Here is a 112,691-nt window from a genome sequence, read left to right as displayed (position 1 = left end):
AGAGGTCAAACGTTTCCCATAGTTCTTGACCAGGTTTGCACACACTGCAACAGGGATTTTGGCCCACTCCTCCACACAGATCTCCTCTAGATCGGTCAGGTTCCGGGGCTGGCACTGAGCAACACGGAGTTTCATCTCCCTCCAAAGATTTTCGATTGGATTTAGGTCTGGAGACTGGCTAGGCCACTCCAGAACCTTGATATGCTTCTTACGGAGCCACTCCTTGGTTATCCTGGCTGTGTGCTTCGGGTCATTGTCATGTTGGAAGACCTAGCGACGACCCATCTTTAGTGCTCTGACTGAGGGAAGGAGGTGGTTGCTCAAAATCTCACAATACATGGCCCCATTCATCCTCTCCTTAATACAGTGCAGTCGTCCTGTCCCCTTCGCAGAAAAGCACCCCCAAAACATGATGTTTCCACCCCCATGGTTCACAGTAGGGATGGTGTTCTTGGGATGCAACTCCTTTTTCCTCCAAACATGGCGAGTGAAGTTTAGACCAAAAAGTTCTATTTTGGTCTCATCTGACCACATGACTTTCTCCCATGCCTCCTCTGGATCATCCAGATGGTCATTGGCAAACTTCAGACGGGCCTGGACATGTGATGACTTGAGCAGGGGAACCTTCCGTGCAATGCGTGATTTGAAACCATGACAGCATAGTGTTCTACCGACAGTGACCTTTGAAACTGTGGTCCCAGCTCTCATTGTCATGTCATTGACCAGCTCCTCCCGTGTAGTTCTGGGCTGATTCCTCACCTTTCTTATCATCTGTGATACCCCACGAGGTGAGATCTTGCATGGAGCCCCAGTCCGAGGGAGACTGACAGTCGTCTTTAGCCTCTTCCATTTTCTGACAATTGCTCCATTTCCACCAAGCTGCTTGACAATTGCCCCGCAGCCCTTTCCAGCCTTGTGGAGGTCCACAATTTTGTCTCTGAGGTCTTTTGACAGCTCTGTGGTCTTGCCCATGGTAGTAGTTGGAGTCTGACTGACTGTGGGGTTGACAGGTGTCTTTAAAGAACTCTGACAGGTGCTACTAATTAAAATTACTAAGTGGAGTAGAGGTGGACTTCTTAAAGGCAGAGTAACAGGTCTTTGAGAGCCACAATTCTTGCTGATTGCCAGGTGTTCAAATACTTACAGTATGTGCAGCAGTGCAATACAAATAAAGTCTGTACAAATCATACAATGTGAATTTTTTTTTTTTTTTTACATTCTGTCTCTCACAGTGGGAATGCACCTACAATGTGAATTTCAGACCCCTCCATGATTTCTAAGTGGGAGAACTTGCAAAATCGCAGGGTGTTCAAATACTTATGTTCCTCACTGTATGTAATATTACTAGATGTAATAATATTCTTGTCCCAGTGCTTCTCCCATTCCTCTTAACAGTTCCTATACTCATTTTTATCTTTTGTTAGTGTCTCGAGCCCCCAACATATTTTCCTGGAGGTCTTCCACAGTAGCAAATATTCTTTCCTTCAGTCTTCTTTTTGTTCCTGAAATTAAAATTAAGTCACAGGCGAAATTCAGGGGGCACAAAACATCCACCACTTTGTCTATTTTGTTTGTCAAAGCTCTTTGAATGACAACACGGTGTAGGCAGGGGCTCTGTCATGGTGCAAAATCCATTTTTTTGTGTGCGCCACTTCCATCCATCCATTATCCAACCCGCTATATCCTAACATGGGGGTCTGCTGGAGCCAATCCCAGCCAACACAGGGCGCAAGGCAGGAAGCAAACCCCGGGCGGGGCGCCAGCCCAACACAGGGCGGTGTGCGCCACTTCTCTGCACCTTTTTGTTCTTTTTTGGATGCTTTCCTGTAAATGCCTCGGCAATCCAATGTAATGTGGTTGATTAACAGTCTGTTCAAGGGGGAACAAATCTTTATGAGCAAATCCGTTAGCGTCTGAGACGCTCTCAGCATGGTCTCTTTAAAATCTGCCATGGTGGCTTGGAGAAAAGAAAAAACAAAAGATCTGAATCGCCTGCCCAATTGTAAAATAAACGTCAGAAGTACGCACTCGATCAGCTCGGCAGACTGATTTACCAGATGGTAGCCATACAACAGTCCTGCGGTGGGTTGGCACCCTGCCCGGGATTGGTTCCCTGCCTTGTGCCCTGTGTTGGCTGGGATTGGCTCCAGCAGACCCCCGTGACCCTGTGTTCGGATTCAGCGGGTTGGAAAATGGATGGATGGATGGATGGATAGCCATACAACACCTAGTGGCACATTGGAGAACTACACCCTCCTCCCCTGCTATTGGTCCCTCATCATATTCTAGTCTAGTTTGTGTATACTTCAGTTTCCTATAATGAGCACAGTCTTCAAGTCTACTCCACTGTCACTTGCTGTCCCTTCCTTGTCTGCGTTGGCCATGAGTCACGCCTTTCTGTTACTCAGTATATACCAGAAGTCCCAGCTGTTGTGTGTGGTCATCATCAATGTCTAGCCTTAAATTTTGTGATCTTGAACTCCACCTGCATGACATTGTTGCCACAAGCTTCTTCTATTAGGCTGCTTTAGTCCTGGCTAGCCCACTGCAAAGTTTTACCACACTCTGTTTCCATCATCATTTTTCTGTGTGTCTTCCCAAACCTTCTAAGCTGTTCTGCTCTTTATCCTGATAGAACGTAAAGTTCTGGTTCTTCCTGTTACACTTGTCTTTTTTTAATTCTTTTCCGAACTATCATTTATTAAATGTTTGCCTGCGGAATGCCAACACAGACAGGCTAGCATGGAGCCTTGTAAAAGCAGTGTTGATCTTTGTGATGCGCCATCTGTTGGATTGAAAATTGCAATTCATTTTATTACTAAAATTTGTGATATGCAATCTATTGGAATGAAAAACGCGATGCTTCTTACTGCTAAAATGTTTGTGATGCACCATCTGCTGGAATGACAAAGGCAGCAACTGGATGAACGCACAGATACCTATCCTTATATTAAGGTGGATAAAGACAAATGCCTTTCTACGTTGCAGTGAGTTCAAGGCAGGAAGCAACCATGACAGTGGGACCTGCTCATCACGTGTCAGTAAACACAATGGGTTAAAACCAAGGAGCTGAGAAGATTCATGTTGGTAAAGCAAAGAACATTTGAACTCTGTACCACCTGGGACTAAGCGGAGACGCCTTGCTTATTTTAGGCACTGAAATAAAGTTTAAATTTTGTCATGCCTAACTGGCACATTAAATTCTTACATATGCCCTATTGTTAAAGATGAATTTTGATATATACTTATTGTCAAATGAAATGAGTTCAAGAGTAGATCTCAAGCTGCTGCTTCACAATGAATCAGAATGAGGTGTCAGTCCATTACAAGTCACCAGGGCCTCATGTATAAACGGTGCACAGAAATGTCACGTAAGAACGTTTCCACGTTCAAATCGCGATGTATAAAACCTACACTTGCCGTAAAGCCACGCACATTTCCACGGTACCTCATACCCTGTCTTATGCAAATTCTCCACTCAGTTTTGCAGACTGGCGGCACCTGGCGTCAAAGCAGTGCTACTGTTCCTGTGTGGTTACCCTTTCTTAGATCCACATCCATGGCGGCGGCTTTATCAAATACACTGAAATTAACCGCATATCGTTCATATATTTAATGCATCCGATTGTAATTAACCTGTAACAATATAATAGTTCACAGAATGGTCAAACTATTCTAAATACCATAACTGCTTTAGCGTTGTTACTCTCACTGCACCTTCGTCTTCTTCTTTTAGCTGCTCCCGTTAGGGGTTACCACAGCGGATCATCTTTTTCCATATTACTCGCACTGCACCACTCGGAGTATTTATATCACTGTATCTGAGTGTGAATCACAGATCTACAGCGATTGGAAAGAGAATTATCGGTATACAGCACTCGCTGCCTCAGCCATTCGCTATTTGAACTGCTCTCATCCGACCAACACTTCACAGCCTTTCCTGTTCGGACCTCGCGGTTCACAAACAGTTTCATCCCAAGGACTCTAAACGCACTCAATCAGTCCATCAAGTGCTCCTTGTAGAACTGTTTGTACTTGCAAGTTACCGTGAGGTAATTGTACTTATGATAGTTATAATATTGCACAACCTGAGCCACTTTATAAAGCGCGTATTTACATATGATGACGATATCATTTTTAAGATGAAATGCAGCAAAATATGTTGATTATATTATACAGATAAACTTTAACTACACGGTGCTGCAGCACTAGCGAGCTTGAGCTTCGTTCACGGTTTGTTCCTGCCTCACGCTGTTTTCATGCTGTGGCTGGCACGACACTGGAAGGATAGAATAATTAAACATTACAAAGATATTTCGATGTTCCTTAAAAGTTTTGAAGAATCGGTGTTCTAAGCTTACAGATGGCTTAACGTCTATTACAGAGCTGATTGTGTGGTGATTGGGTATTTGGAGAAAGAAAAGTAAGGACAGGAATTGGAGGTTAGTACGTTTGAAAAAGACAGTACTGCTGTGATAAAGCATTTCATTGAAGGTCGCGCATGGCGCAGCAGGCCTCTTGGTGTAAGACATGAACAATCACTGCGCCACCGTGTTCACATGTTTAATAACATGCTTTAATTCCTATCATCATGAAAATGATGTCACGTATACTTCTCAGTATTTTAATTACTCAGAGAGCTGTAATATCACGAATGTAATGGATTATGTGTCCTGTCGGAGGAAGAGCACATAGTGATTCAGGCACATAGAGCACATAGAAGATCAAATACACAACAAAGCATTTAACGTGCTACTTTAGTTACGATGGGATTTGAGAAACTAGTAAATTAAACAATTTTAAGATGACGTTTATGATGTTCTACTTTAATGACAAAATAAACTACTCGATTAAAGTGGAAATTTCGAGATTAAAGTTGACATTTCGTGCTTTTTTCACACTGTGTGCCTTTTTTTTCCACTGTACCCTAATAAGATTTCATATGACACTCAGACGGTGGGCTACGAGTCGCCTTTTCACGGTGACTTTGATATGTGACAACTTTTTTATTTCGGGCACTGTGCGACTTTGTGAACTTGAACTTTCGAGTTTCTCCGACACGCTATGTCACTCGATCAACTTCCTTTTGTTGCTTATATAACTGTTTAAACCAACAAATAGTACGTTTTTCTTTGCCTCCATTTGGTATTCGCTAAAATTCTTCTATTTTTCCTTGTACTTTTGTCATTGCCTTTTCACAGAACGCTGGGCTTAAGGGCTATTTATATTGATTTGCATATTCAAAGAGGCGTAATTCTGGGAGGAGTTGGAGCGGGACAGCAGGCGCGTGCACGTGCGTTTATTTCTACGCTGAGCGGGATTTATGTAGCGGAAGAACGCAGAAGTTGGCGAACGCACAGATTCCTGCATCTGGATTTTTCTGTGCGTAAGCACATTTCGGCTTTTGTGGTTACGTCATGTTATAGTGCGAATTCTACGCACGGCGTTATGCATGAGGCCCCAGGACTTCCACAAAGCATGTCATACTCAGATCCTAGAGGGCCGTGTTGGCTGCAGGTTTTCATTCCGGCCATTTTATGAATTAGCAACCAATTAATCCAAGTCATGCATTGCTTTATGTATAATAACAAAATATGAATATCAATAATTAAGTATCCACCTTAATAAAGGGACAAGCACCTGTGCATGGCTATGCAACATCTGTTGGAATGACAAATGTAATACGTATGTCCCAGCACATGCTGCTAACCTCCTTCTCCTCTGTCATATGCCATCTTGATAGGGGACTCATAAAACCGGGGCTAACATTTGTAGTGTGCTATCTGTTAGAATGATAAATGCAGGGCATTTTATCACTACAAATGTATGCATTTGTCATTCCAACAAATGGCACATTACAATGCATATTCCTCTGGTATGCCATTCACTATCCATCCATCCATTTTCCAACCCGCTGAATCCGAACACAGGGGTCTGCTGGAGCCAATCCCAGCCAACACAGGGCACAAGGCAGGAACCAATCCTGGGCAGGGTGCCAACCCACTGTAGGACACACACAAACACACCCACACACCAAGCACACACTAGGGCCAATTTAGAACCACCAATCCACATGTCTTTGGACTGTGGGAGGAAACTGGAGCACCCGGAGGAAACCCACACAGACACGGGGAGAACATGCAAACTCCACGCAAGGAGGACCTGGGAAGCGAACCCAGGTCCCCCAACTGCGAGGCAGCAGCGCTACCCACTGCGCCACAGTGCTGCCCGCCATTCACTATGAGATTCATAAAAGCAGTGCTAATGCTTGTGTGGCACCATCTGTTGGAATGAAAACGCAGTGCATTATATTTCTACATGCATTACAAAATACATTTCAATAGAACAGCACATGTTGATCCTGAATACACTGTGGTCTATGTTGATTAGATTTCAATCTGTCTTAGACACATAGCACAGCAAGTAAAAATGATAACTTGTTGCATGTATTATTGCAGAGTCAGAGTTTCTTAATTAACTGAACGTTTTTCTTTTGAATTTTTTTGATTTGTACTGACTGGCTCTGCTACAGCCTCTCATCTCTGATGGCAGATCCACACTTCAAAGTAAAAGTCTTTGTATTATTGTGGGAATTTGTGAGACTTGACAGGTTTGTTACAAGTTTGGTCAATTCCTGTTCTTTAAGATTAATAAAACACACAGATACACGTGTGTGTGCGCGCATACACACACACACACCCTGGTCACTCGAATATCTTCCACATAAGTACATCATTCAAGCCTGTCACTTCTCAGTACAGTACTCCACAGAGGTTTCACTCCCACCAGCACTAACTAAATATATGGCTGTCACCAAGACATGAAGTGGTCAACACCCTTTTGGTTATATGCCACTTACCAACCAATGGAGTCTTACTTCTACCGCACTTGTTCTTCTTATTGAGGTGTGACCCCTTAGCCTTGATAATCCTGTGGGCGAGAAAGGAGCACTTTGATCATACCAGGTGCCCTGATATTTACTTTAGTCAATTAAAGATATAAAGACAAAGTACAGAAATTTAAAAGCAATGTGGAATGTATTAAATGCCAGTAAAAGAAATTATAATAGAAAATAAGATGGCAAAAAGTATGGATATAGTCTTGGAAAAGCATACTTAAAATCAGCTTTGCCAAGGGTGGATGTTGTCCTGGTTGGCAGTTGGCGTGATGCATTAATTTGTGTTCTCCACTTTCCAAACAAAATGGTCTCTGCCCGTCTCTCTTTTTGACACGTCTTGGTCTCGGACGTCTGTTCCATTGTCGTTGTTGCTTTTGCAGTCCTTCAAACAGGCCATTATCAAGGTGGTCTTAACAACATTATAGGCCCTCGAGCAAAGTAGTGCACTGGGGCGCCTATTTTGATAGCAAAACAGAAATATCGTAGGCCCCCATACTCCTGGGGCCCAGTGTCCGTACATTATGACCGCCAGGCCCTGCCTATTATTGTGGAGACTCCAGGACGTGTCACATTACACACATTTGATCGACTAGCTGTCCTTCGTGATGGATGTCTCTGCTCAAATCTTTGGATTCTTTACACACTACTCTGCTTTCCGTTTCCAAGTTATAAGCCAACTGAAACAGCGTTTGATTCTGTGGCAGTTGTACGGTTTTCTGCTGCTGCTACCATTACGTTGTAAACCGACTGAAACTGAGGCATTCAAGTTCTAAATTACTGGTGAAGCACAGGAAGAATATCAATGCAGTGTGAATTTCCTGTGAAGTGAAATTGCTGTAGGAGTCCTGTAAATTCAGTTCATCCTGCTTCATTTGAGCCAAATTAAAATGTAAGCTGTCTAATTTAAAAATGTAACAATTTTACTCTCCGGGATAATTCCCATGTGAAAAGTCGGTCACATAAAGTAAGGCAGAGGGTTTGAAAAAATAAAAGTGTCCGACGTTGACATATCATTTAAATTCCATTCGCACAAAGACGGGGAGAAGGTCTCGATTTCATGATTCTTCTTTGACTTGCGCATCTTGTTTCACTTTTCACAACCTGTCATTTAGAGGAGCGACGCGCTGGGTGAACGAGGCAGCCAAGACCTGCAGGTTAGATGAAATGGCGCTGCTAAAGTAGCACAAGTGTCAGTCTTGGGCCTGATGATTGCCTCGGTGGGCTCCAGCTGCCACGGGACCCTGCGCTAGATACGCTGAAATAAATCGGTTCAGTGGAACTCCACAGTGCTAAAGCGCCGACGTGACGTCATCACAGTCTTCGGTTTTGCTGCTGTCGTTTGATGTGTAAAGCGCATGCGTAAAATCCGCCCGACTCCTAACTCTGTAACCCGACAATCAGACTTAACGATTCTTGTTCATTTGATTCATGATCGAATAATTACGAGTTGCACAGTTCTCATTCACTTTCGATGATGTAATGGAGCGTCTTATTTTAATTACGCATCTTCAATGTGTTATCATGCTTTGTGTACGGAAATAAGGCCCTGGCATATGAATGATCGTATTAAATATATAATACATTGTATATAATTAATTATATTTATAGATAAATAGAAACAATATATTGTATACACACATACATGAAACTAATGCACGAATTACTAAATTATATTTGTGATGCGATCAGAGGGGACCCAACCCCAACCAAACCCCTCCGCATAATAAGGGATCCCTAAAAATTAATGAAATAAGTCGGTTCACATAAACGGGTACTTCGAAAGAATGGATTCTGTAAATTGAATCGAAATGCCAATCACCACTCTGAAGTGGGAAGGTGAAACGTCAAAACGCGGAGCACGTGAACGCAGCAAAATGTGTGTATCCTTGGAAACATCAGTGTCATTAAGTCCGATCATCTAGAGAAGTACTAATACTTTTATTTTGATAGGGCTGTTGCGTACGTAACCGGAAGTTTCTTTTCGGCCGCCCATTGAAATTAACGTCACGTCACGCCTCCTCCTGCGCTGGCACCGAGTAAATCAGCGTACCATGGACGCCAGAACAAGAGCCCTGGAGGTCTACGTGGACCTCATGTCCCAGCCGTGTCGCGCCTTGCTGCTCTTCTTAAGGCACAACCACATCCCCCACACGGTTAAGAATGTGTTGCTGCACAGAGGTGAGGCGCAGCGCTGCGCACGTAGTAATGCGGGAGTGCGGGGTTGGGAAGCTGTCGCGGGTCACGCAGATGTTAACCAAAGTCCGAGCAAAGTACAGTGTCATAAGCCAGCGTCCCTAATGCGTGATGGTGTGGTAACCACAAGAAAACCTCACAAATGTTATTCTACCAATTTCTGCAGAGTAGAAGTGCGCAGCCGGATTCTTATAACGGATTTGAAGGCAAAGTCCAGCAGTTGAAGTTTATGTTTAAAGTCCCACAATAGATGTCAACGCAGTTCTCAAACACCAACCTTTTCAAACATGACTGGGCATTTGGCATGGAAGATCTGCCCCAGCCTGGCTCCATACCATAATAGTAAGGGGGCATCCAAAATGCTGGGGATGGTATGGCGAGAAAGTCCCAAAACTCTTAATGTGTAACTGTATATCCGACAGCGGGGCTGCCGCGCTAAATGATACCATAATGGGGTTCGACTGTCGGTTAGCATTAACAAGCAGGAGGTGGTAATACACTTAATTGTTACTGTACAGGCTTCGCAAAACAGTGCATTCCCTAAACGAGACAAAAATAATACATTTATGAAAAAAAGTAAAACAATGAAGGAAGCAAAACACCCAAAATACACACTACAGATCGGACACTGAATGCAACCATCTGTCTAATCCGCCTGGCCAGGGCAGGGTCGCTCGGTAACTGGAGTCTCACTAAGCTATCATCGGGCGCAAAGCAGGACCACCACCGGGACAAGACACAGTACTAACGCAAGGCAAACACACACACACGGCCACATTAAACTGCGCCAATTCACCTAACCTGCAAGTGTTTGAGAAGCGAAACTCGGCTGCATTGCACCTCCTGCACGGTGCTCTCGAAATGACTACTTGTCAGAATTCTGCCAGCTAAATGAAGCCTTCCCCTTTTAACTGTAAATATGAGACTTTTAATAGTCAGTGGGGCTGGCACTTTAAACAGATCCCAGTAATTAACTAATAAGAATAATATAGAAGATAAATACGTGGCAAAGGTAAATGAAAAGATCAACATGACAAAAGGATTGAAATAGCAGAATTTGAATTCATTGCTAAATCTCACACAAGATGTCTACAATAATGTGCAAAAATCAGAAATAAATGCCACTGCCATGTACCTGCATGTACGCGCTTCGAACTGCACATGCGCGAATTTGGTTTCTTGAGGCTTTGCAGCGCAGCAACACATTATGTGAAATTAATTTTTTTACATGAAGATAGTACATGAATAAGGTACTGGCTGTGTATGACATTAAGGATCAAACCTATTTTTCTTGTTTTATTTTGTAAATGTTATAGTTACAGGACAGTGTCACCCTCACATGATATCATAGTGTGTTTGGGGGGTGTGTGCGTGTGTCTCTTAACCGTGCTGAATGGCGCCTGGCCTGATCTGCACTGCATGGGCGGGTGTGGCATATTAAGCGATCTCCCAAATTCGAGGTGCACTTAGACACCCCAGCGGTGTTCTGGTGAGCTGCAGATAGATATGGTGCACTTCATCTTGACTTGCCCTGCGCTACCCACCTGCTTGCCAGCCCAGGTACCCATCAAATAATTCCTCTGTGTTCAACATTGAAGCCGACATTCCAAACATGCTGTCAAGCTTCCACACTTATCACAACTTACGTTTTTCACAAAACCTGACAGGTACGAAAATCAGTCCACAATACTAGGAGATGCAAAGCAAATTATTGTGCACAATATTGGATAAACTGGTAGTTAACAGAATTGTCTGGGTAGAAAAATATGAACAACAAATAAGAGATACAAGATATGCAAATCAATAATGGCAGATTGTGTGGGCATTGGAGACCAGCCATGGAAATATCCCATACAAGGCATCACAGTGGGCATCAACAGCAATGCTACCTGCCAGGATACCGAGTTATTCTATTTCCTCACATATTAAGAAATAGAATATCAGGAGAAAAGCACATGTATCCAAAGGCCTTAAGGGTTCCAGAGACTGCGACATTCATTTTCTCAAATACATTAGACACAAGACAGAATCCAGTGCCAAGACTCACACACCCAGTGCCAGTTTGGCATTGGCAGTTCTCCTGCATATGGCGGAGGGTGGGTGAAGTGCCTGGAGATAACCCCATATGGACAGCGGGTGAGCATGTACACTCCACACTGAGCATTCTGGAACTGTGGGGCAGTCGCCACATCCACTGAGCCATCATATCAAGCGCCTTGAGCATGGGAAAGGCAATATAGAAATAAAATTTATTATTATTCATCATGGTCTAGAAGGACCTGAGTGGTGAAAAAGTGGTCTATAAGAAACTGGCCATCCAGTCTGATACTTGACTGATGCCATTCAGTGGTCTATCCGAGTAGCACTGGGTGCAATACCACTTAAGGGGACGTTAAACTGCTTGAAGAGAGAAGGGCAAGACTGTCACCATTGTGTCCAGTGTAGTGATAGATAATTGATGCCAGTGGACCATATTTAACTGGACGTATTTGGAAAGATCACAGACTCAGAACAGCAATCCTTTATTTTTTTTAGTGCCCTAATATAGTGAGCATTACCCAAAGCTGCTCTACCAGTACAAAATCATAGCTTATCCATTTGTCCATCTCTTTTCTGACCCACATATCCAGTTGAGGTTTACTAGGAGCTGCTGCTTGTCCTAACCCTTGGGTGCGAGATGGGGAACCTGAGCTACTGGTGGGCCCACCACTGGCAATGATGTAGTTTAAAAGTCCAGAAACTTGGCTGCTGGGGCTACACACAGCTGAAATGGGAATGTTGGACCAAGCAAACGTAGGAAAACCAAAAGAACATACCATAATGCAAAATTATTAGTCTATAGGCTGTACAGTACTTAGTGGCGGTCTCAGGCCGACAACTAATTAACAAAACACACTACGGCCAGATGTGTTCAGTCAATGCACAAGACGAACATAACGGGGGGCAGTAAATGAAAACAGAGAGAGCCCGCCGCGTTGACGTTAGACGTCGGAGTCATAGGTAGGGGCTCCCTCATAGCTCACTTGGAGAAAATGCTCCTTTATGATTCCAAGGAATGAAGTTTATGGCCAGCCTCTCCATCTGAAGACATTAAACGGAGAAGAGCTGGGTCCTGAGGAATTCTCATCACTGACATTTCAGGACTCATCTTGGGTTGTTAAAAGGAAGGTCCGAGTGGTTTAGAAAAGACAGGACACCCTCACTGTTCAAGTCAGTGGTCTGCTTGCTCAGGAGAGGAAGGTTAGCTCCCTTACAGCTCAGCTGGAAAGGCTGGTCCTTTCTGATTCCAAGGCAGCCAGCTTCTCCATGCGAGAGTGTGAAATGGAGAGCAGCGGGGAGTGGACCAAATTTCTTTACAGCAACACCTGACAACAATCCTCCATCTGTGGTCTTAATCCATTTTAGGGGTCACAGGCAGGGACAAACCTTTGACATGCTGTCAGCTCTCTCAAAGTAAGGAAAGAGAAGGACTTGCCCACTATGCTGTCCTGACTGTATGAACAGAGTGTAGCAACACTGTAACTGCAAAGCCGCAGGGAGCTGGGGTGGGCTTTGATGTTGGGGTAATCGTCCTCTCCAAACTGAACAGGTGTATGTCAGTGTACTTTGAAAATAAACTGGTGGCCCATTCAGGGTTACAGGTGGGTCAACAATTTTATTGAGATGGTGCTCTCTGCCTTCTACTAGCTGCTGGGAGAGGGTCTGGCTTGGAATGGGATTAAGCAGGTTGAGATTTTATAGTACGCATGATTGTACTCAGTGAAGGAGTGGCGATTCCAGCCTTGTGCCCAGCGCTGCTGAGAAGTAGGAATGGATGGATAGAAAGGTGCTACTGTATATAATAGAGAGAGATGGATATGAAAGGTGCTATGATTGATAGAGAACTTTATTTGTCCTCACATGAAATTTAGTTTTGTAAACAAGCTCAAACTATTAGAACAAACAACCCACCTCAACTACACCCAAGAATTACACACAAAAAAAAAAAACAAAGATACGATAAGAGATCAATCCCAGTGAGGCATTATGAAGGAGCTCCAGTACCATTTCTTGACACAAGTTGGTCCACCATGGCTCAGAACTGGATTAACAAGTTTGAGAATGTAATGACATATGAGGGTGTGCCCCATCCTGCTTTATGCTCAATATGACTGGAAGATCTTTGGTTCCCCTTGCACCTAGTGGGTTTGAGAATGATGCTATGGTATGTGCAGTGCAAATATTAAGTTTTATTTTGATGCTTAGTTAGGTTGAAGTACCTTGCTACTGGAACTGGTTGCTTCTGCCCCATACTTGAAGATGCTGACATGAGGGTTGGCACCTCACTATATGCTTTTAAGAAAATACTGGTTTAGAAAACAAGAGTTTAGGTTATGTCATTTTCTGATGTGCTTAATCCAGACCAGGGTCATGAGGGGTGGTGCTGGAGTCTCTCTCAACGAGCACAGGGCTCAAGGCAGAAAACAATCGCCTTGACAGGACACCAGCCCAGTGCAGTGCAAACACACCATCACAAACTAGGGCCAATTTCATATCGCTGATGCACCTAACTTGCATATCACACTCACATAACTTGCATGCTGCAGTTTTTGAGTTCATAAAAGTCCACTGTTAAATAAGGGACTTAGTAAAAGACTAAGATGAGCTAGCCATAAAAGATGTACTGACAATCGAGTTGGAATAATCGGTGGTTCCTTACCTTGCTAGGATGGCACTATGAAAGTACAGCATAGATGGAAGTGTATCCTGACCAGAATGGTTCCTCTTCCCTTTCTCAGTCAGGGTGGACTCAGGTAAGCTGCCAGCCATATTGTACTGCGGTACAATAGGCAGTAGTGCTTATCTGGTCTGGCTTCTGTTTGGACACTCGCAGGCCTCCAATGGATTTTTAGTTTGGGAAGACAGCTTTATCGAGTGCATTTAAGAGCCATGGCCAGGAGAAGACTCATGTGCTGTATGGCAGTTCCGCCTGGCCCTCAAGTACTTCCTAGGTGCACAGTTCTAACAATGGAAGTACTCCTGGGTCTGAAATAAAGGAAGCTGCCCTACCTCTGTCAGGCAAGTCAGAGTTGGGTAATGCGCAGCTGAGAGGAGGAAAAAAAAAAAAAAAAAAAAAAAAAAACAACTTGGACCCTGGGACTTGGAAGCTCAAACTCGCCTTGTGGTCACAATGTATATCTATGTACATGTCTTGCAGGAGAGCAGAAGACTCCAGAGTTCACCAAGTTAAATCCGATGCAAAAGGTTCCAGTGATTGTGGACAATGGATTTGTCCTGACAGAGAGGTAAGCCGTTGAACTCCTTAACAAGTGTCATTATGTTTGCTTTTGTAACTGACCAAGTTCTGCATGGTTACCTCATGATAGGTGTTATGTCAGTTTTGACATCAATGGAAGGAACAATTGCATTGTAGTTCAAATCAGAGCAGTAAGTCCAGATGAGGAGGACGAACAAAAGGACTGATGTGGATTTTGATGTGACTGACAAATGGGCTCATTCATTGAAGATCAGAGCCCATGGCAATTTACCCACACATTTTTTTCCTCTTCCTTGCACATTGATATACAGTACTTTATTCATGTTTGTTTTAAAAAAAAAAAAAAAAAACACACCACACACACTACCCCAAACCCTGTTCTCCCATTCAGCATCTATCCCAGGGGTGTCGAACTCCAGGTCTGGAGGGCCGCAGTGGCTACAGGTTTTCATTCTAACCCTTTTCCTAATCAGTGAGTAGTTTTCACTGCTAATTAACTCCTTTTCCCTTCATTTCAGTAGCCCTGTTTTTAAGGATTCAGTCCTCTGAATTGATTTGTTTCTTCATTAAATGGCAGCCAAACAGAAATGAGACACGAAAGGAGCCAACAGATGACCAGCTGAACTGGGATTTCAAACTCCAACCAATTTCACTCCAGTCTCTTAATGAGAAGCTGATTCTTGCTGTTAAGCCCGTTATTTAATTCAGTGGCTTGTTGCTGCTCTCATTCTGCCATAGCAGACATTTCCAAATCTGTTGATTTTTCTGTCATATGGTGGCTTGTTTGATGTCTCATTGTTTGGCTACTAATTAAGGAAAAAGAGACAATTAAGGGGTCTGAGTCAAGTTAATTAAAACTAAAGCAAAAGAAGTTAATTAGCAGTAAAAACGGCTCACTAATGAAGAAGATGGTTAGAATGAAAACATGCAGCCACTGTGGCCCTTGAGGACCAGAGTTCGACACCTGTGATCTAGGCATTTACACACCTATTTAATCCAGGTCAGGGATATGCAGCATCAGGCAGTCGTTGGATATTAATCCCGTCCTTCACTGGACACGCTAATGCTAGACTAATCTGGGAATCGCCAGTTAGAAGAAGCTGCACATCTTTCGGATACGATAGGAAAACTCCAAGAATAGCCCATAATCTGTAGGCAGTATGACATCATGGTTAAGGCTTTAAACTTCAACCTGTAACGGCCGACCCCTTTACCCAGCCGGCAGCTACACCTCCAAGACCTGTGGCCTGGATGATTTACTGAGAAATAATCTATCAAGCCGTACTTCTAACCAATTAAACTTTTCCCCACAATCGACGGTGAAAATATAAGTACACAAAAATGATGTAAAATTAAACGGATTAAAATGTATTAAATGAAACAAGACATGCAAAAAATAGAAACAAATATCCCTCCACCCTAGCAACAACAAGACACCATCAAATATAAATACAACAAAAAACCCTCCTTTGTCCCTGTAACATATAAACACGAATAACAAGAATTGAATGATATATGGAAATGAATGTGAACGTGAGTCCGGTAATAAAGAAACTGTCCTGGATGCGGTTGACTGAATTAGTGAAAATGAGTCGTTTGATTTTCCCCGGAAAAAATGGAGCAGCCTCACCGTGAATCCCCGGTGCGTGGTGGATGATTAACTCCGACCCCGGGGTCTCTCGTGAGGAGGTCCTTGAAGCAAGTCCGGCGGATGGAAAAACAAACTGGATGGAAATGCGCGATGTGGAAAATAACAGGTACAGATGGCTCGTGGTCGTGAATGTGAAAAAAAATCTCCTTCTCTCCTCTCTACTTCCTTCTCCTCCTGCTGGCTTAAATAGTCCTGTGACGGCTGTGATTGATTAATTAAGGACAGGTGTTTTCCAGGTTTGTGGCTGTGGTCTCCTGCCATCATCCGTCCCCCTTTACGGGGACGGCATTAACTGATACACATACAAACAGTAAACGGGACAATGAAACGAGACGCACTCAGAACTGACATTTAACACTAACTACGTGGCCCCGCTACAAACCCATGAAGCTGTGGGTTTAAATCCCACTATTAACACTGTGACCATAAGCAATTCACATCACCAGTCTGTGCTCCAACTGGAAAAACAAAAAGAAATATTAGTTCTCTCTCTCTCAAATGTTGCAAATTGCCTTGGATAACTAAATTTAAAGTTAATGTACATAGAGAGCTGGCATTAGGAAACTGCTGCTACAGTAAGCCAGGCTAAGCAATGTGCCTGTCCTGTTTAACATCAGAACCCATATTACATTAGAATAATGTTGTCAAGAACAGGCCATTCAGCCCAACAAATCTCATCAATCCTATTCACCTTATGCCTCCCAAATAAAAAAACAAAATATATATTAGGTTTTGAACATGCCAGAAGTCCTACTGTCTACCACACTGGGTAATTAATTCCATGGGTCTATGATTCTCTGTATGAGGTGGAGATGGGAAAAATGATACCGAAGCATCAAAGATTGTGTCAGTTAATCTGAAACATAGGGAGTCAAATCACTGTGTTGGAGCTTGTGTCAAAACACCGCTGTCACATGACCCATGACACGTGAAGCTTCAAACATCAGTGCTTCACAGCACATGTTATTGGTTTGACAGATTTGGCGCTAAATTAGCAGGTAGCCTATAGAAAATGCATCATTCTCATTCAACAATGTTGGTTTGTGAGGAGAGAGAGAGAGAGAGAGAGAGACAGATTTGGAGAGCTTTGGTGACAGATCACGACTAACAGCAGAAAATGGTGGTCAAAAGTTTAATAGTATAATTGGACAAGGGCCTTAGCAGAACAAAACGAACACAGACTTTTCTGACCTTTTACTGACTGATCACTTCTGCTCTTGAGAGCTTGTCTTGACCTCAGTTAACCACCAGATGTCACTGTTCATATTGGGGCCGAGGCTTCAAAGCTTCAAATCTTTTACAGCACAAATAGAAAGAAAGCCTCAAAATGTCATGAGGCTTCATTTGCTCAGTACTATTAACTGAAATTCTAAAGTTTGTACAAAAAAATAAAAAAGTCAACCCTTAACAAGTTTTCATCTGTCCACCGGTTTTCTTGTTAAATTCAAGGTAGTAGGAGGACACCAACTAAGCTATGCAGACCAGCGATTTGAATGACCTAAATTGTAATTAAAACAGAACAAATAAAGATACATGTAAAGCCTGGATAGCAGACTAAAATCAAAAAAAGTAGAATTTTAAATGAAAAACACAACCAAAGCATCTAAAACTAACTTTCCATACCTTATTCTTCTGAACACACTTTTTTTCTTCTCTCTCTGTCCTCCCAAACCTCAACATGCTTCTTTTATATTGGAAACCCCACCCACAAACCCAGAAGCACCAATCACAGCAGGGCAAATAAGCCAGCTGGTAAATAGGCCACACCTGTCAAATAGGTCAGTGGCTTAATGGAAGCAAATTACAAGTTAGTTTGGAAGGCAATGAATTCAGAGTAGACTAACAAAGAGTGTGTGTGCGTGTGTGTGTGTGTCATGGCATCAGGCTCATGGTTTATTCCTGCCTTATGCCCAATGCTGCCAGGATCTCTGTTGCCCTGTATATGAATTTAGAAAATGATTTAATGCAATTTTGCATGCTACCATGAAGTTAAAGGAGAAGTATGGCGTTTTTCAATCATGTTTTTTTTTTTTTACAATCATGGTGTACAGTAATTTTGCAGGAGGAGTGGTCTTCTTAAGTCAAACATTTTGTATAAATTAAAAAAATACCATACATTACATTAGAACCCATATTACGTTAGAATAATTTTGAGAAGAACAGGCCATTTAGCCCAACAAAACCTGTCGTATCTATTCTTGCTGTTAAAAATTGTGTTGGTTCATAAACTGTACAAGGAAAAACTTCCAAACTTACCAAATGGGTCAATTTTCAAGCCAGAAACGTTCTCAAGAACAGATCCACAGCTTGAGACTGCATACATGTGGTAAAAACAGCACAGCACCAGACATGGTATTTTCTAAAATTCTTCACAAACGTTTCACTTAAAAACACAATTCCCCCAGGCAAATTAATGTACACCATGACTATGGAAGAAATAACTTTTACAGAAAAAGCTGATATGAGTGATTAACATGTTCAACTTAAAATGTGATTACCCATAAACCACTGGGGCTAGAAAGTTGATCTTGTTTTTAATTGAAAACTTATGAAGTGATATGTGCCGGTGAAACAAAAAGTTTCGGTTGCACCAACCATGGCGAAGTTACCAGTGTTTACATCAATACTGACTGAAAAGATAGTCAGGAAAAAAAAAATAAATGAGCGATGACTGAGACAAAATAACATGCTTAATAACAGGCAGGAGATGATACTGGGAGTCAGAAAGAAAGTCAATAAAGTCAAATCGCTAACCAAAAGTCAAAGTTAAAAACTCAGAGGTAGTTTCTATTGTTAGGTGTAGGGTTGTGATGAATACCGGTACTGGAAAAGGACTGAAAAACTAAAATTTTAAAATGGTATGGTACTAACATTTTGTGATTATCATCAGCTTTCCTGAATCCCCTGCCACTCTCCTCTGCTGATTATCGTTGTGCGCTTTGACACATCAGAACTTCACGAGGAAGGTTATTGTTTTCAACGCAATCCAGATTTCACAGGTTCAAGAGGGAAGCAATGTGTATTATGCTGTGCTGTGATGTCCCCAGGGAGGTTGAAGCAACATGGGGTATTTTAGATTTTTCCGTTATTTGCTTTGGAATAGTTTCGGTACTGAGGTCTGAAATCTGGTATTGATGCTTAGGTCTAAATTTTAGTACCAATCCCACACTAGCTAGGAGTCCATAAAAAAATAAGAATTGCAAAAGTGTTATTCAGATCAGTCTCAGATAAGCTGGGAATGCACATGGTGACCTTTATACGGTCGCATTGATGACGTAACTTGTCACTCACTCTCAGTGCATCATGCAAACTATTGCTATGTCAATGACCATACAACTATTCCCCAAAAGAGCGTTAAAAGCAGCAGTAAACAATTATAAACTTTTCAATGATTTCTCTGTGTCTGGAAAACCTCAAATACAAAATCAAAATTAATTTTCTCCCGGGCAGGAAGTGCCAAGAAAATGAATGGAAGGTGCCACTTATAACGGTGTCTTTCTTACGGCAAGCTGAGCATGAAGCAAATTGCAGAAGCTGATTTCGTGATAGGATGAAGAATGACAGCTGTGGTATCTGTTGACCATCAAGCACATACGGCACGGCAACCTGCTGGTACTCGCAAACTACTGGGGTTAGAATCTCGGTCATGGTTTAAACCAAAAGATTCATTCTGGAAAGTCCAAAAATGTAAACTTGTGGCAAACCCGGAAAAGTCAAGCAATCGACAAAACAATATGGCAGGAAGAAAAGCGATGCCATCTGCTGAGCATCTTACTGGTGACCATAAAATATTGTAATAAAAGGTCGGTTTTCACAAGCCCATCTGTGGATAATCCCCCAAGACACTCTTAAATATGTCTCCCCAATTCATAATCAAGTGTAAATATTGTGTTTATTCATGATGAAGTAATCCATAATAGAAAGAAGGAAAAAGAAGATCAGCAACATCTGTGAAGACATATTTTTTCATGGCAAAAACAAAACACTGTCTTGCCAAAATGGAAAGGTTCAGCTTGCTCTATATGAACCAACTTTATTTAAGGACCAGAGGTCCACATGTTTGCTAGTTTTTCATAAAATGTTTGAGCATTGTTTTTCCCTGCAGAGCTGTACTAGACACTCAAAACTAATTGGTTTAATTTCTTTTGTAGTGATGCAATCCTGAAATACTTGGCCACTACATACAAAGTTCCACACCACTGGTATCCTCAAGATCCCAAAATAAGGGCCCGCATCAATGAGTATATGTCATGGCACCAAACAAACACGCGGCCGCATGCAGCAAGAGTGTTCATTCTGGAGGTGAGATGCTCTATCCAACATGCTGTGTCATAACTTCCATAACTTGATTTGCTTGCATCTGTATTAACCCACTAAAAGTATTTAGTCTGAAAATTCAAATAATGAAAGCATCACTTGTACATCCATTTCGGAAACTGACACATGTATTGCAAATCAAAATCTTCCTGTATGCACTAATTGACTAGACTCCCCTCAATCTCATCGTTCAACCTATTTATGTTTTCATGGTGGTCTCTGGCACATCCCCTAGTAACAATAAAGTAACACATTCCAAAGAAGGTAATTTGTTTTCTAACCCACTCTTTAGGTGCTTATGCCTCGTATGACTGGTAATCCTCCTGATGCTAAGAAGGTGGAGCGGGCCTTAGCAGACCTCAGTGAGACCCTTGACAAGCTGGAGTCGGTATTCTTAAAGCAGCAGCCCTTCTTGTGTGGGGATGAGATCACTCTTGCTGACCTGCTAGCGATATGTGAACTAATGCAGGTATTTTTAAAAAATTTCTTGTCATGATACGTTGGCCTGATTTCCAGTTAGCAGCATTATATACTTATATCAGAGATTGCTGGACTTGAGGGCGAAGCCCTGTTATGTTTACTACAGTTTTGATCAGTCAGGAAGCACTTTAGATAGATAGATAGATAGATAGATAGATAGATAGATAGATAGATAGATAGATAGATACTTTATTAATCCTTTAATGTAACAATACAAGGTAACATGATCTCTTTCTATGTTACACAGGGCAGTGCCATTCTCACTCAGCACTGTGGGACCAAAGTAGTTTAGGGCAGGTCACATTAGGCCTTCCCAGTGATTTTCAGTCATAGCCATCATTTATAAAATGTCAAGTGAGTAAGAGGAAGTTGGTGGCATGCTCCTGTGAATTTCAGTCCTGTAATGTGACGTCTAGTGACTCACTCTGATAAAATCAAACAGGTTCGAGTTTGTCTTTAGTCATAGGGTGGGCTCTGTGTACATGAGAGCTGACAACCAATGAACGCTCATTGGAAGGCACAATTTATATAACGCAATGACGAGAAATAACAGTATTTTAGTTCTCACAAACAGAAGGGATGCTTGTCTGTCCAATGCCGCGTGTTTTATGTACCACAACAGAATGAAAAAAAGATGCAGAGCTTGAGGATGAACTTGCTTTATCTGTTAACCCTTTGCACGATGCCAGCGTCAGCGTCTGTCACGTAGCAGGCTATTGGCTATCAGAAAAAGAGGAGATCTTGATTGAGCTGGATGGTTGACACCCAGTCACTAAATGTTACATGCTCAGTGATTTTCAGTCTTGCAGACCTGCACTTGTCCATAGAAATTTTTTGCTGGTCTGCAAAATGTCAGGCATGGCAAGTGTATTAACGCTGTTATTGCATACTGCTGATCTGCGAAAAGTTGGCAATGGAATATTGCCAATCTGCAGAACTCTTCTGGTAGTAAATCCAGAAGCAACCTGCTTTTTTTAGCTATTGATAACTTATCAACTCAATCAAAACTTCAAGCCCCCCCACTTCACTTGAACATTAATCCATCGAGCCACGCAAAACTCCAAAGGGGAACAACCCCCCCCCCCCCCAACACTCTTCAATCACATTTTAATCAACTGAGGGACCCCACCTCCCACTCCATGATTAAACGCTAATCAGTCACGCGGCTCGAAACTCCCAAGTGGGACCAAACCCACCCTCCCCTGCTCTTCCATCAAATGTTCTTCAATTTATAATAGTACATTTTTATTTATATAGCACCTTTCCCATGCTCAAGGTGCTTCACAGTCTGAGAGAGAACAGCAGGCTATATATAACATTGAATACAAATAATTTTGCATAGAACACTAAACACAGATAAATACAGGATATAACATACAAAGCATTACATTCAGTATAAGACACAATTGAACCGCTTGAAACTCGAAGAGGGAGCTCCAAAACTACAAACAGTCCACTTGGCAAAAAAATTGACAACCACTGGTGTAAATTTATACGGCCCAGCGACAAGATCAGCAACTGCGGCTGGCAAGTCTGACATACCAAATGTGTATGTGACATCAGCTTTACTGATGTATGTGACTTAATGTGCATATAGTGCCCATTAGTAGGACTGGGACAGTGAGGTTCATATTACTATACTGTCTGTATACTTGAGAAATTAGGAATTGAGATGAATAAATGAATGCAGTTTCTTGTTTTATCTCTTTGGATATATATTTGCAAATTTTAGAATAACATATTTTGTGTTCCATTCTTCTATTACAGTTCTTCTGACCAGTCAGTGGCTCGGTACACTTATCACATTCACTTCCCCTTCCACACAATTGACCACTTTTTTGGGAAGAACTGCAGCTTTTATATAGGGGTACTTGTTTTGCACATGTAAAGGAGTTGCTCAGTATCTTGCCACACTGTGATATCGTGTTCCATGCACCCCACTTATGGTCAGTTTCTCCTGTGATTTTAATGAAGTAAACAAAATCATAAGAAACAAACAGAACCCAGAAAGTAGTCTCGACAAAGTTTATATTACTTCGGACACCAGTGTATAACATGAGTATTCAATCCAAACTATTAAAGAGCTCGCTTTGACATTTCTATTCCTGTGGGATCTTTTCCAGTACATATTAAAATGCAGTTTCCAGGGTAGGCCAGTGTAAGAGATCATCAATCCTCTTATTAATGGACTGACTACATTTTAAAGAATGAATATTGTGCGATTCTGATTAGGACCTGACCACTCAATCAATGCATGTGTGCACAAAGTTTGAACTATGCACTCGTTCTTTTATGTAATGCAAAATTAATGGTGCAAACCATTAATACAAGAATCACTACTTATTTTAAAGGGGGGCAGCACATTCTCGATTTTTGCTTTGTGTCCTCCCCCACCATAACCTGTCATCTGTGGGAGTGGAGCAAAAGCTTTAGATTTGTCAAAAATTTTGATCTCTGGTTTTCGATGACGTTTTAGGGTCCCCTGATACTGAAAACATCACTATCTCAATGATGGATGATGAGCAGTTGTTGGACATCTCTGGGTCCACAGCTCTTGAGGCTGATCCTCCATTTAGCTGTGAACCACCCAATCTCACCGAGCTTGCACAGGTGGTGAACCAGCTGAGGGGAGGAAAGGCTGCACGGATCTGTGATATCGGGATGAACTTCTCCAGGCTGGGGGTAAGGCTGTCCTGGCATTGCAAGCAATCTTTGCTTCTATTTGGGAGACTGGCATCATCCCAACTGACTGAAAAATGGGACTTGTCTTCCTTGTGTGGAAAGGGAAGGGTGATCGCCTGGATTGAGGCAACTACAAGGGGATAACACTGCTCTTGGTGCCAGGTAAGGTCCTCACTAGGGTCGTCCTCAATTGGATCTGCGATCACCTGCTCACCTACCAGCGTCCGCAGCAGTCTGGTTTTACGCCTAAGAAGTCTACCGTCGACCACATCCTGGCACTGAGGATTCTCATGGAGTGCAAGCACAAATATTGGAAGTTTCTTTGCAGCCTTTGCCGATTTTCGTAAAGTGTTCGATTTTGTTTGATTGAGCTTCCCCATGGAACATCCTGAGACTTCACGGGATCCCCTCAAGGTTGCTGGATATCATGGCCGGCCTGTACACTGGTACTGTGAGTGCTTTGCAAAGTGGATGCAGAACTACTGCGTTTCTCCCAGTTGATTCTGGGGTTTGTCAGGGGTGTGTTTTTGATCCTACTCTGTTCAATGCTTGTATGGACTGGGCGTTTAATGACCTCTTGGGCACAGCCATCAGCAGTGTGTTTGACTGTGTGTTGACCTTGTCAAGAGGTTTACTTACCTTGGCAATGGCATTTGTGTTTCTGGTGACTCTTCCTATGAAGTCAGTAAACGGATTGTGAGAGTATGGGGGGGTCTTGATGTCACTGGAAAGGAGTATGTGGCGCTCCCGATATCGCTGCAAAAGGACGAAGGTCCACGTCTTTAGAGTCCTGGTGCTTCCTGTTCTTCTATGTGGTTGCGAGGCATGGATGCTACCCAGTGACCTGAGAGAGGACTGGACTCCTTTGGTACTGTGTCTCATCGGAGAATCCTTGGGTACTGCTGATTTGACTTTGTGTTGAATGAGCGGTTGCTCACGGAGTCCTGAATGAGGCACATTACCTGAATTGTGAAGGAGCGTCAGTGACGGCACTACTGCCTTGTGGTGCAATTCCCAGTGGGTGATCTGGGTTGTAGGATCACCATTGTTGAAGACCCAAGTGGCTGGACCAGGCTAAGGGATTGCCTACGTAACACCTGGCTGTGACAGATAGAGGGTCATTTCCGGAGGGTGGGAGTGGACCACGCGTCTGCCTGGGGGGTTGCCAACCAGGATGCCAAGCAGTTTTGTTGTGTGATGCACGCTCCTCAACCTGATTGAGGACGGTCTAGAGCTAAAACGACTGGAAAAAAATACCAAGCTTGAAACTTAAGCCTGTTATGAGTTGATGATGTGCTAATTAGTTTTTGAGCCAAATTGTGCAAGAGAAACAGGCACTCTAGAGGAACCCCCAAATATCGTAATTCTACAATTATGAGTTTTTCTCGTAAATTGCTATCGTAATGACCTATTTTATGAGCAGAAAGATCAGCGTTACAACGATAAATACTGACATTTTATAGAATAGTTCGGGTAACTTGGTTCCTGGGGCGCAAAGCCTACTGACACTCTTATCCAAATTGTTTTCACTTAATAGTACAACAATCAGAGACATCAAATACAGCTCACAGAGTGTCAACTATGAGTGACGTTGCCTCTGATAGCACAGGAAGCAGGATATTTACGCTCATGAACATCTGTGGTTACTTTAGAAACACAAATTCAAAAGAAATATTTGATATTTTAATGGATTTTCATCTTTGGGTAAGGATAAGAGCACTTTGCAATTTTCACAGTCTTGTTCGAAAAGAAAACATACTAAATGTTTGTCTAAGTACATTTGATTGGAAAGTATGTATCCCCCTTGAAAGTTTTCACATTTTATTGTTATACAACTTTGGACCCCAGTGGACTGATGTGGCTTTGTTAACATTGATTGACAGAAAAAGACTCTTTAATATCTCTTTAAGTGAAAACAGATCTCTGCAAAGTTATTGAAATTAATCACAACTATAAAACACTTAATTGATTGCATAAGTATTCAACCGCTAAAATCACTTATTTAGCAGAGGCACATTTGGCCGTGGCAGTCTGGAGTCTGTGTCCACAGGTTTCACTTTCTGTTAGCTTTGCATACCTGAATGTTGCACTTCCTCCCCCATTCTTCTTTACAAAACTGCCTAAGCTCTGTCAGGTCATTGGCATTCAGGTGAACTCTAGCCGAGATGTCACTTGCCTTTTTTCTCTCTGCCACTTTCCCATAGAGCCACGAGTAGCAAAGCACGTGGACAACCCTTGTTGTCTGCACCATTTCTTCAATCTCAGCCACCGCAGCATGTCACTCCAGATTTCTCAGAGGTCTCTTGGTGACCTCCCTCACTAGTCACCTTGTTTTTGTGGATGTCCTGCTCTAGGCAGATTTACAGCTGTACCACACTCGTTCCTTTTATTAATGACTGATATTCAATTAGTGTTCTTGTCTTCATCCCCTGAACTTACGCTTTTCACTGAGTTACTTGGAGTGTTCTTTTGCCGTCATTGTAGGGGTTAGGCCACCATACTGACTCACCCTTTCAGATACGGGAGCCTTTAGACTACAATCAATTGAAACTCCAAACAGATGGTCTCCAATGAACTAATTCTGAGCCTCCTAAAACCAGCTGACTGCATCAGTGATGATTAAACTGTGTCATATTAAAGTGGGTGAGTACTTATGGGAGCAATTATTGTGTGTGATGTAAACTGTAATTAAGATCAATTTGCAGAGTTCTGTTTTCACTTGGATATTGATCAACAGAAAAAGTTCATATTAAATCCTTTATGATTCAGTGTTGGGCAGTATAAGAATAAAGTGTGAAAGCTGACAAGAGAGTTATTACTTTTTACAGGCACTGTATACTGTATAAAATATTATTATTATTGTGGACCCACCCAAAAGGTTGCTATCATTACCAACACTAGCACACACTAAGGTGCTATATAAATAAAATGATTATTATGTCGTCTTACTCACAGGGACAGCGCTGTGAATATCATCACTAGATGTTAGCTTCTTGTGTCTTTTATTCTCCTTACCTTTACTCACCATGGTGAATTCCCACTATTACCATCTAGATCAGTGGTTCCCAAGTTCAGTCCTAGAGGACCACTGTGGCTGCAGGTTTTCATCCCTACCTGTTTCACCATCAGTCAGTCATTTTACCTTGAACTGATCTAGTCTTATATTTTTTCTTCGCTGATTCTCCGTTCAATAAAGCACAACAGTGTGGAATTTACATTTCAAAATAAATTTAGAAACATGTGAACATTTGGCATTGCACTCATCTCATTTAAAATTTGCATTTTTCAAGGCAATAATTGCATTCTAGTAATGACAATTCGCAGTGAATGACGTGGACACCAGGACCAACAACACAGAATGGTGAAAGTCTGCAGCTACTTGAGTATCAGATCTACTAGCGTGCTCATTAGTAAATAATGGCCAAGACACCAGGAAAACGGGAATGAAAATCATAATGAGGATGAGAAAAGTAAAGAGAAAAACATTAAAGATGACCATTTACCATTAAGAAGTTTTTTTTAACTCTATTTATTTTTATTCATTTATTAAATTTATCTATTTACTTATTTTTACTAGCATAAAGTTTACTCTGTCGGCCTAGCTCTCTCATGGGTGGGGGTTGATTTGTTTCAAACCTAGTTTTGTAAAACTTGACTTATTTGTATAGAATGTTACTTGATTTTAATAATATTAATAAAATCCAAATAAAAAAATGTTGAAATCCAGTTTTGTAATTTTTGGGAACACGGGGACTGAAAAAGAAGTCTAATTAAGTAAGAATTCTTATTAAAGGTAAAGTTGATTGGGATGAAAACCTGCTGCCAATAGTGGGCCTTTAGGACTGAACTTGGAAACCACTGATCTAGAATGTAGCGGGTATCACAGTGCAAGAGCTACTGCTCTTTTTTAAACATTTCATGCCTTTAGCAAAGGAGTTATTATAAACTGAGCAGAAAAATACGTGTCAGAGAGATTTTTGTCAGAATAACTGATGGACAGTTATGGTGACTTTGACACTTCTTCAACCTGTAAAGTGGATGTCTGCAAAGGAGATTTACACGAAAGCAACAGGACTTGAAAAGATTTCAAAAACTGTTAAGGGATCTGAAACAATTTTATTCAGAGTAGAGTGAATGGTAGATCATCTTAATTCAATATTTCTGACTTCACTAAAAGCATTGGAGGTTACAGGCAAAATAGTGACATACAGATATTGACTGGCTTTAACAAACCCAAAGAAAGTGCTGGTAAGGACATAAAAGTAGGTAAGAAATTGGGGCACCCAAGATATGTAAAGAAATAAAATATGAAATAGTCCACAGTCAGAATAATATAAGCAAACTATGAATGCAAACATTTTACTGCCCACTTTTTTGTACACTTTTCCATAGACATATGAATAACAAGGTGCAGTTTAGTTTGACTGATTTCTTGTCTTGACTGATCAAACTGTACAAAAATATATAAAATAAAATTATGGCAGGTCACATTTTTTCATGAGCAACTTGTCCACCTCCAAATCATAATTTTAGATTATGGTGGTGCTGTCCAGCAGAGAGGTCAGTTATTTAGCACTCTGTTTCCAAAAGTGCATCACAGTAGTGGACAGCATTGAAAAGACACAGTAACCGTGGTTGTTGGGTTTATTGCTCATGATTTACGATATGCTACAGTTCATTAGAAGGACTTCACTGTCACATTAATGCCCTTCATGAAAGAGAGGAAAACGTATTTTCAGGTGACGGTTTTACAGAATTAGAAAGCTGTTGAAACTCAAGGTTAAGAATGTTTTCTCGCATCTGTTCAGATTTTGAATGTACAGAATTTCACTCTACATCATAGCTAGCTAGACTCTGCCATGCCATGAGGAATGTCAGTTGAATAAGGAACTACTACATCTTGATTGATGTTGCAATTTCTTTTAAAGATCTCACTTGAAACTCTTTTCCTTTTTTCCCCCAAAACAAGCCACTTGGTTCAGGGAGAGACGTGCTAAAGGACCGTCCAAAGCTTGATGCATGGAGGGAGCGGATCAAGTCTGCAATGAAGGACACATTTGATGAAGTTCACGTGTATCTTTACCGCCTCCGCGACAAGGCCAGATTATAAACCAGATTTCACTGGCTCTGGGAAGGAAGCATGTGAAGGACACTACTTCAACAGAAAGGCAAAGCAAGCTGATGTGAGAGTCTGCTCGGTTAAGCAATCAGCAGTGCCAATGAATTGCAAATGTGCAGATCGAAATTCACAATAAATTGAAAATAATTATGTGACTCCTGTTTTTATTGCATTTACTAATATATAATTTTAGAAGCCATGCGTGAAGCTATTATTCCAAAATACTGGTAAAAATAAGCAAGGAAAACCGTAAGGACCTATCCATCCCATGCAGTTAACTTTTAGGACCCTTTGTGACATACAGTAAAAATGTTAAGATACCCAAAGAGAAGAGAAAATGCAATCATTAATTTTTCTAGTGTGATAACAGTATGTACATTCCTAAAACACACATTTACGCATGCAAAGGCAAATGCATTGTTAGGAAATTAGTATGCAAAATTGTCACATTTTCCTTTGTGACTTTTACTGAATCGAGTAAATGTTTTAATTTTACCCTTACATACCTCCCTTGCAATTTTCCAGTCTGCTTTATACACACCGGATTAAGATGCATGCGGTGTTAGTATTCTGGCACTGTTTCCTAACTGGTAGATTAAAATCTTCGTGCAAATGCGCATTGGGATAAGAAAGCAATTGGACTAAATGATAAGCGGAGATATTTAGTTAGCAATTTTGTCATTGTAAGCAGGATACATTTGATAAAAAGTCTGGATGGTTACACCTTCTTTCTTTTTGAGATGCTCTCCTCATGCTCCCAAGGCCTCTTGTTGCTCGTAGTGGGCTAGAGGGAGGGAAAAAAAACATTTAAAGGACTAGAAAGAAAAACCTGACTCTTGACTAATACTCATCTTTCTATTTCCATCCATTAAAGATCTTCGAATATTCTTAGTAAGAGACACTTGGCTGAGGCAAAACTGAATTCAGCACTGATCAGATTCCCTTTTCTGTGCCAATTTTCCAGCACAGTGATATCAAAAGTGTGGACCAAAGCTTTGTCCAGAGCCCTTTCTCGGTTTCCTTAAACACAGACTTAGATTTTAACTTGGACTTTGGAACTATGATCTGCCACAGTCCAAAGGCTACATCGATTATAGTATGGTCTAGCTTTTTTTTTTTTTGCAATAACGACAGTATAAGACAATTAATTAAACCTCCCTGCCTGATTTTTAATCTGTAACATAGTTATAATAGTAAATTATTAAATAATAATTTAATAAAACAAAAAACTGCATATCAGCATATGTTACTCTGAGAAGATGCTAACTGCAGAGATGTATTTTGAGTGTAATTTCATTTCCTTTCTTATTCTCAGTAGTACGGCTTCCAATTATCTGGGTCCCACATCATACACTACAAGTTATTTTGATATAGCACTCTTTATTCTGTTTAAAGCATGGAACAGGTCACCATGACAAAAGCCATCATGCGATTATGGAAAGTGAAACAGAAAATGTAAATGTTAGATATGTACTGTAAAGACTTTGTGGAAGAGAAAAACAAAAGCTTCATTATTATTAATTAGCTAGCCACAAAGACCGTTCTGATATCATCAGGTTTCTGTTGTTCCTGGAACATCAAAATTGTTGATCCCAGACTGTCCTTCACATTGAACCAATCAGCTTAAAAGGTAGCTTCAGACATCACAAACCAGGGCCTATAAGCATGAAGGCACACAATTCCACATTTTAATAAGACTGTGAAAAATTCACGTTACCTTGGTAATTTAGATGAAGGCTGAGTACTTCCTCTAAGGTCTGAGGACTTTGTATGCATTTTTCTAAAGGACAGAGGAATGGCCTTTTTTATTCTTCAAATGTGGGACTTTGCATGTGTGTTCTCAGTTTCTGTTAGGTGATGTCACAGGCAGACATTTAAGCTGATTTGGTAATTGTGAATGACCTGTCCTGGAGCAATTTTGATATGGCCCCTGAAATAAGAGGAACCTGATGCCATGAGATCATTTCATTGATAATCGTACGATTTATCAATCACTGATATAGCTCCAGACGTAACCTGATGTCATCAGATCTACCAACCATGCAACCAGTCTCTGGTAATTCAGTGCAAGCAGAATTCACCAGGAAAGCTTTTGCAGTGCAATATGCAGCAGATCAAACTCAGTGAATGTTTTAGAAAATTGACCCTTTCGCTCTGCTGTGAGAATCTATTTTCTATAGCTAGAACTTGTTGATTGGGAAAATGTTACAGCGGTGTCCATGAACCAGCATTATTTATTAGGCTTCTTACCCCTCGTGGCTTTATTTTTTGAAGTTAAACAACAACAAGCATTTGAAACCCAAACCGTCTATCATGCTACTTTTACACTGCATTCAAAAGTGACTTAAGTCCAATTTATGGCTAATATTTGAATTTTTTTATTTAGCTGTTTAGATTAATTTTGCAAGCAATCAACATCCAATATAAATGTGTATAAAAATCTTATCTATCCACACATTTGCCAGATGGATGCACCATGAAAGACCACCACAAACACCAAGATCATTCTGGCTACTGCGATAGCTAGCATTATTTTCTGTAAAGGTTGTCTTCAAAGTTGTCAGCTTATGACGCCTTGCAAGCTACACTGAAAACAAAAGATTGTTACTGCCATATCTATTTGTTGAAATTACTGGACACGAGAGTAGAGCTAGGACTGGTCGGGACAAAATGTGGAGGGTTTTAATGCAAAATTTGTTTTGACACTTTTAGAAAGTCAAGGGGGAGATCTGATTACTTATGGCAACATCTGTTTGCAGGAGTCCATCAAAACAATATGCACATAAGGCATGCCGTTCCCATTAGAAAACATGTAGCAACTGGTCTGTTTCGGCAGGGGACAGTCCTCTCAAACACGTCTCACTTTCTTTTCACTGGCATGCGGATCGATCCCATCATCAGTCTTGATTTTCAACAGAGATATGACAAAGGTCATGTAAACATTGATGTAAAATGAGTCGGGAATCATAAATATCCAGACAATTTAAACTGAAGCATTCAGACACAGGTCACATTCATACCGCATATGTCTGTATCAAATTTAATACGTTATGTAGAAGTGTTCTAAATCAGATTTAAAACATTCTGATGTTTTTTGCTTTTTTTTTTGTTTTTTGATGTTTCGACTTCCCAAAAAAATCATATCTGTGTCACACAAGCTAGCTTCAGTGTGAGTGTAATCTTAGATTGGACCTACATATATTATTTGATCCACTGTCCAGATGAGGTATACCTTGCCAGAGTTTAGCGATTGGGTAAACAGATTTTAGGCCTAAGCTGTTTCATGTTCTCAATAAATCATACAGTGACTTATGGTCTGCCTTTGGCAAGTCATCTCTCCAAACACAGATTTCTCCAAGGTCAAATGTAAAAGTCTGGTTGCCTCCCTAAAACGTATCGAAAAATGCACTTGTGAATGAAAATGGAACACGTTCAGATGCAAGTCAGCATTTGAATTGTTGACCTGCCTTCCATCGCTACATTTATATTCACGTCCACAGCCGGAGTAACCCCGAGATTATTTAGCTGCAGTATGCGTGTTGAAGCATCCTGGATATGCACAAAGTATGAGGCATATTCTCTTCCTGATAAAAGTTTTTGCTTCTTTTTTATATGTTAATTGTTTGCTCTACTCATGTCTCAGTTCACTTTGCAGTGCAGAAGCATCATTTTAGCCAATGAGTAAGTTGTTACCGAGCTGGATTAGTGACCAATGATTGCATCTTCAATTCTAATACTTGCTTGTGTTTGAGCAGGTTCTATTTTCGTTCACGTGAACATTTTCAGGAAGTTGTTTATTTAACAATATTTTAGTAAAAATATTTGTATTAGGAATGTTGTAGGCATATGACTGGTTGACTTGACTTATGGATTATGCGACACGAGGAACGTGAGATTGTTTTCATGGACATTGTTGATATTGTTTGCTGTTGTCCATATCATCAGTCACATAGATATAATTTGCATTCTACATGAAAACATGACATTAAAACATTTTCTACATGGTGTAACCTATACAAATGTAATCTTTGGGTGCAGCATTTTCATTGCCATTATTGTTGCATTTAATGTAAATATAGGATATATCTAATCTGTGCAATAACATGTTTTTACTGTGCTTTACATCTGCACCTAACATGTGGTCAGTCTCTGTCCCTATTACACATACCACCATTTTAAAATACTCTCAAAGTCGACTGATAGTCTCTTAAAATCTAAACAAAGCAAATAAAAGCAGGGAGGTATAAGGCACTCTTGTGCTGAATCGAAATATACAGCAGAAAGAAAACCCAACCCAAATTAGCACTTAAACATTACCACCTCTATAAGCTATTATTAGATCTTGTGGCACAAACAGAATTATAAAAATTCATTTCATGCTACATCATGACTGTGTGCTGAAAGTTCAGCAGTATATGTGTATCAACAGAGGGCCAATTGTCATGACTGCCCTTGTATCACTGTGTGCCAGCTAACTAAATTAAACGGTATCCTTAAATCCCCCTTTACACTGGTGTAAAAAAGGGTCAGAGGTGGCGAGAACAACAATTTAATAATTAGTTTAGTTAAATAATTGTCTAGGAATAATGTGAAACATAACCAATAATTACAGCAGAATGTATTGTAACTTTAAATGTTAATTCTGAAACTTAAATACAGTATTAGAGTCAAGCAACCAAAAAAAAAACCCTCACTTGTTCTGTTGTAGTGGGTGGAAGCATCATCTTAATTGGATACATAAGTTCCTGAGCAGTGCTTCTCATACTTTCATCCTAGACATTAACAACAAATAACCATCAGATCAGACAAAATTCAACAAATCAAAAGACACTCAACACATTGCCTCTTCTAAAGAACACATCATGCTCTACTACAGGTTTTGTAGTTGCACAGCTACATTGTGTGTGTATATTAATAGACAATAAAAAGAGTGTTGCTATGTTAGTGATGATTTTAGAGTGCTAATATCAACAAGGCAGAATTAAAAGGAGATCCGGAGTATCAGTTCAAAGAACAATGTTTCCTCCATTCTTCAGAATGTCTCAGTAGTCCCACTGCATATTCTTCCCAATGAACATCCCACACAGCACTCACGACACATTAATGCACTCTACAGGAATGGTTTGCAAGTCTGAAAGCATGGTTTTAAATGATGGTAATTTAGGTCATTGTACATTTAGAAAGCATTGTGATGCCTGGGTGCCCAAAGAAACATGAACAGTTATGAAACTAGATATACTAGTACAATCAGGACAACAAAACAATTATAGTGTAAAAAGTACAAAGCTCTTATTCATTAACAATAATGGTATACAAAATGCAGTTTAAAGTCTTTCAGTAAATAAATCAAAAACTGTGATGTGAAAGGATAAAACTCATTTAATAAGAAATAAAACCTGGAATAACAAAGTGTAAGAATCATCTCTAGTACTTCTCCCTCTCTTTCCTCATTTCCTCTGCTCACGCTCCGGGTCTTCTTAACAGGGACAAGATACTGCCAAATGCAGGTCCCTTCCAGCTGATGTCCCAGCCACCTACGTACGTTTGTAACCCGCTGCGATCCACTGAGCCTGGCTCCCTCTTCGTGCCACATTAGTCAGTCAATGCAGCACCCTGGAGTCCACAATCACCCCTGCACCCAAAATGCTCAGTAAGGTTGACCTGTCCCTGGAGCAATCCAACACATGGCATCTTAGACCACTTTGCCACCTCTTCATTGCACTAGCTTGACCACCTGATCCTGCTTGACCACCCTTTCTTTTTTGTTCTCTTCTGCTCTCAGACCTCTTCTGTCCCTAGTGAATGCAGGTGGGTCAAAGGACTTGCAGAGCTCCAATGGGGGACTGCTGTACCAATTGCTCTCATGCAGCATTAAGTATGACTAGCAAATTTCCTCATCAAGATCTCCACGGCCACACGGTTTTCCTCCTGCACTCCTACACTCATGGGGACAGTGTTGCCTCGTTGTTTTTATTAAAGGCTTGCACCACCACGAACCCCTAATGCACTTTACCACAAGTTATCTCCTGATGAATTCTCAAGGCAATTAACAACAGACTTAGAATGGTTAATTTTTAAAACTGCATTACTTTATTAACTTGTCAACTGCTGATACCTGGGTACATAGGCACTGGTTAAACAATCCTACAAAAATGAAACAGCAAACATTCGAATATTAAAAGTAAAGTGAGGAGTAGGGATCATTTTGCAAGACACATAATATTGTGGGCATGAAAAAAAGAACTGGACTGGGGCTTAAATTACCACTTGAGAGCAAAGTTGACAAAACTTTAAAATAAATTACAGTATTCTCAAAGCAGAACCAAAGCAACAAAACAAGTTGATTACACATATGGCAAAGAGAGGGTAACAATTGCTCTCACCTGCATCCATGGATGATCCAGTGCTTGGTCCAGTGTTAATCTTTCTTTTGGATTGACAACCAGCAACTTTTTTACAACATCCTGGGCTTGAACAGCAAAATCATAATTACATTTAGGGAGAAAATGAGGCTGTATTATCTGAAATAATGATCTATTTAAAATATTTGTTCAATATCAAATTTTACATATTTAAAGTGAAGAAAATGTATGACAATTCAACTGGAAATTTAAAAAGTGCAGAAGATTCGCAGTCTGTTTATTCCAGTAAACTGGCCCCTGTATGAGTGTAGGTTGGACTGGCACCCAGTACAGTGTTGCTGGGATAGACTCTGGCCATCTAGACCTAGAACTGGATAAAACAGGTCTTAAAATATATATTTTATAATTGTATAACTTTTAAACCAAAGTAATAAATATAACTATTTCTTGCAATGTTGGTATTTTCCTGTTCAACATCCAAATGATGAGTGGGCTTACTAATTAGAGGATAAGATACTGTCTGGGTGACAGATCTAGCCTTAAATGTTTCTCAACAATCTACATTTGTACTTTGATTTACATGTTATAAGGGAAAAACCCCTACTCTTGCAGAGGTTTGCCACTGTGAATGGCAAGAACACTTTAAGTAAAAATTTACAAAACCATTTCTCAAAATTAATTCATGTCACATTCAAAAGTGATATTAGTTAGTGGAAACACCACCAATATAAAAATAAAAATAAAATGGTAATGTCAAAACACTAACTTTGGAGTTTTTCTTCTTCAGTTAAATATCTACAGATAATGGTCATTTAGAGTTTGGAAATGTATTGTTACAGCATAAGAGTTCCCATTAAAGATACTGAATGGATAAATACATGTACAAATCTTTTGTCATGCAGAAAATTATGACGACGTTCAAGGGGATTGAATACATTTGCACGCCAATGAATATACTGTAATATAAAACAGAGTACTGTGTGCTTTTGCAGGGTGGTGTTGGGTGAAGCCTGATTGAGAATAAAAGTGTAATGCAACACAAAGGACAATCAAAGTGCTTCTGTTTAACTTCTGATTTGACGGCTTTTCTTCACACTTTAAGCACTATGAACTTTCCACCTTGAACTAAGAATACAAGCCAGACATGACATCATTCATTGTTACAACCCAGCAAGGAGTTTCTGCAATTCTAGAATCCAATCAACCCAAAAACAACAAATTCTTGACTCATGAGACCAGAAACATTGAATAGAGAGGCACTGTGAATGACGGAGGGGACAGCTAGCAATAACAACAGGGCCAACGGTTAAATAATAAAAAAAAAATAAATAAAAAAAAATCCTTAAACCTTCCTCAACCTCCAGGGAGTTGGTGCAGCAATCTTGAAAGTAGAAGTGGTATTAATAAAGGAGTTCATTTGTGAAGTATTTCTCACAAAATCACCATAAGAGTAGATTGAGATGTTAGCTGCTTTTTAAGTGAGATAGGCATGTTATTCAGAACTCTAATTAAATGAGAAATTACTATAGCATCACAGGAAGATATTTAAATGACATTAAAATGCCTGATATAGCTTCTGATAATTCAGGTTTTATGTACTGGAGAATTGTGTACATCTGAAACAACACTAAGAAGGACTTGTTATTTAAAGTATTTACTGTATGGTTAAATACCTACTCATTAGTACTTCAACATTATTTTCTTTGTCACCTTTTCTTTGGAACTTACCATAACAATCAGAAAACATGAAAAAAAAAAAACAGGTAACACTTTTTTTTTTTTTTTGCTGTGAAAACATGAAAGTAACATCTGTTCTGAACAAGAATGCATGTACATGACTTTTCAAATCCACCTGGTAAGAATTCACATAATGCATTCTAAAAATCTGTATCAATGGGCTAAAACCGGACTACTTTTGTAAAAGGTGTTTTAGCGTTTTTTCTTTTTCCTATTTCATTCAAAGCATCTGCAGTCAGATGTAGTTATATACAAAGAAGTGGAAAAAAAGAAAAAACTCAAGCCAATTAGATAATCACAGATATTTTTCCCCATTTATTGGTGACTGCACCAGGCATCAATCGTATTACAGTTGCCCTCAATTTGTGCCCATGTTCTTTACTGATGAAAGAATCTGAAACCTAAACGAAGATGTCATTAAGATTTCACAATTCCACTGCCTGGTGAAAGAATTAGTAGGGTGTACTATAGGTAGTACTTGTTGATCTTCAATGCACCCTGGTAGAAATACTGCAATTTCCTAAAATTAAGATTTTCATATTCATCTAGACCTGTATTTTCTTGTAATTTCATTTTGTGAAATTTTTTTCTTGAAGACTGCAAAAAAATGAAATCTAAGCAAGTGAAAAGTATATATCATGACATTAAATTTTGTTTTCCTTATTGTAAGAATTATTGACTTGTCAAAAAACCTGTATTTACAATTATTTAGCATGCTTGTCAAATAAATTTTGCTTACCCCATTGGCAGATTTTTTTGTTAAATAAAAGCAAAACAACTCTCATTTGATTTTTTTTTGTCTAGTTTTTGCATATGCATTTTTTGCAATGTAATTACAACTATAAACTTACTAATAAATAACTGGAAACTGTAGCAAGGAATTATGCATTTGTACACCATGCTGAATCAGATAAACTGCTACCGATTTAAAAACAAAAAGGTTACTTTTACACTATAATCTGATCTGCTTTGAATAAGCCTGATAGTTTCATGTGTTATGCTGTACATTTTCTACAGCACTCTACTCTATGTGAGCGTCACAGATTGTGGCAAAAATAAACCTTTGAAATTGAGAACAGCAGACCCAAAATATTTTCAAACAAGTCAAGTCAATGAAATCCCAATAATATAAAATTCAACCTAAAAAAGTTTCTACTCCATCTGGCTTTGCGTTTATTTCTACATAATGGGATGCACATTTGGTAGACTTGCCTGGAACACTTCAGAGTATAAAATTTAAGTCACTAGTGGAACACAAGCAGTTTTTTTTCTTTTCTAACAGTTTAATCATCATTTTTATTTTAAGTGTTCACTGATCTTAAATATGTGGACTACATAACATCAAAATGGTGTTTTGACATACATGTAGGTTAGTGAATAATTCATATAAAAATATCTGCTTTACAATACAGCTTCCATCTAAAGATACTAATTAACTGATTGATTAGTTTGCACATGGACTGCGACTTGTGTGACATGTTATGAGAAACACTGCCGCTACAATAAAATAGATATACAATGTCCTCCATAATGTTTGGGACAAGGACACATTTTCACTTGATTTTAGCTGTCTGTTCCACAGTTGAAAATGACTAATCAAGCAATTCTGAAGTGATTAAAGTGCACACTGCAGACTTTCATGTAAGGGTATTTGCATACATTTCGATCACACCAAGTAGAAAGGACAACACTTTTTATATAAGGCTCCCACATGTGTCTTTGTCCCAAACATTATGGAGGACACTGTATACTGTATGTATTCTGTCTGTGATCGGAGATTTATTTTTAAAGTAAGGAAAACAGATGTTTTGTGGTGAGGTAGTTATACTCTGTAATCATGGAGACAGAGCGTGGCAATGTGTTGCATGTTGGTTAGCACCTAAAAGTAAGAATTTCATTGTACTCTACACAAGATCATGATCCTGTAACTCTATATTTTTAGTTTGGTTAAAAAAAAATGGGGCAAATACACTACTGTACCTGTTTTCTCAAATTATGTGTTATTTCCAAACATCACAATGGGCAGATAATACTAATGACTGGTAAATGTGGCATGTGCTGTTCTCACCTACAAGCGGCCATCAAGGAGTGCTTCCACAAATGGCTGCTAACAATACCAGCGGACCATCTATTGCAGCCCCAGCTCTATATAAGGTATAGTACAAAGTAGGCTTGGGCGGTAATACGGTAATATGGTATCCCGCGGGATCTAAAAATAGCAACGGTGTCAGTTTCAATACCGTTATACCGTTATAAAAACAATGCACTTATATGGGAGACAAGGATTAAATATTAAATATAATTTATTTAATGCCTAAAAATGCGTATGCGTGGTTGTCATCACGTGACAGCGTGGAGGAGAAAGAGAGAGGTGGGGAAAGATGGCGAGTCATGCACCAAGTGACCTGGTCTCGAAAAAGAACACAACTTCTGCAGTTTGGCAGTATTTCAGGTTTCGACCGAACGAGAAGGGAGAGGCGGTAAATATGGACGAGGCAATTTGCAAATTGTGCAACAAAAAGGTGACCACGAGAGATGGAAATACCTTGAACCTAAGGTCGCATATACGAAACCACCATCCACTCACTGCTGCGAGAATGGACCCGAGTTCACTCAGTGCAACAGTTTCAACGCCTCCTGATGCAGGACCAACAACATCTAGGTCCACTGCCAGTACGCAGCCGACGATAATGGGGGCCTTCGGGAAAGCAACAAAGTACAAAAGGGACAGTGTCCGTTGGAAAACCTGTACTGATGCAGTGACAAAATACTTGGCGAAGGAAATGGTCTCTTTCCACACAGTGGAAAAAAAGTCCTTTACGGACATGGTAAAGGTCCTAGATGCCCAGTACGAGCTGCCTGGACGGAAATATTTCTCACAAACAGCCGTTCCACATTTATATAGTAAAGTTAGAGACAATGTTCAAGTGCTGCTGCCAGCGGCAGACAGTTATTCCTTAACAACTGACATGTGGTCGTCAGTTAACATGACACCATATATGTCTCTAACTGTCCATACTATTACACCTGACTGGAAACTTGAATCCAAATGCCTCCAAACTACATATTTTCCTGAGAGTCATACAGCGGACAATCTTGCTGCTGCACTCAGAGCTGCACTTCAGGAATGGCAACTTGACGAGAAAAAACTTTCAGCCATAACCACTGACAACGCTGCCAACATTCATGCCGCAATCAGGTCCCTGCATTGGCCGTGGCTATACTGCTTTGGTCACAATCTAAACTTGGCTGTCACAAATGGATTGCATGACCAGAGGCAAAAAACCGAGCGCGCCCTCGGACTATGCCGTAATATTGTCGGGGCCTTTTCACACAGCTGGCAACGTAAGCATGAACTCCACAAGAAGCAAGTGGACTTGGGACTCCCAAAACATAGTCTCATAACGGTAAGCATAAAACGTGCAGAGAGTTCCTCAGGGGCAGGGGCTCAAATATAAAAAAAGGGGCATATATATATATATATATATGCTTTGCATCACATAAATAAATTATATTGAAAAGTAGGCTATATTAAAATAGAAAACCATTTTTTAAATTGTAATTTTTTTCCTGTATTTTTTTATCAAATAAATGCAGACTTGATGCGCATAAGGGACTTATTTAGCCTAAAATAAATGTGCATGCAAATTTGACCAAATGGAATAATATACATTAATGGACTTATTTATTTATGCATTCATTCGTTTATTTAGGCCTATTTATTCATTCATTCGTTTATTTATGCCTATTTATTCATTCATTTGTTTATTTAGGCCTATTCATTCATTTAATCGTTTATTCATCATTCATTAATTAATTCATCCATCCATCCGTCGGCAGGACTGCGCAACTCGCTGGGGCTCCAAACTGGCAATGGTGGAGCGCATCCTCGAGCAGGCCCAAGCGATCAGACACGTCCTATCTGATGACAGAAGGAGCAGCCTGTCCCTGACCTGGCAGGACATGGACGTCTTGAAAGCTGTTCACGAGGCACTGAAACCAGTTGGTGACTTCACTGATATTTTGTCAGGAGAAAATTATGTGACCAGTTCCTGTATCCTCCCCATACTACAGCTCTGCAGGGACAATGTGTTGGCTGCGTCAGAAAATGACCTCCAGCTAACAAAGTCAATCAAAACTGGAATTCTAACAAAGCTGGAGGCCAAGTATGAATCCAATTCAGTGCGCAAAATATTGCGAAAATGCACTTTCCTCGACCCTCGTTACCGTGGAGGATATGAGACGGATGACAACGCATTGGCTGAGACCAAGGCTGAATTACAGGCTGAGATCGTGAGCTTAGAGGCAGCAGGTCCAGTGGCCATCAGAGTGGAAGAGGGAGAGGCGCAACCTGCACCCTCACGAAAAAAGATAACTCTAGGAAGTATGCTGCAAAAAAAAATCTGATGCAATGGCAGGTCCCGTCGGCATCGGCACCGTAGAGCAGTGGTTCCCAAAGTAGGGGTCGCGACCCTCTGGGGGGTCGTGAGACATTGGGGGGGGGGGGGGGGGGTCGCGAAATGATTTCCAAGAAATCAAATACAGTGGAACCTCTAGATACGAGTTTAATTCGTTCCAGAACTGAGCTTGTATAGCGAATTTCTCGTATCTAGAACAAACTTCCCCATTGAAAATAATGGAAATCCAGCTAATCCGTTCTGCACCCCAAATATATTAACATAAAAATCAATTTTCCTAACAAATAACACTGATAAATTATATATACTGTAGTCTACCTTTAATAAATAACACTGGTAAATAATATAACTGATTATTAAAAGAATCAAAACAGGTGTCCAAAGTGCAGTAGAGCATTCAATAAATCTTTAAATAAATAATCCTTAAAACAGTTGTGAAGTGGAGGTTTAAAATACACAAGAATAACAATCCTTTAACACGAGGTTAAAACGTCAACAAGAAGCAGTCTTCAAAAAACAGATGACAATCCCCGGTGCTTCTTCTCTGTTAGCGTCTGACCTGCTTCTCCCATGCGGGCTCTGCAACAGGCGAGACACTCTTAATGCAGCTGACCTTCTCTACACCGTCCTGCTTCAGCTGTTTGGCTCGCCTGTTCAGCTACACGCGAGCCTGCACTTGCCTACTTGCCTGCCAGCTCGCTCTCTCTCTCTCTCTCTCTCTTTTTTACTTTTTCTCCCCCTTAACCGGCTCGCGCTTCTCTATATATGCGGGGAGGACATGGCAGCTGCAGCCCATCAGCCACAGGAACAATCGTGGATGTGGGCAGTTTCCCACCTGTGCACTTAAGTGAGAAACGCAGACACCGCAGATTGCGGCTCGCAACTGCTACCACGCCCCCTTGCTAAGCCGCGAGCTATACCCACAGCCTGGCTCGTGGCTCGTTACGCGAACCAATGCTCGTATTTAGAGCTGAATTTTTCGCTCATACTTTCCTCGTATTTTGAATTTCTCGTATACAGAGGTGCTCGTATCTCGAGGTTCCACTGTACTTTTTTAAAACTTTTTAGAAATTAATTAATCCACCCATCTCATTAGGTGAGGTGTTTTGTTGAAATTAAACGAATGAGTAAATAATTTTTTAAAAAGTTATATGGTTGTTAGAGCGTTATGTTCTTTTTTTGTTGTCATGCTCTTGTTTGGATAGGCCTATTGGCGCATGTGCACCGTTGCGCGCAACATTTGTATATTTTAACCACTTCCGAGGATAGTGGGGGTCACGAGTCACTGGCACGGTTATTTTGGGGGTTGTGAGCTGAAAAGTTTGGGAACCCCTGCCGTAGAGGACCGAGTCGGAGCTGAAATAACAGCCTACTGTTTGGTGCCAGTTACTCAAGGAGACGAGGACCCACTTCTCTGGTGGAAAAATGCTGCCGGGCGTTTTCCCCAGATGTCGTGAGTGGCACGAAAGTACCTGTGCGTCTGTGCCACAAGCACACCATCGGAGCGGGTTTTCAGCACCGCAGGTAAAGTTGTCGGTCCACAACGTGCCCTGTTAAAGCCGGACAAAGTAAACATGCTGGTTTTTCTAGCGAAAAATCTTGACTAGATTGATGCCACTTGCCAGTCGTTCCTATTTGCACTGTGTTTATTTTTATTTATTTAATTGATTCAGGTATTTTTATTTGGTTTACGTTAAAAACAATATTGGAAATAAGACTGGAAAGAAGTTTTTGTTTAGGACTATTGCTTTGCAATACATTTTATAATATGGATGATGTTTATGTTAATTCAACTCTGGTTGACTGTTGTGGGTCTATTTGCACTTTTTTATAAGCTGCTCTTCTTTGTTATTAAAAGTTGTTCAGGCGGTGTGATTTAATTTAATTGATTTGTGTGCGCGTCTCCGCGTGAAAACTGTTCTGGATGTTTATGTTAATTTAATTCTTTTTGACTGTTGTATTTGCACTTTTTTATAAACTGCTATTTGTTGCTAATAAAAGTTGTTAATATTGTTCTGCATGTTATTTTGTTATTGTTTCAGTATTAGTGTTTGATATTCAGTTTCTGAACGGTTTAGGCACAAGCCAACAGTTTGGTGACGCTGTCTGAGCCTTACGTCACATTTTTTTTATTATTCACGGTAATACCGTATACCGAGGTAAAATAGGGAGGAGGTTTGACGGTATCAAAATTTGGATACCGCCCAACCTTAGTACAAAGAGTACTTTAATTATTAAAGCAGTAAGTAAAATATTAGACCTCACAAAATTGAAATGAAAATAAAATATTCAGCACTTGCGCTTATTAATTACAGTAACAGATACTTTCTGTTTGCTATAAGAATTCTAATTAAAAACATAACTTTATTTCAGAAGTTAAGGAGACCAATTGGTTGTCCCAGTTACTGGCATTTTAATGCCCAGAGACATGCATACTGTCCTGACAGCACTGCATAAGGAAATAGACTCCATTGCAACCATTATGGCTGTCACTGTCAGTTCCCAGGACCACTATTGGTAAAACATAAGATACAACAATTACAGGGAGTTAGAAGCATTGAAAATTATCAGGATCAGTAAGACAGGGCAATGTCACGCAGTGAAATCAAAGGATGATGTCTAAAGTAATTCAGGACAGGCATAAAAATAGATTTTTTTTTCTATATTTAAAAGGTTTATTAGATAATAAAAGATAAATATCAGTTAATTAACAATACTTTCATGTGGTCTTTGAAGGGAATATTTACACAGATAATGTTAATGTTATGTAACTCTTTAAAGTACCATGTGCTGATTGGAAAATGAACAGTAATTTATTATTATATTTAAGGTTGTTTTGGTTTTTTTTTACATTTCACTGTGATAAGACAGGAATTTACTGTTAGAAATGGTGGCCTTAGAAACTATTAGTAACCTAAAACCAGCCATTTTATACAGCCTATTTAATTAGAGACTAATGCTAATATTATTTTCCTTTCATTAATTTGACCGGCTCAACCATAATGTCAGTGTTAGCCCGATGAACTGGCACAGCTCCATCCCAGTCTCTGCCAGCTGCCATTGCTCTCATTGTGTCAAGTTCCAGTGTCAATGGTAAACTGGTCTACAAACAAAGTAAAGCACAAACAAGAAGTTTCAAAATGCAATTAAAATTACTGGCAAATGAGGCTGATGTACCTCTTGTTAGGTCTGCTGCACATTTTTACTTGTTTATGCAGTCAAGCATAGACTTGCATACTGGAGGGTTTTTCCTTATTTTATTTGTTTACTAGCAAAATACCCGCGCTTCGCAGCGGAGAAGTAGTGTGTTAAAGAGGTTATGTAAAAATATATATACATATACATATATACATATATATACATACATATCTACATATACACATATCCACATATACATATACATATATATATATATATATATATATATATATATATATATACATAACATATATATACACATACATATACACACATACATACACACACACATATACATATATATACACACATACATACATACATACACACACATATATATATATATATATATACACATACAGACACATATATATACATATACATATTTACATATCTACATATATATACATATCTACATATATATACACACACATATATATATATATATATATATATATATATATATATATATATATATATATATAGACATACATATATAGTTTCTTTTCAATAAAGTCATGTGTTAGGCAAGTGTAATTGAATAGCGGCGCGTCACTGAATAGCGGCGCTGCAAGTTTAGTTTCTTTTTAATAAAGTCAGGCGTTAGGCAAGTGTCATAGAATAGCGGCGGCGCTGCAAGTTTAGTTTCTTTTCAATAAAGTCAGGCGTTAGGCAAGTGTCATTGAATAGCGGCACTGCAAGTTTAGTTTCTTTTCAATAAAGTCAGGCGTTAGGCAAGTGTCATAGAATAGCGGCGGCGCTGCAAGTTTAGTTTCTTTTCAATAAAGTCAGGCTTTAGGCAAGTGTCATTGAATAGTGGCACTGCAAGTTTAGTTTCTTTTCAGTAAAGTCAGGCGTTAGGCAAGTGTCATTGAATAGCGGCACTGCAAGTTTAGTTTCTTTTCAATAAAGTCAGGCGTTAGGCAAGTGTAATTGAATAGCGGCACTGCAAGTTTAGTTTCTTTTCAATAAAGTCAGGCGTTAGGCAAGTGTCATTGAATAGCGGCACTGCAAGTTTAGTTTCTTTTCAATAAAGTCAGGCGTTAGGCAAGTGTCATTGAATAGCGGCACTGCAAGTTTAGTTTCTTTTCAATAAAGTCAGGCGTTAGGCAAGTGTCATTGAATAGCGGCACTACAAGTTTAGTTTCTTTTCAATAAAGTCAGGCGTTAGGCAAGTGTCATTGAAGAGCGGCGCTGCAAGTTTAGTTTCTTTTCAATAAAGTCAGGCGTTAGGCAAGTGTCATTGAATAGCGGCACTACAAGTTTAGTTTCTTTTCAATAAAGTCAGGCGCGCTTTGCAGCGGCTAAGTTCTGCTTTTAAATTTTTATTAAGAAGAAAAGAAAACCTTTTTAAACTGAGGGAAAATATACCAATAACAATTAGTTAAGGATCTGTTTTTTTGTGAAGCTGTCTTTACACAGCTTCTCCACTGTTTCTCAATTGTGTAATGAATGTTTTCTTCAGCGCTCTTTGTGGCTGTTCCTTGTTTTCAGTTCACGTGATTACGTAGGAGGCGTGATGATGCAATACGCGACTCCGCCTCCCACGGCCATCGACCTGCACTCCATTACAGTATATGGACAAAAAAGAGGTTCTAGTTATGACCATTACATGTACAATTTCGAAATGAAACCTGCCTAACTTTTGTAAGTAAGCTGTAAGGAATGAGCCTGCCAAATTTCAGCCTTCCACCTACACGGGAAGTTGGAGAATTAGTGATGAGTGAGTGAGTCAGTGAGGGCTTTGCCTTTTATTAGTATAGATGATTCAGGCAAAGACAACTGAGAAGCAGACTCTAGAGAGAGTACCTTGTTTCTTGCATATACAGATCAGGTTCTTGAATTAACAGATAGTTAAAATATAAAGGACTAAGAGGCAGCTTCTTGAAAATAAACATTGAGTTGCTATACATTTTTAACTGAAACGTACAGAGCTTCTAAATATATTTTATTTTTTTTGTCTGCAGGCTCATTGAACAGATCCATGAAAGTACACATATTATAATCAATCTGGATCAAGTTCATCACAAGAAATTCTAAATTTAAACTTGTCTTTAAAACAGACATTCTAGTGTAACTTATCAGCAAAGAAGATAGATAACTGCAGAGATCATAAAAACTAACATTCAAGGCAATGATTTTGTACTTACCCAAATCACTGATGTTATTCCAGATAGATGGAACAAGCAGGTATTGGCCTTTGGTTATCTGATCCTTAACGTTCTCTCCCTCCTTCGTATAAAATGGAGGATACCCTGATAAGCTGCAGTAAGTCAAAATAAATCCAGAAATGCTCTTCAAGAACAATACATAAAATAAACAAGCCTCATCACACAAACTAGACAGTATCTTACAATATGCTCACCATATCTCTATTTTGCTCATTGTAAAAAAAATAATTTTCTAAAAATCATCAGGCATCCCTTTTCTGAAATTTCTTTTATCAATTACAAAGCCTTCTAGAGCCAGCATCTCCTCCAGGAGCAGAAATCCCTAAATAAACTTGGCAGAAAGAGAACAAACAATCTAACAGCTTGTCCTTGGACTGTGGGAGGAACCCAGTCTTCATATACAATTCACAGGAACATGAGGTAAAGTCGCAAACTTTACAGAGAAAGAATTTCTATACATCTTAGCAGGAATGCCATACACAGTAGTACCCTTGCTGAAAGTAAGCTTTTTAAATGGACCGTTGGTATTTGCATCACAAGATACAACTCATGTAAAGGTAATCCAAGATTATACAGTACTTGCTTTGTTACATCTGGAACCTATACAAGGTATTCATTTACTCTCTTGGAAGAATAATGTTATACAACATTGAATCACAGTGGATTTAATTTGGTTTTTGTGACACTGATCAGCATTATTTTATAATATATTTTATATACATAATTAGACCACTTTGCAGAGATGTCTCCACCTTGACATCAGTCGTTTTCTTTTGATCAGTGTCTAAAATCCATCCATCCATCCATTGTCTCCCGCTTATCCGAGGTCGGGTCGCGGGGGCAGCAGCTTGAGCAGAGATGCCCAGACTTCCCTCTCCCCGGCCACTTCTTCTAGCTCTTCCGGGAGAATCCCAAGGCGTTCCCAGGCCAGTCGAGAGACATAGTCCCTCCAGCGTGTCCTGGGTCTTCCCCGGGGCCTCCTCCCGGTTGGACGTGCCCGGAACACCTCACCAGGGAGGCGTCCAGGAGGCATCCTGATCAGATGCCCGAGCCACCTCATCTGACTCCTCTCGATGCGGAGGAGCAGCGGCTCTACTCTGAGCCCCTCCCGGATGACTGAGCTTCTCACCCTATCTTTAAGGGAAAGCCCAGACACCCTGTGGAGGAAACTCATTTCAGCCGCTTGTATTCGCGATCTCGTTCTTTCGGTCACTACCCATAGCTCATGACCATAGGTGAGGGTAGGAACATAGATCGACTGGTAAATTGAGAGCTTCGCCTTGCGGCTCAGCTCCTTTTTCACCACGACAGACCGATGCAACGCCCGCATTACTGCGGATGCTGCACCGATCCGCCTGTCCATCTCACTCTCCATTCTTCCCTCACTCGTGAACAAGACCCCGAGATACTTGAACTCCTCCACTTGGGGCAGGATCTCGCTACCAACCCTGAGAGGGCACTCCACCCTTTTCCGGTTGAGGACCATGGTCTCGGATTTGGAGGTGCTGATTCTCATCTAAGTGTCTAAAATGCCAAATTAAATCCATTGTGATTCTTTTTTCTGTTAACATTTTTTTTTTTTGCTAGACGAACTGATTAACATCATTGGGGCATACAAATGCAGGTGCACACCAACTTGTAATGTCATGGGTGCCATCTTATGTAAAGCATGTAGGACAAAGAGCTTGCTTATCAGAAATTTTCTTTAAGGCAGATATGGAAAAACATTGCTTGCCAAAGCTAAAGAATTAAATTAGCAACTAATAATAAAAATACATCTCTCTATTATAAAAGAAAATCTTGAGACGAAGCTATTGCCAAGAGATTTTCTCAAGTCCCGCCCTCCTCTCAACCATTTCTGGTTAATGGCCCATGCCCATGGTCTCATTCGTGTGAATGCTTTTGTCAGTCACAGTTCCTGCACTCTCAGCTTTTATACATTTTTACGTTTTCCTCACTTTAAGTTCCCAATAAATTAAGACTTATTATGTCCAAATCTTATTGAAGAATTTCATCCCGAAGGGTTATCAACAGAAGAAATAAGTACACGGGCAATCCTAGCACCGAGAAACGAAGTCAAACGAATTAATGCGAAAATTGACGATCGGTTACACTGCAGATAGGTTGAATGCGTATCAATAGACTGAATGCTGAAACAGTTGGTGGTGATGGTGCGGAAGATGAAAACATCAACTCACAATATCCCGTAGAATATCTACAACCATTAACACCGTCCGGTCTTCCACTGGCCGAATTACTGTTGAAAGAAGGATGTATTGTAATGTTATTGCGTAATTTATATCTGAGTGATGGGCTATGCAATAGGACAAGATTAGTTGTATTCAAAATTGGTCGAACAATTCTGACATGTAAAATTTTACCAGGCGACAAGAAAGGTAATGTAGTACATCTACCGCGGAAAACATTAGACACCAAAGGAGATCTTGATATGCCATTCAATTAAAACGTTTACAGTTTCCCGTTAGAATAGCTTTTGCTATGAAAATTAACAAATCACAGGGACAAACATTTGAAAAAGTCGGTTTATATATCAGAGAGAAAGAAACGATATTCACTCACGGGCAGTATGTTGCGTTGTCACGATGTAACTCCTAACACGAAATCAAAATTCAATGCAATATTGACAAAAAGTTAATTCCAAACATTGTTTTTACTAAAGTGTTACAGTAAAAGTATAAGTTTTAAAAAGTATTTGCGTGTTAATTTCAAAGCCAAACAGAACGAAAACGTATAATGCAACAAATACCTCTAACACAACATGAAACATAATTTTCTTTCAATTTATTACGTTTTACTGTTTTTTACTATGGTTAACTATTTGCTGCAATGTAAAGTAGTTGGGTCTATTATGCAGATGTAACAATTCCCATGAAACCAACAATCTGTTTAAATTATACATCCACTTCCCCATATGCGAGTGGCAGAGCTGCAAAGTACCTAGAGCGTACTGCCTGCCTGGGGGTTGACAAGTGAAGCAAGCAGGGGACAGAGCCCCCTAGTGTTTTAAATTTTCCAGCAGTAAATCTCCCATTGAGTAAAGAATTAAGAAAACTGTGTTCTGTAGCTAAAAGAGTTAAAGTAAAATACTATAAATATAAATACTAAAAGGCTTATTTGTGTATTTTCATGAAGATATTCTGAATCATTGCACAATTTTTTGCTGTTATGTGCCAAAAATGTACAATGATTTACAACCAGATATCCCAGGCTAAGAGCATGGACCATTTCAAAAAACTTCTAAAAACCCATGTCTTTAATTTGGTCTTTTGAAAATATCTGTTTTTGCACTATTGGTAATAGATTATAATAAATATTGCAATATCATGTAATATGATGATTGCTGGAAGAGGCTTTATCTGCCCTGCATTAGCTTGTTAGGAAAATGGATTGATGGATGACAAAAGTACTCTACAGCCACCTTTTGATTTTGGTAAGGGTATGGATGCTCCAACTATAGAAGAGTCCTTCTGTATCAAATCTTCTAGGATAGTGCATTGTAACAATAATAAAAAGCTTTACTACATTTAAGCATTGTAAAATCTTCAGGGTGTCCTAGGTGGTCTTCTAGCCTTGCAGCCCCAAGAGGTTTATTTTCTTCTGCATCATGCTGGCTGGAGTTATCCTTTTCCTATCCTTTTTTGCCTTCTGACAACAGCATCAGACTCTAAATTTTATTACAACTATAAAGGGGCTTAAAATAATGTATATTTAATAGTAATTTAAGATGTACTCGATTACATTTCTGACACTTTTTTCTTTTAAATATATTTCTCTATCTGTATTTTCCATGTTAATTAATTATGTGTATCTGTTTTCTTTGTAATTGTAATGCTTTCTTTTAATTATTTTAAAGCACTTTAAACTACACGTTTTACAAGGAAATGTGCTACATAAATAATGTTTCAGAATTCACAACATATGCCAATGATTGATTTATCAGTAATCAATGTCTAACACATTTCTAACTTCAACTGCAGTACCTTATGCACACTCACACACACCAGACTGGCTTCCCCTCGAAAATGTTTTGGAAATTCCCTTGAAACACTCTTACATCTTAAAACACCTAGAAAACAAATACAATACATACCAAATAAAAAGTAGCACTCCTAGACTCCAGCAGTCCACTGCCTGGCTGTATCCTACCGTTGCAGCATCAGTGAACACCTCTGGTGCAAGATACGTGGGTGTACCACATAACGTTCTCATTAAGGAAGACTCCTCCAAAATTTTTGACTGATTAAAATCTGTAATCTAGAGGTAATTTCAGTGGGAGATTAGGATTCACCAAGACTTTATTGCAATGAAGCAAATGCAGTCAGAAAACAACTACTTCTGTCCACCTACTTTTATCAGACAATTTTCTGCATGTGAAGCCAACAGAACATTTTCAGGTTTAAGATCCCTGTGAATGATACCATTTGCATGAAGATACTGTAAAGAAAAAGATTTAGATTTTAATGAGACTTAAAAAGTTGACATCCCCACACCAGAATCCCCAAGACAAAAAGATTCAATCTGAAAACTAAAGAAGAGACTAAATCCAAATCCTCAGACAAAATAAAAAATTTCAGAATTCAACTGAGGTTTGATTCTGGAGTTAGCCCAAAGCAGTCATTAACTGTCAGAAACACTGAAAGTTTCTGTCTGACAAGTGCAAACAGAACAGAGGCTTTAAATAGATCTAGCAAAATCTTATGAGATGCTATTGTTGATACAAAGGAATTTCCTATCATAGAACACTGTAAAGACCACTTAAAACTAAAGAAAATACAGCACCACTAGAATAATATGATAAGAAATTAAGCACTTTTTAACATAATGCTAATTTCGATTAATTACAGGAAAATATAGAATGCTTAGATAATTCAGCAACATCATCTAATAAGCTGCTGGTTGTTATGGTGCTGCATTTGAAAAATCATGTTATTCTACAAACTTTTTGATCAAACCTAAAATTTGTTCAAACAAATGTAAAAATGCAGGCTGCTTCAGTAATGTGCTACGGAAAAGTGCTGAAAAACATTTTTTGTTTGCTGACAGTGTTTGTTTATTTGGCTTTAATTGCTAGACAGTACGTTTTAGTGCTGCATTGTCTCCTTTTCTGAGCGTGCTTCTATTATCTTTGATGGGCCGACATGCTTATTACATGGACTGATTGGCAGGGTGAGTGGCCTCTAGCTTCTTTCTGCATTTATGCAATGAATACCACGGGACTCAATTATCATGCACATATAAGGAGGAACAAGGTGCATTTTAAAAGTATAGGACATGCTGCCTATTTTCTGCATGAAGATGCAGTATTTTTTATTTCAGAACTTAAACACAAAATGGACTAAGACAGTGTACAGTAGGACAAATATACACCTCTATTTGGAAAGTCTGTTCAATTCATCCATCCATCCATTGTCTCCCGCTTATCCGAGGTCGGGTTGCGGGGGCAGCAGCTTGAGCAGAGATGCCCAGACTTCCCTCTCCCCAGCCACTTCTTCTAGCTCTTCCGGGAGAATCCCAAGGCGTTCCCAGGCCAGTCGAGAGACATAGTCCCTCCAGTGTGTCCTGGGTCTTCCCCGGGGCCTCCTCCCGGTTAGACGTGCCCAGAACACCTCACCAGGGAGGCGTCCAGGAGGCATCCTGATCAGATGCCCGAGCCACCTCATCTGACTCCTCTCGATGCGGAGGAGCAGCGGCTCTACTCTGAGCCCCTCCCGGATGACTGAGCTTCTCACCCTATCTGTAAGGGAAAGCCCAGACACCCTGCGGAGGAAACTCATTTCAGCCGCTTGTATTCGCGATCTCGTTCTTTCGGTCACTACCCATAGCTCATGACCATAGGTGAGGGTAGGAACGTAGATCGACTGGTAAATTTTTCACCACGACAGACCGATGCAGCGCCCGCATTACTGCGGATGCTGCACCGATCCGCCTGTCGATCTCACGCTCCATTCTTCCCTCACTCGTGAACAAGACCCTGAGATACTTGAACTCCTCCACTTGGGGCAGGATCTCGCTACCAACCCTGAGAGGGCACTCCACCCTTTTCCGGCTGAGGACCATGGTCTCGGATTTGGAGGTGCTGATTCTCATCCCAGCCGCTTCACACTCGGCTGCGAACCGATCCAGAGAGAGCTGAAGATCACGGCCTGATGAAGCAAACAGGACAACATCATCTGCAAAAAGCAGTGACTCAATCCTGAGCCCACCAAACCGGACCCCCTCAACACCCTGGCTGCGCCTAGAAATTCTGTCCATAAAAGTTATGAACAGAATCGGTGACAAAGGGCAGCCCTGGCGGAGTCCAATTCTCACTGGAAACGGGTTCGACTTACTGCCGGCAATGCGGACCAAGCTCTGGCACCGATCGTACAGGGATTGAACAGCCCTTATATCAGGGGGGCCGGTACCCCATACTCTCGGAGTACCCCCCACAGGATTCCCCGAGGGACACGGTCGAATGCCTTTTCCAAGTCCACAAAACACATGTAGACTGGTTGGGCAAACTCCCATGCACCCTCCAGGACCCTGCTAAGGGTGTAGAGCTGGTCCACTGTTCCGCGACCAGGACGAAAACCACACTGTTCCTCCTGGATCCGAGGCTCGACTATCCGACGGACCCTCCTCTCCAGGACCCCTGAATAGACTTTTCCAGGGAGGCTGAGGAGTGTGATCCCTCTGTAGTTGGAACACACCCTCCGATCCCCCTTCTTAAAGAGGGGGACCACCACCCCGGTCTGCCAATCCAGAGGCACTGTCCCTGATGTCCATGCGATGTTGCAGAGGCGTGTCAGCCAAGACAGTCCTACAACATCCAGAGCCTTGAGGAACTCCGGGCGTATCTCATCCACCCCCGGGGCCCTGCCACCAAGGAGTTTTTTGACCACCTCGGTGACCTCAGTCCCAGAGATGGGGGAGCCCACCTCTGAGTCCCCAGGCTCTGCTTCCTCATTGGAAGGCATGTTAATGGGATTGAGGAGGTCTTCGAAGTACTCCCCCCACCGACCCACAACGTCCCGAGTCGAGGTCAGCAGCGCACCATCCCCACCATATACAGTGTTGACACTGCACTGCTTCCCCTTCCTGAGACACCGGATGGTGGACCAGAATCTCCTCGAAGCTGTCCGAAAGTCGTTCTCCATGGCCTCCCCAAACTCCTCCCACACCCGAGTTTTTGCCTCAGCAACCACCAAAGCCGCATTCCGCTTGGCCTGCCGGTACCTATCAGCTGCCTCCAGGGTCCCACAGGACAAAAGGGTCCTGTAGGACTCCTTCTTCAGCTTGACGGCGTCCTTCACCGCCGGTGTCCACCAACGGGTTCGGGGATTGCCGCCACGAAAAGGCACCGACCACCTTACGGCCACAGCTCCGGTCAGCTGCCTCAACAATAGAGGCACGGAACATGGCCCATTCGGACTCAATGTCCCCCACCTCCCTCGGGATGTGGTCGAAGTTCTGCCGGAGGTGGGAGTTGAAGCTACTTCTGACAGGGGGCTCTGCCAGACGTTCCCAGCAGACCCTCAAAACACGTTTGGGCCTACCACGCCTGACCGGCATCCTCCCCCACCATCGAAGCCAACTCACCACCAGGTGGTGATCAGTTGATAGCTCTGCTCCTCTCTTCACCCGAGTGTCCAAGACATGTGGCCGCAAGTCCGACGACACAACCACAAAGTCGATCATTGAACTGAGGCCTAGGGTGTCCTGGTGCCAAGTGCACATATGAACACCCCTATGCTTGAACATGGTGTTCGTTATGGACAATCCGTGATGAGCACAGAAGTCCAATAACAAAACACCACTCGGGTTCAGATCGGGGGGGCCATTCCTCCTAATCACGCCCTTCCAGGTCTCACTGTCATTGCCCACATGAGCATTGAAGTCTCCCAGCAGAACGAGGGAGTCCCCAGAAGGTATGCCCTCTAGCACCCCCTCCAGGGACTCCAAAAAGGGTGGGTACTCCGAACTGCTGTTCGGTGCATACGCACAAACAACAGTTAGGACTCGTCCCCCCACCCGAAGGCGAAGGGAGGCTACCCTCTCGTCTACTGGGGTAAACCCCAATGTACAGGCTCCAAGTTGGGGGGCAATAAGTATACCCACACCCGCTTGGCGCCTCTCACCGGGGGCAACTCCAGAGTGGTACAGAGTCCAGCCCCTCTAAAAGAGATTGGTTCCAGAGTCCAAGCTGACTATATCTAGCCGGAACCTCTCAACTTCGCGCACTAGCTCAGGCTCCTTCCCCTTCAGAGAGGTGACATTCCACGTCCCAAGAGCCAGCTTCTGTAGCCGAGGATCGGACCGCCAAGGTCCCCGCCTTCGGCCACCACCCAACTCACACTGCACCCGACCTCCTTGGCCCCTCCCATAGGTGGTGAGCCCATGGGAAAGGGGACCCACGTTGCCTCTTCAGGCTGTGCCCGGCCGAGCCCCATGGGTGCAGGCCCGGCCACCAGGCGCTCGCCATCGAGCCCCACCTCCAGGCCTGGCTCCAGAGTGGGGCCCCGGTGACCCGCGTCCGGGCAAGGGAAAACGCCGTCCAAAATTGTTTTTCTTCATAGGAGGTTTGTTTAACCGCTCTTTGTCTCATCCCTCACCTAGGACCAGTTTGCCTTGGGTGGCCCTACCAGGGCATAAAGCCCCGGACAACAGAGCTCCTAGGATCATTGGGACACGCAAACCCCTCCACCACGATAAGGTGGCGGTTAAAGGAGGGGTCTGTTCAATTGTTCATCATTATCCATATTTAATAACTGAACTATATTTTGGACTGTATTTGTGTGTATTAGTTTTTTGTCAATTGTGTTGCTGCCATCAGGGTTTACTCAGGTGGGTTATTGTGTATTTGCATTATTTGAATATTTGTTTTTGTTAGTCATTATTGAATACATTTGTCTGGGACCTTACATAACCCTCAGTGTGAATTGTCTCTGTGTTGGATGTGGGTGTGTGTGTGCCAAGCCAGGCTGGGAGTGTTCCTGTCACTTCTACTAAAATAAACAAATCACTTTTTAGTTAGCATGAACATGAGTGCACCATGTCCACTATACAGTGGTATTGATGTTTTATTTGGAGTGCTCAAAGCATTTATGAATGCCAACTCCATTTCACATTGTACCTTTATGTTTCTCTTTCCTTGTGTAAAAATAAATTGAATAATTGTACTAGAAGACATTTTTTTTATTTCTGAATGTTATGCGATTCATAAAATAAGGAAAATACATATTATAATTACATATTAAAACATTCTGTACCTTAACTGCAAGAAGCATTTGGTAGAAAAAAAGCTTAGTAGTGGCTTCTTCCAGTCTCTTCACTCGATGTACTCTCTCAAAGAGGTCACCACCTTCCATCCTACAAAAACAAAAAAAAAATTATAGTGTGTGTATATTATATATATATGTGTAAATAATGTGTGTAACTATGTACAGTATGTATATATGTATACACACACATTAATGACACACAGATGAAACAGTCAGACCCAGTACAGTAAATGCGTAAGTAGCTAGTAGCTAAATTAATTTACAGACCTTAACAATTACTAAGGAACAAGAATCTAAAGCACAATTTTTGTTATGGGAATCTTCACTACTTGGTTTTCCTAACACTTAAACCAAAGAATTTCTATGCTACTTGAGCTTTTGATGCATTTACAGTACTCATGCAAATTCTACTTCTGTTTGTGACCAAGCGGTGTGAGTATTTTGCAGTATTGTTTGAAAGTAAATATGGGGAGTGCCAGTAGACAGAGGGAGTAGGACAATCACAGGACATATGAAGAAAGCCACCTGGAAAACTGGAGGTGGCAAAAAGTGTTATCAGAAAAGTCCCATAGCAATCATTCTATGAGCAGTGAGATACAAGGTGTGCACAGCATTGCACTGGATGATGGTGATTAGGGTTTTTAGAAGCAGAAGTCTAGATCAGTATACAGGGTACAGTACATTAAAAGATACATTACGTAGTCAGATTACATTTTAAAGTAACAAGTAACATAATGCAGTACTAATTTCTTGAAGTAAAAATACCTGCATTACTTGAAGAAGAAGAAAAAAATACTATGTTATTTCACAGATGAGTAACACTGTGTACACATGCTCCAATTGTCTGGTGACAGCTAGTAAGGAAGAAGTTAATCATGTGCATAGCTTGAATTCATGTAAAAATAGCCAAACAAAAAAGTTATAGGCATACATTTAACTCTACATGTGCTGAGAAGAATCACAGGGAGCCAGTGATTATCACAGCAGCTTTAAGTGTAAAGCCAGAAACCAATGGGCTTTTGCAGCCAGGAGATGTGATTAAAGTGCTTTGTCTGTGCCTCACGTAGGCTGCTCACTTTTTATAGCAAGCTTCTCCAGGCCTCAGCCATCTGAGAGACATGTTCCTCTCAGGTCAGGACCCAAGGGAGATACGGTATTTATGCAACACAAGAAAATGGTCAAATTTGGCTATGTTTTTGGTCCATTTCTTGAAGGTACATGGGACTGATCTAAGTAGGATATGGAAAAACCAGGGCATAGTCATTAAAAATATCAACAGCTGTTGTAATTTCATGACTTGCTCAGCCTAGGAAAGGGATATGGCTGTCCCCAATACAAAAAAAAAGTGCATTGTGGAAAAATAGGGGTGTGACAATGCCAAACTCAAAAAGATCTTAAGTGCTTCTTCACCCTATGCCAGGGGTGTCGAACTCTGGGCTAGGAGGGCCGCAGTGGCTACAGGTTTTCATTCTAACCCTTTTCCTAATCAGTGAGTAGTTTTCACTGCTAATTAACTCCTTTCCCTTCATTTCAATAGCCCTGTTTTTAAGGATTCAGTCCTCTTAATTGATTTGTTTCTTCATTAAATGGCAGCCAAACAGAAATGAGACATGAAATGAGCCAACAGATGACCAGCTTAACTGGGATTTCAAATGAAGAATAACTAATGAAGAAGATGGTTAGAATGAAAACATGCAGCCACTGTGGCCCTCGAGGACCAGAGTTCGACACCTGTGCCCTATGCCATATGTTAAGTATATACAAGATCCACAAGCCTAAATGACTGGAAGCAGTGCTTAAATCTCAATAAACTCAAAAAATGCTCAGCTTAGCTTCATTTGAAAAGTATGACAGAGAAACATGAGGATGGTCTAACCAGCTTCAGACAGATCTAGCAGTGAGCAACTAATGGTACAGCAGAGTTTGGAAGGAAATATTAAAAAGAAGCATGGATAAAAATAGTAAATTGGATTAAGCAGACTTGAAAATTAAAAACAAAAATGTCTTCATCTATTAAATTAAGTGTTGTATTTTAAAATTAAGCTTTAATGTTTTAAATTTATGGAAATGAGACAAAAATGAGATTGTCCTTTTGATAACACATTATGTATTCTGTTCAACTAATTATTTTGACATGCTTTTGTCGTTGCAGACTTTTTCCCCCTACACTTTTCACAAGGCATAACTGTTAACAGGGTTAAGCAAGATGTGTTAGTCATTTGTTTATTCACTGGTGCTCAACTCAAGATAAGGGTGATGAGGGTTTTTATTTATTTGTCACTGCTGCCACAGATGCTTTTCATCCTGAAGCACTGAATATCATGGGGAGATGGTATTCCAGCATGTAGCACAGTCATTAAATAATTTAGCAGGTTTCACTATTAGTGGTTTTTGTTTACTTTCTAGTAGGGAACAGCCTAGGGATGACTTGCTAAAATGGAGCACTGCAACCTTTAATCTACCAGTAGAAATTTGAGTAAGCTTGTACAGCCAACTCTTTACGAACAATCATTCTACACAGAGAACAATCCCTGCTGTAAGATACTGCTTTATGGTATTTTTAATTTTCCTGCATTGCCAGCTACAACATTTAGTACAGATTCATTTTTAATATTAAATTGCACTAAATAGGTCTTCAATAAATATAGTAACATATTTAACACTCTTTGCTTTGCTTTCGTGGTTTTGTTTTTAGTACAATATTCTGTAAAACAAATTTGTGCCTTTAACCTTCCATGATACAAACTTACTAAGTATTACCTCAAATTACTTGTTGCGGAATATTATTTTAACTCAGTTTTGCAAATTATGCAGAGATATATTTACATTAAAATACAGGAACACAAATTGGGTAGAATGCAGGTTGAGTTGACATAAAGGTGGGGGGAGTTCTCTTGTAGTGGATACATGTATAAATTTGCATCTACACCAAGAATAAGTTCATATCAATCCATATTCAAAAACCGGTTATATAAAAAAGTAAAAACTTGGGTTGATATGGGGGAGGGGAGTATTGAGAACAGAGCATGAGTCTTCTGCCACCAATTTTAGCTAGTAAGTAGAAAAACTGATCAGAGCTGCCTCAGTCTGATCCAGGAATTTTACACTGAAAGTTACAGCTTGGAAGAATTGCCACTTCAAACATTCCTGTCTAGGCAGATGAGCAGGTAGCAAATCACTGAACCATAACAGATAAAAGACAGAATTTAACAACAATCCAAATTATCCAGCAGTCATATTACTCTTACTCATTGGGCAAAAACCACATGGCAAAGTACTATTTGAAGGATTAAAGTGAAGGCAATTACTGCGTGGGAGAAGTAGCTTGAAAGTTGTCATTGGTCTCAGAAGCCAGTTTTGGGTTATCGAAGATCACATTGTCTGAGGCGCTGGTCTCCTTAAGATGACCAGGCTAAATAAGGAATGGTTTCAGCCCAGCAGCATAGGCTCCTTTAATAGCATAGACCATAGCTTTTCTGGTCTGTGCTGAGAAAAAGTTAATAAGCTGAGTTTTGTATAAGTTGTACATTTTCTAAATATACTAGGCAACAATTTGACTGTTAGTATAATTAAAGAATTTTAGAACAAAACGTCTTAGTTGAGACCCATCAAGACAAGAAAAGTAAATCCTGTGGCAACTCTCAGTGACCACCAAAAAGCTGTGTAAGGAAGGGGAAGTACAGAGAGCTATAACTTACTGAAAAACTCAAGAGCATGTCAACCTCAGCATTCTCATTTATACCCACAATGCTAAAGTTGTTTATTTAGTTTTTTGCCCTAACTCACGTAACTCTGAACTCAGGAATGAAAAGTTCCAATCACTCCAGTTATTTAAATTTCTTGTTTTCCTAACCCCAAGGTGTTCAACAGCTTTCCAGAATTCTGTGAAAGTTTTTTCTGCTCCTCCTTAATGTCCGTTTGGTCCTTCTGCCATCTTCAGAATCTGCTGTCTCCTTGTGGGGAACATTCTTTTTTGGGCTAGATGTTTCAGAGTGAATTTAACAAGATCCAAATAACATTTTAATTCATGGGAGTATGTAGTTTGAAAACTCATATAATGTGGATTAGGGAGCAAGAGACAGAGAAAGACAGACAAATCCATATGTTACCAGGGGTCACATGGTCTGGAGGTGAAAGAATTACAGGTGTAAGACATAAAAGAGATACAATAAAAGTACAGAATCAAGACTCCATACAAGCCATAAAGTTCAAAAGATACAAGAAAAAATAACAAGACTCAAGCGAACTAGAAGCTGACTCAAGGTGAGGGCTAAAAAGCAACAATTAATCTGTACTTAAACATCAAACACCACTTATTCTCGTGATGTCTTGAAAACACTGCCTGATGGTTAAAACTAGGGGAATTAACAAGGTGCAATCACATAATAAACGAATGTTAGGAGTGTAAGAGATGGCCGGCAGCCCAGCCTAGCTGGAACACCCAAGAAGTGGCAGAATGGGGGAAGGCAGCCTGTTTAGGGCACTGCTTCCACCAGAATGCTAGATGGCAGCTTACTGGAATTACAGTGGTGTCCCAGACTCTCATTAGGCACTATGAAACTTCTATGGAGTTCTTTTTCTCAGCCCTGTTGGGTTCTGTGGGTGCTGTGAAAATGGAGTTTATGCCTACCCTGGAATGGCTCACAGACTACATGGGCAGAAGAACAGAAACCCTTCTGGGTTGGCCACTGTAAACGGACTTTCCAGCCTCACAGTGAGGAGCCAGAGTCGGGTGGAAGGTAGACAAAGCTTGTGGGAGGAGTAGAGGAGAAAAGACAGGAAAAGAAGATTAATTGTCTGTGCTGTTTATTATTCACTTGTGGCAGTGGTGGTGGGAAACACTTTGTGAAGAGTTTCCTTAAAATAAAAAGCTCTTTGTGCTTTTAACTTGTGCCTGGTGTCTGTTGTTTTGGGATTGAGGAGCAACAGTGCCCTCTAGTGGCCACAACAGAAATATGAAAACATATTCCCCCAAGCAATATATGGGTGTTTTTTAATATCATTCTCCAACCCCCCATACAGGTGTATCACTAAGTTTAATAATTGGTTTTAAAATTGTTTACATTAAAGCACTTCAGAAACCCTGCCTTTTAATTTACTAAAAACCTACCAAAAACAAATCTAAAACAAACAGCTATTTTAAAGACAGCTTGAAGACCCGAGACCCTAGGTATATTTACTATCTGCTTTAGTGTTCCCAAATTTTACTTATTGACTATTAGAAAATTCCACTTTCACACAACCAAAATTTACTCTAAATGCAAAGCCTTATACATTTTTATACAAAATAATGAAATCATTTGAAATAAAAATCAATCCATATCTTTTTACAAGTGACACTTGCGCAGAAATTAAGCTTTTGCACAACCAAAGAAGGACAAGTGAGCATAAATTAAATGGATGGTCTAGTGGAGGCCTACGAAGCTGATAGTTGAGAAATACCATTTTTTTCACTTGTTTTTCAACATTTACTAGAAAGATCAACTTTGTAGATATCGCATATTATTTATATATTTGTCAGACATTGCACATTACTTCACTAACAACAATTAAAAGAAAAAGTTTTAATTAAATGTATAGACATCATGAAAAATACATTTTCACAGTTACCAGCTACTAATTTCTAAAAGGACAATTTTTTTTAACACAAAATTGTTCTTGCATTTACATTTTAAGAGAAAGGTAACTATTATTTCAACTGAAATTTGTCAAGCCTAAACACTATGACATAAAATAGACAGCACTGACCAGCCAGATATTGCCATTTACAGTTAGCTGGCATCATTACAAAACATATTTCGATTCATTATCAAGAAGGAAAAAGATGGATGATACCTTCTTTACAGGTGCAGACTGAGACGCTACAAAATTTATAATGAAGACTTTTTCTGCATTTCAGGGATGTGAAGAAGAAATTTGACAGTATTATGATCTCTGGTGCCTTAAAGGTATCCTGTTACTAAAGCTTTAGGCAAAAACATGTATTAAGCTTTTGTAATCAGTGTTAATACTGCATAAATATTTTGTAACATACATAAAAAATGCAATTCTTCCAATTTCTATTTTGTGACAGTCTGATATATAAAAAAAAGTTTAATGGGGGGATATGACCTGCAAGTCTTAGATGTCATAGAAATGAGTGCATAATGTAAAATCACACTGTTATCGAAGCGTCCGAAAACAAAATGTAATCAATTAGAGAGGGAAAAATATTTAATAAATTTTGTGAAATATGTTTTAGATCCAATGAAAATATTCCAACCACTTAATCATTTGCCTGATTTTTAAGACCTGCACAGTATAGAATGATTCACATTGCGAGTGCTACATTGGTTAGTCAGTCCAAAGAGAATAAACAAAAATAAATAACTTACAGCTCTAAAACTATACAGTACACATCATCTGAGTGGAAGAAATCTAGTGTCTTTATCAAGCAGGGCTGGAAAGACACAAAACAAGATCCATGATTAATGTGACAAACTGAAAAATTAGATACACAGTATGTAAAATACATAAAATCAGCAAATGTACAGCTTATAAAACATATAGCTAACATCTATAATGAATATACATATTTGCTTTTAGAATAAAGTTTCCAGCAACAGATACGTATATATTAAAAATATTAAACTCAAGAATAAGCATGATGTGCAACATGATGTCAGTGTGATCATCTGACTGGAGAATAAGACCTTAAACCACAAAAGTGTTGAATCAATAGCCTCCTACTTAATCAATTAAGTGACATTACATATATATATATATATATATATATATATATATATATATATATATATATATATATATATATATGTACATAGATCACTGTGAAAACTCAGGTAATATCTTGCGTACTTTCATAAAAGGTTGCCAATTTGTTTTTTGTCCTTTGATCAGTAATACAGCTTGTGCAGTAAGGCACTGCAACTTGCCAAGCACACAAACAATCACCAGGTGCACTCTTTCATATGGATTCATCAGTTTACCTTTAAAAAGGTGTTAAGTCAAAGCTCAGGTCACAACAAGACAATGGCTACACTTAATTTTCTGTGCATGCCATAATACTTCAGACTTCATCACAACCAAGGAAAAGGGCCATTGGCATGTTACAAGCAGGCACATCATGCGTTAGTGTTGCTAGACGATATGGATTTAGACACTTCAGTTGTCTGAACTGCAGGCAACGTTTCAGCAAACTGGCAGGACAGAGGACATTGCAAGATATAATTACCATTGAGTGACCAACACTTCATACTGGTCATCTGAGGCATTGGTGCAGATTTGCCTCCTGTTCTGCTGCTGAAGCTGCTGTCAGATACAATGTTCACATCAGTGACATGACAGTGAGGCACATGCTCTATTCCTCCGGCCTTAAAGCTAAATGACCTGTCCGAGAGGTTCTCTGCTCCTATTTTATACATGACCTGACCCAATATCAAAACAATACCAGGTAACACATGCAATGTGGTCACAACTGTTGAGGAATGCTGGCATACACATGCTACTTAGTGCTGCTTTCTCTCCTGAATGTATACCCACACAGAACTTTTGGGCTGTCCTGGTAGGCAATATCCAAACACCTGACCTTTTGGCTGTCAGTGGCAAACAACCTTGTCATGCCCGTCTGGAGAAATGGGACGACACTCTACAAATACAAATGTAAATGTTCATTGGTTCTATAGGCCAAAGGTTTCAAGCAGAAGTGGCTGCAAGAGGCGTTCACCCAAGACATTAACAGGAAACAAATGTTATTGCTTTCCTGTTGTTTTTGTTGCTCTACTGTTTGGTTTCTGAATTATTCTAATTTGCTTATAGATACACAATTGATATTGTTTGCTTATGTGATTTGAAAATACAATCCAATAGTAAGGTAGAGTTTTGTTTTTTCCCTATCAGCATATATAAATATTTGTAAAATTTATTATGTTGCAAGTTTATTTTGATATAGATATCTGTCTACATAAAGTATGATTATAAAAGTTAAACCCAAAAGCAGTAATTAGCACAAAAGTCAACTTAAGCTTTGCCTCTCTTTGTTTACTTTGACTAACTTAATGTAGTTCTATTTTATAATTTGATGCATAAATATAAAAAAAACACACATTTAGAATGCAAATAAAATAATTATCTACTTACGTACATGGTCTATTTTCTTCAGGATTCTAATTTCCCTCTCAGCTGCCGAAACTAATGCCTGTGAAAAATACCACATGACCATAAATAAATAAGTAAATAAAAGGACAAGTTTATCATAGGTCTAATATCTCACATAAAAAAAATTGTGTGCCATTTTTTAAACCGCCAAATCCCTCATTATTACTTCAAGTATCCTGCAATATACAGAGATATTAAGTTATAAAATTGCTTTTGTGTCCAAAAAAGAAAGAAATGTAACAGCTGTGTCAGTGGTTAAATGAAATGAGGGATTGGCACATCTTGTTTTATTGCGCAGAAGCAATAGCTTTTCAAACATTTGTACAAGTCACACAATATTCATATTACAAAGTGTTTACCAAGGAAAAAATGAAAGTAAATGACAAAAAGCAAGTGGCCTGCTGCTATCATAGAGCACAGACATTTTATAATTAGAAAACACATAATGCAGTTGGTTAAACAATCTTTAACAGATTAAAATGGAAAGACAGAATTGTTAAATGGTGCTATGAAAACATATCAGTTTTTATAAGTTGTTAATTTTTCCTTTTTCTAAGTGTGCAAGATAAAAGCACTGCAGGATTTTCTTCTTTTATTAGGCAGCACTGGCAGTCACTACTGGTAAAATCAATGCAAGAATAAAAACAGTACTGACATTTGCTGTACTTCAACAATTGCAATATTGCAATTGTTGAAAAGTACAAGTCTTAAAGACTACATACACAGCAATATAGTTGCTTTCTCTTTTCTCTCCCACCCACTGACCCCAAGGTTAAGGCAACAAGATAAATCTTTTGTTTGCTTTTGTGTGGTGCTTCACAATTCTTTAGTACTGAGCTTGATTTTCTGCATGCATATATGCTTGTAGTTTGCATATTTCCTTCATATATGTGTAGATTTTTCCTAGGGACCCTGGTTTACTTTAATATTCTAAAGGCATGTATTAGATGTTGACTGACAACTCAAAAATGGCCCAATATGTGCATGCAACAGTTATGGTCATCAATTTGTTTCATAGCTCCCCATGGCCTGTAACATAATATGTAGGTTTATGAGACAGATATATTTTAAAAATATAAGTACCTGTATTATCATTTTATAAAGACAAGTTTATATAAATAAAACCAATGAAAGAATATTTGAATAATTAAGTAATCAAGAGTTGTCAACCTTCAAAGCAAAAATATATATGGTCTTTTTGATTAACAGGTCTTAGCCATTAGGCAGGGTCCTGTCCTTCATTGTCATGAACAGCAGAGGTTTAACTACTTTATTAGAACAAGAACCTAAATATTTTATTCTTTTTTTTCAATCCCCAACATAATATACAAGGTTTTTGTTTTTTTAAAGACTGAAGAAATTCTACTGACCCCGGTGGGTGGAAACTGTTTTCTGCTGATGACCTTCAAGGCAACTTTTCTGTAATTAGATTTTTCAAATGCAAGCTTCACCTCGCCGCATACACCACTAAAAAGATAAATAAAAAGCAGTTAAACAGCTCTCATTGTTTAATCATTGCCACCTAGTGGATCAATTAAAGAAATGAAAATTGAAAGCATACACTTCATCAAGTATATAGAGCAGGGGTGTCAAACTCCAGTCCTGGAGGGCCGCAGTGGCTGCAGGTTTTCATTCTAACCATCTTCTTAATTAGTGACCAATTTTTGCTGCTAATTACTTCTTTTAATTAACTTGTCTCAGGCCCTTTAGTTGTTTCTTTTTCCTTATTTAGCAGCCAAACAATAATGAGACACAAAACAAGCTGCCACATCACACAATATCTGAAAATAAAGAAAGGTGATGGTCCCAGTAAGGTTGATCTCTCAACTCACCAAAACACTTTGACAGTGTTCTCATAAAAAACAAAAAATCAACAGTTTTGGAAATGTCTGCTGTTGCAGAACGAGAGCAGCAACAAGCCGTGGAATTAAATAATGGGTTTAATTCACAGCAAACATCGGCTTCTCATTAAGAAACTGGTTGGAGTTTGAAACCCAAGTTTAAGCTGGTCATCTGTTGGCTCGTTTCACATCTCATTTCTGTTTGGCTGTCATTTAATGAGGAAACAAATCAATTCAGAGGACTGAATCCTTCTAACATGGCTGTTAAAATAAAGGGGAAAAAAGTGAATTAGCAGTGAAAACTGGTCACTGATTAGGAAAAGGGTTAGATTGAAAACCTGCAGCCACTGCAGTCCTCCAGGCCTGGAGTTTGACACCTGTGGTATAGAGATATAACAAAGTAGTAAGTACTACACTAAAAATTTAAGGTTAACTTTAAAGATGTAAGTAAAACATTTCAGCTGTCCAATATTTTCTTGATATCTTTGTAGTATTCTGCTGAATTGTCTATCCTGAAGATTACAAATGTAAATATTTTGAAAACTGATTCATCTGACTACTATAATGTCTTACTGATCTGTTTGTACATTATAATGAAACCTTGAAGTTAATGTAATAATTAAAAGTATAAATATGATCATTTAGTTTAAAGATTATTACATCATCATCATTATCATTATTATTTTTATAATACATTGGTTAATGCCTTCTCAAGGCAGTTACAAACATGAGGATACAATACAAATGTTTGTGTACATTTTTCACAACTGAAGTAAATTTGTGGTAATTTATGGTCACTCAGTTTGTGGCAGGCAGAAATGTAAATGGCAACTTTCTCATTTAAGATTCAGTGCTGTAGTCAAGACACTGCTAGCCAATCTTCTTACAGATCAAAAAAGCTCTAAAACATCTCAAAACATGTTATACTGCTATTTTTATTTTAACATTGCAAAATTTTTAAACCCTTTGCCTTTTAGTGTGAAACTGCACATCTTTTTTTATGTTAAAGGTTTGATTTACTTATTTTTGTAAATTACAGATACTCATTTTAAGAAGAATGTAAAAGGCAAAAGACCAATTTACATATAAAAACTTTCTAAGCAGTCAGAGATAGTTGCTTCTTCTACATGTTCCATTTGTATTGCATAGTATTTCAAAATACATAAATGCTCCCCATGCAAGTTAAAATACTGTCACTAATTAATTTTAAAGCAACAATGAGATGCTAATAAGCAAATCATTTGGGGGGAAAAAAACTGTTTTATTTCATCATTTAATGTTGTTAATGAAGAAGGAAGAGAGTTTTAGTAAATAAGATGAAAAACACACATCAAAGAAATTTCTTCTTACCTTCCAATTTTATTGGAAACTACATACTTCTTTTTAAACTCTTCTGGAAGATTTGTTGTTTCATCATCATCAGCAGTAAGGTTGGAAAACACAAATACTAAACAAAACAATATAAATATCTTTAAACCAAACAAATTACAAAATTTAGTATGCTTTTATTAACTTTCTCCTTACTGCAAAAAAACTCAAACAAGTAAATTTAATCTGTGAATTGTTTTTAGCGATTCTTCATATTTACAATGTACCTCCAGTTTTACTAGTTCTTTTCTTTAACAGGTTATTGCTCCACATCTGCACTTGGTGAAGGCCGCTATACAAAAATAAACTCAACTGAACTGAATCCTCCCCCAGAAAGTGAAATGTACTACCATAAGCTCAAGCAAGGATAAAATGATTAAAACTCCACTTTACCCTTTAACATACACTATTGTTCTTGTTGTTAGTGTGAAAAATGGTTATTTCATATAGAATGTGCTTGATGCCAAAACTAAATGTTGGACCCTGCATCATTTACGTTAAGGTATCTCTTCATTCTTTATTTGGCTACCAATCATATTATTAGTTTTTTGATTGCTAATCATAAATTGTTACCCTAAAAAGATAGTGTTTTACATTCATTGGAAAATAAATTGATTGGTAATAACAAAAACAGAACATACTTGATATGGATAAATTACACTAATTATGGTTTAAATGTAGTTCTTCAATAGCAAAAAGAGTAAAAAGTCTTTTTTACAACATACACTGAAACTTCCAGTTGAATGCAACATTTTCCCAAGCGACTTATGCAGAAGCCTCTTAAACAGCTGCACAAACATAAAATTATTGGTTGATGTGGTTTGACAAAACTGTACAAATGAAAAATAGAAGCTCTGAAAGTATTCTGTTTGATGAAGTAGAGTATGATGTATTAACAGTTAAATAAAATGTTCTGTCTATAGGGCTCTGAAATACTGCATGAAACGTGCACATTCTTTATAAAAAAGCTGAAATGAAACACATGTTTAGTATTTTTCTGCCACACATTTCCTTGGTGTCTATCCTTGTAGTAATTATTGTCAAGGTCAAACAGGAAAAAACGCACGTGCAGTTCACAAAATGCTAATGATCCTGATACATGTGTGTACAACAGTAAAGGTCTACTGGATCCTCATCCTAGGATGATTCGCACCTACTGGGAAAGATTTGTAAAACTACATTTGCCATTCCAGATTATTTGTGATGATTTGGCAAACATTAAATTTCAAAACAGCAAAGTGACTACATCAAAGCACACTGAGCAGCCCATTAAAATGCAGGCAGTATGAGTAGAAATGCAATAAAAGTAAATTAAATCCAAAGAAGTCATTATGAAGAAGAGTTATTAATGCAGTGGGACTTGGAGCTCGGTCACCTTTATTGTGAGGGAAAGATAATGACAGCTCTGCCTTATTGACCAGTGGGACCTTGCATCCTTTACCAATAAGCTGACCATTCAAAAAGGTACCATTGCCACTGTGGTCTTCAATGTATGGAAGGTCATTAACCTGAATGGGCAAAAAAAAAAAAAAAAAAAACAGGTTCATTAAAGTGCTGGAATAGAACACCTCCATAATTAGTTTCCAATTGTATTTTTTAAAACAAAGAAAAATCACATGGCTGTTACAGAAAGAACAATGGTATAGCACTGCATCACTAAATGAAGGGGTACATATGTGTGTTGTAAACATGACAGGTATCATATGTATAAAATATCTTGAAAGAAACAAAAGGGCTTTCAGAAGAGTATTTGCAGAGATCATATAAATGTGTTTAAGATATAAATGTGTTATTTAGTTCAGAGACTGTGTTATCAGCCTGGTCCCTCAGTAATATACCTATAACTGAAAAATAACTGTGTGATATTGTGATTTGTGAGCATGGTTTTTGTTGCTTATGTTTAGCATACATACAGTTTTTTTAACTGAAGAAAGTAGAACAAATATCTTTTCCAGCAGCTGTAACAAACTACAGTAAGGGCTGTAAATCAAGGTTAGTAATTGGATCAGGTGTCCTGCTCCAGTCTGACAGAAGAAGGCTGAATGGTCTTAACACAGCCAAATCCATACAGGGCATTGGTAAGTAGCTCACTGCATGAGATGCATTTCTTAAAGAACAAATTCCTTGGGAGCATGTATGCTCATTGGACACAACACCACTGTTATGCTTGAAGGTGCCACTCAACAAATATTATTATTATTATCTAACAGAAAACTTTAGCCAAGGTAAATTATAAAATTAGACTACAATACAATTGTTTATACATACCTTGTACTATTAGAGTACAGGAATGTCAAATGACAAGCCCAGATCCAAATAGTGAGTCTATAGTAAGGACTGAACTGGCAACCTTGTGGTTTAAAATGCAGTTCATAAGCCACTATCATACATGGCCTGACAAAAATGCCTTTAATGATTTAATTTATGATAGCTTAACAGATCTGCCTTTCTTCTAATACAATTCAAAATGTTTATTGTAAACTGCATGTGTACCCTTGTCCATCTTTTAAAGACCATACAATGTCAAATATTCACAGCTCAAAGAAATGTACATGATTTTGCAAACCAAAAAAACAATCAAAAAATATTATGCATATTTTTAAAACAAACTATCTGCACCTTCTTCTCAAGTGTACCATGAGAGTTACAGGTAGAGGTGTGTCAGTACACTGTTTTTCATTTTCAAACAATTAAAAAAAGAAAACACAAATAAACAAAATATCAATAGTAATACTGCCGTTCTCTGATGGTTTGGATAAAGTACTATTTTGTTTTTGGTGATTTTTTTTTTTACATTAAATTGAAAACAAAATAAAAGAAGATGTACAACAATAAACGAATATAAGAAGAAAAAAAACATCCCACCATATCCCAGCCTAAGTAAAGGAGAGTAAATACTTTGACAACCCATTCATCAGAAAAGAGGAGGGTAAAAGGAACAAAACCAAACCACAGTAACAAAGTGAACACGAGCATCAGTTAACAGAAAAGAGAGGCTGCAAATTGGGATTTAAACAATTGCTGAAGGCATCATTAACCTGTGATGCAGATAACCCATAAAAGATTAAATTGCAAAAGGAAGACATCCAACTATCCACCATAACAGACTCCGGTGCCTTCAACCTGGAGGCAAGAATTAGTTTGGCTACCAAAGCACCAAGACAGGAAATTTTGCATTAAGAGGGTTTAAGTTAAAGTATAGAAAGGTTGAAAAGTAGGAAAATGTTAGGCTAAATGGGAATGCACAAAGAAAGAACAAAAAATAACTGGTGACATTCAGTATGTTCACAGTGTCTCAGACACATGCATTTTTGATATTATTAAATAAACCCCTTCTGGAAAATCCTCTTATGAACTGAAGATCCACCTCCCTTTCATTCATTGGTCAGCAATCCTGCCCAGTAACGGCTTGTTTATGGCTACCATGGTGCTTCACGTCCTATTGCAACTGGTCTTGAGAGAGGAGAACAATTAGAGATTAAGCGTTAAACAAAAGAGAGTGAAAACATTATTTGGTGGGAAGTATGCTTCTTATTTATGCACCTCTGACATGCTTCAACAACCAGGTGCAATTCCACAAACTGCAGTTGAAAAACCCACAAAAACAGCATTGTAGCTAAAGTACCAATGAATTTAGGGTATTCAGTTCTAAAGCTCGATTCCATTTGAACTTGATCCCCAGCCGTTCACAAGAGGATTTTCAGGAAGTTAATTATTTACCCCTCTCAGCCTGCATAATAATTTACTCTAATTTCAACAAAAAAGGTAACATTGGTATGTCTTTCATTTCCTAGGAACATCTGAGTACTAGGGTGTTTTCTGAACAAAGATTTTTAGTGAAGCAGTATTTAGTTGTATGAAATTAAATCAAATGTGAAAAACTGGCAATGCAAAAATTTAGATACCCTTTTAATTTTGCTGATTTGAAAGCATGTAACTGCTCAATACTGATTACTTGCAACACCAAATTGGTTGGATTAGCTTGTTAAGACAGGTGTGTCCAATCATGAGAAAAGGTATTTAAGGTGGTCAATTGCAAGTTGTGCTTCCCTTTGACTCTCCTCTGAAGAGTGACAGCAGGGACTCCTCAAAGCAACTCTCAAAAGATCTGTAAACAAAGATTGTTCAGTATCACGGTTTAGGGAAAGGCTACAAAAAGCTATCTCAGAGGTTTAAACTGTCAGTTTCAACTGTAAGGAATGAAATCAGGAAATGGAAGGTCACATGCACAGTTGCTGTTAAACCCAGGTCTGGCAGGCCAAGCAAATACAGCAGCGGCATATACACAGGATTGGACCTGCAAGAACATCTTGCTTCAGGTGGTGTATCTGTACATCATTCTACATTTCAGCACAATTTGCACAAAGAACATCTGTATGGCAGGGTGATGAGAAAGAAGCCCTTTCAGCACTCACGCCACAAACAGAGTCGCTTGTTGTATGCAAATGCTGATTTAGACAAGCCAGATTCATTCTGGAACAAAGTGCTTTGGACTGATGAGACAAAAATTGAGTTATTTGGTCATAACAAAAAGTGTTTTGCATGGCGGAAGAAGAACACCACATTTCAAGAAAAACACCTGCTACCTACTGTCAAATTTGGTGGAGGTTCCATCATGCTGTGGGGCTGTGTGGCTAGTTCAGGGACTGGGGCCCTTGTTAAAGTCGAGGGTCGGATGAATTCAACCCAATATCAACAAATTCTTCAGGATAATGTTCAAGCATCAGTCACAAAGTTGAAGTTACGCAGGGGTTGGATATTCCAACAAGACAATGACCCAAAACAGAGTTCGAAATCTACAAAGGCATTCATGCAGAGGGAGAAATACGATGTTCTGGAATGGCCGTCACAGTCCCATCCATCCATCCATCCATTTTCCAACCCGCTGAATCCGAACACAGGGTCACGGGGGTCTGCTGGAGCCAATCCCAGCCAACACAGGGCACAAGGCAGGAAACAATCCTGGGCAGGGTGCCAACCCACCACAGGACACACACAAACACACCCACACACCAAGCACACACTAGGGCCAATGTAGAATCGCCAATCCACCTAACCTGCATGTCTTTGGACTGTGGGAGGAAACCGGAGCGCCCGGAGGAAACCCACGCAGACACGGGGAGAACATGCAAACTCCACGCAGGGAGGACCCGGGAAGCGAACCCAGGTCCCCAGATCACCCAGCTGCGAGGCAGCAGCGCTACCCACTGCGCCACCGTGCCGCCCCCGTCACAGTCCCCTGACTTGAATATCATTGAAAATCTATGGGATGATTTGAAGCAGGCTGTCCATGCTCGGCAGCCACTTAACTGAACTGGAGAGATTTTGTATGGCAGAATGGTCAAAAATACCTCCATCCAGAATCCAGACACTCATCATAGGCTATAGGAGGCATCTAGAGACAGTTCTATTTCCAAAAGGAGGCTCAACTAAGTATTGATGTAATATTTCTGTTGGGCTGCCCAAAGTTATGCACCTAATTTTGTTATGATGCATATTGCATATTTTCTGTTAATCCAATAAACTTAATGTCACTGCTGAAATACTACTGTTTCCATAAGGCATGTCTTATATTAAAAGGAAGTTGCTACTTTGAAAACTCAGCCAATGATAAACAAAAATGCAAAGAATTAAGAGGGGTTCCCAAACTTTTTTATATGACTGTATGTATGTGTTTGGGACATTGTGTGTATACAATTGCATATGTGACATATGGATTACATGACATGAGTAAATTATGATTTTTATCATGGACATTTTGATATTGTTTGCTTTTGCTCAACCTTATTTCCCATTTATGCCACTAAAAATAAAGTAATATCAAAAAGGCAAGTTTACAAGGAGATATTATAGTCATGGGGGACTTTAATTATCCAAATATTAACTGGGATAACCTTGCAGAGTAGGAGCACAAGAGTAGGAGTTTTTAGAAGTAATCAGTGACTGTTTTTTAACATTGTATGTTAAAGCACCAACATGGGGTGAAGCCTGTCTGGATTTAGTATTTTGTAATAATCAAGATAGAATTGAGGGTGTACAGGTGATTGAACCACTAGGGTCAAGTGACCATAATATAATACAATTCTCAGTATTTTGTAAGAGTGCAGATGCAAAGACTAAAATTGTTAAGTTGAACTTTGATAGGGCATATATTGAGCAGATGCGACAAAGTTGAAGGAGGATAGACTGGGATAAGCTTTTAAGTGTGGAGACAGTTGAGGAGCAGTGGAAAAGGTTTAAAAATGTTTTATATGTCAACATTTACAGAAGCTAGAGACAATCAAATTCTACCTCAAACTTTTTGCCAAGCATTAATCACTGTCTTTCCTACACAAAACAAGGACTTATTACAATGTGCATCATACAGACCAGTTTCACTTCTGAATAATGATGTTAAGATACTCTCAAAAATCATAGCTAGAAGGATGGAGAAAGTGCTGCCTTCGGTAAAATCACAAGATCAAACTGGATTTATCAAGGATCGACACTTATCCTCCAATCTTCGACGCCTGTTTAATGTAATTTACTCAACAACAAAGTCAAACACCCCAGAAATATTATTATCATTGGATGCAGAAAAAGCATTTGACATGACTGAATGGAAATACCTTTTCACTACATTAGAGAAATTTGGGTTTGGCCCGAACATTTGTGCATGGATCAAACTACTGTATACCAATCCAGAAGCTTCAGTTTGTATTAACAATATTTTTTCAGATTACTTTAAACTAGAACATGGTACCAGACAAGGATGCCCCTTGTCACCACTGCTATTTGCAATCGCCATTGAACCACTGGCGGTTCACTGTCAAAATGCTGATCAGATAAATGGGATTATCAGAGATGGACTGGAACAGAAAATGTCTCTATATGTAGATGATATGGTACTGTATATATCAGACCCACAAAATTCTGTGCCTGCAGTCTTAACAGCACTTACAGAATTTCAAAAGATCTCAGGTCTCAGAATTAATCTGAATAAAATTGTACTCTTTCCAGTTAATTCTCAAGCACATAACATTGGATTAGACACCCTAACTTTTATCATTGCAGATCAGTTCAAATACCTAGGGGTAAACATCACAAATAAACGCAAAGCTCTTTATCAACAAAATTTCGCCATCTGTATGAAATAAATTAAGCAAGACTTGCATAGATGGTCAACCCTTCATCTCACTCTAGCTGGAAGAATTAACGTTGTTAAGATGAATATTCTTCCTAAGCTTCTTTTTTATTTCAAAACATTCCAATATACAGTACATTAATAAATCATAAATCAATTTTTAAGCAATTAGATTCAACAATAACCTCATTTATTTGGAACTCAAAACATCCACATATCCAAAGAGTGACCCTACAAAGACCTAAGGCAGAAGGTGGCATTGCTCTACCTAACTTTCAGTTTTATTACTGGGCAGCAAACATACAAGCTATAAAAACCTGGACACAAGTAGATGAACATACACAGGCCTGGTCCGCAATAGAAGTAAAATCCTGCAGTACTTCTTTATATTCCCTGCTTTGTGCCCCAATAAATGCAAGGTATCGGCAATATACTAATAACCCAATTGTGCTTCACTCACTCAGAATATGGAACCAATGTAGAAAGCATTTTAAGATGGAGAAGCTTTTATCTGTGGCACCCTCGCAAACATATGCAGTTTTTAATATCTGGAAAAAATTTGGGATTAAATTGCTCAGAGATCTTTATATAGACAACATCTTTTCATCCTATGAACAATTACATTCCAAATTTAACTTTACATCTACATTTCTTTCACTATATTCAAATTAGGAATTTTGTTAAACAGAACCTGCCCGATTTTCCTCATCTTGCACCCTCGTCCATGCTGGAAAAAATATTGCTCAATTTCAAGGACTTAGACACCATCTCTGCAATATGTAAAATTATTTTACAGTCCCTCCCTTTCAAAGATCCAAGAAGACAATGGGAAAAAGATCTCTTAATGTATCAGAAAGGGAGTGGAAAGTAGCAATGCAGAGACTTCACTCGAGCTCCATATGCGAAAAGCATGCAATTATTCAACTCAAAATTATATATCAAGCACATCTGTCTCGCCTAAAACTGTCCAAAATGTTTCCAGAGCAAGATCCAACCTGCAAACGCTGCAATCAAGTCCCAGCCTCACTGGGTCACATGTTTTGGGCCTGCACCAAATTAACATCATTTTGGACCAAAATTTTTAAGTGCCTTTCAGACAGCCTTGATGTCACAATCCCTCCTAACCCATTAACAGCTGTGTTTGGTGTTCTTCTAGATGGGTTTAAATTGGAGAAGGACAAACAAACTGTGATTGCATTCACTACATTTTTGGCACGCAGATTTATTTTGCTAAACTGGAAGAATCCTAAGTCTCCTCTTTAAAGTCAGTGGGTAACTGATGTTTTATACTATTTGAAATTGGAAAAAACCAAATATTCAGTTAAAGGATCTATACAGAATTTTTTTAAAACCTGGCAGGGTATAATCAATAAAATTTTAGAATAAGCTCTTAAAGCACCAAGGAAGCAATTATCTCTGCATTTCTTTTTCTTCTCCTTTCATCTCTACTGGCCTATTAAACTCATCAATTTAGGTATGTTTACAAGCCTTAAGTTTTACCCCGTTGGCCATGCTCTCTCCCTCAGGGGTGGGGGTCGACTTATTTTTCAATCCTATTTTTTTGTAAAAATTGATCGATTTGTATGAATGATTACAATAAAATTAATAAAAATTAAAAAAAAAAAGTTTTATATGTAATGCAAGACAGATACATACCTAAAATTAGAATTAATAGGAAATTGAAAAAAAACTCCACAGTGGATTAATAAAGATTTAAAAAATCTTATGAGAGCATATGAGAACATGAGGACAACCATTAAGAAGGATATCAGGGAGGCTAAAAGGAATATAGCAGATAAGGCAAAAGATGACCCTAAGATTCTTTCAATATTTTAGTAGTAAAAGAACAGTCAAGGAGGAGGTCAAGTGCATTAGAAATAGTAAAGTGGAATTAAAAGATATAGACAATGAAATAGCAGATGCTCTAAACTCACATTTTTCAAAGGTCTTCAAATGTGAGGAAGTGAATAACCTCCCAGCTGTAAAAGGACAACTAAGGTGGCACTGAGGAATTTAGAAATTGTAGAGGGAGAAGTGCTGCTCAGATTAAATAGGCTAAAATCAAACAAATCACCAGGACCACATAATATTTACCCTTAAGTTCTTAAGGAGACTAGTGAGTACAAATATAAACCCTTGACACATATTTTTAGAAAGTCACTGCGCACTCGAGAGATAACGAAGGACTGGAAAATGTGAATATCATCCCATTATATAAAAAAGGTGACAGGGCAGATTCAAGCAACTATAGGCCAGTCAGCTTAACATGCATCACAGGAAAATTAATGGAATGAATAATTAAGGATAAGATTGAGCAACACTCAGCAAGAACAGGAGTTTTTTGGAACAGTCAGCATGGGTTCAGAAGAGGGAGGTCGTGTTTTACTACCATGCTGGAATTCTATGAGAAAACAACAAAAGGATACTGTATGATCAAAGTGGAGCTGATGATATTATTTATCTTGACTTTCAGAAAGCATTTGATAAGGTGCCATATGAGAGGCTGGGCATCAAACTAAAAGAAGTGGGAGTTCAGGGTGATGTTTGTAGATGGATGCAGAATTGGCTCAGAAACAGGAAGCATAGGGTGATGGTGCAAGGAACCTTATCAGAAGTGGCCGATGTTAAGAGTGGTGTTCTACAGAGGTCAGTGCTAAGGCCGCTATTTTTAATATATAAAAATTATTTACACAAGAATATAAGTAACAAGCTGGTTAAGTTTGCAGATGATACCAAGATAGGTGGATTAGCAGAGAATTTGGAATCTGTTATATCATTACAAAAGGACTCGAGATTGCATACAGGCTTGGGCAGAATTGTGGCAGATGAAATTTAATGTCAGTAATTGTAAACTATTACATATAGGAAGTAAAAATACTAGGTCTGAATACACAATGGGCAGTCTGAAAATTGAGAGTTTACCTTATGAGAAGGATTCAGGAGTCATAGTGGACTCTAAGCTATCAACTTTCTGACAGTGTTCAGAAGCCATTAAGAAGGCAAACAGAATGTCAGGTTATATAGCATGATGTGTGGAGTACAAATACAAGGAGGTTATGCTCAAGCTTTTTAACGCAATGGTGAGGCTTCATCTGGAGTACTGTGTGCAGTTTTGGTCTCCAGGCTACAAAAAGGACATAGCAGGGCTAGAAAAGGCCCAGAGAAGAGCGACTAGGCTGATTCCAGGGCTACAGGGGTTGAATTATGAGGAAAGATTAAAAGAGCTGAGCCTATACAGTTTAAGCAAAAGAAGATTAAAATTATGAAGGGAATTAGTCCAGTGGATTGAGACTGTTAAAATGAGTTCATCAAGAACATGGGGACACAGTTGGAAACTTGTTAAGGGTAAATTTTGCACAAACATTTGGAAGTTGTTCATTATACAAAGAACGGTAGATACTTGGAATAAGCTACACAGTAAGACTGTAGGGACTTTCAAAACTCAACTTGATGTTTTTTTGGAAGAAATAAGTGGATAGGACTGGTGAATGTGGAAGAATAATTTTAAGGTAACATAGCATTCATCTTAAAGAAATAGCATAAAGGACCCTGTGTTCGGATTCAGCGGGTTGGAAAATGGATGGATGGGTTAATAAATGTCAGACACCAGATAAAGGTCAAGTGAACAACAAAATGTACACTGAAATATAAGAACTGATTTAGGAAAATACTGAGATGGTCAAGTAAATAAAGAATGTACCGTACTAGAAGAAAGGTTGATGTAATATACAAAATGTACTGAAGGATGACTAAGAAATCAGCACATGTCCTGTAACAACAGAATGGACAGTTGTTATACGCACAGATATTTCAAAGGTGGTGACACCACTCAAAAGGTATAAGAAGAACCAGAATATAATAGACTTTTATTTTATATAAATCATTTGGGTGTAAACCAATGAACCAGAGTAAAATGTATACATTGATTGACACTGTATGTAAATTCAACAGTTTATAAAATGAACCTCTAGCCTTTGTTTCTTGGACCATTCTGATCATTCTGACCATGCTGTAATAGACTGCTTTTGAAGAATGCTCCCTCCAAGGCATTTTGCTGAGGAGTTATTAAAAGATACAATGAGCAGCTTTTCTTCTGCCTGATTATTGAAATGTCCTCTTAGAGGATGTTTCTTTCTTTAATAAAATGTTAAATTTTGGGCTGAATGACCTGTTCTCGTCTAGATTGTTTTAATGTTCTAAAAAAACTGGGCTTAAAACATCCAACTTCAATTATCTCTAGACAGGACTCATAGTAAGACAATGACAATAAATTTCAGAATTCTGAGTGAACTGGTTAATTAATGGCTGACATCTGTTACTTACCTTCATTATTCGGAAGTGCTTTTTGCTATAATTCTGATAATATTCAGTGTTGACTAGTGACGGAGTATTAAAAGAATAATCACAGTTTCTGTCTCTTCCAAACCAATATTCATCGTTGACACAGTCTATAACAGAAAAAACACTTTTTTATTAGATATACTTGATAATAAAATTCATTTTCTTAAATATTCAGATACTGCCTCAGTCTGAACACTTAAAAGTAGACTGAATGCTTGTTATTCTATCTTAGCCTATTTCTGCCTTGGCTACTGATGTAACTGCTCATTCTGTAACTGTATTGCTTTCATCACTTGCTGTTCAATCTGCCATTGCCAATATATGTATAAACACACATATATAACTGATTGTAATCTTTTTTTTTTTGTATTTCACAACTTTCTTGATACCTTCCCTGCCTCAGAAATTAGTTATGGGAACTTATTAATTCACAAGTGTCTTTGTATCCCCAAAAGGAATGTTAGTATACCATTCAAGAACTTCCCATTTACTGACACAGGCCTCTCTGTTGACTATCTATATATAAAATCTTTTGCTTATTACATATTCACTGATTAAGTTTAATTTTCCCCTATATCAGGCACACTAAAATATTTTTTCCTCTCTACAGGTAATGGTAGTAAAATGTTGAGCTGGATATATCAGGTCAGCCTGTAGCAATTTGTGAATTTTTATAGTATTACATGTACTGCTCTTATATTTAAGTTCACCTAACCTGAGCTAAAGACCCAATAGCATTCACTAAAGATCACACCACTAAAATCATCCCAAATAATCCCAAAACATTGAAACTTGGAAATGGCATCTTATTTAAGGTATGAGTCAAATTAAAATTAGAAACCGGTTTGACCAAAAACCTGCAACTACATAAGGGAATCCAGGACTGAACTTAAAACCCTAATGCAGCCCACTTAATCTGATAAGGAGCTGATAGTGTCTGATCTGCAGTAGCAAATTGAAGTGTAACAAACAACAGCAAACCAAAGACAAACAGAATGACACAATTTTAAATGTATTCATGTAGATTAAATGATATACAGCATTTTCTAGCAAATATAAAGGGGACTAGAATATAACAGATTAATGTTAAAATAAGATAATAAAACTGGTATTAATAATATGAACAACCACACTATAAATAATTTTTAAAACTGCAATCAACATGATCATAAACTACAAGAGAAAAGAAAAATTTACCAAAGCAGTGAAACCCTTTACCAACAGCCCAGAGGCGACCCCAGACAGGTGGTAACTCTTCAGGAATGCTGGCTAAATCCTGAGTGGGAATGGTGTCTGCTGAGCTGTGTGTCAGAGAGCCTGAAGAGGTTGAAGACTGGCTAGATGTTTGAGGTCCACTGGATGAAGAACTGGAGCCACCCTGTGACTGTGACTGTGTCTGTGGCTGAGACTCACTAGAGCTCGGCTCATGTGACATAGTGTCCCCTGCATAAAAGCATGAATTCAAAACATAAATACAACAAATTAAAAACAAGGAGTAAAACCAGTGTCTACTAATTTTAATTACTGAGAATTCAATGTCATTTGTTTTAACTTCATCAAATCAAATTCAAAGCCTCTGCCTTTAGTACGGAAGATGCAAGTACAAGCATTTTGTTTGCCATTTAGAATGCTTTAAAAGATACCTAAAAATAAGCCAGCTAAAGAAGAGAAAATATAATTAAAATGTCAAAGATCTCTTTATTTCCTTTAGTAAATAAGGTACACATGAAGCACACACTCTAGTGTAACCTGGTAAAGATGTTTACATGCTAATTGCTATCTTTCTCACATACAGAATGGACAATCTCCATATTTATCTCCTTTTGGAAGTTTCATTTTACTACAATAAGCTCAACAATTGTTAAAACCAATAGGTTTATATGACTATTATTTTCATGGGTACATAGCACTGGGAAATTCTTAATTGCTTGTGCTAATCAAAATGCAAGACATCGCCATGATAAGCAAGTACGGAGGTTTATATAGGGTACTACCTCAATCTGTATTGTTTTATATGTATAATACTGCAAAATTATAAAAAAAATGATTCTGGAAGGACAATTAACAGACTGTCTTGCCCCAGATGTCCGAAGTTTAATACTTTGCGTATTACAAAGTGAAGTTCTGCCCATTGTATACGTAACAATATTCTCTGCATCCTCTCAATTACAGTAATTTGCTTGATCTCAATGCAATGCATTATAACAGCAAAAATCAAGCACATAACAAAGTAGACCAAATGAGCATGTAAGGTTCTGCCAGGATACTATGTAAAACAGAACAAAGTATTTGTTTAAATTATGTGGTTACAGGTAATGCCTAGTTGGTGCACGGAGTCTACCAAGTCTGCTAAATCTTGATTGGTTTACTTGCATTATGCAAAATGCAATGGTTATTTTACAAATATAACATATCTCTGATATCCATCCATTATCCAACCCGCTATATCCTAACTACAGGGTCATGGGGGTCTGCTGGAGCCAATCCCAGCCAACACAGGGTGCAAGGCAGGAAACAAACCCCGGGCAGGGCGCCAGCCCACCAGAGGGCACACACACACCAAGCACACACTCGGGACAATTTAGAATTGCCAATGCACCTAATCTGCATGTCTTTGGACTGTGGGAGGAAACCGGAGTACCTGGAGGAAACCCACTCAGACAAGGGGAGAACATGCAAACTCCACACAGGGAGGACCCGAGAAGCGAACCCAGGTCTCCTAACTGCGAGGCAGCAGCGCTACCCACTGAGCCACAATGCCGCCCTATCTCTGATATGTATTACACAAAACATTACTAAATATAAAGGCTCTGCCATAACTTAAAATAGACAGGACTTGTCAGTTAAGTAGTTCTTGTACTATTTAGGCATATTGTTCATTATTTTATTTTCAGCACATTACCTTTAAATTGTTGACACACATCATCCGAGTCACAGCTGACAACAGAAAATGTATTCATCCACAATACAGTTTGCATTCCATCATCTCTTCACCACAGCTTAATGTATTTTATCCTGACATTTATGTTTTTATCATTATTAGGAACAAGACACAGATTTTTTAGGAAGTGACAAGAAAAACAATCACACAGACAGATGAGAATGCGCAAACAGTGTTGGGGTATGCTTGAGTATTCCATAAAATGGGCTTCCACACCATCTGGTATTTGTTCTTATCTTGTGCCTATCATTACCCGAATAGGCTCAAACAACAACACTGCAACAATGAAATGGGTTAAACAAGCCCAAACATGGATGTATATTAGGAATGTTAAACATCCATTTTCAAACTGACTTAATGCAGTCGCACAGTAAGATCTGACATGCAATCAGCCATTGCATGATGCATGCACACCCAAACTCACTCAGTCACACCAGGGCAATTTAAAGTTTTCCACGAGGGGAAGACCAAAGGTTTAAATGAAGAAATGACTTAAGTAGAACTTTTTTCTCTGTTGAACTTTAAAGCTCCATTTATTAACACTTCTCATTGCTGTAACCACCTATGTCAGTGCATTTCTTCATGTGATAAATTAATTTTTGAATACATTGCTGAAAATCAAATTTTTTTAAAATCCAGAGCTCTTGTTTGACTGTTTCGATGAGCTCTTCTCGGTCCTGAAATGGCTTCCCATGCAGTGGTGCTTTGACTTTTGGAAACAGTCAGAAGTCTTAAGATGCCAGATCTGAGGAGTAAGGAGGAACGTCAACCAAGTTGATGCCAGATTCTTTGATGAAGTCCAGTGTCTTCTTGGAACGGTGTGCTGGCACATTATTGAGGTGAAGAAAGAAGCTGGCAAGTGGTGGTTTGGGACAACCTCTCTGTAGCTGCCTGAAAACCAGGGTCAAGCTAGATTCCATGCAGATGTCTGATGTCACTGTCAATCTTCAAATGGGATCACTTCCACAAGGCCATCATAACAAAATAAGATGGGGAAAATGACCTTCGTTGTTAACTTCATCTATTGTGCTTTGACAAGAGGTGCCTGGCCTTTCTGGGTCCACACACCATGGACTGTTGCTTGGTCTAAAGGTTTATTGTGTAGAATCAAATCTCATCTCCAAGCACCAGTTTCTTGAACTACTGCGATTTTCCATCTGTAAAATCCCCGAGAAACTTACATCAGAACCTGACTCGGCGTCCCTTTCTTTTTGTGCTGAATAAAGTGTAATCCAACCACTCATGAAAATGAAAATGGAAACTTCTATTACAGGATGGGACATGCAAGGGAAAAAATTACATTGGCATACAAACTTTATGACACCAAAATTCTTAAAATGTTTGGTTGGCCCCTTGCTTAACCTAAAATGCACGTTTCTGGAAGGAAAACAGAAGTAACCAAAAAATGGCACTGATAAAGTGAGATCATGTAAACTCCAGTGTCTGATTCAGGATTTGGGCTCTGGACAGCTCTTAATGAAATCACAATAGTTGCATGTTTTTTTTCCAGTCATCATCATACCTTAACTCCAATGAAAATCAGTTTCACATCGCACCATGGTGAAATGTACACAGCATACCGTATACACGCAGAATAAAATCTTTTACTCGTTCTTCTTGCCTTGATTCAAACAAAGTTTTGAAATACGGCAAGAATAAAGACAAATAACTCGCAGCTAAAGAAGTCTTTATTTTTCATTACAGAACCAGGAGCAACTACAGAAAGAACAGAATTCCCCATCAACTTCTACAAACCTTGCATGACGACATCTGTTGGTCATCTGTAGTTACAGTTGTCACCTGCTAGACCTAACTTTGCTAGGCAGATGAGAACCAACGCTGTTCAAAACATACGTGATCCTCTTTTTGTTTAATCTCTTCCAAAGCGAGATCAGAGAAAGAAAAAAACTGGAAAAGGATATGTTCTATTTTTATCATGCAAAACCTATAGCCGAAATGGCTGTATGCTACTCCACACTCGTTCACTTAACATATACTGTACGTCTTTGACAAACAAGTAGAAACTTAGAGAACCCCCTTGTAAAAGGGCCCATTGATGGACTCCGGTAACCTGCATCACATGTGCCATGCTTATGTGCAGGTAACACAGAAGGGGCATGGGGTGGAGAAAGAAGGTCGAAATTGTCTAGTGCACGTTTTCTCGAAGCAAGCCTTGATCGCGTTAACATAAAGTAACGTTTTAATTCAAAGTCTCTGGCTCACAATTGGATATGACCCGGAGAGTGCTGTAGAAAGCAGCTGAAACCGGCGCAAGTTCCACACCGGCTGGATTGTTTGCGCTCCCGTCCGGTGACTCTCACGCATGCCAAGTAACGCTTGCAGTACTCACCTTACCCAGAAAATAAGTTAATAAACAGGTGCAAGAGCGACGCGAAGTAATTAAAAACGCATTGTATGTTAGTACGTTGGCGTTTCCCTCTCAGCCCAACACATTTTCCGCCAAAATCCCAAATGTAAAAGGAAGCAAGCTTTACACAAATAAACCAATCACTGTCGAGAAAGAGGGTATTCTCGCAAAGGATTATGGTAAATGTAGTTCGACTAGAATAGAAATAGCTCACCAGCCTGTTGAGACACGGGCGACAGAAGATGTTTAGTTTTACGAAATAATAGGCTATTGGGGGAAGCGTGGGTAAATACGCTATTTGGAGAATAAACTTTAAGTCTGAGCACCTTTTAACCCGGAGATGCAAGCTATGTTTCCTGGGTCACAAGCTCTTCGAAACATTTCTGACGGCTGGAGGATGCTGCTTGCACAGCGGCTTCGTGTGGCAGCGGTGGTAGTGGGTCCAAAGCCAGGTGCTGTCATGCCTAAGCACCTTGGTTCTTCGCCAGCAGCAGTGCAGGTATTCAGTAGGAGTTCGTATCACTACGCCCCACGAGTGGCCTGTCCCAAACACCTTCCACTTAGGTCACTCTCATCTGACGGGAAGTCCAATGGGATTATTGAGCCGTCTGTCGGAGAGCGGAACTGCTGGAGCTGCTGCGCTTTTCTTCGGAACGCAATGTTCTTCTGCCCGACCTGTAACGTCTTACTGCCTCCCGAAGAAGAACGGAGCTACTTCGAGATCTTGGACTGGTGAGGACTGATACGGGTGATCGAATGGGAGGTTGGTTATGTATATTCCGGGGGTCATGCTCTGAGCGTACCATCATAATGGAATGACAACTTCTTCTATGTGTCTGATCGCCTGTAGTGTATTTAAACAAAAAAAACTTTCTCTCCCTGGCAGCGACTTTTCCTTTGATGTAGACATATCGAGACTTCAACGCAAGTACAAAGACCTTCAGCGTTTTCTTCACCCCGACAACTTCGTCCAGAGAAAGACGGTATGACGATCTTGTCTTCAAACATCTTTCTCTACATTGTCACTACATCATTTCTCATGAGTTATGTCCCCTTGGAAATGTAAGTCTGTGCTGGGAGTTATGCTGTTCACTCTATATTACCTTGATGGTGTGTGTCGTTCGTATGATTAGCTTCCAACCCCCATAATATTTTTAAATGTTTTTCTTTAATTCAATATATTAAATGCCAGACTCGGCAACATACGCTATATAACTTTGATTTATTAAAGTTTCACTGAATAATTTAATGCGTCCTGTCACTGGTTCAGATTATTATATGCACAGAAGTGGTATCATACTTGGAGTTACAATAAAGCCATCTTTAAAATATTTGTGTAAAGTATAAAAAGAATTGTACTCCTAAACATTTTTTACATTTGTGTGAATGAGGTTAAAATACTTTATTAATCTAAAGCAGAAAAGTTGCACCCCAGCTTATACACTTATCCAAAAATGCAATTCATATTGCAGCTCAGGCCTCACAATGCAATATTCCCACGATATGAAATCTCCATAAAATTAATGTACTGTATGCTTAGTGTTACTTATTACTAGAGATTTATCTATCAAAACCTTGCAAAATGAATTAAAATCAATGTATGTACAAATATAAAAAGTTTTAACATGTGATTTTGTAATTATTATAATGAGCACCAACATGGAAAGACTGAAGCACACACCAAATAACAGTTAAGTGCTTCATGGTGTGTTTATTTATTTATTTTATACTCATAGAAGCAGCACCTTCCTGCTGTTATGATTATGGTAGAATGGAAAATAGCCACAACTGTTATTGTGTTGCTCCTTGTTTCGCCTTATTCATCCAGCATCCCCTGTTATCTTCCACTGTCTCTCTTCGCAATCCTCTAAGGACTACTTATCTTCTGTGAGAGCTTCTATTTACTGTATCCTATAATCCGAAAAGCTCCACCTGTATTCTTAAACCTTCTTAGGCTTGGGGTGGAGTGGTGGCTCTGAGGCTAAGGATCTGCGCTGGTATCCCGAAGGTTGCTGGTTCGAATCCCTGTCACTGCCAAAAGAGATCCTACTCTGTTGGACCCTTGAGCAAGACCCTTAACCTGTAATTGCTCCAGGGACGCTGTACAATGGCTGACCCTGCGCTTTGACCCCAAGGGGTATGCGAAAACTAACAAATTCCTAATACAAGAAATTGTATAAGGCGAAATAAAGAACAAAAAAAAAAGGTGTATCGTGAATAATCCCAGGGTTTATGGAATACAGAGCTCAGTGTACATCAATCGTGTACCCAGTTCTGCCATTCCACACAGCGAACCACCTATTGGGACCCTATTATGACACCTATTATATTCGCATAGCTTTGCAGTAACATAATACGTGTTGCATGTTGATTAGCACATGCACCTAGGAATTTCACTGTACTCGGTACATGTGAACCGCTCCAATATGATGGTAAGTTTGTGCTTTGGCAATTCCAGTAGAGTTTGATTTGAAAACAAGTCTGTGAATGCAGTACTTCATTTAGGAAAGAATGTTGTGGTTTGCCATACTCGTCCGAGTATGTGACTCACCAAATTAACTAAGAGTTCCTTCAGTTATTGGTTTTGGTAGGCAAACTGATACACCTGCTTGTTATAGTAGAAAGCCTAAATTATGAGAGAGTTTTTCCTTTTTGTTTATTACTAGTGAAAAATATTCACCCATGTATTAGTTAGCTGTGATCATTGTAATGTAGTGGAGCTGCTTATCACTCTGTTTGATAAGCATTTGAATGTATTAATGCAACTTTCAAAAGACACATTTTTTTTGACTCAATACACACAAGTTTCTGAGATGGGCAAGCACTTACTATGCACATATAAAGATAAATTTATTACATAAAGTTATATATTTGATTTTCTAGCTCTCAAAACAAAATACACAAGCACAATTGATCAATATACATAGAATTTTCTTTGGTTTGGGGAGACAGCTTATTGGGTCCCAGCTACTTGAAGTTTTATCCTTCTGTTATGCAAACAATAAATTAGGCAGAGACTGACATCTCCAATTTAGTGAAATGATTAAGAAAGTAAGTTTAAAACTCACTTTTGCTTACTCTAATCTATCCACACTAACAAAATACCTTATTGGGCTTTGTCAACTTTTATTACCATACAAATATTTAAAATGCGATTGTGGAAATTTTCCATCCATCCATTATCCAACCCACTATATATTAACTACAGGGTCACGGGGGGTCTGCTGGAGCCAATCCCAGCCAACACAGGGTGCAAGGCAGGAAACAAACCCCAGGCAGGGCGCCAGCCCACCGTAGGGCACGTGCGCGCGCACACACACACCAAGCACACACTAGGGACAATTTAGAATCGCCAATGCACCTAACCTACATGTCTTTGGACTGTGGGAGGAAACTGGAGTACCTGGAGGAAACCCACGCAGACATGGGGAGAACATGCAAACTCCACGCAGGGAGGACCCGGGAAGCGAACCTGGGTCTCCTAACTGCAAGGCAGCAGCACTACCCACTGCGCCACCGTGCCGCCCTGTGGAAATTTAAAAAGATACAAATGCCAAAAATTAAATCATTCTTAACTGTTTGACATTGAATCTTGGGGAGCTCCATTGTGATATGGGTTTGATTCCTGGGTTCTGGGATATTTCACTGTGTCCATGCGAGTTCCTTTTTTGGTATTCTCGTTGCACGTTTGGTTAATTGGCAACTTCGGATAGGCCATGTATGTATGACTATGGCTATTAAACCTGCGTAGGGCTGGGTGTGTTTTGTACCCAACGTTTTTTACTCACCGCTGCTGAATTAAACTTTGTCTTTTGAAATAGAAAGAAGATGGATGGATGAAATTTAATTTTTGCAAAATAGTTCTTTTAAACTAAGAAAATTAAATCTGACATTTTTTTTAAGTCTGGTTTTCAAATTAATAGATAGGCTTTATCAGAAGTTAATTTTTCCTTCATCTCTTTCAAAATAGTGATAATAGAGAAAATCGTGGTTGAAACAAACTGCTGTGCTGAGCAATGTCAGAAAAGTCACAGTAAATCAACATGGATCAACATGGCTGTTGCTGTCGCTGGAGACAACATGTGGGTGTTATTCAGTCTCCTAATACTACAGAGCATAGTGGTTAAACCAGTCTACAGATGGTATTGGTCTACAAACTGGTTGTTGCAGACACCTTTTTTTTTCTCTCTCTGAAAGAAGTTATGAGTGAGTGTCGTTTTTCACTTATTATGAAATACCTGCATTTCACTAATAACAATGACTATGATAAAACCAATCACCTAGCACCAAAAAAGTACAAACTATGGAATGTGTATCAGGTAATCATAAAAAATATGCAGGAGGTATATATTCCTGGTAGTGGGACAAGTATTGACAAAAGGCTGCTGTGGATACAGGACATTGCATCCAAATGGGCATAATTCAGTGTCAAGTTCCACATGTTGTGTGAAGCAAACTTTGGGTACATCTGGAACTCAATACTTTACTGTCGTAGAGGGACCATGTGGGGTGGCAAATACAGTCAATACAGTGTTGCTGCATGATCTGTTCAGTCACTGGCAGACCATTTCTTATGACTCGGGCACTGCCTTTCCAGCAGTTCTGTGTATGACTTATCTTTGTACGTTTTTCTCTATTTCACTGATCACTCCTACCACTTTGCTTTATGTGAACTCGATCCCTGGACACTTTACTACTTGGACATGTGAATTTCCCCTTGGGATTAATAAAGTCTCTATCTATCTATCGATCGATCGACCGACCGACCGAGCTATAAGGATGGAGTTTATCCCTGAACTGCTTAACATTTTACTTCAAAGGAAAAGTAATACATATAGCACTGTATGACTGAACTGCCAGAATTTGCCTGGTGACTACTATTGTGTTAACACATCAAGCTGCAGTGTGGTGCAGTAGCTGTGTAGCAAAATAGTTACGAACAAGTGGAAGGAGAACAAGATGTCTGCCCGCTAAACACTGTCCACAGTGCAGCAGCTGTCACTGTCCATGTTGGGGAAAACTTGGAAGTCACTATGCCTGACGCTGTGGTAGGCTACAATAAATAACATAATGGGATGTGTTGATTACCGGTGGATTGGCGATTCTAAATTGGCCCTAGTGTGTGCTTGGTGTGTTTGTGTGTGTCCTGCGGTGGGTTGGCACCCTGCCCGGGATTGGTTCCTGCCTTGTGCCCTGTGTTGGCTGGGATTGGCTCCAGCAGACCCCCGTGACCCTGTGTTTGGATTCAGCGGGTTGGAAAATGGATGGATGGATGATTACCTGGGTCAAGCACTGACATTCTAACCCCGTCATGCTCAAGCAATAGAAAAAAATATTACAAAAAAATCTTTTTGACTTCTGCCTGAACAGTGCTTATGTGCGTTGGTGACTGTTTTTAAAACATATCACACAAAGCACATATGCTAAATCTGCATCAGTACAGCAGTGGACACTAGATGTGCAGTACCTTTCCTACTGTAATTATGTTGATGGTTTGGTATTTGCATATTTCTGTTACAAATAATAATAATTTTTGTTCTTGAAAAAAATGGTTAATTTTTCAAGGGTAAAACATGGACATAGGCAACTTGGGTTGGGGTGGTGCTTGCACTTCAAGGCATCTGGTATTTTAGAAAAAGATACATTCACCGTGGAATAACAGAACAGATACAGTAAGGAACATTAAGTTATAATTGAGATTTCATAATAAAGAAAACGCAAATAAATTACATTAAATAGAATAACTTTTCAGATGGGAGTCTGGTTCTGACTGATCAAAATGGTGATTCTTCTGGTCATGATGGCTTCTGGCAGGAAATGTCAGGTCCAGGAGGATAGACACCGGAGGTGACGTCTGTGATGGGAAAGCCATCAATCTTCTGGTCTGCAGAGGGAGGAAAAGAAAAGGTGTTATCATAGAGTGGCAACCCCTGGAGTTGTGGAGAATTACTCTCACCAGAACCCTTAAACTATCCCCTAGGTGCACATATGTGACGACTGTTTCTGTATGTATATGGAAATAGGGCAGCCACAAATCTAAAATTCTTCATCAACACAGAGTATTAAAAACATTAATGTCTACTGTCATCACATAGGCTTCTGTGTTTGTACTTTGCATATTTTGGCTGTATTAGTCATTTGTGTTATTTATTTTTTTTAGAAAGAAAAACAGCTGTCAGAAAAACAGTCTGCTTTAGTTAACAAAGCATATAGGACTCTGCTTAATCCCTTGACCAGGGGTTTGTACATGGTAAGTGTCACACTGGAACACTTTTCTCAGTTAATGAAGCATATTTGTAAGAGGACTATAAGCATTTTTGTCACCATTGAAATGCTGACAGATCATCCCAAACCAGACAGTGATAAAGTGAGTTAGAACGCTCTCGATTTGGAATGTAATGAGAATAGTGGAATGTAGTACCTTCTTCAGCCAACAGAGGAGGAGGAAACGCTGCTGCACCTTCTTGGCATCCATTATAAATAGCAAATGAAGGGAAAAATGCAATGAAAATGTTGTAACAGCAGTTTGTGAGTGTGACTTTTGAAGTCTGTTGACCCATTGATTATGCATCAGGCACCCTCCCAGCATTATCTGAACACCACACACCTTTATCTCTTAGAGTCCACGCGGTGTTATCTTGTGATTTTAATAACATGGTTATTCCACTATTTCACATGTGCAGAGCTGTCCTCTGAGATAATAGCTGTGATTCACGTGCTTTATATTAAAATATACATTCAGTCAAATGTATTTAAATATGGGTTAAAAATTCAGGGGGTACATGTATGTTCCCGTCTTGGAAAGTGAAAATTAATGTGCTGTTTTCTCAATGAATAATGTATTGAATGTTAATACATTCTGCAGATTGTAGCACTAATGTTAAGTGCATACAAATTAAATACAGAATAAAGTTCTATTTAAAACTAACTTTTGGGGTGGACATACTATAATGCTGCAGTTCCCCAAAAGAGCTTCTTTATGGCTTAATCTGGATTTGTACTTCATGCCTTGTTCAGTTTTCAGAATGGGGACAATCACAGCACAGACAAAGCATGAACTACTCATAGTTCACAGATTGTTGCTTGGGGGCTGCCTGTGAATATAGTATGATAAGTAGAGAGTGTCTTGAAAACTAACTCGTTCACAAAGCATCTTTGGACTTTTTCAGACCTTTGCCCATTGTTTGGATTTGTGGCAAATTAGCCAGTTGTAGTATTGTTAAGCCAATTAGTTTACATCTTGCCTTGCGACTAAATGTAGTGCCAAGCTTTGTGTGCTTTAGTTTGAATGGTTAAGTTTGTATTTCCCTGCTAATTACTCAAATAACATATTTGAATATACAGACGACCCCTGAAATTCAAAGGAGTTGCGTTCCTAGAGCACCCACGAATTGTGAAAAACCACAAATTTTGGATGGGATCAAACAAATGCCTATTTTTATAGTTTAAACCCTAAATATGCCCCCAAAACACTTTAATTTCATTTCAAACTCAGCTTAATACATTACCTTAAAAAAAAAAGAATGTAAAGGTAAACCCGTGTACAGTACTGTACTGCTATGTCTATTGCAGTGCTAGAATGTAAAATACAGATATTACCGCTATATGTACTGTAATTCATGCAAGTGCGTTTTCTTTGATATGCACTGTCGTTGTCTTTGGTAAAAGTAGGGTAAATACTTAATAATTTAATAAAAATACCGTAAAATGTACAGGTACTCATCAATAATGAATAATATTGATTGAAGATGATGATGAATTCGCTGTGCAGTATGATGAAGGTATGTAATGAAGATAATGACTGCACAGCAAGGCAGAGGATTTACAGCTCCTCGGGTGGGTACTGTGACGTAACTTTTTAGTTTGAGGAGTAAATCCAGTAGTTCAACCTTCTCCTGGCCTTTCTTAAACTTTGTCTGCCACTTAGGTTCATTGCCAGAAGCGTGCAGGGTGTTTGGGCGGTATCTTAGGGCTTTAAGAAGAACAAAACGAAAAACACGAGAATGCTCAGCGAAACACTCGAGATATACACGTGGTAAACTGTTAGGATACGGGAATGCTGGGCTGCATCTGCGGAAGATGCATCACGGAGCAGCAGCCTATCAGCAGCAAGGAGAAATCAATAACGCTCTCGGATTGGCTACTTTCACCATTACAAGCCGCCTTTTCCTCTACGGTTGCTTTCTGTTCTCTCTACAGTACAGTATTGCCATGAAGAAAGCCATAAAAAAATTGTGGAGGATATTTGTGGTTTCCGCTAACAATTATTAGTTAGGGTCTAAGGAAAAATCAGCCGAACGACTGAGGCCGCAAACTCTGAACCATGACTTCGCGGGGGTCTACTGTACTTTTATCTATTTGTACAGGTCACTTTGGAACATGTGTCTGCTAAATTAAATATAATAAAATGATAAACCACAAACTGATCATTACAATGCAACATTTAATGTATTTAGTGGTTTTATTTACAAACACAAAAAAAACTTTCAATACCTTGGCTTATATAAAAAAGAGATTGACAGTGACATTTATGTGTCCCAGTCTCTGGTAGGACCCAAAGCAAGGTAGATTAAGCAAAAAGACCTGGATTAGTTCAGATTGAAGGAGGCTGTGAATAATGTGTTTGGCCATTAACACATTTTCACCTGGTCTACAAGCAGAACAAGGTACACTGCAGCCTCCCTCAACAGTGTATCTATTCATTGTTGGAGAACACTGAAAATGAGAAACGTAGACATCCCAATAAAAGAAAGTGTTCAGGCCTTATTCCCTTATATTCCACACTCCACATGGCAACCTCATGTCTCTGCAAAACAGTTCTAGGAGAAAATATTTAGGGCACATTTGTCTTATCAATTTGTGAGAAGCGTCATGCCTTTCAGCTCCCGGGCAAGCTTTATAATTTCCTACTCATATGTATGTACAGTATGCATAATTGTATCACACTAATCTGTTGTGTTTATGTTTTCTTTTCTTAAGGAAATACATGTGATTGGTTAGTAATTAGACCCTTGTGGACTACCCAGAGTAGTCCTGCAAATTTCACTGTCTGGAAACAGAAAGTCTAGTGGTTTTTAAATCTAGAATGCCTCTTTATTATGTTGCTAACTCCCAGTAAAGCTACAGTTGCTTATAGAAAAATGGTATAGAGTAATCCCCTGGGATCATTACTACTAGTTCTCAGCAGGTTGTTCTTCTCCAGTTTGTCTCTTCTAGTTTGCCATCAGTCATTTTTCATTTCTGTCTCTCTTTGAGTCATAATAAATGTATAAATTGCAAATAAGTCTTCAGTTTACTTGACTGTTTTTTTTAACAACTGAAAATGCACACTTTTACCATTATCAATGGTATTTTGTTATGGTTTAGGTATTTCCTAATAAAATGTAATCCAAATATAACAAATCTTCTTACTTTCCCTAGACCAGGGGTGGGCAGATTCAGTCCTGGAGGGCCGCAGTGGTTACAGGTTTTTGTTCCAACCCAGTTGCTTAATTAAAAACCAATCCTTGTCAATTATTTAATTGCATGGCTTGTTAGTGCTTTAACTCTGCCATGTCAGGTCATTCTCATATCCTAGATTTATTTTCCTTTCTAAGGATATCATCCAAATGATTTGAAGTCTAAAACAGATGAGTAATTCTCAGTGCTTCACTTTTTTCTCTTCACTTTCCTTCCAAGTATTTAATTAAACCAAACAGTGTGTGATAAATACACGCAGGTGTAAATGAAAACAAGCTAAATGGAGAAATGCTGGTCTCTTTTGTCATTTGCATGGTATTGCTAATTAGGAGCAATTAAAAACCAAGAATACAGCTATTTAAGACTAAAATAAGCAATAAGGGTTCAAAATCTTAACGAGCGAGACAACTAAAGTGAAGCTGAAGTGTTACTTGAGCAATAAGGGCTTCTTATTAAGCAATTGGGTTGGAGCAAAAACCTGCAGCCACTGCGGCCCTCCAGGACTGAATCTGCCCACCCCTGCCCTAGACAAAGCCTTACTTCCTAAATACCATTTCATTTTCTACAGCTAAAGCTCCATGGTATAGATCCAGAAACATCTGCAGATTTCCAGGTAGACTCGCACTTCCTTCATGATGTTATGGAGATTAATGAAAAGATATCTGAATTTCAGCAAGCTGAGGAGGCGGCTGACATTCGATGTTTCATTAAAGGTATGGATTGACTTGTTAAGATTCTATTACAGGTAAACGGTGAAGGTGTGAAACCAGAATTGGAAGACCGAAGGTTTTATTTATCATTGGTATATATGCACTTGTTTCTGAATTCTGCAATTTTGTGTTGTATTTACACAGTATGCTGTTTATCACTGTTAACATTTATGGGAAAGTTTATGAAACCTCCTTCTCATTTGTGAACACTACTTGGTGGTTGGATTTTCAAAAGAATTAGAAGTACTTTGTAGTGTGAAATTTATATCTGTATAGTCTCATGGGGCCAGTTGTAATTCTTGGGATACAAACACACACCTGGAGACAATTTGTAAAAACGTTTCCTCTGAATAGCAATGAAATCTTGCTGCTGAAAAGACCACACTTTTATCGATGGTAATCACAGTCTTTCTATCAGTCAGAAGACATTAATAAGACCACCGTTGCACTTTGCTGTTTAAAATCAGTCTACTTTGAGCTTTTCACTCATGAGGCTTTGGACTGGGTTTCAAGTGTCACATTGAGTGAGTTGTCTAATTGCTTCCTCCCACATTTACACCAGATTTTCTCATTGTTGTTTCCAGACGTATGTATTATACGTCTGGCACTGCAAGACTAATATTTGTAAAAGTATAGAACAGGGCGTACAGATGTCTAGCTTTTAGCCGAAAGCAACAGTTTTTCTTGTCTGTCACCTTTATAATCAGCATGCTTTTTTGAATCATTCTTTTTACGCATTAAGAAGAAACAGACAAGAGTAAATAAAATTGTATCCTTTACGGAACTGTGTATTTCAGTGTCATTGCATTATGAAGTCAATGAGACATGTTCACATTTTGGAATATATGATTATCTCTGGTTTAAAATTGATTAAGAGATGTTCACTACACATTGGAAAGCACAGAGTCTTTTTTGAATGAATGACATGTTATAAGTAATTACATTTGTGGATCTTGCTGCAAGCAGTGAAATATGTCGGCTCACATCACCAGTGATTTTAATGGGATATACCCCATGTGTGATCTGTGTTAATTCAGATGGTACATATAGTAATAGTACACAACTAACTCATAATCATCTTTGCAAATAAAGACATTTTTTCCTCTCGTCTTTTCAATTTTGTTAAGTAATCCTTGAGATGACCACTTGTGCCTCACTTATCAATATTTAGTAATATAGTGCAATAAACAGACCTTTGTGCCTGTGTGTGTGTGTGTGTGTGTGTGTGTATATGGAGCAGTCCGCTCTGCTCATGCTCAGCCACAGCCACTGGATGGCATTTGCATGCACCTCACATCTTACTACGAAAGACCTGTGTGCAGCAAACACCACTGCACAACATTGACATTGTGCTAATGACGCAGGTGAAGAGACACAACGTTGAAATGAAGCAAACTGTGAGGCTCAACAATGTGCAGGTGGAACACCTCAGCAACGGAGGGCAAGGCAAGTTTTCACTAAAAATATTGTCTATCTGGAGATATTTTCTTTAGACAAAGATTAATAGGACTCAAATGCCAGCGATACGGCTAAGATATGGTATTGCCAGTGTCTTCTTACGAAACCCAGTGGGGCAGCAAGTACAGGTGGACCATGTCCTCTTCACTGTGTAATTCTTAAGAGTTAACTGACGCCTCTTCAAGTGCACGAGTATAGTAAATCTGGTAGGGAGTCTTCAGATTGTTTTTTATCCCGAAGACCACACGCAGCTAGTATTTTGTAATCTTTAGCTAAGATTGACTGGCATCCCATACAGGGATGTTTTCTGTCTTGAAGCTGATGCTGCCAGGATAGGCTCCAATCCCCCTTCGCCCCTAATTGCATTAAATAGGTTTTAGAACTTTATGTTGTCGACAATACCAGCAATGCTAAACAGTAAATTAATGAATGCTCATTTTAATAATACCGTAATACTTTGATGTATATATTTAAATTAAGTCAGGATAGTTACATATTTCAAATGTAGTTTGTATTCTTCTACAGTTAGTACAGGTGGTGTGGTGGCACAGCAGTAAACTTTGTCATTTCAGAACATTTTAAAGCCCAATAGGTTCAAGGCTGTTGGACTTTATATGTTGCTGTGCAGTACTTTTTTACCTCTAAAGTCCAAACAAATACTGTCACGTTGGTTGGAGTGTATAATTTAGTAGGATAGAAATTTGCCTTGTAATTGGTAGGTATTCCATGCAGCTGTAGCTGGTACATTAAATCCCAGCTGCCTTTTCCATTGACCTGTAAAAGCAGAGCTAGAAAATGGATTGATGGATGCAGGGAGTCATGTAACTCATTAATTACTTATAACCTGTACAGATTCAGGCCATTAAGTGCATCCTGAAAGCAGTGAACATTTCTACAAATTAGCACTATCCCTTCAAAGATAAACGTAACCCTGGACGTGGATGCATGGTGGCCACAACATGAAGTTTTCCATTTAAAAAATTCAAGAATGCCTCAAACAGAAATGTACCCGGAAATGGGACAAGGTTAATTATTTGCTTTCCAGCTGTACATTACAATAGACAGAAAAAAGAGAACATAATTTCTATTGTGTTCATAAACATCATGCTAGAATTCTTAAAAAAAAGAGGTAGCTGGGAAACAAAAAAAATGTAGAAACGGTGACAATGTCTTTTGATGTTATTAGGGGGCTCTGCCCCCTGCTCGCTTCGCTCGCCAACCCCTGTACGGGCCCTATGCACTCATCATTTCTTGGATCTGCTGCTTGCGATGAATTGTGCTGTGCTTTTAGATAAACACAAATATCAACTCTGTCTTTGATATCTCTGTCTTTCAAAACTACTACTGTTGACGATTCGTCACATGTTGGTTTATTATATATGCAAGCGTGATCTTTCGGATTCATATAGAAATCCAAGAAAACTTCTTTGTCCATGTTTTTCAGATAAATTTTGTGTAAAGTGCGATACTTTTGGACAAATGGATTTGTATCTATTATTGGTTGTAGAATTTCTAATACATCCGATCCTTTAACTCTTTCAATTCTATGTTGCATCGCTTCTCTGTGATCATAAATATAAACCTGACCAAATTGTGGTTTCTTTGAAATTAAACTTTTAGTAGCTATGTCATATTACCTATGTCATTATATTCGATCTCTTTTCACTGTTCTGTTATTTCACTGAGTAATCATTTCAGTTTGTTAGCGCTAATGTGCTCTTTATTATCAGTTTTTTGAGACTTTTGAATTTTAGTACTTTCATAATCTCTAACCTGCTCTGCATGTGTATTGGGCCAACGTTTTTGAACCTCTTTACGACGTTCTAATTTGTCTTCTACTCTGTCTTTTCTTCTTCTACTGTTTGTCTTCTGTTTCTATTTTTTGTTCTTGTTGGGTTTTCCTTTTCGCAAGTACAAAATCGTACAGTACATGCTTATTTTTGTCAAAGTGCCTCTTCTGCATTCACTTGTGTTGAAATATGTTTATTGGGTCATTATCATCCTGTGTAAAGACTGCAGTAAAATTCTAACTTGCGTGTGCTAATCAACATGCAGTACTTCAGCACTTTGAATAGTTAGTATAACTAACTCATTTAATGCCCTGTGTGGCATTTTCAGATATTTTACATTTTTAAAGTTTGTTCTTTTACCAATGCTTGTTCTTTATTTCTTAAGCTGAATAGTTGTACATGGGTGTCAGTCACTAATCATGTCTATTTGTTTCAGAGCACCCAGTAATAAAATAAGATGATGTTTCTGAGGAGGTTCCTGTGGAGCTTCAGTAAAGCATATTGGGATAGCTTTATTATCCCTAATTTGTGGTACAAGCTGGAAAAATGAAATGTTATCAATACATTTCTAGCAATCCAATGTACAAATGAAATTTCAGAATAATATATGTATGCAATGACTGTATGGAATGAAACAGTCATAAAAGTATTCAGGGATCAGAAGATAAAGAGGTAGAAAGCCAAAGTGAGGTTGATACAAATAAGTCATGATATGTTTAATTAACACTAGAATCTCTGAAGCCTACGAAAAAAGTCATAACCCCGGGCCACCTTAAATTCCTTCACACCTCTCCTTTAGCATCTTTTGTTTTGCAAATGTGTCAGTCAGCACAAGCAGCCTGTTATCCCATTCCTCCCACGGCCACAGCTCAGGTCGGACAAAAAGTTCTCCCAGTTCAAGTCTGTTTATCTGGGTGTGAGGTTCCGGAGTTGTATAGAGTAAATAATATATTGTTATTTGGAACACATGCATTTCGTGTGTGTTCCATGTCTACAATGATCCATGTAAATGTAGGATGACAGGAAATGCAAGGCATGAAATAAACACATAGCTAAAACAGAAACTTTTTTCATGTTATAGTACTAATCACAAAATTTTGACATGAAGTGTATAACATGTGAAGATCTGTTGTAAATAAGACACAGGAACACGTCAAAAAAAGTTGGGGCTCCTTGGTGAACTCAATATGTTGTAATGGCTAGAAAATGATTGCGAAATCAGAAAAATATTAAACGATGACTTGTTAAGACTTGAGCCTTCTTCAGACTGCACCAAGATGATGACAATGCTGATTATCGTGGCTGCCAACCGGAAGGTGCGGGTTCAGGCAGCCTGAAACGGGAAGTGACATCAGGGCTGGAGGAACTGGCAGTCATTCTTTCTGCAGAGGGAGAAAGAGAGAAGGCATTAGGCAACAGCACCATTCCCTGTTTCAGAGTGTAATAGTCATTAATTGAACCCTGAGATTGCTTCCCAGATGCACATGCTTTACACTATAAACTCAAGATCATTTAGAAATGCACAACGCAGATCTTTATTCCATTGTGGCAGTGACAAAGCGCGATTCACATCTCTGGTCGTTCAGCCTAGCAACTGCACAATAGAAAGGTACCAAATAGTTGCATTCATACATAAGCAATATGGTGTTACGGAAGGGGAAATTCAAAATGAAACATTTTTAAATACTCATTAAGACAAAAATGAATGCAACCACTTAATTCTTTGACCTCAGAAACCCCCAAAACAATAAGAATTAAATGCAAAGAATGACTATGAAAAATTAAAATAGGATGAATTCATGAAAATGTGTACACTGTACAAAAAATAATTCTCAGCTGAATACATCTGTTGAAATGATCCATGAAACGCCATACGTAGATTTTTGGTGACATTCACACCACTGTCTTGCTATTTTTTGAAAATGTCATTTATCTGTCAGATTTACACATGTTCAAAGTGTTATATGTAGTAAAAAGTAAAATAAGGTATTTTTTCTGTTCATCAGGTACCATTTGTGAGTATTGTTTTTAATTGCTGTCTCAACATTTTCTTATTTTTAAGCTGGATTGGAGGATTTGACGGCTGAAATCAGTGATTCATTCCGGAAAGGTCTGTTTTTGTGTTTTTTTTGGTTTTTTTTATTTTCTTTTTCTTTTATTCAAAACATCACATACCATATTACTGGATCTGCTGGATGAGTGAACTTGTAAACCTACAATAACTGCACTGCCTCTTCATGATTATTTTTACCTTTAGGCACTAATATTTAATATGTAGCGTTGTAGTCACTCTTTAAAAGCTGAGCAGCACATATGCGTTGAAGGTCATGATGAACCAAATAGTATAAAAACCTTTTGTGAGCAGAAATGTTTATATATGATTAGCTACTGTGGCTGTTCGTTTGTCTGTCCAGGATTTTAAATCACCTGTAGCTCGCAAACCGTTTGACGTATTGACCTGAAATTTGGTACAAATATACTACATGACGTCTACTCTCCGCTTTCGGGGTGGTGATTGACCTACAATGTTATTCCTCTTTTTATTTTATTGTAGAATTAACTCTCGGCAGCGGCCAGCAGGGTGGCTGTGTGGTGCATGTGTACGGGCGCCGTTCTCATTCCCTACCACCTTCGCCGTCACTTCCCCTTCCTCTTCATATCTTAAATCATTAAGGCAGATTGAAGACTTAAGTGCCAGCTTAAGTGAAAAATTAAAGAAAATGTAGTAAGTAATTACAACACAAACACTGACTTAATCAGTTTTAACGTGAAAAGATGCCGATGGAAAAAGAAAAAGCGGGTCGCTAGCATGGAGAAAAGAAGAGCTGCTCAGGAAACGGCAAGTGCATCAACCTCTGAGCAAACGACTGCTAAACGTACAGAGAAAGAGTCTGAAAACTAGGAATACTCAAGTGAAGTGTATTCACTGAACGTTATCGTGCAGTGCGCCATTACTGGTAATTTTATAATTAGTGAAAATAAAAAATAATAAAGCAATCTGGGAATATACTTTCTACACTTTAGGAAAAATGGCGGTCTGATCCTTTAGCAGATTAGTTAAACATTTAAAAGCTTGTCTCTATCTGGTTGTTTTACCTACCAGCCAGTCGAATTCTGGAGTCTTGACTCTTGCTCTTCATTATAACCAAATGGTTTTGAAGACAATGTTTTGTTAGAATTTTAAGGAGCCACATTTCATTGTGGATTTCACATTCTTTTTTCTGAGAGACAAAAGCATTAAGTCTGCTATTCACTGCTGCCACTTTGCCATCCCATCACAGAAGCAGAGTTTCTTTTTTAGTGGAGATCACTTTACATAGGCATATCTTTGAACTGGTTGCAGAGCCACTGAAATTCAGCTGTTATGTTTGTTTTGAGGAGACATAAATCACTTTTCTTGGTGCTACATTGTTTTTGTTGTTTGTTTAGACAACAAATTATTTAAGCACAGTTAACTTTTGGCTAGTTGATCCACACAATTTTAAAGTAATAGAATGCTTAAAAAGAAAAGGGGAGGGAAATGACAGAAAAAGAACAGTATGATAGTCACAATATTTGTGCATGGGTAAAAGCAAATTAGAAAGGTATTACGTTTATGCAGTATTGTTGATGTTGCATAGAATTTAACCTCCCCTGAGGCACCGCGACTTAGTTGTTATGTAAACCGGAGATTCTGAGTTTTGAATCTCAGCAGTGCCTGCTGCATACGTCTTGCCTTATGCAGCCTCTTCTTTGGGTGGTCGTTTAGCCTTGGGACTCCAGCAGTTTTTTTTTTTGTTTTTTTTTTCCTCCAGCATCTCGCAAGCTGGAGTTTTTTTTTTTTCTTCTGTCATTCCCTGGCCGTCTGACCCTAGCATTGGACTTATCATTGTGGTCATGAGTGACTTAAAAACAAATCCATAATTAAGGACTCTGCTTTATCTATTACTAGCTGTACCCCGTGGCTGTAGCCACATAGTAATGAAGCAGGGCAAACTTTAAAAATCAATAGACGTTGGCACTATATCTGATCATGTTCAGCTCAGCACATGGCTGTGATATCTCTGGCAATCAGCAGCTACCCTCTAAAACACATGAAGCTCTGATCTCTCCCTCAAAAACGTCAAACGTTACTCCTTAACAATCTCTAGATGATAATGTCTGTTGAACAAACAGGTTTTGCTAACTAGGCAGTGGCAAGGTGCACTCCAACACATGGCGAGACGAAGACCAACTCGAACAGAGGCTGGCAAGTGAATGAGGAAGGCCCCGCCCCCTGCTGTCGGCCCACAACCACTCTCTTGGATTTGCATAAATACATCGGTACCACGAGCGAACTATGGTACTTAGCGTGATGAGAGAAGTCACAAAATCAACCAGAAAGTTCAAGTAAATTATAGAAAACAACCAGATCTAAATCTGTTAAGTAATTATCTCGTGAAAAACGAACAGACATACAGACAGAACGTGCTTGGACCACAAATTTTTTAACTGTTTCTTAGCGAGCATCTATGGGCCAAGGGTAACCTACATGCCAAATTTCAAGTCCCAAGTCCTCATGGTTCAGGAGATTTCGTGATGAGTGAGTCAGTGGTATTTGGCTTTTTTATATATATATATATATATATATATATATATATATATATATAGATTTGTATATCTATCATTTTATTGCATATTGACTTATTATTACTGACTATTATGGATATTTCATTTTTTCATTAATATACTTAAGGCATTTCTAATTTCTTTCACTTTTTTCTTTAACCTTTTGTAAAACACTTTGAGATGCAGGCCTAGCATGAAAATGTGCTGTAGAAATCATTTTTGTTGTTGTTTTGTCAGGTGCTTTGATTAACCTTTTGAAGGCAGCGAGTAAGATTACTGTCTTCCATTAGATTAATATACCATTCTAATACTCTTTATATTTTATATTTTAGGAGACCTAAAGCAGGCCAGTTTGCTTTTGATTAAAATGAAATATTTTGTCAACATTCAAGAGAAATTGAAGGAAATGAGCTCAAGAAGCTAATGAAGACTGGTGGATGTGAAATTCTGCTGTGAATGTTAGTGCTTGTGTGAAATCTTTCCTTATATATTTTTTTAATTAAATTGTATATGTAATGATATTGATATTGTGTTTAGTAATCTCTATAACAAATATTTCTAACTATTGTTTTTAACTTGTATTTAGCACTGTACCAGTGCATGAGTTGGCTATCTTGAAAATGTTCCAGGAAGGAATTTTAGTATTATTGACTGCAAATTAACTGCAGCATTTGTTTTATATTAAAAATAAGCAGTAAAATATATCTGCAAAAAAAAAAAAACTGTCTCAAGATTTTCTTTACTCACTAATTCCATAATTTATAAAAGTTTATAAACTAAAAGAGGGTTAAGATTTTGAACAGTGTTTAGACATGCTTTTTATATAGAGTTGGAGAAGGTAAAAGCACTACTAATTTTTTTTTTCAGTTACTTTGTGGACCACCCACAAATAAAACATTATTTCTGAAATTATTTTCGTTTCATAGCGTGCATACTTATTTCCAAACCCATTTCTCATATATTTCCTTTGATATTTATAATGTTGACAAAAGGAGGAGGAAATAGACCTATTACTTATTGTAGGTAATATTTAAATGTTTGTACATTTGTGTAATTGTAAGGTTTAGGACTAACTCATTTATGTAAGCACAGACAGGAAAAAAATATTTTTCCTCAGCAATTTAAACATGTGGTAAGTATTGAAATTGTTAATACCAAAACCACAAATGTACAGAAAGTTCTTGTGACCTAAATGGGATATATATTTACAGTTCAGCCTTGCATTTCAGTTTTACTATGATTAAAAAAATGTACTAGTTTGTATTATGTTTGCAACTTTACTGTATATGGGGCAGCACGGTGGCGCCGTGATAGCGCTGCTGCATCACAGTAAGGAGACCCAGGTTCGCTTAATAATACATTTTATTTATATAACGCCTTTCCCATGCTCAAGGCACTTACAGAATATCATAAAGAATGGCAGTGTCTTCAATTTTGTTGGGTTATAAATTGATCTATTTGTATGGAATGATTACAATGAAAATTAATAAAATAAAAATATATAAAAAAATATATAAAAAAAAAAAAAAAAAAAAGAATGGCAGTGTATACAGTATATAGCATTGTACAAACCAGATAAATAAATAAAGAAGATTAAGACAGTGAATTCTGGAAAAAAAAAAAAAACAGACAACATAATTGATGGTCTCTCACACACACACACACACACAGGTTACATTAGCAGCTTGACAGAAAGGTAAACTGAGAGAAGGGGAATAAAGTCAAGTAGAGCTAAAAGCCTTCCTGAACAGACGAGTTTTGAGTTGTTTTTTAAAAGAATTCATGGAGTCAGCTGACCTGATTAATTTCGGTAGGTAATTCCAGAGTCTGGGCGCTATACAGCTGAAGGCCCTGTCACCCATGGAGTGTAGATTAGTGTGAGGCACAACAAGATTACCAGAATCAGAGGACCTTAGTGGGCAGGCAGGCACATAGTGACGGAGAAGGTCACTGATGTAGTTTGGCGCAAGGTTATTTAAGGCTTTGTAGGTTATTAGTAGGATTTTATATTCGATTCTGTAAGGGTCCTCCCTGCGTGGAGTGTGCATGTTCTCCCCGTGTCTGCGTGGGTTTCCTCCGGGTGCTCCGGTTTCCTCCCACAGTCCAAAGACATGCAGGTTAGGTGCATTGGCGATTCTAAATTGTCCCGAGTGTGTGCTTGGTGTGTGGGTGTTTGTGTGTGTGTGTGTGCCCTGCGGTGGGCTGGCGCCCTGCCCTGGGTTTGTTCCTGCCTTGCGCCCTGTGCTGGCTGGGATTGGCTCCAGCAGACCCCAGTGACCCTGTTTTAGGATATAGCAGGTTGGATACTGACTGACTGTATATAATTAAAGAAAGTGTGGCCTTGTACTAAACAGATAAAAAGGTAGGTGTGAAATAAGAAATCTATAGATAGATACTTTATTAATTCCCTCAAGGGAATTCAGGCATCCAGTAGCTCAAACACATCAGTATAAATTGTTAAAAAGCATTACAAAAGCAATATCTCAATATCAGATATATCACAGCTGCTCCTTATTGGTCAGGCTAAAATCTAACAAAGGAAATTAAACCTGGAACATAGGTGAAGAATAAAGAACCATTAAGTTTTGTTAACTGCATAATTTGAAAAACTGTCTCATTAAACTGAATGGGCTTGCAATAAAATATCTGACTTGGAAATCTTTACTTTATCATCCATCCATTTCCTAAACCCACCTGTCTAAGGCAGTGGCACCAAACCTGTCCCAGTAAGCAACAGGCATAAGGCTGGAAATATCCCTGGACAGGGTGCCAGCTGTTTAAATGGTAGAAACGTGCACCCACACACTTCAGTGATCATTTTAGCAATGCCAATCCACTTAACAACATATAGAAAACCTAGAAATGTATACAGCATATTTTTGCTTTGTGCCCTCCCCCACCATAATGTATTGTCTATGGGGGAGGGGCAAAAGCTTTAGATTCATCAAAAATTTTTATAAGAAATTCTCCACTCAGCTAGCTCCACTCTTATTGGCAACATTTACAGAAGCTAAAGACCACCAAATACTACCTCAAACATTTCGACAAGCATTAATCACCGTCTTTCCTAAACAAAATAAGGACTTGTTACAATGTGCATCATATAGACCAATTTCACTCCTGAATAATGATGTTAAGATACTCTCAAAAATCTAGCTAGAAGGATGGAGAAAGTGCTGCCCTCGGTAATATCACAAGATCAAACTGGATTTATTAAAGGCCGACATCTATCTTCAAATCTCCGACGCTTGTTTAATGTTATATATTCACCAGCAAAATCAAACACCCCAGAGATATTACTATCATTAGACGCAGAAAAGGCATTTGACATGATCGAATGGAATTACCTTTTCACTGCATTGGAGAAATTTGGGTTTGGCCCGAATATTTGTGCTTGGATCAAACTACTGTATACCAGTCCAGAAGCTTCAGTTTGTATTAATAACATGTGCTCAGACTACTTTAAACTAGAACGTGGTACCAGACAAGGATGTCCCTTGTCGCCACTGTTGTTTGCAATCGCTATTGAACCACTGGCGGTTCACCTGCCGAAATTCTTATCAGATAAAGGGGATTGTCAGAGAAGGACTGGAACAGAAAATTTCTCTATATGCAGATGATATGGTCTTATATATATCGGACCCAGAAAACACTGTCCCTGCTGTTTTAACAGCACTAACAGAATTTCAAAAGATATCTGGTCTTAGAATTAATCTGAATAAAAGTATACTCTTTCCAGTGAATTCACAAGCATATAATATTAGATTAGACACCCTACCTTTTACCATAGCAGATCAGTTTAAATACCTAGGGGTAAATATCACAAGTAAAACATAAAGCTCTTTATCAACAAAATTTTGGCGTCTGTATGGAAAAAATTAAGCAAGACTTGCATAGATGGTCAACCCTTCATCTCACTCTAGCCGGAAGAATTAACATTGTTAAGATGAATATCCTTCCTAAACTTCTCTTTTTATTTCAAAACATTTCAATATATATCAATAAATCGTTTTTTAAACAGTTAGATTCAATAATAACCTCATTCATTTGGAACTCAAAACACCCACGTATCCGAAAGAGCGACCCTACAAAGACCTCAGGCAGAAGGTGGCATGGCTTTACCTAATTTTCAGTTTTATTACTGGGCAGCAAACATACAAGCCATAAAAACCTGGACACAAATAAATGAACATACACAGGCTTGGTCCGCAATAGAAGTAAAATCCTGTAGTACTTCTTTATATTCCCTGCTCTGCTCTCCAATAAATGAAAGTTATCGCAAATATACTAATAACCCAATTGTGCTTTACTCACTCAGAATATGGAACCAAATTAGAAAGCATTTTAAGATGGAAAATCTTTTATCAGTGGCACCTCTGCAAGAGAACCACCTCTTTCAACCTTCGCAAGTATATCCAGTTTTTAATACCTGGAAAAGTTTTGGATTAAAATGCTCAGAGATCTTTATATAGACAACATATTTACATCTTTTGAACAATTACGTTCAAAATTTAACCTCCCAGCTACACATTTCTTTTACTATCTTCAAATTAGAAATTTTGTTAAACAGAAATTGCCCCGATTTCCCCCACCTTGCACCCTCCACAATGCTGGAAAAAATACTGCTCAATTCCGAGGAAACAAACACTATTTCCGCAATATATTAAATCTTATTAGAGTCCCTTCCTTTCAAAGAGGACATTGGGAAGAAGATCTCTTAATCAATATATCAGAAAACGAGTGGAAGGTAGCAAAGCAGAGAATTCACTCGAGTTCTATATGCGCAAAGCATAGAATTATTCAACTAAAAATTATATATCGAGCTCATCTGTCTCGCTTAAAACTGTCCAAAATATTTCCAGGCCAGGATCCAACCTGCGAGCGCTGCAACCAAGCTCCTGCCTCACTGGGTCACATGTTCTGGGCCTGCACCAAACTAACATCATTTTGGACAAAAATTTTTAAGTGCCTCTCTGACAGCCTTAGTATCACAATCCCTCCTAACCCACTAACAGCTGTGTTTGGTGTCCTTCCAGATGGACTTGAATTGGAGAAGGACAAGCAAACGGTGATTGCATTCACTACACTTTTGGCACGCAGACTTATTTTGTTAAATTGGAAGAATCCTAACTCTCCTCTGATAAGTCAGTGGGAAACCGATGTTTTATATTATTTGAAATTGGAAAAAATCAAATTTTCAGTTAGAGGATCTGTACAAAATTTTTTCAAAACATGGCAGGATTTAATCAGTATTATTTCAGAATAAGAGAATTAACTATTATTGCATTTAATTCCCTTCTCCATCTCTTATTTATATAGATATTTACTTCTCCCCTTCTTTTGTCTAATGTTGCCTTATTAAAAAGCTTAAAGAAATTTTCCTTTAGCTAAGCTCTCCTTCTCAGGGGTGGGGTTTGATTTGTCTTCAAATTTGTTGGGTTATAAATTGATCTGTTTGTATGGAATGATTACAATGAAAATTAATAAAATAAAAATATTAAAAAAAAAAAAAAAAAAATTTTGATGTCTGGTTTTCGACGGATCTCGATGTTTTATGGTACCCTGATACCCAAAACCTTGACATCTCGATGAAGGGTGTATGTTTGTCTGTGTGTCACACTTTCTTGAGGACAGTCTAGAGCTAAAAGGGCTGCACAGCAAAATACCAAACTTGAAACTTATGCCTGTTATGACAATTTACTGATTAGTTTTTGAGCCAAATCGTGCAAGAGAAAGAGGCAGTCTAGAGGAACCCTCAAATACCATAATTCTGAAATTAATTATGAGTTCTTCTCATCAATTGTTATTGTAATGACCTATTTTGTGATCGGAAAGATCAGCATCAGAGCAGTAATTCATTACTGAAATGTCATAGAATAGTTCAGGTAACTTGATTCCTGGGGCGCAAAGTCTACTGATATGTCAGATTTTTTTTCCTTTTTCCTAAAATAGCCTCAGCAAAGGTTTGTTTAAACATTGCGGACAGACATATGCCAACCCAGCAATTGTCTGCCATTTTCATTAGGGACTCAAAAATTTAAAAAAGGGATATTTGCAGTTCTATTTTGGTTGAAGTTTGGGACTTCGGCTCACAGGGACAATTTGTATCACTAAAGTGCAGTAAATAATCAATAGTTCTGTACTATAGGTTTCATCATGTGCCATGACTCAAAGTGGCAAATCCGATCATTTCTAGTTTATAATAATTTTTAATTACCTGTCAAATACTAATGATTTATGTACTTTTCAAATTGTAGTTTCTTCATTCTTGGAATTCATTACCCTTAAGGCAGATATCCATTAAAATATTTTCAAACTTGTACATTTTGATTCAGAGAAGCAGGATTCATAGAGTTTTACAACTCTTAACAAGCACAAAAAATCTGGATGGGATATCAGCCCACCAAAGGTAATAGTCACACACACATTTACTTGTACAGCCACACTGGTGGGCATTTTAGAAAACAAACCCAGCTGTCCTAATGCTCTATTGGATCAATATGTGGTATTACGGATTTTGCTATGAAATATGTCACATTTTGACTGTAATGGTCTGTTCTATGAGATGCTTTCTGTATTTAGCATTCCATTTTTGTTGCATACTGTATGTGCACTCATTTACAATTTCTTTTTGTAGCCGTGTGCAGATATTAGAACAAAAACCCTTAATTTCATAAATATATGAGCACTTGATTCCTCCAGCTAGGATTTTCCACATTATGGATAGCAGAATTTCTAATTCCACGGAATGTGAGCGGTTCCTGGTTTTCTTATAGCTTCTATATTTGCATTCAAGTGTGACTTATGTGACTTAAGTGTACACATATAAGCTCTACAACATTTCATCAATGTGGCTTTTCTTGTAGAAGCTATGATATACAAGTTATTGATTGAATGTCAAGAGACAATATTTCTCAAAGTAGGCTGCTTGCCGAAGCAGCAGTAACCAGTGGCTCGGCAGACTGCCTGTCCTTTTGCTAAGCTCGGCTGCATTTTTCCATCGTTCAATACAATCTCCTCCTTTCAAGTAGAAGCAAATTGCAGTGTGTGACTGTAAAGTTGTTAGTGTTCTCTCTTTTATTGACATGAGAGAGTATTGCGATTTTCCACGTTTTTCTTTCAGTGATAGCTGGTAATGCATGGCAATGTGCACTTTATAACACAATTATAATCAAATTGTTATTTCCTCTCAATAGAGAAATATTTAATAGTTGGATTTTTTTAATACCGTAGTTCCATAAATTACAAGCTGGTGTTGCCTGCTTCTTGCCTAGGTAAGCATGTGCTGCTTAATGTCCTATGTGCTATTGAAAGGGTTTATTTTCCCAGTCTCCTGTAATTTAATAGCACGCAATGTGCAGCTGAAAGTATTCTTGTCTGCAGGTCACTTCACAGAGGAGAGCCACATTCCCCACAAGGCACTTTGAGCCGTAACTGGAGCCTGCCATGTTACCTTTTGTATATGGTCCCTCTGGTAAATTTAATATCAAACAACATGTCTCTTGCCAGTCTAAAGATCTTATTTACTGCATTTCTTGTAGGAAGTGTCCAACCATCTACAAATGTGAAACAGGGAGATGGCTAGCAGACTGTTTCAGCAAGCACGTTAAGATCGAAGACCTTTTGAAGCCTATAGTACATCTAATCATAGTCACACTGATCTCTCCATTTGTGTTCTTTCACAGGGATTTAAAGACACTTTTCAATGAAAATCAGAAGAAACTCCACTCATTCTCAGTCTGGGATTGTGTGTTTCTCCAGTTCTTAATGACTTTTTAATCTCTCACTACTACTTCTTCTCTAATAGCAGCGTTTCTCATCTACTCCCGTCTGCCCTGGCTTTGTTTCCCCCTTCCCCTTCTATATGTCTTATCTGCTTTTTCCTTTTCAGTTGCACACATGATGAACGCTGTATATCTGAAATGTGGTATTTTCTACCTTTTTGTTTTCTTTTTAGCATTGAAGTAACCTTTAACCCATTTTTCCTTTGCTTAAAAGTATTCTCTGTCATGCTTATGTGGCAGGGTGGTCAGTGGCTAGAACTGCTGCCTCACAGATTTCATGTGGGTTTGAATCCCACACTGAACCATTTTCTGTGTAGTATTTGTACATTCTAGTTTTTCAAAGACATTTGGGGGGCACACACATCTACATTCCCACAGAAGAGCAGAGGGGTGAATCCAAGGAAATTGTGGGTTTGTCCTAAACATTATGGAGGACACTGTGTGTTTGTCTTAACATTTCACCTTTAGCAAAGGCCTAGCAGCAGACTTGCGTTATAGCAATTTCAAAATGGATTCAACTTTTCTGCATTGTAAAACAAGGATTATAACCTGCAGAAAGAATTAGAAGCCCATAAAGTACAATTCATAAAGAATAAAATGAAATTCTACAGTAGACATCAAGTAGTTTCATTTTCAGATCTTTAGTCAGTTGCTTGGAAGAGCAGATAGTGTCGAGTGTTGCACAATGTTTGAAGAGTCATAGCGTTTCTTAGGCTCTGAAATTGTCATTGGCTAACATTTCCTAATGACAATTCCTGGTATGACTTAACATCTAAAGAGTACTGAGACCTTACAACTTTATCAAATGCCACATTTATTCTTTCCATTCATCCATCCATTTTCCAACCCGCTGAATCCGAACACAGGGTCACGGGGGTCTGCTGGAGCCAATCCCAGCCAACACAGGGCACAAGGCAGGAACCAATCCCGGGCAGGGTGCCAACCCACCGCAGGACACACACAAACACACCCACACACCAAGCACACACTAGGGCCAATTTAGAATCGCCAATCCACCTAACCTGCATGTGTTTGGACTGTGGGAGGAAACCAGAGCGCCCGGAGGAAACCCACACAGACACGGGGAGAACATGCAAACTCCACGCAGGGAGGACCCGGGAAGTGAACCCAGGTCCCCAGGTCTCCGAACTGCAAGGCAGCAGCGCTACCCACTGCGCATTTATTTCTTTTTTCCACCCCAATTCATTGTATAGAACAGAACTGTATACTGAAACAATTACATTGTAAGAAAATGTTAGTTAGATTTGTCTAAGTTGTATTTACGTTTTTTTTTTTCCTTTAAAAGTCAATAAAATATGTCATTTAGGTTTGGTTAACTGGGGACTCTTAGTTGGTGGGGTTTGAGTACTGGAGTCCCATCCAAATGTTACTCTTGCCTGGCACTTGACCTTTAGGGTTAATCTGTGACTGTGGTATAAATGTCTGGATTGATGGGCATGCAATGAACTTTAGGTTACTTATAAATTTGAAAATTTTTTTAAAAATATTTTTTATTTTATTAAGCCAGGCAAAGTACAGTAAGTTGAAATAGAACAGACTGAAAAAATAACACCTATAAGAAGTTTATGAAAAAAAGAGGACAAAACACAATAAAATGTATTACTTAAATAATAACATTGAGGAAGGATTATTAAAACTGCTTTCAGAAACACATTTAATATAAAATAAATTATTCATTTCAAATAATGCAAGCAAAAGTCGATGCAAATTTGGTGTGCAGTGGAGTGCTTCTTTCTGTATTTAAATAAAACTTCTGTTTGAAAAAGAGACCCTCATTCTACCTCTTGGCTTGCTTTATGATGGGTTGCTTTTAGAAATTCAAATGTCCTTTTGTTCCTCCATCTTCCATGCAAGTTGTGCTTAGAGTAATGTGGGCTTCGGAGGTTAGAAGGCTGTGCTGCAAGCACATCTTACTTGACACATATTCAAAAATGGAGGGTGGCTCAGTGAATACCTCAAAGGTTCAGAGTTTGAATCTTGCGCCTGTTTTCCTCATGTCTGTTTGGGTTTTCTCCAGGTGGTCTGCATTTTCTCCCACATCTCCAAAGAGGTGCCCATTAAACTCACTGGCAGTTGGCCCCGGTATAGACTATGTTATGATCTTTGCAAGCCATCGCAGACAGATCAGATGATATTTTTAAACAGCGAAAGGCAGCGTCAGGATCAGATGCCAGATAGCAAACGTCGGTACCCAATATGCTAAGCAAAATCACGTGCAAAATGTCCACAGTAGTCAACCGACAGGAACGCACAAGTCCAAATGAAATGTTGGGTTTGCCAGCTGGGCCCACCCCGTTTACTGAAATAATACTTTTAAACAAAAATAATGGGCACTCAATGGTGCAAGAAGGAACAAAAATGCAGAATCAGCCATTAGCTGCAGTAATCAGACTCTGTAGAGTGGTCAGGCTTAACAATGGAACTCTGTCTGCCAAGTTGCTCATACCCAAATGGGATACCTCCTTCCCGGAGCACCGTGGACTGAAATGACTGGAGTAAGTTGTCCTCATTGGATGTCTTCTCAAAGCCGCTCAGCTACTATACCACCTTGTGTCCTGGGGTGGAGGTGTTTACCGTTGACAAGCCTGAAAGGCGACCCTCTAATGCGCAGGTGTGACACAACCTATCAACTTGAAGCACAAGGGCATTGCTTTGAATCCATCAGACTCTGACAAACAGTCCTGTCCTCACCAACCTTTATACATTTGATCCATGAAACAATAATTATAGGAAATTATCTCTGAAAAATATCTCACAAGTACGAAGGAAGAATAAACGAGTGCAGAGTGCAAAACTAAAGAGAACAGTGGCTGGAGAAATTAAGAGCACTCTGTAGATCTATCTATCTATCTATCTATCTATCTATCTATCTATCTATCTATCTATATCTCTGTACGTTTGGCTCTCAATTGGTGTGGTCTGGGGTGGGTGTGTCTGTGGTTTCGGCCGTCGACGGCTGGTGCGTGTTGTGAGTATCTCTCT

The 112,691-nt window shown here is 39.0% G+C and overlaps 3 protein-coding genes across 4 annotated transcripts; 2 read left to right on the top strand and 1 right to left on the bottom strand.

Annotated features, from left to right (window-relative positions):
* Positions 1-8,907: 8,907 nt before the first annotated feature.
* On the top strand, positions 8,908-28,752 carry gstt2 (glutathione S-transferase theta 2). The gene is made up of 5 exons (XM_028825261.2): positions 8,908-9,076; positions 14,289-14,376; positions 20,151-20,301; positions 20,609-20,785; positions 28,448-28,752. Exons 1-5 carry the CDS (start codon positions 8,950-8,952, stop codon positions 28,586-28,588), a joined length of 684 nt encoding a protein of 227 aa, XP_028681094.1. The 5' UTR covers positions 8,908-8,949; the 3' UTR covers positions 28,589-28,752.
* On the bottom strand, positions 28,114-84,026 carry chek2 (checkpoint kinase 2). 2 transcript variants are annotated; one of them, XM_051921037.1, is made up of 16 exons: positions 83,883-84,026; positions 79,789-80,034; positions 78,574-78,698; positions 68,503-68,635; positions 67,110-67,206; positions 65,289-65,385; positions 63,905-63,958; positions 62,139-62,203; positions 55,753-55,852; positions 50,852-50,938; positions 50,595-50,758; positions 46,463-46,575; positions 34,981-35,066; positions 33,292-33,369; positions 29,322-29,381; positions 28,114-28,517 (listed from the first exon to the last, which is right to left on the bottom strand). In XM_051921037.1, exons 2-16 carry the CDS (start codon positions 80,024-80,026, stop codon positions 28,512-28,514), a joined length of 1,503 nt encoding a protein of 500 aa, XP_051776997.1. In that variant the 5' UTR covers positions 80,027-80,034; positions 83,883-84,026; the 3' UTR covers positions 28,114-28,511. The 2 variants fall into 2 exon arrangements, with proteins under 2 accessions (XP_051776997.1, XP_051776996.1); XM_051921036.1 differs by lacking the exon at positions 83,883-84,026 and adding an exon at positions 83,288-83,521.
* A 94-nt stretch (positions 84,027-84,120) lies between these two features.
* On the top strand, positions 84,121-102,626 carry hscb (HscB mitochondrial iron-sulfur cluster cochaperone). The gene is made up of 6 exons (XM_028825259.2): positions 84,121-84,632; positions 84,787-84,883; positions 90,061-90,150; positions 93,928-94,072; positions 99,380-99,427; positions 102,237-102,626. The coding sequence occupies exons 1-6, from the start codon at positions 84,241-84,243 to the stop codon at positions 102,326-102,328; spliced, it is 864 nt and encodes a 287-aa protein (XP_028681092.2). The 5' UTR covers positions 84,121-84,240; the 3' UTR covers positions 102,329-102,626.
* The last annotated feature ends 10,065 nt before the right edge of the window (positions 102,627-112,691 follow it).

This window comes from Erpetoichthys calabaricus, chromosome 18, assembly GCF_900747795.2.
Source record: "Erpetoichthys calabaricus chromosome 18, fErpCal1.3, whole genome shotgun sequence".
In the NCBI taxonomy this organism is placed as follows: Eukaryota; Metazoa; Chordata; class Cladistia; order Polypteriformes; family Polypteridae; genus Erpetoichthys; species Erpetoichthys calabaricus.
This window is presented reverse-complemented; position numbering and strand designations above follow the sequence as displayed.

Coding starts and splice junctions, on each gene's coding strand:
- gstt2 (XM_028825261.2), top strand. CDS start 8,950: ATGGACGCCAGAACAAGAGCCCTGGAGGTCTACGTGGACCTCATGTCC. Junction 9,077..14,288: donor GAATGTGTTGCTGCACAGAG/GTGAGGCGCAGC, acceptor CATGTCTTGCAG/GAGAGCAGAAGACTCCAGAG. Junction 20,302..20,608: donor CAAGAGTGTTCATTCTGGAG/GTGAGATGCTCT, acceptor CCCACTCTTTAG/GTGCTTATGCCTCGTATGAC.
- hscb (XM_028825259.2), top strand. CDS start 84,241: ATGCAAGCTATGTTTCCTGGGTCACAAGCTCTTCGAAACATTTCTGAC. Junction 90,151..93,927: donor TGACCAGGGGTTTGTACATG/GTAAGTGTCACA, acceptor CATTTTCTACAG/CTAAAGCTCCATGGTATAGA. Junction 99,428..102,236: donor CAGTGATTCATTCCGGAAAG/GTCTGTTTTTGT, acceptor TTTATATTTTAG/GAGACCTAAAGCAGGCCAGT.
- chek2 (XM_051921036.1), bottom strand. Junction 50,939..55,752: donor AAATGCTTCTTGCAGTTAAG/GTACAGAATGTT, acceptor TTTTCTTTACAG/TATCTTCATGCAAATGGTAT. Junction 33,370..34,980: donor TGGATCATCCATGGATGCAG/GTGAGAGCAATT, acceptor GTTAATGTCTAG/GATGAAAGTATGAGAAGCAC.